The 122,804-nt window shown below is 36.0% G+C and overlaps 2 protein-coding genes and 2 long non-coding RNA genes across 5 annotated transcripts; 1 reads left to right on the plus strand and 3 right to left on the minus strand.

Annotated features, from left to right (window-relative positions):
- Positions 1 to 24,925: 24,925 nt before the first annotated feature.
- LOC142221642 (CUE domain-containing protein 2-A) lies at positions 24,926 to 83,452 on the minus strand. 2 transcript variants are annotated; one of them, XM_075291398.1, is made up of 5 exons: positions 83,206 to 83,452; positions 82,069 to 82,403; positions 81,793 to 81,991; positions 26,902 to 27,068; positions 24,926 to 26,823 (listed from the first exon to the last, which is right to left on the minus strand). In XM_075291398.1, the coding sequence occupies exons 2-5, from the start codon at positions 82,380 to 82,382 to the stop codon at positions 26,637 to 26,639; spliced, it is 867 nt and encodes a 288-aa protein (XP_075147513.1). In that variant the 5' UTR covers positions 82,383 to 82,403; positions 83,206 to 83,452; the 3' UTR covers positions 24,926 to 26,636. The 2 variants fall into 2 exon arrangements, with proteins under 2 accessions (XP_075147513.1, XP_075147514.1); XM_075291399.1 differs by lacking the exons at positions 24,926 to 26,823; positions 26,902 to 27,068 and adding an exon at positions 65,165 to 65,394.
- Positions 76,991 to 77,798, plus strand: LOC142221644 (uncharacterized). The gene is made up of 3 exons (XR_012718169.1): positions 76,991 to 77,227; positions 77,292 to 77,396; positions 77,462 to 77,798. It is a non-coding gene; the product is annotated as an uncharacterized LOC142221644 (long non-coding RNA).
- Positions 83,453 to 87,355: 3,903 nt separating the features above from the next.
- Positions 87,356 to 94,210, minus strand: LOC142230844 (uncharacterized). Its single transcript, XM_075301467.1, has 4 exons — positions 94,166 to 94,210; positions 87,930 to 88,269; positions 87,733 to 87,866; positions 87,356 to 87,604 (listed from the first exon to the last, which is right to left on the minus strand). Exons 1-4 carry the CDS (start codon positions 94,208 to 94,210, stop codon positions 87,356 to 87,358), a joined length of 768 nt encoding a protein of 255 aa, XP_075157582.1.
- Positions 94,211 to 100,258: 6,048 nt separating this feature from the next.
- LOC142221643 (uncharacterized) lies at positions 100,259 to 100,762 on the minus strand. Its single transcript, XR_012718168.1, has 2 exons — positions 100,530 to 100,762; positions 100,259 to 100,472 (listed from the first exon to the last, which is right to left on the minus strand). It is a non-coding gene; the product is annotated as an uncharacterized LOC142221643 (long non-coding RNA).
- Between the last annotated feature and the right edge of the window lie 22,042 nt (positions 100,763 to 122,804).

A 122,804-nucleotide genomic window follows, 5' to 3' on the forward strand; every position in this document is an offset into this window, starting at 1 on the left:
CGAGCTCCTTAATACACCTTTTTATGCTAAAAGACTACAACTGCAAAAGAAGATTATAAATCTGCAACCTGGAACTAAGTATTGAACTTGATATTCTATGCAGGTAATTTTAACAAAATGAACTTTTAATTGAACAAAATTAAATTCAAGTTATTCTGTTTACTTTCAGAAAAACTAATTTAGCTTACAGGCTGATGATTTATTGGAAATCTAGGCGCATCTACATATTATAAGGAACATGCTAACATGGTTATTATTATAAGGAAGATAATGATTTATATAATTTATTTTTTTCACCCTATAGTTGTTATTGATAGTAGTTGTATTTGTAAGTTATGTTAGAACAAAACACAAATGACAAGAACCAAATTTATTTGTCTATTGCATAATTCAAAAAATAATAAAATATTAAATATGTTTTATAAGAAACACATATTTTCTTTTATTTCAAAAGAAAAAAACTAAATACGATTTTGGGGCCGCAATACATAAATTTTTTGATCGAAATTTATAGCCAATTTCAATTAATTATTTAATTGAATGAATCAAATAGTTGATTGATTTTTGTCGCGAAATTAATTAAAATTTTAATTGATTCAATTAAAACTGTGATTGAATTTTATGTTAAAAATCAATCACGTTTTTAATTGATTCAATCACACAATTAATTGATTCCGTGACAAAAGTCAATTAAATTTTTAATTAAAAATCTTGTTGGTTTTCAATCAAAATGGGTGATTGATACTATCATTTTCGTGATTGAAGACATTTCAATTAAAAAAATGATTGAATCCGCGATTTTCGTGATTGAAATCAAAAAAATTTTTTTTGTGTGAATAACATTTTAATTTTCCTAAAATACATACAAACCCCCTAATAAAAAAATTAAGAAGAAGAAAACTTTCTTATAGTGTCTCATATTTTATTTAAATGGCAATCCTTTTATTCTATGTAATGGTAGGTTAGGTTAGGTTAGGTTAAAGTGGCAGCCCGATTAAGATTCAGGCTCACTTAGACTATTCAGTCCATTGTGATACCACATTAACTAAAAGTACCTATTACATATGGCCATTTCTAGTTTTAACCGCTGAACCTTCTTGATTATTTTTCTTTGTTGAACCAACCAGATTGTTCCAAAAACATTAGCAGACTGCTTAAGTTAACGTTTTCCAGATCCGCCAGTAATCTGAAGCTATATGCTCCTAAAAGTTGCTTGCGCTTTACACAAAATGCAGGACACTCACACAAGAGGTGTTTAATTGATTCTTTTTCCTCCGCATCATGACAGCTCATACAATAGTCATTATACTTCGCGCCAATAGTTTTTGCAAAATCGCCTATCAGGCAGCGACCCGTTATAGCAGATATCAGGAGTGATATCTGACGTCTCGAGAACATTAGCATATCTAGTACATATCTAGTGTGCGGTTTAAGTTGAAATGGGGCCATATTTGCTTGGTGTCGTTACAACCCTTGCAATTCTCCCATCGAACATTTGCCATCCTAACAGCCTTCTCACGCAGCATGAGCTTGCAGGTAGCTAGGGGCATACCAACAAATTCCAGTTCCCCTGGAATATGTAAGGTAGTCCCTAGCCTTGCCAACTCATCCGCTTCGCAGTTCCCCGGTATGTTCCTATGGCCAGGCACCCATATTAGGTGAATATTGTACTGCTCAGCCATCTCATTGAGAGATTTGCGGCAGTCGATGGCCGTTTTCGAGTTGAGGAACACAGAGTCCAAGGATTTTATTGCAGGTTGACTGTCTGAGTATATATTAATGCCAATATTTGTTGGAACATTACTTCTCAGCCAATTCGCCACCTCTCTTATTGCTAATATTTCACCCTGAAAAACACTACAGTGATTAGGTAATCTTTTCGCTATTCGAATTTCCAGATCTTTAGAATATACTCCGAACCCTACTTGTCCATTCAATTTGGAGCCATCAGTATAGAAATCTATATATCTTTTATTCCCCGGGGTCTGTGTACACCACGCCTCACTGTTGGGAATTAGAGTTTCAAACTTTTTGTCGAAAAGTGGTTTTGCCAGGGTATAATCCACTACGTTAGGCACATCTGGCATTATTTTGAGGACCGAACTATGACCGTACATTTTTTCCGACCACAGCGATAGCTCGCGCAACCGCACAGCCGTTGTTGCAGCTGACTGTTTGGCCAAAATGTCTAAAGGCAATAGATGTAGCATGACATTAAGGGAGTCTGTTCCTGTCTTACTAAATGCGCCTGAGATACATAAGCTCGCCATACGCTGAACTTTATCTAAACAAGTCGGTTTCTGAAGTGCCGGCCACCAGACTACCATATAGCCATATACCACCATATAGCATTATAGGTCTAACTACTGCAGTGTATAGCCAATGCACAATTTTTGGTTTTAGTCCCCACTTTTTCCCTATTGCCTTTTTGCACGAGTACAAAGCTACCGTGGCTTTTCTCGCCCTCTCTTCAATATTAAGCCTAAAATTCAGCTTCCTGTCCAAAATAACGCCAAGGTATTTTGCACACTCACCAAAGGGAATTTCAGTACCCCCTAAGGAAATGGGCCTAACCGTGGGAGTTTTACGATCTTTGCAGTACATGACTAGTTCTGTCTTTGCTGGATTTACACCAAGACCATTATCTTTCGCCCATTTCTCAGTCATCCGGAGAGCTCTCTGTATAATATCTCTGATTGTGGATGGGAATTTTCCCCTGACTGCTAGCGCCACATCATCTGCGTATGCCACCACTTTTATCCTTTCTTTTTCTAGGGAAACCAGAAGGTTGTTTATAGCAACATTCCAAAGAAGAGGTGATAGAACTCCTCCTTGGGGAGTGCCTCTGTTCACATACCTTTGTATGTTTGCTTGCCCTAGTGTGGCTGAAATACGTCTCTTTATTAGAAGTTCGTCTAACAGCCTAAGTATACCTGGATCAACAATCAGAGTTGTCAGTCCATTTAATATCGAGCTCGGATGGACATTATTGAACGCCCCTTCGATGTCTAGAAACGCCACGATTGTGTATTCTTTGACAGATAGTGAGCTTTCAATAAAGCTGACTAGTTCATGCAATGCGGTCTCAGTAGACCTGCCCTTCGAGTATGCATGCTGTCGTTTCGAGAGCAAACTTGAATCCACGCTAGTTCTAAGATACATGTCTATCATCCTCTCCAGGGTCTTAAGTAGGAATGAGGATAAGCTGATTGGTCGGAAATCCTTCGCACTCGAGTGAGAGGCTTTTCCTGCTTTAGGTATGAAGACGACTTTTGTTTCCCTCCACTTTTCTGGAATATATGCTAAGTTTACACATCGGGGGATAACTCTTTCAGCCACTGCCTGTAACTCCGCCGGAGTAATTCCATCAGGTCCGGGGGATTTGAATGGTCCAAAGCTATTTAAAGCCCATTTTATTCTAGATTCCGACACAATTTCCTCGATAGGAAATGATCGCTGAGCCTCTGTTACACCGCCGGAACATGGTTCAACCGTCTGATTTCCAGGGAAGTGTGTGTCCAAAAGTACCTCCAACGTCTCCTCACTGGACGTTGTCCAATTTCCCTCCGATGTTTTAATGAAACCTGGAGCGGTGTTAGTGGATGCTAGTACCTTCCGTAGTCTGGAAGCCTCTGACGTATTCTCAATACTGCTACAGTAATCATCCCAAGAGTTTTGTTGAGACCTTCTCAGTTCTCGTTTATATTCTCTCAGATTCATCTTGTAAGTGTCCCAATCCTCCGGAGCTCTTGTGGACTTTGCTTTGTTAAAGAGCTTCCTGCAGGATTTCCTCATATTACTTAACTCCGTAGTCCACCATGGCGGCCGATTTTTTTCCCTTGGCTTTCCTCTAGGGCAAGCAGCTTTCAGTGAAATGTTGAAGGCCTTAGTAATCCGCTCCACTGCGTGTTCGATATCTTGCACAGTGCTCATATTTGTCTCCGGCATTTCCGGTATCATCGAATTGAACGTTTCCCTATACCTATTCCAATCAGCTTTCCTAACATTTGGCGGAAATATGGTCTTTGAAGTACGAACAGCCAATCTGAAACTGATGTAGCGATGATCTGAGAAGCTATGTTCCCTCAAAACTTGCCACTCAGATATCTTATCATTCAGTTCCGGAGAGGTCAACGTTACGTCCAAAACCTCTTGTCTGTTCCTGGTGACGAAGGTTGGTGCATCTCCCTTATTGCAAACTACCAGGTTAGTACGCAAAATAAACTCTATTAGCGACTCTCCCCTTGCATTAGTATCACTACTTCCCCAAATACTATGATGTGCATTTGCATCGCATCCCATAATGAGTTTTGTCTTTGTTTTTAGTGACTCCTCAACTAAGGTCTTAACGGCACAGGGTGGCATCTCCCTATCATGTCCCATGTAGACCGAAGATACCCAATATTTGCATGTGGATATCTCTAGACTGGCTACGACAGTGTCTGCATTGCTCAATGAAGGAAGCAGAAACAAGTTTAGTTCGTTTTTAGCAATTATACATGCTCGATTTATATCGGTACCGGTATTATGCAAAAGTTTGAAACCCGGAGTGCTTAATTCACAGATCTTGTTCTTATATATGTATGGTTCTTGAATAAGAACTATATCTATGTCTCCTTTCATCAGGAGAACTTTTAAGGCAGCACAAGCGGCCTTACAATGGTGAAGATTTATCTGGAGGAACCGTAGAACCATCCAAATTTTCAACCACCGTCACATCAGCCGCTTCAATTGAGTCATCAAGGGCATCCTCTTCACAGATCTCGGTGACTCTCGCAACAATCCGCGGTTCAGTTTTGGTGAGGCTTGAGCCTGTAGAAACTTCCCGCATATGATTTTCGCCATAGTCTGCAGGTTTTATGTCTCCTTCGGCTTCGCTAGGAGATTTTTCCACTGCTGACTCTACCGGAGGCTTGTCCGTTTCGGAATCCTTTGGCTGATCGCTTTTGTATACCTTCATATGGATATCATGAAAGCCATAACTTACGCGTCCTTGGGTCTGGGCTAGATGTGGCAGCGACTCTATGTTTAATATAAATACCGCATGCCGTCTTGGTCCATCCACCTCATCCAAACGACCAACCTTCCAATCGGCGGTTGGAAGATCTGGGTTACATTCTTTTAGTCTCTCTAGTATTGACTCAGGATCAGGAGGGTTTGCCGGTATCCATGCATGTGCTCTAGGTTTAGCCGGTATGTCTTTTTTATCGACTAACTCCAAAGCGGCTCCTTCCCAAACTTCACCAATTAGCATCAATGCAGCTTTAAAGCAATCCATAGACCTCTGGTCTGCAAAAGCTATTAACTTATATCGTCCTTGATACCATCCAGCATCTTGCCGTCGAGGACTTGGTCCGGGAAACTTTTTTCGCACCTCTGAGTAGACACCAGACATCGCGTTCTCAATTTCCCCCCATTTTTGCCTTGGAATCATACCGTCCAATGCTCCTTTATTAATAATAGCCATCACAAGGCTGTCTTTTGCAACTGAGGCAAACGATCTTTGATCCCGTTTAGAGGATGGCAGCTCATCCGGTGATCGTTCCCTTTTTCCAGCTTCAAGAATTCCTTAAGCCCATTTTAAGGAATCGCTTTGCTTAGTCGACAACGTGCTTGGGTCGACTGATCCTAATTTCTTTAGGATAAACAAAGCATTTCTTCGTTCCTTGAATCTCTTTCGAGAGGGATTGCCTCCTTTTGATGTCGTCACCTTAGAAAAGGTTCGACTTGCCAAAGTGTCACCGCCAGTCGACCCGTCTACAGGTCGACTAATTGGGCCTGACTCTTGGTCGATGCCCAAATTTATAACTTCAGTCGTTACCCGTCCACTGGGCCCTGAAGTTAGCAACCCAGTGGATGACTTTGAATTTCGCTGCATGGTGGTTTATTATTTCCACCACACGTGAAATTCGTAATAAGTACTTATTACGATTAAATACTCCGCTATTAAAAAACACGTCCGTTCAGTTCGACGGTTGAAGAATGGTATCTTGAATCTGTTATTAACAGAACCTTTAATTGCACTCGCTACTTTTGATTCTCTCATTCGCAATTAATACTTCAATTGTGTAACATCATTCCATTGTATCTATTATTCAATAAATACTTAATATTACCCAGCAAAAAAGCGTCGCCAAAAAAGTAATGAAAATGTTCTTTTTGGACCCGGAAGTGGTGCAAAATTGACGCAGAAGCGATGAATTTAACATGGGCTTGTCATAGGACAGAAGTCCTCCATTTCAACAGCCGGTGCACTGAATTTGCATCACTTCTTTAGGTGTGATCCGAATTCAATGTTTTGTATGTACATTAAAAAATTCTGTGATATTTTGTCAAATAAATCATTTTTATAATTTTTTATAATTTTTAATGAATTCTAAGGCTATGGTCACACTAGGCAAATATTTGACCAAAATGAGTTTCAAACATTTTTCCAGAACCATTTTCAGAATATCTGAATACCGTTTTTGGAAAATATTCCTACCATGATGTTATATATCCAATATGAGCTTAAAATGCTAGCTGGTTTGGCTTTGGCGACGTATTATTTTTTGATTTCTGTCAAATATTTGCCCAGTGTGACCATAGCATAACGCTTGTCTGAAACGTTTGATCTCAAATATTTTCAAAAATTCACAATTTTTTCAGATTGGATTTAGCATTTTTTTCGACAAAATTTAAATAAATTGTACCATTCTATGAATTCTTAATCTGTTTTTAACCTGTTTTGAAACAAACAAAATTAAAATTACCCATTAAAAATATGAAAAAAGCATGTTATAAAAAATTGAATGAAAAGAACTTCCTGTGTAGTTAAAATAAAGAACATCATTGGGAGTATATCTGAAAATGTAAATAAATTGTACCAAATTGTAGTAATATCCTTATTCAACGCGTGTTATATTCAATTTCAATAGACAACAAAGAATTGGCGACGAGGATAAAGCTTATTTCATCAAACTGTGAAAAATCAACAAGCAATAGCTTCAACACCGGCAACCGCCACAACCACAAGCGTTAACATCGTAACAAATTTCGATGTCTTCGACCCAAAAACAGAAAGTTTCAAAACTTATAAAGAGCCGTTGGAGCTTCACTTTCAACTTAAAAAATGTTTTTGGTGACAAAAGTAATTGTGCAAAACTTTTGTTACAGTACATTGGAGCACCACATATTCAATTCTTTCCAACATAGCTGCACCTAAAAATATCAGTGAGTTACAGTATGAAGAAATAATCATGTTACTAGAATCACACTTCTGCCCGAAGAAGAACATCTATATCAGAATTTGTTTTTGTACTTCAACAACGTTCAGCTGGTTGCGAGTTTGTATGTGTGTGCCAAAAATCCGTTTCAGAAATTTTTCTTCGAGCCCAATTTATTAGAGGTATACGAGACGGGCATATACGTGAACAACTTTTGCAAACTCCTAATGCATCATTCAAGCAAATAGTTGAAAAAGCAACGACGTTAGAGGCCGCAAAAGTTGACAGCAAGGCAATTTCATATGGGTCATCAACATCAGCTACAGTGGAGATCAACAAAATTCAAAAACAAAACAGCAGTCGAAGAGGGAGAAGCAGGCATCGCAGTCAAAGCCGGAGCAGAGCGAAAACATCAACAAAAATCGATTACCAACAATTAGGATTAAAAGGTATGTGTCTCCGTTGTGGTCGTACTAATCATTTGTCAAATGATTGCAGAATCAAAAAACAAAATCTGAAGTGTCAATCGTGTGGCAAAATTGGCCATGTTCAGCAAGTATGTATTCAACACAGACTTAAACAATCGAATACAAATGCTATCGATAACTGTTTATCGACTGTCACTGATGGAACATACCCTACTGATTTTGGAATTAATCAGGTGATCGATATCTATCAAAACTACAATCAAGCGTCAGTGGATACACACACGTTTTTTATAAACGTAAAAATTGAAGGCAAACAGCAAAAATTCGAGGTGGATTCAGGAGCTGGGTACACATTAATTCCAGAAACGAGTTTACAAAATTGCATTTAAAAACCCCAATTAAAAAGACAAACATAGCTTTCCGAGCTTATACAGGTGATGTGTTTGTGGCCAGTGGGTGTTGTTGACGTTAAAGTTACGTACAAAAACAAGTATTCAAACGAGCAAATGTTTATCGTACCAGCAAACCACTCACCCCTTTTGGGGCGAGTGTGGATTCGTCATTTGAAAATAAATTTATCTGATACCGACCTGGAAAGTACAATGGCAAAAATTATGACACAATCAATTCAATCGATAAAATTATTTCTAAATTTGAGGAAATTTTCGAGCCCAAAGTTGGATGTATTCCCGAAGCGGTATGTTACCTCAAGTTGCACAAAGATGCCAAACCAGTTTTTATTAGGGAAAGGCAAGTCCCATTCGCACTGCGCGAAAAGGTTGAATGTGAACTGGACAGTTTAGAGCGTGATGGCATAATAGCAAAGGTAAACACCAGCATGTGGGGTTCACCTCTGGTCGTAATTCCAAAGCCAGATGGGAATGTACACACAAAATTTTTTTTTCTGATTCAATCACGAAATTAATTGATCCAATTAATTTTTTAATTGAAATGTCTTCAATCACAGAAATGATAGTATCAATTAAAAAATTAATTGAAGGCCAATTAAAAAATTAATTGATACTATTAATTTTTGTGATTGATTTTTGTTTCAATTAAAAAATTTGTTGATTCAATTAAATTTTTAATTGAATATTTTTTAAAACTCAATTAAAATTTTAATTGGAAAATCTTTCGTGAAATTGTTTTCTGTGTAAGGTTATGCGTCGATTATAAGGTCGGGGTTAATCCTCAACTAGAACCGGCACACTACCCAATCAAAAGGATAGATGAAATTTTCAATACACTCAAAAATTCAAGATATTTTTGCAAATTAGACCTGTATAAGGCATATCTACATGTTCGAGTCGACGATGACAGCAAAAACATTCAAGCTATTTGAACTCATCGAGTTGTTTATAAAATGAACAGGCTCTCTTTTGGTATGAAAACTGCCCCAAGTGAATTTAATCGAATTTTGGATCAAATTTTACAAGGGTTAGATGGAACTATTTCGTATTTCGACGATATTATAATTCATGGTACAACAATTCCCCGAGTGTGAAGATCGTCTTATTAAATGCCTGGAGAGGTTAAAATTTAACCAACTTCATATTAACAAAAACAAATGTGAGTTTTTCAAAACTCAATTAAAATATTTGGGCTACGTAGTTAGCTACAACACAATTGCAAAGTGTCCAAGCAAAATCGAAGCGATAGTGAATCTACCAACACATCAAAATCTTAATGATTGGCGGCGATTCCTTGGAATGATCACGTATTATGCAAAATTCATTCCACATGTTTCAACAATAACGTTCCCGCTTCGACAACTACTGGAGGAGGGTCGAAAATTAATTTGGAATAAACAATGTGAAGAAGCATTTAACAAACTTAAACAAGTATATACGGCCGTAAGTTCGCCCAGGCCGAATCTTATGTACCCTCCACCATGGATTGCGTAGAAACTTCTACGAAAGACTGTCATCCACATTTTTGCATTTTTAACATCACGTACCAAATTTCAACTGAATCAGATGAATTTTGGTCTTCCAAGAGGCTCCGGAGGTCAAATCTGGTGATCGGTTTATATGGGGGCTATATATAATTATGGACCGATATGGACAAATTTTTGCATGGTTGTTAGAGACCATATACTAACACCATGTACCAAATTTCAGCCGGATCGGATGAAATTTGCTTCTCTTAGAGGCTCCGCAAGCCAAATCGGGGGATCGGTTTATATGGGGGCTATATATAATTATGGACCGATATGGACCAATTTTTGCATGGTTGTTAGAGACCATATACTAACACCATGTATCAAATTTCAGCCGGATCCGATGAAAGTTGCTTCTCTTAGAGGCCTCGAAAGCCAAATTTGGGGGTGCGTTTATTTGGGGGCTATACGTAAAAGTGGACCGATATGGCCCATTTGCAATACCATCCGACCTACATCAATAACAACTACTTGTGCCAAGTTTCAAGTCGATAGCTTGTTTCGTTCGGAAGTTAGCGTGATTTCAACAGACGGACGGACGGACATGCTCAGATCGACTCAGAATTTCACCACGACCCAGAATATATATACTTTATGGGGTCTTAGAGCAATATTTCGATGTGTTACAAACGGAATGACAAAGTTAATATACCCCCTATCCTATGGTGGAGGGTATAAAGAAATTGTTGCTGATAGGGTGTTGACCCCATACAACGAAACATTACCAGTTACTCTTGCTTGCGACGCCAGTCCAACAGGAATAGCAGCTGTTTTATCTCATATTATTAACGGAGTAGAGCGCCCCGTATCATTCATTTCAAGGGCTTTAACAAAGGCCGAACAAAATTATAGTCAACTTGACCGTGAGGCTTTGGCCATAATTTTTGCAGTTGACAAATTTTACACATATTTACATGGAAGGGAGTTCACCCTCATAACCGATAATCGACCGCTTTCCAGAATTTTCCATCAAACCGCAAAAACACCAGCGATGACATCAGCAAGGTTACTCAGGTATGCATCTTTTTTACAAAATTTCAATTATAAAATTGAACATCGCAAAGGCGAACTTAACGTCAATGCCGACTGTTTATCTCGAGCCCCAATTCAAGGCAGTAACCATTTCGCCCATTTTCTGGATGAAGAAGTCAAAATCATTCAAGAACAAATAATCAATCAAATATCAACATCATCAATTACGGCAGTTACCATTAGTTTTGAAACAGATCGAGATCCAGAATTGGCTAAACTCAAAAAGGATATCATGGATGGTAACAATTTTGATTCCTCTTATTCAATTCAAGATGGCGTTATTTTTCGTGGTGAGCGAGTCATCATTCCAGCTACTTTACGTTCAAGCATTTTTAAGGAATTGCATCACACACATGTTGGAATTGTCAAAATGAAGCAACTGGCAAGAAGATTTTGTTTTTGGAAAGGGATAGATTCCGACATCGAAAATTTGGTAAAATCTTGCCCCGAATTTGCCATGGTACAGAAAAATCCATCGAAAGTAACACATCAATGGGAAGAACCAGGTGAGAATTTTGGAAGATTACATATAGATTACGCAGGCCCATTTCAAAACCATTATTTTTTCGTATTGGTCGATGCAAAATCGAAATGGCCTGAAGTAAGAGTCATTAAGGAAGCGCCAACTACTGAAAAAACAATAACTCTATTACAAAATATATTTTATACTCACGGCTTTCCTCAAATTATTGTCTCGGACAATGCTACTATTTTTCAAAGTAAAATGTTTCATGATTATTGCACTCAAAATGACATTATTCAGAAATTTATTGCGCCAGGGCATCCGGCCACGAATGGCTTAGCCGAAAGGTACATTCAAACATTAAAATATAAACTTCAAGCCATGGAAAATGATAAAATATCAATTAATGAAAAAGTTCAAGAAGTTGTTTTTCGATATAGATCAACACCATTAGCAGACGGTAACAGTCCATCAAAATTATATCTTGGTCGTGAGTTAAGAATTAAACTGGATGCAATACGCCCTTGGAAGGAAGGATCATCTACAGCTTTATCTCTTAAAGTCCGAAAATTATGCCTTGGAAGGAAGGATCATCTACAGCTTTAACTCTTAAAGTCCGAAAATTATGCCTGGGAGATAGAGTACAAGTGCGTTGGTATGACAGGAACAAGCAAACTTGGAAATTTGGAACAGTCAAGGCAAAGTTTGGAAATATGCATTATCAAGTCAAGCTCGATAATGGTTATGAGCTCAAACGACACATTAACCAACTGTACAAGAGTAATATTGAAAAACCAGAAAAGAAAGTAACATTTGAATTGCCACCGAGACCAAAACCAGCTTATGATGAAATCCGAATCGAACAACGAGTTACAAATTCATCTATTGCTCCACCTTTTGAATCAGCAACAACTCGGCAGTCACCTACGTCAGATTCGTCCACACTATTGAGAAGATCTAGCCGAAGAAGACGACCGCCAGGATATTTAACAGACCACATCCGTTTTTAGCCTGGGAGACTATAGTGTATCATATTTTATTTAAATGGCAACCATTTTATTCTATGTAATGGTATCTTGAATCTGCGGCCAAATCACCGCAGTCGAAATCGAGTACTTCGTCATCGTTATGTAGTTTACGCGGATCACCGCAGTCGTTATCGAATTGTTTCTACTCGAAGGTGAACACGATAGGTAGCATGCTATCGAAAACGAAGTATGTAGTGATTTTTGAGCAGAAAAAAGGTAAACAAAAAAAAACAAGAAGTTGGTGAAAATGTAAGTATTATTCTATTTTGTCAAAATACATTTAAGATAATATAATATTACTTGCATTTAGGGAAAGGGATCAAAGAAAAGAATTCTCAGTGGCCAAAGCTTCTTTTGATGCACGAAAACGTCTTTTAAATCTGGATGTTAAAAACACAATTAGCACAAAAGCATTCACTTCAAAATAAAATCACATAAATTTCTCAGAAATAACATATTTTGAGCACAAAAACTTATGTTGAAATTCCCTCGCTTCCAATTTCTTAATGCCATATGTTTACAGCAAGGAAAAAAAAAAGTAGTAGACAAAATAAATTACGATCGAATGCGGTGATCCAAAAATTTACTGCGATCGAAATGTTTCTCTATACGAAACAGAACTCGATGACGAATGCCGTGATTTGGCCCCTGTTATTAACAGAACCTTTAATTGCACTCGCTACTCTTGATTCTCTCACTATAATATAATATTTTATCATGGAATATTTCATTCGCAACTAATACTTCAATTGTGTAACATCATTCCATTGTATCTATTATTCAATAAATACTTAATATTAGTAATTTCCTTATTCAACGCGTTGTTGTTGTTGTTGTTGTTGTAACAGTTTATTGTGATCTCATCCATTTCATGTTATACGCTTGGTACATCAGCTTGTTGGCAGATCAAGGAACTCTGCGACTAAGATGGGGTGTGTCCAGAGTGATCTGGTGGTAAGTCGGGTTGGTTTGGCTGGGCAAGAGAAAAGATGACGCGTGTCGTGTGGCCCTTGGTTGCAAATTGGACAAACGTCAGCTACGCTGCTATCAATCACCGATAAGTAGGAATTGAGGCGGCTGCACTTGCCTGATCTTAATTGGGCCAAAACTACCCTAGTCTGCCGTGGGAGGTCTCTTTCCTCCGGTGCTATGGGCGGTGGTCGGACTCCAAGAACAGGATTAACCTTGTAGCTTCTCACCGCTTCAGCTACAGTATCCTCATGAATCCTGTTCAAACCTGCCTGGTACGCTGCTTGATCTAGAGGCTCTCTTTTATAGCGCTGGATCTCGCGCTCTAGATTATGTATATCAACCCTTACGTTCCTGGGTGGTGGTTGTGTATCCATAAGATGGTGGTTTGGATGATTACTGCGATAACAACCCAGGAGATACTGCTTTGACAACATGTAGTTGTGTCTTCGCACAGGGATGATCTTTGTCTCCACATAAAGGTGATCCAGGGGTGTGCTGCGGAGACACCCAGTCGCAGTTCTAAGAGCAGCGTTCTGGCAGGTTTGTATGTTATTCCACTGCGTATCACTGGTCTGCGGTGTCCACACTGGCGCTGCATAGTTTACCACTGACCGGCCAATTGCCTTATAAGTAGTTAGCAAGGTTTCTTTGTCCGCACCCCAAGTACTGCCGGCTAGTGACTTGAGGACCTTGTTTCTACCACGGAGCTTATTACAAATTGCAGTGGCATGGGCAGATGACCTAAAAAGGCTGTCGAATGTGACCCCAAGAATCTTGGGGTAATTTGTGGTCGGAATTATTACTCCATCGACTCTGATATTCAACTGCCTGCGCACTTCTGCCGTCCATGTAGTAAATAGTGTGGCTGAGGATTTGGTGGGGGATATCCTCAAGTTTCTCGCAGTGAAATAACTGGTAAGATTAGCTGTGTAGACGTTCAACCGATCGCAAATGTCATCAACATTGGGCCCAGATGCCAAGATTGTACAGTCATGTGTATTCAACGCATGTACGTGTATTCAACGCGTGTTATATTCAGTTTCAATACACAACATTTCTTTTGCCTATAAATTCGTTCGATAAATTGTTATGCATATGGGCAAAAAACACTAGCTTTGGGAGGTTAATAAATAAATACAAATATTGATCGTAACAAAAGACAGTAAACTTTAGGAAGATAGGAAATTGGCTTGCGTCATACCAAATGTTGCATTTACCATGTTAGTTCCATACATGTTTGTAATTTTTTTTATTTGTTTTTCGTTTTTATTTTTAAAATGAAAAACTTAATTTTCTTAATGAAACAAGGTTACATTTTGGGCAACAACAAAAAAATTACATTTTCCCCTTTATGGAAATTTATTTCGTGCACTTAATTTCTTTTTATTTGCATTTTAATGCTATGTCAATACTTGTCGTATACGCGTTTGGTTCGATAAACGAAAAGTATGAAACTAACACCGTAAATGGTTTGATCTCCTCAGTAGCCAATTTCCTATCTTCCTTTGTGTATTGTCTTTGATCGTAACCTATCGGTATGAAGAGACAAGTAAAAAAACAACCATTTTTAATATCCATTTAATATTTGATATTGATATTTATTTTCAGAAATATTTCATAATTTATTGATAAAATGTGTATGTAGTAATTTGCTTTAGATGTTTTATTTACTTTTAGGGTTTCTTTATTTTACGGCTTTTTGAAAAAAATGTTAACATGAATTATAAAACTAATATCACAAATAAAATTTATTTAAAAAGATATACAAAATGTGGGTTTCTTAATTAACTTTTTCAATCAAATCGGCACAGAATCATCTTAATGGGATTTGTTATACAAAATAATATTTTAAACTAAATTCGAATCAATGATGAATGAAAACAAAATTGGTGATTTATTTTATGAAATTGCAAAAAACATATGTATATAGGTAAATTAGATTTGAGGCAGTTAAAAACAAACTCCACATGTATATTTCACTGTGTACAGTTATGAAAAATCAGGCCTAATTATGCTTTGGGAAATCCAATTAGTTTAATTCTAAATTATAATATTTTGATTCTAAAAATAACTTATGTATAGATTTTAATATTATATATAAAATAAATTTTTTTACTTATGGCTGCCTCAAAAACTAAAGTGATGGATAAAATACCGATAATGTAGATTATAGGATATGTCGTAATGCTTTTAAATCAAACTGTTCTGGTGTGCAAAATATGAAGATGATATTTCAAATGTATACAAAACATAATTTTTTTGTGTTCAATCAAGAAAATTAATTCATATTAAATTTTAATTGAAATTACTTCAATCACAGAAATAATAATACCAATCAAAAATGCCAATTAATAGCTTAATAAAGGGTGATTTGTTAAGAGCTTGATAACTTTTTTTAAAAAAAAATTTGCAAAATCTCATCGGTTCTTTATTTGAAACGTTAGATTGGTCCATGACATTTACTTTTTGAAGATAATTTCATTTAAATGTTGACCGCGGCTGCGTCTTAGGTGGTCCATTCGGAAAGTCCAATTTTGGGCAACTTTTTCGAGCATTTCGGCCGGAATAGCCCGAATTTCTTCGGAAATGTTGTCTTCCAAAGCTGGAATAGTTGCTGGCTTATTTCTGTAGACTTTAGACTTGACGTAGCCCCACAAAAAATAGTCTAAAGGCGTCAAATCGCATGATCTTGGTGGCCAACTTACCGGTCCATTTCTTGAGATGAATTGTTCTCCGAAGTTTTCCCTCAAAATGGCCATAGAATCGCGAGCTGTGTGGCATGTAGCGCCATCTTGTTGAAACCACATGTCAACCAAGTTCAGTTCTTCCATTTTTGGCAACAAAAAGTTTGTTAGCATCGAACGATAGCGATCGCCATTCACCGTAACGTTGCGTCCAACAGCATCTTTGAAAAAATACGGTCCAATGATTCCACCAGCGTACAAACCACACCAAACAGTGCATTTTTCGGGATGCATGGGCAGTTCTTGAACGGCTTCTGGTTGATCTTCACTCCAAATGCGGCAATTTTGCTTATTTACGTAGCCATTCAACCAGAAATCAGCCTCATCGCTGAACAAAATTTGTCGATAAAAAAGCGGATTTTCTGCCAACTTTTCTAGGGCCCATTCACTGAAAATTCGACGTTGTTGCAGATCGTAAGTCTATTCATGATGAAATGTCAAAGCATACTGAGCATCTTTCTCTTTGACACCATGTCTGAAATCCCACGTGATCTGTCAAATACTAATGCATGAAAATCCTAACCTCAAAAGAATCACCCTTTAGTTCAATTAATTTGTGCAATTGGTGTTTATTTTCATTACAAATCAATTATATTTGCAATTCAATATTTCTTCAATAAATTCAATTTCAATATAAAAAAGAAATGGTGATATTCATCCCATCACGAAATGAATTAATCCAATTATTAATTTAATTTTTAATTTAAATTGCTATAGTCTTGGCAATGATAATATATTGTGTATCAGCATGGATCAATTCAATATTACTAAACTTCAATGAAATATTTAATTAAAAACAAACAACCAAAGAAGCGGCTTCTTTAAAATAAATATATATTGACGAGGCGAGTCAAAAAACACATCTAGCGAATTTTCCGCTTTCTTCTTAAAAAAGCTATTGACGAACAGGTAACTATAAGTTTAAAAAAGGAAATTGTAGCAAACAAATCGATGATTTGGTAAAAAAAAACTATAAATCAGCATGCTCAAAAAAATTTGAAACTTTATCTTTAATCGAAAAGGTGACAATCTTTAAAAAAATACGAAGATTTAAAAAAATATGTTTTATTTATTAGTTACACTGTGCAATCTTACCTATGACTACCTATGTCTAATGCAATCTTACCTATGAAGTCAAGTAAAAGAAACGCCATTTGTGATTGAAGAAATACCCGCAAATTCATAAAAGTTAATATGTATAAACATTGGACCTACTATAACCATACAAAATTCCTTCGATAAACCGTCAGTAAATTATTATGAATATGGGCAATAATCTTTAAATGAAATGTGAAATTTAAAATTTCTTTAAAAATAATGTGATTTCTTTTAAAGATCTAGCATCTATGAAGTTAATATATTAATTTGATTTTTTTAACTGAAATTTATAATAAAGGGTGATTTGTTAAGAGCTTGATAACTTTTTTTTTTAAAAAAACGCATAAAATTTGCAAAATCTCATCGGTTCTTTATTTGAAACGTTAGATTGGTCCATGACATTTACTTTTTGAAGATAATTTCATTTAAATGTTGACCGCGGCTGCGTCTTAGGTGGTCCATTCGGAAAGTCCAATTTTGGGCAACTTTTTCGAGCATTTCGGCCGGAATAGCCCGAATTTCTTCGGAAATGTTGTCTTCCAAAGCTGGAATAGTTGCTGGCTTATTTCTGTAGACTTTAGACTTGACGTAGCCCCACAAAAAATAGTCTAAAGGCGTCAAATCGCATGATCTTGGTGGCCAACTTACCGGTCCATTTCTTGAGATGAATTGTTCTCCGAAGTTTTCCCTCAAAATGGCCATAGAATCGCGAGCTGTGTGGCATGTAGCGCCATCTTGTTGAAACCACATGTCAACCAAGTTCAGTTCTTCCATTTTTGGCAACAAAAAGTTTGTTAGCATCGAACGATAGCGATCGCCATTCACCGTAACGTTGCGTCCAACAGCATCTTTGAAAAAATACGGTCCAATGATTCCACCAGCGTACAAACCACACCAAACAGTGCATTTTTCGGGATGCATGGGCAGTTCTTGAACGGCTTCTGGTTGCTCTTCACTCCAAATGCGGCAATTTTGCTTATTTACGTAGCCATTCAACCAGAAATGAGCCTCATCGCTGAACAAAATTTGTCGATAAAAAATCGGATTTTCTGCCACTGATTTTGGTAATAAAATTCAATGATTTGCAAGCGTTGCTCGTTAGTAAGTCTATTCATGATGAAATGTCAAAGCATACTGAGCATCTTTCTCTTTGACACCATGTCTGAAATCCCACGTGATCTGTCAAATACTAATGCATGAAAATCCTAACCTCAAAAGAATCACCCTTTAGTTAATAAATCTTAAATTGAAAGTGGAAACTAATTACGATACTTGAGATATGTATCCTAACTTCAACTGTAAAAAAACAGGATCCAAGTCATCATAGTTTCCAGAACATGTGATGTGACGTCTCATTAAACGCGATATAAGTATAAGCTTTGTTGGTAATTCGTGCCTCAAATTACTTCTACACTCATAGAAAAAAGTCTGCTAAAAACAGCAGTCGATGTCTGCTGTTATATTTTTGTACTTCAGGGCCAAATGAACAACAATTTATAAAATTTTTAGGTTATAAATTTTCCCCAAAGCATATTTAAGAACCAAAAGTAGTTTTTGGTATATTTTTGCACTGTAATATACTTACAAGCTTCTAAATACGATCAGCCAAACATTTTGTTTGCTGTTATGCCTCAATTCGATAAATATTCAGTTTTTTGTTCAAATACTATAGATATTCATAAAATATTGGTTTAATTATGTTAGGATAGCTCCTAAGTTGACATTTTTATTTGTTTTAGACAAAATAAAACATGTTTTAGTGTAATCGAGCTTCAAAAATAGCAGAAAATGTTTGCTATTTCAGCAAACAGTGACTGCTGTCCCTTTTTCAGCAGACTTTCTGCTGTTTTAGCAGACTTTTCTGCTGTACCTACTGACAAATTTCTTTGGGTGTACTGCGGGTTCATATTCGATATCATCTATATGAAATTGTTTGGCATTACGAATATCCTCTCAAATGTTTTCTCCTAAATAAAATTAATCAAGTCATAGATGTTTTAAATAGTAAACAGTGATAAACTATAACAAAATAAAAAAACAAAACAGACATAATATACCTTATAATGGGATATATAATTAGGCTTAGTGTCTAGTGTGATTTGACAAACATATTTTTTTTCCTCTGTTGGTTAAGCTACTCTTGTAGTTTGGTAGACAAAGGGTTGTAACGTGAACAAAGATTGATATATTTTTAAAACTTTTATTTAACAGTTATTTATCAGGTTGCTGGAATACCTAAGTTTTTGGATTATAGACAGCAGTAAGTTTACTGAAAAATAACTGTTAAAACATTAACTTTTTGCTGCTATCACCGACCTTTTCTTTTGAGTGTAAGAAACGATTATCTTGTTATTGTAAATGCAATATTCCTTTTGCTTAAGTAGATAAATCTAACAAATTGGGTAGAAATGTTTGCCAAACATAATTTAATGTCTACTTATTCTCTATTTCAGCACTTGAGAACGGCATTGAGATTCCGACTTAGAGACTTCTTACACCACAACAAGTCGGTCGGAGTTGAACTATGCAGAGACAGCACATAGGAAGCAGGAGCTGGCGTAGAATAGCACACAAATTAGTTAGAACTTCGACCAGATGTTACCGCCCTCGGACCTAGATCAAAACTTCTCTCAGCAGAAAAAAACTAGTTCCAACTACACTGTAAAAAATCATGCCCGGTTCCAAAGATTTTGTCTACACTAACGATTTGGTATTGATTCCGAGCCAAAGATGAGGAGAATTGATACTAGGAAAGTAATTTTAATGTATTCGTATTTCCTGTTTTTTCTTCATTTGCTATCAGAGTCCATTAAAAACTTCTAACGGCAAATTAAATTTCAAAATTCGGGGTCGATTTCGAGTAGAAAATATGTTATTTCAAGTCAAAACCGTCTTTAAAATAAAGTGCTGAAAGACACCTATTTTTGAATGCTTTTTAGCTTTGTAGTTAAGATACAAAATGTCCACAAATTTAAAGACTTCATTAGTTTTCAAGATTTTTTCAGAATTATTAAAGTCAAGTTGACCTTAGTAAAACAAAAGTTTTTTTTCTTCAGAGAAATGCGTTTTCTGTGCTAAACAAAATTCACATTCGTATTTTAAGGACAAGAAATGTTTGGTTTAACGACTATTTTTTCAGTGTGAAATCTGGCAACTGCAATCCTATCTCCAATCAATGGTAACATGATACACATCATCATCCACCAAACCTATTCGACTCATTGTCAGATCATTGTGGACGTTATCGAGTTTCCCAACTGCAAACTGAATAACACACGCCATTCACTTCAAAGGAACAATGTGCGCATCAACTCACAAAAACCAGTGAAAGCGAAACTGTCTTCTCAATGCTTTGAGCTGTATTTTTTCCTTAATTCCCGAAAAAACGGCCCATAAATGAATTGAATATGACAATCGTGCCTGGTGTGGTACACACATGTACAGCTTTCGTGGGGTGTCACACTTAAGAGGTGTTCTGCACTACATTTGACACCGTCACAGACCTGAAAAATGTACACGAACATTTTTTTCTGTGTGGGCCAAGTGTACATATACCGTATGCAAAAGAATATTTCGAATCTTTAATGTGTTTTTTCATATATTTTGCACATTTTATTGAGCAAAATCAGTAGAATATGCCACGACATAAAATTTTATAAATCTATGTAAAATTTGAACGAAAAATTCCTGTAGCTGGTTATATTTTTAGTGGTTTCTTTTTCCTTTTTTCCACATTATACTGTAATTTTCCAGCAAAACAGGTTTATTTTATGGTTTCTGTCTGCAAATAAAATGTATTGCAGATAAAATCAGCTGTTTACATTTTTTGATCAGTAATTCCAAAAAAATGTGCGAGTCAGAATAACTAACTTTTTGAGAGGTGTGAATAATGTGTGGTGTACAGTGCGGTGAGGCTCAGAACAGGCATGAATATTTCTACACTGGTAGAAGAAACTTCGTAATATTAATGACATTTCTCATTAAAATAGACCCGAAGAAACAATTTCGTAAATTTAGAAAAATAGGCCCAAAGAAACAATAAACGTAAAATAAACAGATCTCCCTGTTTTTTTTTTGACGTCATAGAATAACATTTTAATTTTCCTAAAATACACACAAACCCCCTAATAAAAAAATTACGAAGAAGAAAACTTTTTTTTGCCTATAAATTCGTTCGATAAATTGTTTTGCATATGGGCAAAAAACACTAGATTTGGGAGGTTAATAAATAAATTCAAATATTGATCGTAACCAAAGACAATAAACTTTAGGAAGATAGGAAATTGGCTTGCGTCATACCAAATGTTGCATTTACCATGTTAGTTCCATACATGTTTGTAATTTTTTTTATTTGTTTTTCGTTTTTATTTTTAAAATGAAAAACTTAATTTTCTTAATGAAACAAGGTTACATTTTGGGCAACAACAAAAAAATTACATTTTCCCCTTTATGGAAATTTATTTCGTGCACTTAATTTCTTTTTATTTGCATTTTAATGCTATGTCAATACTTGTCCTATACGCGTTTGGTTCGATAAACGAAAAGTATGAAAATAACACCGTAAATGGTTTGATCTCCTCAGTAGCCAATTTCCTATCTTCCTTTGTGTATTGTCTTTGATCGTAACCTATCGGTATGAAGAGACAAGTAAAAAAACAACCATTTTTAATATCCATTTAATATTTGATATTGATATTTATTTTCAGAAATATTTCATAATTTATTGATAAAATGTGTATGTAGTAATTTGCTTTAGATGTTTTATTTACTTTTAGGGTTTCTTTATTTTACGGCTTTTTGAAAAAAATGTTAACATGAATTATAAAACTAATATCACAAATAAAATTTATTTAAAAAGATATACAAAATGTGGGTTTCTTAATGAACTTTTTCAATCAAATCGGCACAGAATCATCTTAATGGGATTTGTTATACAAAATAAAATTTTAAACTAAATTCGAATCAATGATGAATGAAAACAAAATTGGTGATTTATTTTATGAAATTGCAAAAAACATATGTATATAGGTAAATTAGATTTGAGGCAGTTAAAAAACAAACTCCACATGTATATTTCATTGTGAACAGTTATGAAAAATCAGGCCTAATTATGCTTTGGGAAATCCAATTAGTTTAATTCTAAATTATACTATTTTGATTCTAAAAATAACTTATGTATAGATTTTAATATTATATATAAAATAGATTTTTTTACTTATGGCTGCCTCAAAAACTAAAGTGATGGATAAAATACCGATAATGTAGATTATAGGATATGTCGTAATGCTTTTAAATCAAAATATGAAGATGATATTTCAAATGTATACAAAACATAATTTTTTTGTGTTCAATCAAGAAAATTAATTCATATTAAATTTTAATTGAAATTACTTCAATCACAGAAATAGTAATACCAATCGCAAATGCCAATTAATAGCTTAATAGTTCAATTAATTTGTGCAATTGGTGTTTATTTTGATTACAAATCAATTATATTTGCAATTCAATATTTCTTCAATAAGTTCAATTTCAATATAAAAAAGAAATGGTGATATTCATCCCATCACGAAATGAATTAATCCAATTTTTAATTTAAATTGCTATAGTCTTGGCAATGATAATATATTGTGTATCACCACCGGATCAATTGGATCAATTCAATATTACTAAACTTCAATGAAATATTTAATTAAAAACAAACAACCAAAGAAGCGAATTCTTTAAAATAAATATATATTGACGAGGCGAGTCAAAAAACACACCTAGCGAATTTTCCGCTTTGTTCTTAAAAAAGCTATTGGCGAACAGGTAACTATAAGTTTAAAAAAGGAAATTGTAGCAAACAAATCGATGATTTGGTTAAAAAAACAGCATGCTCAAAAAAATTTTGAAACTTTATCTTTAATCGAAAAGGTGACAATCTTTAAAAAAATACGAAGATTTAAAAAAATGTGTTTTTTTAAAGAAATTTATTATTTACACTGTGCAAATTTTTTGTCTAGTGCAATCTTACCTATGAAGTCAAGTAAAAGAAACGCCATTTGTGATTGAAGAAATACCCGCAAATTCATAAAAGTTAATATGTATAAACATTGGACCTACTATAACCATACAAAATTCCTTCGATAAACCGTCAGTAAATTATTATGAATATGGGCAATAATCTTTAAATGAAATGTGAAATTTAAAATTTCTTTAAAAATAATGTGATTTCTTTTAAAGATCTAGCATCTATATGTATCCTAACTTCAACTGTAAAAAAAACAGGATCCAAGTCATCATTGTTTCCAGAACATGTGATGTGACGTCTCATTAAACGCGTTATAAGTATAAGCTTTGTTGCCTCAAATTACTCCTACTGCGGGTTCATATTCGATATCATCTATATGAAATTGTTTGGCATTACGAATATCCTCTAAAATGTTTTCTCCTAAATAAAATTAATCAAGTCATAGATGTTTTAAATAGTAAACAGTGATAAACTATAACAAAATAAAAAACAAAACAGACATGAATATACCTTATAATGGGGCATATAATTAGGCTTAGTGTCTAGTGTGATAGCAATGGGATTGATCTCAATATTGTTCTCCTGTGTTTCATTATGTGTATTGTTTTAATAGGAATTATTTGTGTTTAAACATTTATTTTTCTGTATATGTTTTGGTTTTAATGCATTTTTTAACTAGAGAAGCACCATTATCAGTTTTTTAATTATTTATCAACGTTCGAGAAAGCGCTTTTCTTTACCATCACCAAAGTTATATTTATCTCTTGTTTTATGAAATTTTTTTAAATATTAGATATAGCATAGTTTTTGGTCTAATTTAATAAATAGTATGTCTTTCAAGACTAGGACTAGTTTGTGTGGCTGGTGATACAGTCAAACTTAAAAAAATAATTGAAGGCTGCATCAGAGCAGACGGTGGTGCATTATGCATTGTATTTACTTTAAAGAATCTGCTGGGTTTTGTCTTCATATTGACTGTATGCCTGCATTGATTCAAAATATAATTGATTTCCATTTTTTGTTTCATTCAATTAATTTTTTTACATATTAGTTGTTGCTTTTAAATGATGGTATTTTGTTGGTTAGTTGTTACATATAGGTATGTATGTATATATAAAACAACGATTCAAAATCGTTTTGTTTACAAAAAACATCGGTTTAAATTCTGTATTCGTTTAAAAAATTTACATTTACAATTAAAATTATTTAAAAAAAAATAACCTAGAGCAAAAATTAAAAAAAAGTTGTTATTTTGTTTTGATATCATTATTACAGATCCATAAGTCTATTTGAGCTCTTTTATCAATATTATTTTCTTTATTTTTTTTAAGGTAGAGTGTGTTTCATTGGTACTTCAGATTTAGTTGTTTTCTTTTTTCTTCTAGCAGAGAATCACAATTACTATTAAGATTATTCTTGAGATATCGGAATCAAAGGTACATTAAACGGATATTGATATACAACTTATTGGTCCTCGTAGTGTCGAAATGTTAAAGAGGAAGATACGTATAAAAAAATAAACAATGTGAATGAAAATAACAATAATGTCATGCCAATTTCATAACTTAAAATATATATGGCTGTCCCCGTTAATCCTCGAAAAATATTCACAAAATATTCAATTTGAATTTCGTATGGAAATCACTTTAATCCCAATTTTGGGATTTAGCTTACGCAATATCAAAATGTATTATTCCTGTTCTATATGTATTTCAAAGTATTTCCTATACCGTAAGTAATTTAACATCGCGTGCTAATTAAAATTTGCCTTCTTAACCTTCTTCCAATTAGAGCAAATGTTTCAAAAGGTATTGAATGAAAAGTTTTTTTTTTTTTTGCCGAAGCCGACTATTTTCCTCTTCACGCCGAAGGCCGATTATCGATTTTTCGCCGAATGCCGAGCCGATTCTTCAAATTAAAAAATCACTCAATTGCAGACGAAAAAGAGCCATCTACGGTGTGCAGACAAACTACAGCGCTGTGAATTCACTTTCGTTGTCTATACCTTCCTTGGTCTATGTTACAATTTTGTTTTTAATATAGAATAAATACACATTTATTATCAACGGAATTGGTCATTAAATTAGAGCCATCGAAACAAATTCTTTTAATGATTTGCACATTTCGGGTATTTGTTATTGCATATTGAATTGATATCGACAGGCTTTACTCATTTCTGCTAATATGTTTAGTGTGAAGTTCTTTGTGTTTAGGTTTTGCTACCTATTGAAATATTACATTGTTCTAATGACGATTTCACATCCCCCAATTGACTGTGCCTTATTTCTAAAGAAAAATTAAATAATATATGTATGTTAAAAATAGATATGTGGACAATATTATAAAGATTCTTTCAATAAATAGTGAGTTCACTCGCTATACATTTTATGAATAAACTATGTCAATGGTTTCGATATGAATTTTGAAATAATTTTCAGTGTTTCAATGACCCCTTATTCCGTTATCTTAACTATAATGAAATAGTAACAAAATAGTTATGAAGACATTCAAAAATTAATACTATCTCAATACAAAAGCTACTGAGTAAAAGACAATTCCCGTTTCATCACCTGCTTCCGCTCGATTTGATTTTATGATCCCATTTTGCCTCAATGAAACACACTCATCAATATGTCATAAGTTTCGATTAAATAACACATAAGGATAGTTGTAAAATCAACTAATAATCATTGCAGATACTATAAGGACTCATAAAAGATTGAAAATATACGAACAACTATATTGCCAAGAATTATTTTGCTTTGCAAAATCATAGCCATTTACATTTGATATTAATGGCCAATGCTGAAGAAAATTATTGGAATTTTTGTAAGAATTGTAATCAAATTTGTTTTCGGGACAAAAATTGCAATTCAAACTATTATTTAAAGAAAATCTTCGTAAATAAAAAAGATATGTAAATAAGGAACAACTGTATAATGCATGGAAATAAAGCAATAAAAAATCAATTATACTAACAATGATGATCACAACAAACTCCTTGAAAAGACTTTCAATGTCATACAACTTTGGTAATGGATTAACTAATAATAGTGGCATGGATTCTAGAGTTAATAAAATTTGATTTCGTACATTTATGCAGTTTTCTCTCTGCGTCATTATAATTCCCCCATCAATGGTATCATATGTGGGAAGAGATTCTAGTTTCTTATCAAGTTCCACATTGCCATCAGCTCTCGTCTTTGCAGTTTTTATTTCTGCTAATGTCTTTGAAAAAATTGGTGCATAGAAATGAATATTAGACAACATTCTATTAATGTTTAATTGTGTGTATGCTTGATGTGATAGTAGTGGTGCTACTAATATTATAAGTGCTTTATAAATGTTAAGGAGATTATTTATATAGCCATTTTCATTTGCAGAATTGGCATTGAGTTTTGTGGTATCGGTATCGTCTGTGGTTTGAAGTTTATATGTGGGGAAGAATTTGGATACACAAAACACTATTTTTTCTATAATACTTTTAAAGTTGCTTAAGTTTAAATAAATTTTCATCTCTCTATCATACTCTATATCTTTTGAAATTTGTTTTTGCTTGATCAATGCTCTTATATCGTCTGCATTTGTAAAATGTAACAGATTGTGATTGTTACCAATATAAATACCTTGGGTATTTATGTAAGCATATTGCAATATTGTGTTGCAGAGCTTTAACTTTCTTATGTAGTATTTGTAGTAGATTTTCTTCATCTTTAGTTACGGCTGAATTGGCTTCTTGGGTTTTTTTAACTCAGCTTCTTCGTCGCGTTTTATTTCAGTATAGCGTTCACCTTTCAAGGAGACAATTTTATTGTCTCTATAGCGTACCAATTTCTTCGGTTCAACTTTTGGTGCCATTGGTTTATACTCACGTTTAGCGGAATCCTTGTCAACATAGGAGTATCTATAGAAAATTAAGGAAATTTTTGTAATGTATATATTATATATATTTCTTAAAATAAAATAATTATTTTGACCTCACCTGGCTATAATGCGGTTTTTTAATTCATTGTCATCAGCCACAACATTCTTTCGGCAAGCATGTGTATGAGACTTATCCGTCAAACTTTGCCCTGTATCTTGGCGATGCAATAATGTTTGTGTAGCTCCATCAATATCGCCATTAGCTATTGTAATGCAGTACTTTATCTAAAAGTTAATTTAATTTTAATTTATTTTCTGCATGAACGTAACATAGTCGATCAGACCCTAAGACAGTTACAATTACAATACAGTAGCATTACTACTAGAAACACTTAAATATAACAATATGTATAAAATACCAATTAAAAATATAGATCGAATAATCTATTTTTTTCTTTTTTAATAATAATAATAAATACCAGAATGAGAATATAAAAATAATATAAAACTAAGTTCAAAAAAAATTACTAAGAATGACAACTTAGCCACATTATACTACTTATGAAATTTCGTATTTGAGCGATTTTTCTCACACAGAACATAACTTTGGAATGACAATATGGGAATTTCTAGTAGTCCTACCAAATTTAAAATACATAAAAAGTACACAATTTTTCAAATATATTTTAAATAAAACAACAAGGTTTAGTACCCCATTAACAAATAAATATCGAAAAACGTATAATGAAAATAAAAGGAAATTATTTTATTAAATTCATTAGCGTTCGTCCTTGGGCGCTGTTGGGGCAGATCGTATTTTATGTCATTTATATTACTTTAATTTATGTATTTATTAATTTATTGTTTTTATTTTATTTATTCTCCACTATTTATTTTATTAGTCGTTTAATTGTTCTTTATTTAAATTTTATTTACATCCCTTTAATGTTTCCCCACCCTAATATTTACTTTCAAATTCATTTCGTTTATTTACTTTACTCTCTTTTAGTTCTATGACCTATATTCGTTTTTCGTTTGTTTTCGATCATTTAATGTTACATTAGTTATTATAGTTTGTTTTGGTTTGATCGATCTCTTCCCACTGCTTATGTTGGTCGTGGGTATAGTTGAAGAAAACAACAACAACAAAGCATAAATATCGTTTATGCTTTCGCTTGTTATTTGTTTTTCATAATGCTTGCAAATTTGATGCATTGGTTGAATGCATGTATGTATGTACATACATACATATCAATAACTGTCATCTTTTGGTTCTTTTCGTGGTTCAGTGGGAAGAGATGATCAAAGTTAAAGTTAGTTGTCGATTATTGTCTGTCACCAACGCGTTGCTCGAATAAAGAAAAACAATGTTTGAACTTGTTATATTAAACCAAATAGAATATTAACTCTTGTTGTTCGGCATAGTTACATTGGAAATAATTATTGTAATAAAACAACTTATTTAAACTGAATTTTTACTCGGTCGTTGGGTTTTTAAAAAGGCAATGTTTGAACGGGTAAAAATATAAAGAAAATCTAAGTTGTTCTACGGGCGACATATCAACTTTGTGGTTCTGTGCAAACATTTTGGCGACCGTGACAGGACGGTCAGTGTTTAAAGTTGAAAATAATTTGTTGTGGAAAAAGTAGATTGGTCCATGACATTTACTTTTTGAAGATAATTTCATTTAAATGTTGACCGCGGCTGCGTCTTAGGTGGTCCATTCGGAAAGTCCAATTTTGGGCAACTTTTTCGAGCATTTCGGCCGGAATAGCCCGAATTTCTTCGGAAATGTTGTCTTCCAAAGCTGGAATAGTTGCTGGCTTATTTCTGTAGACTTTAGACTTGACGTAGCCCCACAAAAAATAGTCTAAAGGCGTCAAATCGCATGATCTTGGTGGCCAACTTACCGGACCATTTCTTGAGATGAATTGTTCTCCGAAGTTTTCCCTCAAAATGGCCATAGAATCGCGAGCTGTGTGGCATGTAGCGCCATCTTGTTGAAACCACATGTCAACCAAGTTCAGTTCTTCCATTTTTGGCAACAAAAAGTTTGTTAGCATCGAACGATAGCGATCGCCATTCACCGTAACGTTGCGTCCAACAGCATCTTTGAAAAAATACGGTCGTCCAACAGCATCTTTGAAAAAATACGGTCCAATGATTCCACCAGCGTACAAACCACACCAAACAGTGCATTTTTCGGGATGCATGGGCAGTTCTTGAACGGCTTCTGGTTGCTCTTCACTCCAAATGCGGCAATTTTGCTTATTTACGTAGCCATTCAACCAGAAATGAGCCTCATCGCTGAACAAAATTTGTCGATAAAAAAGCGGATTTTCTGCCAACTTTTCTAGGGCCCATTCACTGAAAATTCGACGTTGTGGCTCGTTAGTAAGTCTATTCATGATGAAATGTCAAAGCATACTGAGCATCTTTCTCTTTGACACCATGTCTGAAATCCCACGTGATCTGTCAAATACTAATGCATGAAAATCCTAACCTCAAAAGAATCACCCTTTATTTTAGAGTGTCGTTTGCAAATTTTGGAATCATACTTCAAACAGTTGTGCCACATCCAAACTCAAATAGAAACACTTAGTCCGGCTGACACATCGAGGAGTGATTTGGAAGAACTTTTCATAACTGCAAAGGCAAAAATATTGGGCCTTCTGAACAAAAGTCGTAGTTCTATACCTGGTGATACTACTTTGATGAATGCTTCAATTGCCGGAATTTCAACACAATCTCGTTTGCCTTCGTTGAAATTGCCTCGTTTTGATGGAAAATATGGCGAGTATAAAAGATTTATTTCGACATTTAACAACATGGTCCATGAAAATCAAACTATTACCCCAATTGACAAATTCAATTATTTATTGAATTGTCTCAGTGGTCCCGCTTTGGCAGTTGTTGAAGCTTTTCAAGTGTCGGAGGAAAATTATCCGAAAGCACTAACACGGCTCCAGGAGCGTTATGACAATAAGGTATTGATTTTTTTGGAACATATCAACACTCTTTTCGATATTCCGAAAATGGCAAAAGGTGATAGCTCATCATTGCGGAATATTATTGACACTGTTTCGGCTGTTCGTGGTTCTTTGTTGTCGCTTGGGTCTGAAGCAGATGTTATGAACGCAATTTTAGTACATTTGGTTTTGAATAAAGTGGATGCAGATACAAAACAGAATTATGATGAAAAACAAGAATATAAGTCGTTACCCTCTTGGGATTGTTGCTATGATATTTTGAGTCTTCGTTGTCAATTTCTCGAAAGTCATGGAAAAAGGACAGAATTTGGTGAAAAAGCAAAACTTGTCAAGCCCAAGCAAAATTTTAATCGCACTGCCCATACTTTCGTCAATTCAAATCCAAATTGTGTATATTGTAATTCAACTGATCATTATCTGCAAACTTGTTCTTCGTTTTCGGCAATAGCAGTTTCCGATCGTTTTAATTTTGTAAAACGCAGTGGCCTGTGTATTAATTGTCTGCGAAAGGGACATATGGTTTCAAAATGTCCATCAAAATCACGTTGCAGAGTTTGTAATTCAACTCACCACTCAGTGTTGCACATTTTTAGTCCAGACAACTCGGGACAGTCAACCATTTCGAATACTACTACAGTGCAACCTTCAACTAGTAATCAAAATCCAGTTTCGCTTGTGGCTCGCTCATGTAAAAGGGCAATCATACCAACTGCTGTCGTTCTCATCAAAGATTATTGTGGAACTTTTCAACCGGTAAGAGCTTTACTTGATTCCGGCTCCGAACTCAATTTCATTTCAGAAGAAACTGCAAAAAGGCTTCGGCTTAAATTTCGACCATATTCACAAGAAGTTTCGGGAATCGGAGAAGTTAGAACCAGAATTAAATTTACCGTGTCCGCTACAATAAAATCGAGAATTAGTTCGTTCCAGTGGTCATCAACATTTGCTGTCACCCCAACAATTGCATCTGTACAGCCCGGTGAGTACATATATACTTCAAATTGGAAAATTCCCACCGATATACCGTTAGCTGACCCATTGTTTTTCAAACCGCAACATATTGACATTCTTTTGAGTGCTGAAGTATTTTTTGATTTATTACTTGATGGTCGAATTTCTCTTGGATATGGTATGCCAAACCTTACCAATACTGTTTTTGGATACATTGTTGGTGGTATCGCAAGTACTGGTCAAGCGAGATCAAATTTTACATGCAATTTGATGGTCAATTCTTTAGAAGTGGATCCTGATAAAACTCTAAAAAAATTTTGGGAAGTAGAAGAATACGAAAAGAATCCCAATATGTTGTCCGAAGAAGAAGCAGCATGTGAAAATCACTTTGTTGAAAATGTTAAATTAGATTTTGATGGAAGAGTTGTGGTCCGCTTGCCATTTAAAGAAAATCCCAAATGTCTCGGCGATTCGTTCGAAGCTGCTCGAAAACGTTTTTTGTCCCTGGAAAGACGTTTAGATCGTGATCTACAATTGAAGTCAATGTATAAAGAATTCATGGATGAGTATTTGTCCCTGGGTCACATGTCGCTCTATAATCAACCGTTATGTGGTACCTATTACATAATACCACATCATTGTGTTTTGAGACCACAAAGTACTACAACAAAAATTAGAGTTGTATTTGATGCATCTTCTCGTAGTTCGTCAAATAAATCATTGAATGATATTTTGATGGTTGGACCAACAATACAACAAGACCTGATCACCACAAGTATGCTTTTACTGCTGATATTTCTAAAATGTATCGACAATTTCGAATAGATGAAAATGATAGAAAATATCAACTCATATTGTGGAGAAATCAAAAAGATGAACATTTAAAGGTTTATCAACTGAATACTGTTACCTATGGTTTATCTGCCGCCCCATTTTTGGCGATTCGTAGTTTGTTTTTCATTGCAGATAAATATTCGCACTCGCATCCTTGTGGTTCTGAAGTTTTGCGCAACGATTTATACGTGGATGATGTACTCACCGGAGCTGACGACCTTGAAACACTGGCTCAAAAGAAAAACGAGTTAGTAAAAATATTAAGTTTCCATGGCCTTGAATTAGCAAAATGGAACAGCAACAACATTATGTTTGGTTCAAATCAAGATGCAGAAATCATCATTAAAACAAGTGAAGATGAAGTGGCAAAGGCCTTGGGTATGTCTTGGAAACCCAAGGAGGACGTTTTTACTTATCGATTCGAGTTACCAGATGTGATGAATCCTACAAAAAGATCTGTTTTGTCAATTGTATCAAAAATATATGACCTGCTTGGACTATTGAGCCCCATTGTCATTCGATGCAAAATACTTCAAGAAATGTGGGTGCAAAACATTGGATGGGATGACCCATTAAATGAACATCTTAAATCATTATGGCTCCAAATTAAATCGGATTTAAATTATATACATAAAGTGGAAGTCCCCAGGTATGTTTTAACTTCAAATGATACTCTTGGAGAAATTCACGGATTTGCTGACGCCTCGCAACGAGCGTATGGTTGTTGTATTTACTATCGAGTTTGCCTTAAGGGAGAATACAAAACGACACTTTTAATTGCAAAATCCAAAGTGGCCCCAATTAAGGCACAATCATTACCACGCCTCGAATTGTGCGCAGCAGTATTGCTGAATAAAACATGGCTCAAAATACAACCAAAAATTTCAAGTTTTGTCTCATCGATATATTTTTGGACTGATTCCAAAATCGTACTTCAATGGCTTAAATTACATTCGTCGACGTTGAATTGTTTTGTGGCAAATCGTATTTCTGAACTACAGGAGAAAACAAGAAATGTTAGCTGGAGACACGTCCCTTCGAAGAGTAACCCTGCTGATGTGGTTTCGCGTGGATGTAGCGCGGAGGAAATTTCTAATACCATTTGGTTTAGTGGCCCTTCGTTTTTGGAAGAAGATATTACAAAATGGCCCGCAACGGAAGAACAATTTAACATCGAAATTCTCGAACGTAGAAAGGCAGCTGTTTTTGTGGCAAATTCATCAGAAGTCAACATCATAGACGATCTTCTCGATAAGCATTCTTCATATATTAAATTTATTCGAATAATTGCTTATATTTATCGTATATTCAACAGATGCCCTGCTAAGAAAGATGTGAATATTTCGGATGTAATTCATTTGTCCCCAGATGAATTAGAAGGCGTTTTTTGGAGAATGGTGGCTCATATCCAGATGTCGTGTTTTGGTGCCGATATCAAATCACTGACTAATGGTGGTCTGGTAAACCCATCGCTTCAAAAACTTTCACCATTTTTGCATGAGATGACACTTGGCGCAACCACAGTCAAAATTCTTCGTGTTGGTGGTCGTTTGTCCCAAGCGCCCATTCCATATGATGCAAAATTTCCAGCATTATTACCAAAAGACCATCGCTTCGTTAAATTGTATATTGAGCATGTTCATCGCTCACATTTACACGCTGGATCAAAAGTTTTGTTGGGATTATTGCGACAGAAAATATGGATTGTGAACGCAAGAGATGTTGTACGCAAGGTTGTTCGTAATTGCGTTCATTGTTTTCATTACAAACCGAAATTGATGGAACAGTTGATGGGAAATTTGCCATCAGATCGACTTCGAGCTCAACGCCCATTTTTGATTGCTGGTGTTGACTTTTGTGGTCCATTCATGACGTCGTACCGTATCCGAGGAAAAGTGCCTTATAAAACATACATAGCTGTATTTGTGTGTTTCACTTCCAAGGCAGTTCATTTAGAACTAGTTTCGGACCTATCGACAAACAATTTCATCTTGTGTCTCAAAAGATTTGTTGGAAGACGTGGCATACCCCAAAAGTTGTATTGCGACAACGCCACTAATTTCGTTGGAGCACGTAACCAAATCAAAGAATTAAAAGAAAGTCTTTTTCGAGATGATGTGGGCCACGACATGAAATCACTTTGTTGTCAACTTGGTTTCGAATTCTGTTTTATACCTCCCCGTGCCCCACATTTTGGCGGACTGTGGGAAGCAGCCGTCAAATCTACAAAAACGCTACTTATAAAGAACGTTGGCAAAGCATATCTTACTTTCGAAGAGCTACAAACAGTCATAATTGACGTTGAGGCAATTTTAAATTCGCGCCCCATCGCTCCAATATCAAACGATCCCAATGATGGTGAAGCCCTAACGCCTGGTCATCTGCTTATTGGTTCTTCATTGGTTGCAGTTCCCGATAAACATATCGATTCATCCCAATCATCATTATTGTCTCGGTGGCAAAGGGTCTCATTTTTGAAACAACAATTTTGGCAAATGTGGTCCCGAGATTATATGCTATCTTTACAACAAAAGTCAAAGTGGTTCAAAGACAATAACAACATAAAAGAAGGGCAACTAGTTCTAATACATGAAGACAACACTCCGCCACAACAATGGTTACTAGCTCGTGTTACAAAACCTATTCTAGGCCGTGATGGAAAGGTTCGTGTGGTTGAACTGAAAACTAAATCTGGAATTTGTTCTCGGCCAATTCACAAAGTGGCTCCCCTACCAAATAATGAAGAGGTTTGAAACATGGAGGTTTCAACGGCGGGAGAATGTTGGGGCAGATCGTATTTTATGTCATTTATATTACTTTAATTTATGTATTTATTAATTTATTGTTTTTATTTTATTTATTCTCCACTATTTATTTTATTAGTCGTTTAATTGTTCTTTATTTAAATTTTATTTACATCCCTTTAATGTTTCCCCACCCTAATATTTACTTTCAAATTCATTTCGTTTATTTACTTTACTCTCTTTTAGTTCTATGACCTATATTCGTTTTTCGTTTGTTTTCGATCATTTAATGTTACATTAGTTATTATAGTTTGTTTTGGTTTGATCGATCTCTTCCCACTGCTTATGTTGGTCGTGGGTATAGTTGAAGAAAACAACAACAACAAAGCATAAATATCGTTTATGCTTTCGCTTGTTATTTGTTTTTCATAATGCTTGCAAATTTGATGCATTGGTTGAATGCATGTATGTATGTACATACATACATATCAATAACTGTCATCTTTTGGTTCTTTTCGTGGTTCAGTGGGAAGAGATGATCAAAGTTAAAGTTAGTTGTCGATTATTGTCTGTCACCAACGCGTTGCTCGAATAAAGAAAAACAATGTTTGAACTTGTTATATTAAACCAAATAGAATATTAACTCTTGTTGTTCGGCATAGTTACATTGGAAATAATTATTGTAATAAAACAACTTATTTAAACTGAATTTTTACTCGGTCGTTGGGTTTTTAAAAAGGCAATGTTTGAACGGGTAAAAATATAAAGAAAATCTAAGTTGTTCTACGGGCGACATATCAACTTTGTGGTTCTGTGCAAACAGGCGCCATATACCAAATTTCATCAAAATCAGTTAATAGTTGCGACCGGAATCCTGAAAACAACAAATACATGGACAGACGGGCACCAAGGGCTAGATCGACTCAGGAAGTGATTCTAAGTCGATAGGTACGAGGGCGGTTCGGAAACTTCTTAGCCTATCAATGAAAGAGAATAGTTAGTTTTTCAAAAATATTTTTATTTGTTTTGTTATTGTTGGTTTTTTCCCTTTAATCATTGTTGTTGTTTTTGATTTCAGCTCATTGACTAGCTGCATTGACTAAACTAAAAGTGTAGCTTAACCAACAGAGGAAAAGAATGTTTGTCAAATTTATTTGGGCAAAGCCCTATAGACTGCAAGATGGTTGGAATTACCACATTCCTTATCAGCATCCTCTACATGCAGCAAAACTATCAAACAATTATCACAATAAATTCAGGCAGTTCACTAAACCCAAAAGTGAACCAAACTTGAACCTTCCGAAAAAAGGTTTTATATGATAACCGGCTTATGCCGAAATAAATTCGTACAAACATATCTCTTTTCCTTTGCCACCGTCAAATCATCGATCTGAGTGCAGTTGGCTGGGTTTATTTTGAGCGTGCTTCCTCTTTTTTTCATTCGTTTTGTTTTGTTATTGTTGTTTTTTCCTTTTATCATTGTTGTTGTTTTTTATTTCAGCTTAAAACTATGCATTGACTAAACTACAAGTGTAGCTTAACCAACAGAGGAAAAGAATGTTTGTCAAATTTATTTGGGCAAAGCCCTATAGACTGCATGATGGTTGGATGGACGCACGTTTCGGAATTACCACATTCCTCATCAGCATTCTCCATTTGCAGCAAAACTATCAACCAATTATCAGAATAAATTCAGGCAGTTCACTAAACCCAAAAGTGAACCAAACTTGAACCTTCCAAAAAAAAAGGTTTTATATGATAGCCGGCTTATGCCGAAATAACTTCGTACAAACTATCTATTTTCGTTCGAAACGTGCGTCCATCCAACCATCTTGCAGTCTATAGGGTTTTGCCCAAATAAATTTGACAAACATCATATTCCTCTGTTGGTTAAGCTACACTTGTAGTTTAGTCAATGCATGGTTTTAAGCTGAAATCAAAAACAACAACAATGATTAATGGAAAAAAAACCAACAATAACAAAACAAAACGAATGAAAAAAGAGGAAGCACGCTCAAAATAAACCCAGCCAACTGCACTCAAATCGATGATTTGACGGTGGTAAAGGAAAAGAGATATGTTTGTACGAATTTATTTCGGCATAAGCCGGCTATAGGTGAGTACTATGTTCGAGTTTTTCACCAAAACACTAAATTAAAAGTGCAAAAATATATATGAAGACGATAACATTTTTATCAAGTCTCTTCAAATTATGGATGGAAAAGATCCAATGTATTGTTAGCGAACCATTTAATATTTCGAAATTTATTGATTAAAAAAAGTAACCGTGAAAATAAGCTGGTTTTCAGCTTGAAAACTGAACATAGTACTCAGCTTATCATATAAAACCTTTTTTCGGAAGGTTCAAGTTTGGTTTACTTTTGGGTTTAGTGAACTGCCTGAATTTATTCTGATAATTGGTTGATAGTTTTGCTGCAAGTAGAGGATGCTGATGAGGAATGTGGTAATTCCGAAACGTGCGTCCATCCAACCATCATGCAGTCTATAGGGCTTTGCCCAAATAAATTTGACAAACATTCTTTTCCTCTGTTGGTTAAGCTACACTTGTAGTTTAGTCAATGCATGGTTTTAAGCTGAAATAAAAAACAACAACAATGATTAAAGGAAAAAACAACAATAACAAAACAAAACGAATGAAAAAAAGAGGAAGCACGCTCAAAATAAACCCAGCCAACTGCACTCAGATCGATAATTTGACGGTGGCAAATTCTATCCCTTAGGTTAGGTTAGGTTAGGTTAGGTGGCAGCCCGATGTATCAGGCTCACTTAGACTATTCAGTCCATTGTGATACCACATTGGTGAACTTCTCTCTTATCACTGAGTGCTGCCCGATTCCATGTTAAGCTCAATGACAAGGGACCTCCTTTTTATAGCCGAGTCCGAACGGCGTTCCACATTGCAGTGAAACCACTTAGAGAAGCTTTGAAACCCTCAGAAATGTCACCAGCATTACTGAGGTGGGATAATCCACCGCTGAAAAACTTTTTGGTGTGCGGTCGAAGCAGGAATCGAACCCACGACCTTGTGTATGCAAGGCGGGCATGCTAACCATTGCACCACGGTGGCTCCCTTGATTAAAATAGTTTTCCTCAAGGTTAAAATAGTTTTCCTCAAGGTCTTCAAAATAGTGGTTTACAACTGTAATTGCATCTTCATTTGAGGTAAAACGCTTGCCAGCAAGGATTTTTTTAGATTTGGGAACAAGTAAAAGTCACAGGAGAATAAGGTGGGTGGTCAAGCAACTCGTACTTTAATTCGTTGATTTTAGCCTTTGTTAAAACACTCTTGTGCGCTGGTGCGTTGTCTTGACGAAAAGTTACTTTTTTATGTTGTAAGCCAAGACGTTTTTCTCGAATTTGTACATTTAATTGATCCAAAAGGTTGCAATAGTACTATGAATTTATTGTTTTACCCTTTTGGAGAGAGTCAATCAATAAAATACCTTTGAAGTCCCAAAAAATCGTTGCCATAACCTTACCAGCCGATTGAATTGTTTTTGCCTTCTTTGGGGAACTTCCTCCAATTTCAGTCCCTTGTTTGGATTGTTCTTTTGTCTCTGGAGTATAATGGTGGATCCATGTCTCATCAACAGTTATGAAACGACGCTTAAAATCCATTTTATTTCGCTTAAAACGATCCAAACAAGCTTGAGAAATGTTCATTCTTATGCGTTTTTGATCGACTCTTAACAAATGCGGCACCCATCTTGCACAAAGCTTTTTCATCTGTAGTTCTTCGTGCAAAATTAAATGGACTCGGTCATTTGAGATGCCCATGATATTAGCAATTTCACGCACTTATATTCGTCGATCATTTAATATCATATCATGCACTTTGGCTACAATTTCTGTTGTTGTTGCTGTTTTTGGGCGTCCACTATGTGGTTCATCTTCAATGCTTGTACGACCACGTTTAAATTCAGCAACCCAATTTTTTACTGTTGCATATGAAGGAGCACTTTCACCTAACACATTCACCATATCATTATGAATTTCTTGTCCCGACAAACCTTTTTTATGTAAATATTTAATGACAGCACGTATTTCTAATTTTTCCATTGTAAAAAAATTGCGGATGCGTCTTTCTGTTTCTATATGAAGGAGTTGCGAGATCGAAACAAAATTTAACATGTGTTCATAACAGAGATGGAAGTTTCCAAAAAAACTTTTTTCTGTTTATACCACGCTTTTTGTCATAGGCTAAGAAGTTTCCGTTTTACAGTAGACGTATTTTATTGAAGTGAAAAATAGAAATTGAAATTGAATATACTAAAAAGAAGTGCCTACATGATTTCTTTACCAAACCATATAATTAAGTGCAATTTAGTAATAATAACATAACATAACACTACATTAATAACTTCAACACTTCCCCTTGTTATGTGATGTTAGTATTCTGGATTCCCAATTTTTCGCGAAGATATTTAAGCCTCAAGGGTTGCAATGGTTTAGTCATAATATCCGCAAGTTGTTCTTGTGTCGCGATTTGTTTGACTTCTAGTTTTCTGCAAACTACCTGTTCTCGCACATAGAAATGTTTGATGGCAATATGTTTTGTTCGTCGGTGAAATTCTGGATTTTGAGCAAGCCTAACAGCAGCTGAGTTATCCACTTGTAATATAGGAACTTCTTTATAATTAATTGTTTCAGCATACAAACGACTTAACCAAATTATTTCTTTTGTTGCTTTTGTTGCCGCAACTATCTCAGCTTCCGTTGTTGACGTTGCTACCATTGACTGTCTTTGGCTGAGCCAAGACACTGCACCACCAGCAAATTTAATTACCACTCCAGAGGTTGATCTACCAGTTTTCATACATCCGCCGAAATCAGCATCACTGAAACATTCCAGCTTTGGATTGTTTTTGGCGTCATATACGATACCGTAGCTCAACGTACCAGCGATATATCTAAAAACTCTTTTCACACGCATTACATCTTCAGAGGATGGGTTTTCCAAAGTTCTTGATAAAAATCCGATGCTGTATGCCAAGTCAGGTCTACTACCCAGCATTAATTACATAAGACCACCAACAGCTTGTCTATATGGAAATTTAGATTCACGTACTTTTTCTTCCCCTGCTTTTGAAATTTCAGAACTTTTAACCATTGGTGTTGTAACACTTTTACAATCTTGAAAATTGAATCTTTCTAACAGTCTTTTCGCATAAGCTTCTTGAGTTATCGTTATCTTTTCTTTAGTTCTTTTAATCTCAAGTCCCAAAAAGTAGTTTGCTTCTTTGCAAACAATTTTGAATTCTCTTTTCAATTCATTTAAGAATATATTCAGATCTTTCGAGTCAGTAGCAGCTACCAGTCCATCATCTACATACAGAACAAGTATAACTTTCTTCCCATTTTTCTCGCGAATATACAAACAAGGATCTGACTCACATGCTTTAAAACCGAGTTTTACGAGATAATTTCCAAATTTTTTATTCCAACATCTAGGTGCCTGTTTCAATCCATAGAGGCTTCGCTTAAGTTTGCACACTCGATTACTTTCGTCTTCATATCCTTCTGGCTGTCTCATATAGATGGTTTCTTCTAATTCTCCGTATAAAAATGCAGTTGAGACATCAAACTGCGAGAGATGCATGTTCTGCGTTGCAGCTATACTTAAAATAGCTCTTATTGTTCCCATTTTTGCCACTGGACTAAACGTTTCCTCATAGTCGATACCTTCTCTTTGGATAAAGCCTTTACAAGTCTTGCTTTGTATTTGTCTATGCTACCGTCAGGATTTGCTTTCACTTTATACACCCATTTTGAAGGTAGAGCTTTGGCACCCTTAGGGAGATTTTCTAAAACCCATGTTTTATTATCTTGAAGAGATTGAATTTCAGAGTCCATTGCAGATTTCCATTGCGCACTTTGCTTGCTGTTTATTGCTTCAGAAAATGTAAGAGGAGTTTCTACATTACTTTCTATTTTTTGAGAAATCATAACGAAATCTGCATATTTTGAGTTCGATATTATTGTTCGATCTCTTAGACGTTTCAAAATATGTTCTTCATCATCAGAATAGTCCTCAGGATCTCTATTCCTTTTGTTAGATTCGCGCTTTCGTCCATCGCGTTCGAAATTTTGTAGTTCTTTATATATAGGATCATCTTGATTATATATAGGATCATCTTGTTCATCTTCTGTATGATTCTCACCTAAGGTATATTCAATACAACGTTCTTCTCTTTGAATTTCCTCTATGATGCGATTACGATCAATATTTCCAAATTCTTGTGCCGACTCTTCATTTTCTATAAGTCTTTCTTCTAAAGTATCTTCATTTTCTATATTACCATTTTCGGATCTTATGTTAATAAGATTTTCTTTTATTTGTGTGTTCCCGGTGCCATCTTGATTTTTCTCAGTTTCGTTTTCCCAATTGGATAAACTTTCATTAAATTTTACATCTCTTGATAATATTATGTTTTTAGTTTCTTTTACGTATATGCGATAACGCTCATCTTCATCATATCCAACTAAGTAACCTTTCACTGCCTTACAATCCATTTTACTCCTTCTGTGATTAGGTATATGTACAAAACATTCACATCCTATAATCCTTAAAAGTTTGAATCTTGGTTTCTTATTTAACCACAATTCGTAAGGACTTTTGCCATCCACTGAGGATTTTCCAGTACGATTTAAAATATAAATAGATGTTTTTACCAATTCTGCCCAAATTTCATCCGGAAATTCTGCATTCTTATTGGTATATCTAAGAGTTCGAGCCATTTCTACCACAGTCCGATTTTCTCGTTCACTTCCCCCATTTTGTTGTGGAGTGTATGGTGCCGTGAGTCTGTGCATAACTCCATATTGATCCAATATACTCCGAATATCATGATTGTCGAATTCTCCACCGTTGTCAGTAAGAAACTCATTAATGGGGTGTCCTTGGGTCTTTGCTATGTTAAGAACTATCTTAAGTGTATCCTTCACTTCTGATTTGTGTTTTAGTAGGTAACCGAAACGATATTTAGTAAATGCATCTTTATATATTACCAAATATCTCTTTTTGCCAAATGATTCCACAAAAGGCCCACATACATCAGCCGACATCAACTCACCAGGTGTTGTTGCTTCAGCCCTTCTTCCAAAAGGTAATCTATGTGCCTTGCCAAAAATGCATGGCTCACATAAATGGTTGTCCATTTTCACTTCGATCTTTAGTTCGGATTTCATTAAATTTTGTACATGCCGCTTATCCTGATGTCCCCAACATTGGTGATATAGCTGCAATAAAGAGTCATCAGCATCTGTACTATTGACTTCATTATCTTTATTTTCACATATTGCTTTAATATTTGCTTTGTATAAGGAGCCTCCAATTTCTCTGACACCATTCAGTAAGACTTTCTTGTTTACCAAAAAACTGAATTTCGTTGGAGTGGACATAAACTCGCTGTTTCTTCGTTTGTCATGCGCGGCTAGTACTGAAAATAAATTTCGAGAAATATTGGGTACGTACCAGACATCTTCTAAAGCTATTGTCATATTTCTGTTGTTGATATAGGACTGTACAACGATAGTTCCTTTACCAACTGCCTCCAAAACTTCTTTTCCTGCTGCTCTTATAAAACATGGATTCATGAACTTGTCAATATTCTTGAAAAATGTTGGGTTGTTACAGACATGACGAGTGGCACCATTATCTATCCACCAATCATCTGTACTATCACCATGAACCGCATTCACTTCATCACAGAGTATTTGCAAAGTATCGTGCACCATTGATTTAGCTTCCCCATTTCTTGATTTTTAACGTAACCATTTGCGACAATCACGAACCCAGTGACCTTTCTTTTTGCAATAGTTACACGTATCCGATTTCTTGGTTGAATTACGAGATTCTTCTGGCTTCTTGAACTTTGAATATCTTGCTACTAAAGCTTCTTCACTCACCTTCTTTTCTTCGTGTTTTCCAAAATTACGTTGGAACATACATAGTTGTGTAGTAATTTCATCAACGGATTTTTCTTCATTCGTTGACAACATCATCCAGCTGGATTTAAATGTTTCGAATTGGCTGGGCAAAATTTGCAAAATTTTACATATAAGGAGCAAATCTGGCAAAACATTTTGTTCTCTAGCCCTCAAGCCGTTATTCAGCTCCATCCATAATGTCTTCAACTTTGCAATATGCGTTGAAACATCCTGGCTTGGGTTCCAATTAAATTGGAAAAAATCTATGCAAATTTTAAATACCTGATCTTTGGATTGAGCTTCAAACTGTAGCTTTAACGCATCCCAAGTGTCAGCTGCAGATTCTTGATCCATAATTTTCTCATAAATCTCATCACTTACTGCACTCACCAATAACGATTTTGCGTAGCTATTAGCTTTTCTATACGTATCCGATGCGGATTTAAAAATTCTTTTCTGCTCCGCTGTTGCATCCTCTGCCAACGGCATAGGCTTCAATAACTTTCGATCTATTACATCTAAAGCTCCTTCGTGGTAGTCGAGAATATCTCGAATTTTTCTTTTCCACATCGGCCAGTCCGCTTCCTTTTGTAACGGCTTTAAGGTCTTTGAAAAATCCATGGCAGCTTGTAATGCACCTCAATATATATCCGTTTTTCTTTTTTTTGAAAAAAAAATGTATACTATTATTTTTGTCTCCAAGCAATTGTCTGGGCCCATAACCTTTTACAGTAGACGTATTTTATTGAAGTGAAAAATAGAAATTGAAATTGAATATACTAAAAACAAGTGCCTACATGGTTTCTTTAACAAACCATATAATTAAGTGCAATTTAGTAATAATAACATAACATAACACTACATTAATAACTTCAACATTCCGAACTGCCCTCGTCTATATTTTATGGGGTATAAAATCAATATTGCTGTCAGGTATTATTGTTGGCAGATCAAAGTTATCACTATGTAGTTTAGTGCATAAAAATGAATTTTTCAGAAAAAATTGCAAATAACACAAATTATAAACATGTATGGACCCACCGTCGCACAGTGGTTCCAAATCGCTTTTTTTGGAAATAATTCTGTTACTTTTGAACGGATAAAGACATCATCAAATTTTTCTGTGTGTGAAAGCTGAAGTGTTTTCCTCTAAGTTTGCCAATTTGTGGGTCCCTAGTGGGTCCACGGGCTGACCTGTAGGCGTTGAAAGTTGGTCACCTCGGGGGTATGAAATTTTGTTTTAGCTGTAAACTCCGCAATTTTGAACCGGATCGATGATTTTTTCTTTACTTTTTTCGATCACATAAGGATACGTTTTAGCTTTCATCGGCCATTTTGGTCAAGTTGCAAAAATCAATAAAAACCATAATAATATCACAATTAGTTCAAAAGTTATTAAGGTTTCAATTCATATTTTTAATTCAAAAAATCGGAATTTAAAAAAAAAATTGTTCCGTGCCCCAAAAACTTCAAAGCTTCGTATTTTTTGTTCTTTTCAATTTCATAGAAATAAAGCTCTCTCAAATACCTTTCCAACGATGAATTATATTTATACCCGTGCTTAGCCAAATGCGCCAAAAACTTGCACTAAACGTCGCTAACTCGGATAAAATAATACATTTCTGCAAATGTACGTTTATATGGGGACTATACCTAAATCTGAACCGATTTAAACCAAACTTGGCACACTTGACGATACTTGTGCAAAATTTTAAGCAAATTAGAGAAAAAATCAGGCATCTAGAGCCATATAAGTGCATATCGGGCGTAAGATAAATATGGGAGCTATATCTAACTCTGAACCGATTTCAACCAAACTCGGCATGCGTAGCTAGAATGTTATCTCTGGTACCTGTGCAAAATTTCAAGTAATCGGAGTGAAACTGTGGTCTCAGAGTGAAAATTTAGTTTCCGGTGCCCATTTAAGTGTATATCGGACAATAGATATACACATATGGTCAAAATAATAAGTACACGTTTCTTCTTTGTCCTAACTCTAACATATTTTTTAATTTGGTGATGTAACTACGTCATGTAACTAAAGTTCAATATTGACAGCACTGATCCAATAAAAAAAAGCAAAACTGTCATTATTTTTGTTTCCTGTGTTCTCTTTGTGATGAAGCGTTTTATTTGGTTGGTCATCCAAAAAGCCATAAAGAAAAGAAGTTCTGCGAAAACACGTGGAAAACCAAGCAAGACACTTCGAAAAACAGATAATCTTTTTGGCACTCTCCCAAAAAATGCCTTTTCAAATCATCCAGACAAATTTCTGCTGAAATAGGCAATGTGATATCTGCACGATCTATTTGGCGGCGATTAGTGAATGCCAAATTAACCAGCCGAACAGTCAGAAAAGTTCCTATGCTACGGAAAAAAATTTGTAAGATGAGACTATGCTTCGCCAGAAAACATTATAGGTGGTCAGGAACGGTAGGTGAGAGAAAATGGCGCAATATCCTGTGGAGTGATGAAACTAAAAAAATATATTCCGAAATGGTAGTAGTCGTAATGTTCATCGACCCCAAGGAAAATAATTTCATATGCGCTTCACAAAAATGAAAGCATGGGAGCGGGAAAATGGTGGTATGGGGCTGTTTTTTCTGGTATGGCCTAGGTCGAATTTATCGCATTACTTATAAAATGGCCCTGTTCGAACATAGAAATATATTGGAGAACACAATGCTGCCGTACGCAGAAGAAAACGATCCAAAACACACTTCTCGCTTAAAAATTGGTTCCAAGACAATGACATAACCCTTCTATATTGGCATACTTAGCCATCAGACCCTAAACCCATTGAAAATCATTGGGGAGAGTTAAAAAACAGAATTGGGAATGAAACATTTAAAAATAAACAACAACTTTGGAATTTTGTGCAGATTACATGGTATGAAAACTCAGATGAAACCAGTCGTAAGCTTGTAAGCAGTATGTCAAAGCTAGTATAAAATGTTATCAAAATAAAGTTGGATACACTGGTTATTGATAATGTAACAAAATTATGTTCAATTTAAACCAAAAAAATTTAAGTAGACCTGTATATTTCACGATTTAGAAAATGTACTTATTTTGTCCATTCATTTTTGACTATTACTTTGCTTATTTGGATTAGCTTTTCATTTCACTTGTTTTTTCCAGAAAATTATTTACTTTTGTGTTAAATGTATGTCATTAATATGAATTATAGACTTTATTTTGCTTTTCAATAAATATAATTCTTAAATTTACCATGGAACATAAAAAAAACTCTACTGTACTTATAAATTTGACCACATATGTACATGAGAGTATCTAAATCTGAACCGATTTCCACAAAATGTTGCACACTTGACTGTACTACTAATTAGACTCCACGTGTAATTGAAAAGAACAAAAAATACGAAACTTTGAAGTTTTTGGGGCACGGAACAATTTTTTTCAAAAATTCCGCTTTTTGGGAACTAAACATTTGAATTGAAACCTTAATAACTTTTGAACTAATTGTGATATCATTATGGTTTTTATTGATTTTTGCAGGGAAATTTGTTTTAAGAAATATTGAATATACCATTCCCAAAATTTGTATCAAAAATCCCCAAAGTGGGGACATATATTGACAAAACGTTATTTGTTGTAATTTGCATATTTCTCAGCTGTTTACTGGTAGGATGTTGAAACCTTTTACAGCTAGTTAGTGGACACATAGGGCTTTTTAGAAAACAGATCGGCTTAGCAATCGGTGCTTTGCCGAATGAGAATTTTTTCTTTTTGAAAAATTGCCGATTTTGGGAGGAGAATAACTCATATACTACTTGACCAAAATGGCCGATGAAATCTTAAAACGTATCCTTATATGGTCGTCTATAAGAAAAAAGTAAAAAAAGATTGGGAAAAATCTATAAAAAAAATGTTACGACAGAAAGAATATATGTGATTTTTTCCTAAAAAAAGATGGTCAAAATTCGATATTTTTTTGAAATTCTAATTTGTGGACTTTACAACTTTTTATCTAAAGCACATGGGTACACATTTTTTTCTTCTAGGATTCGTAGAATTTTATTTATGTTGTAGAATTTATGTCGTAAAATTTTATTTAAGGGAATGCAGTTCCAATCCACTCAAAAACAGAACTTCTAGGTTCAAAATACTGACCCCACTTTGTCAAAATATTGCAAAAAATAAATTGTAGGGACCATATCTTGCAAACGGCAAAAGATAATTTCACACGCACGCTTTTTTTGGTAGAGCTTTTTGGTAGAGCTTTAGAAGTTATATCCAGCAAAGGTTAGGTTAAAGTGGCAGCCCGATTAAGATTCAGGCTCACTTAGACTATTCAGTCCATTGTGATACCACATTAACTAAAAGTACCTATTACATATGGGCACTTCTAGTTTTAACCGTTGAACTTTCTTGATTATTTTTCTTTGTTGAACCAACCAGATTGTTCCAAAAACATTAGCAGACTGCTTAAGTTAACGTTTTCCAGATCCGCCAGTAATCTGAAGCTATATGCTCCTAAAAGTTGCTTGCGCTTTACACAAAATGCAGGACACTCACACAAGAGGTGTTTAATTGATTCCTTTTCCTCCGCATCATGACAGCTCATACAATAGTCATTATACTTCGCGCCTATAGTTTTTGCAAAATCGCCTATCAGGCATATCTAGCGTGCGGTTTAAATTTAAATGGGACCATATTTGCTTGGTGTCGTTACAGCCCTTGCAATTCTCACATCGAACATTTGCCATCATAACAGCCTTCTCACGCAGCATGAGTTTGCAGGTAGCCAGGGGCATACCAACAGATTCTAGTCCCCCTGGAATATGTAAGGCAGTCCCTAGCCTTGCCAACTCATCCACTTCGCAGTTCCCCGGTATGTTCCTATGGTCAGGCACCCATATTGCGGCAGTCGATGGCCGTTTTCGAGTTGAGGAACACAGAGTCCAAGGATTTTATTGCAGGTTGACTTTTGAGTATATATTAAAGCCCACATTTTTTGGAACATACTTCTCAGCCAATTCGCCACCTCTCTTATTGCTTATATTTCAGCCTGAAAAACACTACAGTGATTAGGTAATCTTTTCGCTATTCGAAGTTCCAGATCATTAGATATACTCCGAAACCCAATTGTCCATCCAATTTGGAGCCATCAGTGTAGAAATCTATATATTCTTTATTCCCCGGGGTCTGTGTGCACCACGCCTCACTGTTGGGGATTAGAGTCTCAAACTTTTTGTCGAAAAGTGGACTCGCCAAAGTGTAATCCACTACGTTAGGCACATCTGGCATTATTTTGAGGACCGAACTGTGACCGTAACTTTTTTCCGACCACAGCGATAGCTCGCGCAACCGCACAGCCGTTATTGCAGCTGACTGTTTGGCCAAAATGTCTAAAGGCAATAGATGCAGCATGACATTAAGGGAATTTGTTTCTGTCTTGCTGAATGCGCCTGAGATACACAAGCACGCCATACGCTGAACTTTGTCTAAACTTGTCGGCTGGTGAAGTGCCGGCAACCAGACTACAACACCATAAAGCATTATAGGTCTAACCACTGCCGTGTATAGCCAATGCACAATTTTTGGTTTTAGTCCCCACTTTTTTCCTATTGCCTTTTTGGACAAGTACAAAGCTACCGTTGCTTTTCTCGCCCTCTCTTCAATATTAAGCTTAAAGTTCAGCTTCCTGTCCAAAATAACGTCAAGGTATTTTGCACACTCACCAAAGGGAATTTCAATACCCCCTAAGGATATGGGCCTAACCGTGGGAGTTTTGCGATTTTGGCAGTACATGACTAGTTCTGTCTTTGCAGGATTTACCCCAAGACCATTGTCTTTTGCCCATTTCTCAGTCATCCGGAGGGCCCTCTGAATAATATCTCTGATTGTGGATGGGAATTTTCCCCTGACTGCTAGAGCCACATCATCTGCGTATGCCACCACTTTTATCCTTTCTTTTTCTAGAGTAACCAGAAGGTTATTTATAGCAACATTCCAAACAAGAGGTGATAGAACTCTTCCTTGGGGAGTGCCTCTGTTCACATACCTTTGTATGTTTGCTTGTCCTAGTGTGGCTGAACTACGTCTCTTCATTAGAAGTTCGTCTAACAGCCTAAGTATACATGGATCAACATTCAGAGTTGTCAGTCCATTTAATATCGAGTTCGGATGGACATCATTGAAAGCCCCTTCGACGTCTAGAAACGCCACGATTGTGTATTCTTTGACAGATAGTGAGCTTTCAATAAATCTGACTAGTTCATGTAATGCGGTCTCAGTAGACCTGCCCTTCGAGTATGCATGACCTGCCCTTCGCCCTTCGAGTATGCATTCGAGAACAAACTTGAATCGATGCTAGTTCTAAGATAAATATCTATCATCCGCTCCACAGTCTTAAGTAGGAATGAGGATAAGCTGATTGGTCGAAAATCCTTCGCACTCGAGAGGCTTTTCCCGCTTTAGGTATGAAAACGACTTTTGTTTCCCTCCACTTTCCTGGGATATATCATAAGATGATACATCCTTCATATATCGCCGACAATATTTATATATTGCCCTCCGATGTTTTAATGAAACCTGGAGCGGAGTTGGTGGATGCTAGAACCTTCCGTAGTCTGGAAGCCTCGGACGTATTCTCAATACTGCTGCAGTAATCATTCCAAGAGTTATGCTGAGCATTTCTCCGTTCTCGCTTGTATCCTCTCAAATTCTTCTTGTAAGCGTCCCAATCCTCAGGGGCTCTAGTGGACTTTGCCTTTTTAAAGAGCTTCCTGCAGGATTTCCTCATATTACTTAATTGCGTAGACCACCATGGTGGTCGATTTTTTCCCCTTGACTTCCCTCTAGGGCATGCAGCTTTCAGTGAGATGTTGAAGGCCTTAGTAATCCGCGCCACTGCGTGTTCGATATCTTGCACATTTCTCATATTTGTCTCTGTTATTTCCGGTATCATCATATTGAACGATTCCCTATACCTATTCCAGTCAGCTTTCCTAACATTTGGCGGAAATATGGTCTTGGTGATATGAACATCAAATTTGAAACTGATGTAGCGATGATCTGAGACCTGCCACTCAGATATCATTTTATTCAGTTCTTGCGAGGCCAAGGTGATGTCCAAACCTCTTGCCTGTTTTTAGTGACAAAGGTTGGGGCATCTCCCTTGTTGCAAACTACCAGATTAGTACGCAAAATAAACTCTATTAGCGACTCTCCCCTTGCATTAGTATCACTACTTCCCCATATATGATACGCATTCGTATCGCTTCCCATAATGAATTTTGTCTCTGTTTTCAATGACTCCTCAACTAAGGTGTTAACGGCATATGGAGGCATCTCCCTGTCATGTCCCATGTAGACCGAAGATACCCAATATTTGCATTTGGCTATTTCTAAATTGGCAACGACAGTGTCTGTATTGCACATTGAAGGAAGCAGAAACAAGTTAAGCTCGTTTTTAGCAATTATACAGGCTCGATTTACATCATTACCAGTATACTGCAATAGTTTGAACCCCGGAGTACTTAATTCACATATTTTGTTTTTATAAACATATGGTTCTTGAATAAGAACTATATCTATGTACCCTTTCATCAGAGAACTTTTAAGGCAGCACATGCAGCCTTACAATGATGAAGATTTATCTGGAGGATCCGTAGGACCATCGAGATTTTCAACAACCGTGACATCAGCCGCTTCAATCGAGTCATCAATAATGTCCTCTTCAGAGATCTCGGTGACTCTCGCAATAACCATAGGTTCAACTTTGGTGAGATCTGAGGCAGTAGAAGCCTCCTCACGCATACGGTATCTATCCATGTCTTCAACATTGGTATCTCCCTCGACTTCGCAAGAGGATCCGCTTACTTCTGATTCAGACAGAGGCTTGTCCATTTCTGAATCCTTTAGCTGATCGTTTTTATATACCTTCATTTGGATATAATGAAAGCCATAACATACACGGCCCTAAGACTTTGCATCGTTTCAGCCTATTTAAAATAGATTCAGGGTTAGAAGGGATTGCAGGTATCCACACATGTGCTCTAGGTCTAGCCGGTATGTCTTTCTTCTCGACTAACTCTAGAGCATGTAAGGGAAAATAAATCCGTATATGAAAATTCGTTTCAGCGCCACCTATATGTGAAAAAATGAGTTATATACGAATAATTTTTTTGCGATATAATCCTCCATAGAAATTGGCATAAATTGGCCAAACGGGAAGAGATAGAAAAGCCAAATTTTAACCAAAGATAAACTGAAACGTTAGCTTTCGATTGGAATTAAAACCTTTTGCCGGAAATCTTCCGAATCACAGTAATGTGGCATATACGAAACAGAGAGAAAAGTGATCACTGTGGCCAAATGGAAAAAGATGGGGTTCCGGATTTATATGTGAAAGATAGATCTTTTAGTGCTCTATCCGATGGTAAAAACGGATACAGCTAAATGTGTTTGGGAGTCTCAATATACGGCTTGGAAAAAAAGTGGACGCACTGCTCCTCAAGAGAAAAGTGACCACTGTGGCCAAATGGAAAAAGATGGGGGTCCAGATTTATATGTGAAATATAGATCTTTTAGTGCTCTATCCGATGGTAAAAACGGATACAGCTGAATGTGTTTGGGAGTCTCAATATATGGGTTGGAAAAAAGTGGAGGCACTGCTCCTCAAGAGAAAAGTGACCACTGTGGCCAAATGGTGGTATCTGATATGTTCATGGTGGTATCTGATATGTTGTTGTATAATTACAAAGGTGGATGTATTCCTTAAGTTTTAATAACATCCCTGTATTGATGAATTTGTACCCAGCTAGCATTTGGGTGATTGTTTTAACAAAAATCATGTAAATGCGTCATATTCGAGTACTTTAGGGGATCAAAAACTGCTATGTCAGTTATGTGATTATAATACGATACGAAAATGACTCGCGCTAATGGGCGTAAAATGAGTTTGTTATAAAATACAACAAAAAATAACAAAAATTGAACAAAACCCGTCTAGAGCAGTCATCTTCGAGTACTTTTGGTGATCAAAAACTTCTTAAACAGTTACGGGACCAAATAATGGCACGAAAATGACTCGCGCTAATGGGCATAAAATGTGTTCGATTTAAAATCGTCTAAAGGAGTCATCTTCGAGTACTTTTGGTGATCAAATAATGATCTTACAGAGTTATTGCAAGTGTGTTTTTATTTAAATCACAATTTTAACGGGACAATCTCTATAATATTGTCAGAAACTTCCATTTAATAATAAAAACGATTTAAATGAATTTGAGAATTTTCTACAGGAAAATGAAGAAAAGCTAAAACAAATTGTAAGTATGAAAGACGACGAAGCAAAGTAAAAAAATAAAATTGATAATTTATAATTTTTCTTAACACTTTTTACATTTTTTAGAAAGAGAAAGAGCAAAATCCAGCGGAGAAGGACCCTCACAATTTTTAAGATATTCAGTTCGGAAAGTATATTCCGATGAACTGGCTACATTATATGGCTGGAAGGGGACTAGCACTAAGCCCAGTGCTGAAAAATCTTTCATGATAACTTTAATTAAAAGTAAGTAAATATTTATAATACAAATAATAATCAAATTTTACTACAAGAAAATCACTTATATATTTTTAGATATATGTCATCTTAAATACAAAACGACAGACAGGGAAATGAATGTCGTATTACAAAAACATTTCGTCCATGCTGAGGATCGTTTGACAAAAAGGAAAAGAAGTGATTATGTATATACATATATATATATTTTTTTTATTTAATTTTATTAAAATGAATTGTTTTTTTTTTGTTTTTAATTTAAAGAAATATTAACAAATTATTGTTATTTATAATTATGTTATTAAATACTAAGTATTTTAATTAAAATAATTATAATACAAATATTAATATTAAATATTTATATTAATAAAAACCACGTATTATTAATTAAAGGGAAAGGGTTCAGAAAACCGAACCCTACTAGAAAATGAGTCGAAAAAGACTCTAAAATAATATAGAAGAAGACTCATAAATGATTTATAAAGAAGAGTCGCGGGTAGTCACGTTTTTCTCCCGACAAAAGTCTTTTATGTTCATAAAATGAGCTCGTATTCTGCCTTTTTAATCGCCAAGTAGACTCGAAAAAGACTCGAAAGTGCTTAAAAAACGACAAAAATGCTAGCTGGGTAGGTATACATTTAGTACACTAATACTAATAATAATACTAATACTAATGTATTGATTGTTAGCTTAAGACTGTTAGTTTAAGATCATTCGTTGTGTTACTGCTAAAGCTGACAGTCAATAAAAGAATAAAGAGAAACCCCATACAACAATATACATCAATTTGGCGACGAGAAAAAAAAATATAACAAAAACAAAGAAGAAACAGTAGCGTTTTTATATTTAAAAAAGCCATCTTGTTCAACTAAGTGGAAGCTCAATTAAGTGGAAATGGCGTTAATTGGATCAATCGAGCAATTTTCTTTCGGGGATGATTTCGAGGAATACCTCGAAAGAATGGAACAGCTGTTCACTATTAATGTGGTTGAAGAAGCAAATAAAGTGGCACTGTTTCTTACACTGGTGGGTCCAGAAACGTATAAAAGGATTAAAAGCCTGTTATTACCAGAGAAACCCACGAGTAAATCGTATAAACAATTGGTGGAAGTCATCAAGCCACACTTCACACCTGAAAAAAATGTAATTGCAGAACGTTTTAAATTTTACAATTGCGTTCAGAAGCCGGGAGAAAGTGTTGGCGAGTTTATTATAAATCTCAAGCTGTTGGCTGGTCAGTGTGATTTTGGTTCGTTTTTGAAGGAAGCTTTGAGAGATCGTATGGTGTGTGGGGTTAGCTGTGGTCAGTTGCAGACAAAGTTATTGTCCACTTCAAATTTAACTTGGGAGGGAGGAGAAGTTACCACAATCATTTGAACTTGTCAGCAAAGATCAGAAAAGTATGCAGTCATTGTCGTCGTACGAAATGAACAAAATACAACAACAAAAACAGCAACGTCATGTTCAACAAATTTTTGAGAAGTGTTCGAAGTGCACCACAAAACATGCAAAAGGGAAGTGCCCTGCAAAAAATTGAAATTGTTTTGCCTGTGGGAAAAAAGGACATTTATCAAAAGCCTGTTTTACGAAGAGTCCTCAAAATCAGCAGCAGACTTTTAGAAGCCAAAACAGAAATCGGCACTTGAATGAAATGGATTTTAAGCTTGGTTCCATAAATTGGGTTGGCCGTGGAAGTGAACCATTGATGGTGGAGGTTTTGGTCGAGGATAGGAAATTTTCCAAGGAAGTAGATACAGGAGCATTGTATTGAAATTAGTAAAACTACGAGACCGAAAATCGTTGTGTTCAATTCAAATTTTATTTTAGATATAAAAAAAATTGTCTGTATATGAAAACAAAATTCAAATTCAAATCAAAGAACTAATGATGTAAATTAAATAAGTGAATGTAAAGTAGTTTCAACAAAGTGCTTGTTCTACACTCCTCCTCATTCGCTTTTAAGTTACATTTTTTGCAAAGATCTGCATGTTTAGATGGATTTAAAGGTTTTGTTAAAATGTCTGCAATCATTTTATCCGTAGGACAATAACTGCATGAAATAATTTCTTTCTTGATGAGGTCCTTTACAAGTTTGTACTTGGTGTCCATATGCTTTGTTTTAAAGGAAAATTTGTCATCATTAGCTAAACGTAAACAGCTTTGGTTATCATTCAAAATTGGTGTGGGTTCATTTTGTAATTGCTCAAAATCTTCCAATATTTGCCTTATCCATTTTGCTTCCTTAGCTGCTTCGGAAAGCGAGATATATTCCGCTTCACAAGTTGAAGATGCCACTAAGGTTTGCTTTTGACATGTCCATCCAATTGTACCACCATTGAAAAAAATATTCTGCCACTGTTAGATTTTCCTTCTAAGCGGTATTCAGCCCAGTTTGCATCTGCGTACCCAAGAAGTCCGTGGTCCTTTTCTTTATCGCTCAGTTGAAGCTTCATTGATGAAGTAGTTTTTAAGTATTTCAGGACTCGTTTACATTGAGTCCAATCTTCTAATGTAGGTTGAGAAACCTTTTGCGCCAAAATACTTACTGCAGCTGATACATCGGGTCTTGTATTTACCGATACATATAGCAGGTGTCCTATAAGTTTTCTATATTTAGAATTCGTCTCTAAGGGCATAGAGTTTTCTCCTTCTTTTCCGTAGCCTGTATCCATTGGACTTTTTACTGGTTTGCAGTTACTTAAACCATATTCTTCCGCAATCCTTTCTATATAATTCTTTTGTCCGAGTTGAAAATTTCCGCTTTTATCCCTATAAATCTCAATTCCAAGATAGTGTTTTATATCACCCATATTAGTGATAGCAAATTGTTTCTGCAAAAATGACGTTATATGTTCGGTTTGTTGAACGCTTTTACAAGCAATTATAATGTCGTCCACATATACAAGTATGAAACAAACATTTCCTTTTATTTCTCCAGAGTATAAACATAAATCATTCTTACTCTGTTTAAAGCCTAGTTGTTGAAGTACCTCGTGTAGAACGGAGTTCCACATCCTAGCGGCTTGTTTCAACCCATAAATACTTTTCTTTAATAAACACACCAAATTATCATTTTCATGTTCAAATCCAGGTGGTTGTTGCATGTATATAGTTTCCGATAACGTACCGTTTAGAAATGCTGTTTTAACATCGAGGTGATTAACAATAAAATTATTCTTTCCGGCAATAGACAGCAAAATTCTGAATGAAATATGAGTAGCAACTGGTGCAAATACCTCGTCGTAGTCAATGCCATACTTCTGCGAGAATCCTTGAGCTACTAGTCGGGCTTTGAAACGACATATATCACCATCTTCATTTCGTTTCAATTTGAAAACCCATTTGCTTCCAATAGCAGTTCGTCCATCTGGGAGTGTTGTAAGTTCCCATGTTTTATTGTGGTTCATTGACTCTATTTCTTCTTGCATTGCCTGTAACCATAGTATTTTTTCATCACTTTTCATAGCTTCTTTATACGTTTTCGGTTCTTTGATTTCGTTCGCTGACCATACTTCATCGACCAATCTTCTTGCTGCTACGCCTTTGTTGCTTCTTGAAGATATTCTTGTACCGATTTTATTACATGATGTATTGCCTGATACGTCTTTTTCCGAAATTGTGTGTGTCACGGAATCTCTTGATTTATTGATTGCACTCTGGTGCGAAATATTTGAGTCTAATTTCTCCTCCTCAATTCAATATTCAACCGTCGAACTGAACGGACGTGTTTTCTAATAGCGGAGTATTTCATCGTAATAAGTACTTATTACAAATTTCACGTGTGGTGGAAATAATAAACCACCATGCAGCGAAATTCAAAGTCATCCACTGGGTTGCTAACTTCAGGGCCCAGTGGACGGGTAACGACTGAAGTTATAAATTTGGGCAGCGACCAAGATTCAGGCCCAATTAATCGACCTGTAGACGGGTCGACTGGCGGTGACACTTTGGCAAGTCGAACCTTTTCTAAGGTGACGACATCAAAAGGAGGCAATCCCTCTCGAAAGAGATTCAAGGAACGAAGAAATGCTTTGTTTATCCTAAAGAAATTAGGATCAGTCGACCCAAGCACGTTGTCGGCTAAGCAAAGCGATTCCTTAAAATGGGCTCAAGGAATTCTTGAAGCTGGAAAAAGGGAACGATCACCGGATGAGCTACCATCCTCTAAACGGGATCAAAGATCGTTTGCCTCAGTTGCAAAAGACAGCCTTGTGATGGCTATTATTAATAAAGGAGCATTGGACGGTATGATTCCAAGGCAAAAATGGGGGGAAATTGAGAACGCGATGTCTGGTGTCTACTCAGAGGTGCGAAAAAAGTTTCCCGGACCAAGTCCTCGACGGCAAGATGCTGGATGGTATCAAGGACGATATAAGTTAATAGCTTTTGCAGACCAGAGGTCTATGGATTGCTTTAAAGCTGCATTGATGCTAATTGGTGAAGTTTGGGAAGGAGCCGCTTTGGAGTTAGTCGATAAAAAAGACATACCGGCTAAACCTAGAGCACATGCATGGATACCGGCAAACCCTCCTGATCCTGAGTCAATACTAGAGAGACTAAAAGAATGTAACCCAGATCTTCCAACCGCCGATTGGAAGGTTGGTCGTTTGGATGAGGTGGACGGACCAAGACGACATGCGGTGTTTATATTAAACATAGAGTCGCTGCCACATCTAGCCCAGACCCAAGGACGCGTAAGTTATGGCTTTCATGATATCCATATGAAGGTATACAAAAGCGATCAGCCAAAGGATACCGAAACGGACAAACCTCCGGTAGATTCAGCAGTGAAAAAATCTCCTAGCGAAGCCGAAGGAGACATAAAACCTACAGACTATGGCGAAAATCATATGCGGGAAGTTTCTACAGGCTCAAGCCTCACCAAAGCTGAACCGCGGATTGTTGCGAGAGTCACCGAGATCTGTGAAGAGGAAGCCCTTGATGACTCAATTGAAGCGGCTGATGTGACGGTGATTGAAAATTTGAATGGTTCTACGGTTCCTCCAGATAAATCTTCACCATTGTAAGGCCGCTTGTGCTGCCTTAAAAGTTCTCCTGATGAAAGGAGACATAGATATAGTTCTTATTCAAGAACCATACATATATAAGAACAAGATCTGTGAATTAAGCACTCCGGGTTTCAAACTTTTGCATAATACCGGTAACGATATAAATCGAGCATGTATAATTGCTAAAAACGAACTAAACTTGTTTCTGCTTCCTTCATTGAGCAATGCAGACACTGTCGTAGCCAGTCTAGAGATATCCACATGCAAATATTGGGTATCTTCGGTCTACATGGGACATGATAGGGATATGCCACCCTGTGCCGTTAAGACCTTAGTTGAGGAGTCACTAAAAACAAAGACAAAACTCATTATGGGATGCGATGCAAATGCACATCATAGTATTTGGGGAAGTAGTGATACTAATGCAAGGGGAGAGTCGCTAATAGAGTTTATTTTGCGTACTAACCTGGTAGTTTGCAATAAGGGAGATGCCCCAACCTTCGTCACCAGGAACAGACAAGAGGTTTTGGACGTAACGTTGACCTCTCCGGAACTGAATGATAAGATATCTGAGTGGCAAGTTTTGAGGGAACATAGCTTCTCAGATCATCGCTACATCGGTTTCAGATTGGCTGTTCGTACTTCAAAGACCATATTTCCGCCAAATGTTAGGAAAGCTGATTGGAATAGGTATAGGGAATCGTTCAATTTGATGATACCGGAAGTGCCGGAGACAAATATGGGCACTGTGCAAGATATCGAACACGCAGTGGAGCGGATTACTAAGGCCTTCAACATTTCACTGAAAGCTGCATGCCCTAGAGGAAAGCCAAGGGGAAAAAATCGGCCGCCATGGTGGACTACGGAGTTAAGTAATATGAGGAAATCCTGCAGGAAGCTCTTTAACAAAGCAAAGTCCACAAGAGCTCCGGAGGATTGGGACACTTACAAGATGAATCTGAGAGAATATAAACGAGAACTGAGAAGGTCTCAACAAAACTCTTGGGATGATTACTGTAGCAGTATTGAGAATACGTCAGAGGCTTCCAGACTACGGAAGGTACTAGCATCCACTAACACCGCTCCAGGTTTCATTAAAACATCGGAGGGAAATTGGACAACGTCCAGTGAGGAGACGTTGGAGGTACTTTTGGACACACACTTCCCTGGAAATCAGACGGTTGAACCATGTTCCGGCGGTGTAACAGAGGCTCAGCGATCATTTCCTATCGAGGAAATTGTGTCGGAATCTAGAATAAAATGGGCTTTAAATAGCTTTGGACCATTCAAATCCCCCGGACCTGATGGAATTACTCCGGCGGAGTTACAGGCAGTGGCTGGAAGAATTATCCCCTGGTTGACGGTGATATATAAACAATGTGTAAACTTAGCATATATTCCAGAAAAGTGGAGGGAAACAAAAGTCGTCTTCATACCTAAAGCAGGAAAAGCCTCTCACTCGAGTGCGAAGGATTTCCGACCAATCAGCTTATCCTCATTCCTACTTAAGACCCTGGAGAGGATGATAGACATGTATCTTAGAACTACCGTGGATTCAGGTTTGCTCTCGAAACGACAGCATGCATACTCGAAGGGCAGGTCTACTGAGACCGCATTGCATGAACTGGTCAGCTTTATTGAAAGCTCACTATCTGTCAAAGAATACACAATCGTGGCGTTTCTAGACATCGAAGGGGCGTTCAATAATATCCATCCGAGCTCGATATTAAATGGACTGACAACTCTGAATGTTGATCCAGGTATTCTTAGGCTGTTAGACGAACTTCTAATGAAGAGACGTATTTCAGCCACACTAGGGCAAGCAAACATACAAAGGTATGTGAACAGAGGCACTCCCCAAGGAGGAGTTCTATCACCTCTTCTTTGGAATGTTGCTATAAACAACCTTCTGGTTTCTCTAGAAAAAGAAAGGATAAAAGTGGTGGCATACGCAGATGATGTGGCGCTAGCAGTCAGGGGAAAATTCCCATCCACAATCAGAGATATTATACAGAGAGCTCTCCGGATGACTGAGAAATGGGCGAAAGATAATGGTCTTGGTGTAAATCCAGCAAAGACAGAAATAGTCATGTACTGCAAAGATCGCAAAACTCCCACGGTTAGGCCCATTTCCTTAGGGGGTACCGAAATTCCCTTTGGTGAGTGTGCAAAATACCTTGGGGTTATTTTGGACAGGAAGCTGAATTTTAGGCTTAATATTGAAGAGAGGGCGAGAAAAGCCACGGTAGCTTTGTACTCGTGCAAAAAGGCAATAGGGAAAAAGTGGGGACTAAGACCAAAAATTGTGCATTGGCTATACACGGCAGTGGTTAGACCTATAATGCTATATGGTGTTGTAGTCTGGTGGCCGGCACTTCAGAAACCGACTTGTTTAGATAAAGTTCAGCGTATGGCGAGCTTATGTATCTCAGGCGCATTTAGTAAGGCAGGAACAGACTCCCTTAATGTCATGCTACATCTATTGCCTTTAGACATTTTGGCCAAACAGTCAGCTGCAACAACGGCTGTGCGGTTGCGCGAGCTATCGCTGTGGTCGGAAAAAATGTACGGTCATAGTTCGGTCCTCAAAGTAATGCCAGATGTGCCTAACGTAGTGGATTACACCCTGGCAAAACCACTTTTCGACAAAAAGTTTGAAACTCTAATTCCCAACAGTGAGGCGTGGTGTACACAGACCCCGGGGAATAAAAGATGTATAGATTTCTATACTGATGGCTCCAAATTGAATGGACAAGTGGGGTTCGGAGTATATTCTAAAGATCTGGAAATTCGAATAGCGAAAAGATTACCTAATCACTGTAGTGTTTTTCAGGCTGAAATATTGGCAATAAGAGAGGTGGTGAATTGGCTGAGAAGTAATGTTCCAACAAATATTGGCATTAATATATACTCAGACAGTCAACCTGCAATAAAATCCTTGGACTCTGTGTTCCTTAACTCAAAAACGGCCATAGACTGCCGCAAATCTCTCAACGAGATGGCTGAGCAGTACAATATTCACCTAATATGGGTGCCTGGTCATAGGAACATACCGGGGAACTGTGAAGCAGATGTGTTAGCAAGGCTAGGAACTACCTTACATATTCCAGGGGAACTAGAATCTGTTGGTATGCCTCTGGCCACCTGCAAGCTCTTACTGCGTGAGAAGGCTGTTATGATGGCCAATATTCGATGGGAAAATTGCAAGGGTTGTAACGACACCAAGCAAATATGGCCCCATTTAAACTTAAACCGCACACTAGATATGCTAGTGTTCTCAAGGCGTCAGATAGCACTCCTAATATCTGCTATAACGGGTCGCTGCCTGATAGGCGAATTTGCAAAAACTATAGGTGCGAAGTATAATGACTATTGTATAAGCTGTCATGACGTGGAGGAAAAGGAATCAATTAAACACCTCTTGTGTGAGTGTCCTGCTTTTTGTGTAAGGCGTAAGCGAATTTTAGGAGCATATAGCTTTAGATTACTGGCTGACCTGGAAAACGTTAACTTAAGCAGTTTGTTCATGTTTTTGGAGCAATCTGGTTGGTTCCACAAAAGTTAATAATAGAGAAGGTTCAGTGGTTAAGACTAGAAGTGCCCATATGTAATAGGTACTTTTAGTTAAATGTGGTATCACAATGGACTGAATAGTCTAAGTGAGCCTGAAATTTAATCGGGCTGCCACTTTAACCTAACCTAACCTAACCTAACCTCCTCCTCAATCAATAATTCGTTATGTGACTTCTTTTTATTAGATAGTATCGTTAGTGAAACTTCACTCATGTCGTTACTTCTAAAATCGGTAAAGATTACATCACGGCTTACAGTTACTTTTAGAGTCAACGGATTGTAACATCGAAATGCCTTTGATTTATCATCATAACCGATGAATATCAATTTTGTAGCTTTCTCGTCAAACTTTCGCCTTTTCTCCGCTGGAATTTGTACAAAACATTTCGACCCAAAAATATGAAAATTTTCTAGATTTGGTTTCGTATTATACCATAGTTCAAACGGCGTTAACTTTTTGGTTCTGGTAAAGACACGATTTTGTATGTAATTTGCTGTAGAAACCGCTTCTCCCCAAAATGTATTTGGTAGATTTGCATCGATTAATAAGCACCTGGCCATTTCTATCAGTGTTCTGTTTTTACGTTCAGCTTTACCATTTTGTTGAGGAGAATAAGGAGCTGTTAGCTGATGTTCTATACCTTCTGATTCTAAGAAATTAGAAAAATGTTTGCCAACATACTCGCCTCCTCGAATTTTCTTTGGTATACGGCCAAAACTTGTGCGACACCACGTTACAAAATCTTTAAATGTTTGCTCAACTTCCGATTTTCGAGATATCAACCTTATTATAGTGAATCCTGAGTAATCATCAATGAATGTTACTAAATACCGCTTTCCCGATGGCGTTGCCGTTTGCATTGGTCCACAGACATCACTGTGAATCAAATCTAATGGCGCTGATGATTTTGTAAATGATTCTTTGGGAAAAGATAGCCGTGTCATTTTTCCTTTCACACATGTTTCACAAATTTCCTTGATGCCACATTTAACTACATTGAAATTATCCGCTAATTTGCCTTTGAACATGCTTCGAATCGCCTCAGGATCACGATGCCCAAGTTTTCGATGCCATTGATGTATACAATTTTCATTGTGCTGTCGTATTAAATTTACACCATCAGGATGACGCAAAAAATACATTTCGCCATCTATATCAGCCAAACCAATATTCGTCATTCCTTTATTTATATAACATTTATTTTTCTTGAAAGAAATATCGTACCCATCTTTAGTAAGTTGTCTTATCGACAAAACATTTCCAACCAGGGAAGGAGCAAAAAGGACTTCCTTTGCATGTAATATATGTTCAGTACCAAATTCATTTATAACCGTTATCTCACCTGATCCTATTCCTTCAATTGCCACATGGTCACCATTTGCCAATTCGATAGAAGTTTTGTAATTTTTATCAAACTTTTTGAAAAAAATAATTTCACTTACAGCATGTCTAGATGCCCCGGAATCCACCAACCAATAAAATTTTTTATTTTTACCAAAATTAAAAAGAAAATCCTTCGGGGAATTCTCTGAAATTTCCGTTTCTTCCACCGAATTAATTTTGTTGGTTTTCATAGCATTGGGTTGTTTATTTTTCCAGCTGATATACTTTTTGCAATTCTTCTTTTGATGTCCTGATTTCTTGCAGAAATAGCACACAATATTGGAGTTTGCAACTGCTTTAAGAATCACATCATTTCCACATTGCGTTGAATGTACCCGCCTTTCATATTCTGCAATAACTTTTTGTTGTACCAAAGCGAAGGTTACCTCATCTTCCTTACGAGATTCAAGCGATGTTATAAGAGTATCATATTCCTCAGGTAAGCTGCTCAATAGCATTGCCGCACTCCACTTATCGGATAAACATTCCTCGCCAATGTCTCTTAATTTAGTAAAAAGATCATTCATCTTGTTTATGTGTGCCACTGCATCGTTTCCCTCTTCAAGTTTAAGACTACATATAGATCTCATTAAAAATACCTTATTTGCAAGCGTGTTTCTTTCATGGTATTCTTTAAGGGCGTTCCATGTATCCTTGGCTGTCTTCATATTCCTTGTGTCCACGTTGGTCATCCATAACAAGCAAACCTCTTGCTTCATCGTCTTTTGCATCCCATTCATCAATCTGAGCTTGATTAATGATTTCGCTGGATTGATTTCGTCTGACTATAGGACGAGATCCTTCTATAACCGCTTTCCACAAATTGTTCTTACGCAGGAGAAGTTCCATCTTAAATTTCCAATTTGCGTAGTTATGGTTATTAAGTTTAGCAAATTTTGGTTTCGCATCCGCCATCTTTATTTTCCGTTTTCAAAGAAAAAACCAAAACGTATCCTTTTTTATTTTAGTCTCTTTAATCCTTTATTGTATTCTTGAATCGTAGAATTTTCTCAAAAGGCCTATAACCTATTGAAATTAGTAAAACTACGAGACCGAAAATCGTTGTGTTCAATTCAAATTTTATTTTAGATATAAAAAAAAAATTGTCTGTATATGAAAACAAAATTCAAATTCAAATCAAAGAACTAATGATGTAAATTAAATAAGTGAATGTAAAGTAGTTTCAACAAAGTGCTTGTTCAACACATTGGTGTCTGTGATTTCAAATTTTGATTATTATTCTTATTTTAAAGATATAAAATTAAATAATGTTAATTATCCGCCATTACAGGTTATTAACGGAACTGAAGTCAAGTGCATGGAGAAATATCAGTGGATGTGAATGGTTGTTTTGTATGAAGTTGTTAGTTGTAGAGTCTAAGCATCGGTTTAAACCATTAATGGGTAGAAATTGGTTACAAATTTTGTATCCGAATTGGAGAACTTTTTTCACAGTAAAAAGTGGTGAGTCGTATGGAAGTAACTGTATAAACAGCATCTGTCAAACCTATTGAGGATTTGAAATGTAAATTTCCCTCGTTGTTTTTAAAAAGATCCTATAAAAAATTTTACGGCTGACATTTTTGTTCAGTCAGGTTCGCAACCAAAGTTTTTCAAACCTCATTATGTGCCTTTGAGCTTAAAATATAAAGTAGAAGCGGAATTAAAAACTATGTGCGACGAAGCTTTTATACGACCAGAGAGAAATAGCAAATGGGCAGCACCCATTGTATGCGTATTGAAAAAAGATTCCAATGTGAGAATTTGTGGCAATTTTAAAGTTACAATTAATCCAGTAATTCAATTGGATGTATATCCATTGCCTTTAATAGATGAAATCCTTACCAGTATGAGGCGGAAAACATGTTGTTATATTCTGGATCTCAGTAAAGCTTATTTACAGCTTTTAATAAATGAACCTTCAAGGTCATTTTTAACCATAAATACCCATCTGTGGTTATTTGAATTTTGCCGACTTCCGTTTGGAGTCTCAACAGCTCCTATGATTTTTCAAAGGGCCATACCAAATCATGCAAGGTCTAGATGACGTGGCAGTATATTTAGATGATATACTAGTGGCGGGTGTCGGAAGGCAGGATTGTTACAATCAGTTGTGCAAAGTCTTAAGTAGACTTAATGAATACAATGTTCGGATTAATTGGGACAAGTGTAAACTTTTAGAGAGTAATCTCGAGTATTTAGGCCACACTCTGACTCCAGAAGGCATAAGACCATCTAAAAAGAAAATGGATGCCATAATGTTGGCTCCTGAGCCAGTTGATGTAGATCAACTACAAAGTTTTTTGGGTTTAGTAAATTACTATTCGAAGTTTTTACCGAACAGTTCAACTGTGTTAGCACCATTGTATAAATTGCTGGGCAAAGGTACCCAGTGGCGTTGGGACAGTGACTGTGCAAAGGCTTTTATTAATTGTAAAAAACTTCTTATGGAGAACAATCTGTTAACGCATTTTGACCCAACGAAACAAATTGTTATTGCATGTGATGCATCACCCTACGGGGTAGGGGCTATTCTCAGTGCTGTGATGGATGGAAAAGAATGTCCCTGTTACATGGTGTCAACCACATTAACAAGAGCTGAGAAAAATTATCCCCATATTCATAAAGAGGCTTTGGCCGTAGTTTTTGCTATTAGAAAATTTCATAAGTACGTTTATAGGTATAAATTTAAATTGCAAAAGGAATTAATTCCATACAAAAATGTGAAACTATCCCTTGAGATACAGGATAATTGTCTTTTTTATGCAGATCGGTTGGTAATACCTTTCATTTTACGTCAGAAAATTTTAACATTGCTATCAAGACACAGATTTTTTAATTCTTGTTGATGATTTCTCAAAGTGAATAGATGTCCACATTTTGAATAAGACAACGACTTTTCTTGTGATTGAAAAACTTAAATTAGTATTTTCTAATTTCGGATTTTGCAACACTTTGGTTAGCGATAATGGACCGCAATTTCGTAGTGGAGAATTTGAATTGTTTTTAAAATGTAATGGTATTAATCAAATATTTAGTCCTGCGTATCCTCCTCAAAGTAATGGGTTGGTAGAACGAGGTGTACAGACTGTTAAGCGTAGTTTGAAGGCGTATTTTTTGTCCGATCAAGCAAAGAAGTTGTCAATGCAAAATATTATTTTCAACTTTTTGTTTAAATACCGAAATACACCAACAACAATCACTGGCATTTGCCCAAGCGAGCTAATATTAGCATATGAACCAATAACACCGTTGTTTTTCACACAACGCAATTTGGTTTCAAATACAAACACAAGCGTACCAACAAATTACAAAGTTGAGAAGTTTAAGGAAAGGAACAGCTTTTTGGAAAGTTCTAAAGCAAAAAATTTTATTTTAGAGTTTGGTGAAGAAATTTTGTATTTGAACCCAAATATTAATACCGACGCAAAATGGGTCAGAGGCATCATAAAAAAAGTGATTTCAAATACTCATTATATAATACAAGTTGGAAATCGAAGAAGGGTTGCGCATCGTAACCAATTAAAAAAATATCAAAAAGACATTGTTTTAACGGATAATGAGAATGTTGAGAGTGAAGATGTGAAGGTTGAGGAAGAAGAATTTTATGATGCTGAGGATACAGTTGCGCCTGAAGATGAAGTTCCTATTAAAGAAAGGTTAAGGAAAAAACCTAAGGTTAATTATAGAGATTTAGCAAAACGGAAAATTATTGTTATTAGCATATGTATTTCTTTTGAATTTAATTCCAAACTATGTTTAAAAATTATTTCTCTATTCATAATGTAAATTATATTATCATTTAGAGCTTAGTTGGGTTTTCGATTTGGTTGTATGTACGACACTAATTTAAAGAAAGGGGGAAATGATATGTTGTTGTATAATTACAAAGGTGGATGCATTCCTTAAGTTTTAATAACATCCCTGTATTGATGAATTTGTAGGTATACATTTAGTACACGAATACTAATAATAATACTAATACTAATGTATTGATTGTTAGCTTAACCCTGGACAGTCATCCTTATTTTTTGTACACTAACGTCATCCTTCGTCATTTTGACTACGGCTTATTTCAAGATGCTATAATTTGCACTGTGAGCAAAAATGTGAACCAACATTTAATTTATTGTCTTATTCATTTTGTTCTTAATTAGTATACAACAAAAATTCATAAAATATTTGCATTTGTATAACTTAAATTTTTCATTTCCCAATCGACTAAAATGCATTTTAGATCGAAAATGAAATTACGCGTCGTCATTTTGACGAAGGATGACTGTCCAGTGTTAAGACTGTTAGTTTAAGATCATTTGTTGTGTTACCGGTAAAGCTGACAGTCAATAAAATAATAAAGAGAAACCCCATACAACAATATACATCAGTATCTGAAATTTGGTCTTTCACAAGGCTGCGGAAATCAAATCTGTGGATCGGTTTATATAAGGGCTATACCTGTGGTCTGATATGGCCCATTTGCAATACCATCCGATCTACATCAATAACAACTACTTACGCCAAGTTTCAAGTCGATAACTTGTTTTGATTTCACCATACGGACGGAGATAAGTAGATCGACCGCAGATTTCTCGACGACCTAGAATATACAGACCTTATATGGTCTGAAACCAATATTTCGATGTGTTAAAAACGGAATAACTGATGAAAAGTGGAAGTGATAGAATAAAACAACCGATGTGTACGAGTTTAAAATGAAGGAATAAGAATATTTTAATGGAAAAAATAATTCTACGTATGACATACAAAATACAGAAATTCAAAGACTACTAGATGAATAGTAAACAAGTATAAATATTACAAGTTCATTTTTAACACTTCCCCTGAAATTGTAATGTCAGTAGTTCAGAAAAGAAAATTATTTAAAATTAAAAATAAAATTAATTTTAAACTAAATATTATTTTAAGCCAAATTTATCCGTGAATATTTTTAGTTTGTTCAAAACAACACCTTTAGTAAGCATATCAGCTATCATCTCATTTGTAGATAAATATCTAAGTACAATCGAATTATCTGACAATAGTTCACGAATAAATTTAAATTTTACATCTATATGTTTTGTTCGTGATGAATATGCATTATTATATGCAACGTGGATTGCGCTTTTGTTGTCACAATGTAAAGTAATTGATTTCGTCGAATTTGGGACTAATTCATCTTGCAACCGCTGTAACCACATCGTTTCTTGAATAGCTGCAACCATAATCATAAAGACATAAACTCTGCTTCGGTGGAGGATAGAGCTACAGTTTTTTGTCGTTTTGTTGCCCACGAAATTGCTGCATCTTGAAATATGAAAATGTACCCAGTTGTAGATCGCCTTTCATCTATATCGCTTGCCCAATCCGCATCACAATACCCAACCAGCTCATGATTTTTATTAGAGTAACAAGCCCTTTATCTAAAGTACCTTTAAGATAACGCTCTAAGATAACGATCTTATTTCAACCGTCGAACGGAACGGACGTGTTTTTTAATAGCGGATAAAATCATCGTAATAAGTACCTACTACGAATTTCAAGTGTGGTGGGATATTAGGCCACCATGCAGAGAAATTCAAAGACATCCACTGGGTTGCTAACTTCAGGGCCCAGTGGACGAGTATCGACTGGAGTTATAGATTTGGGCAATGACCAAGAGATAGGCCCAATTAGTCGACCTGTAGACGGGTCGACAGGTGGCGACAATTTGACAAGTCGGACCTTTTCCAAGGTAACGGCATCAAAAGGAGGTAATCCCTCACGAAAGAGATTCAAAGAACGCAGAAATGCTTTGTTTATCCTAAAGAAATTAGGATCAGTCGACCCAAGCACGTTGTCGGCTAAACAAAGCGATTCCTTAAAATGGGCTCAAGGAATTCTTGAGGCTGGAAAAAGGGAACGATCACCGGATGAGCTGCCATCTTCCAAAAGGGATCAACGATCGTTTGCCTCAGTTGCTAAAGACAGCCTTGTGATGGCTATCATTAATAAAGGAGCATTGGACGGTATGGTTCCAAAGCAAAAATGGGGGGAAATTGAGAATGCTTTGTCTGGCGTCTACTCACAGGTGCTGGAAAAGTTTCCCGGCCCAGATCCTCGACACCAAGATGCTGGTTGGTATCAAGGACGATTTAAGCTAGTCGCATTTGAGGACCAGAGGTCTATAGAATGTTTTAAAGCTGCTCTGATACTAATTGGTGAAGTTTGGGAAGGAGCTGCTCTAGAGTTAGTCGAGAAGAAAGACATACCGGCTAGACCAAGAGCACATGCGTGGATACCTGCAAACCCTCCTGACCCTGAATCTATTTTAAATAGACTGAAACAATGCAATCCAGATCTTCCAACAGCTGATTGGAAGGTTGGCCGTTTGGATGAAGTGGATGGGCCAAGACGGCATGCAGTGTTTATATTGAACACTCAGTCTTTGCCACATCTAGCAAAGTCCCAGGGCCGTGTATGTTATGGCTTTCATTATATCCAAATGAAGGTGTATAAAAACGATCAGCTAAAGGATTCAGAAATGGACAAGCCTCTGTCTGAATCAGAAGTAAGCGGATCCTCTTGCGAAGTCGAGGGGGATACCAAGACATTTGAAGACATGGATAGATACCGTATGCGTGAGGAGGCTTCTACTGCCTCAGAACTCACCAAAGTTGAACCTATGGTTATTGCGAGTCACCGATATCTCTGAAGAGGACATTCTTGATGACTCGATTGAAGCGGCTGATGTGACGGTTGTTGAAAATCTCGATGGTCCTACGGATCATCCAGATAAATCTTCATCATTGTAAGGCTGCATGTGCTGCCTTAAAAGTTCTCCTGATGAAAGGGGACATAGATATAGTTCTTATTCAAGAACCATATGTTTATAAAAACAAAATATGTGAATTACGTACTCCGGGGTTCAAACTATTGCAGTATAGTGGTAATGATGTAAATCGAGCCTGTATAATTGCTAAAAACGAGCTCAACTTGTTTCTGCTTCCTTCAATGTGCAATACAGACACTGTCGTTGCCAGTTTAGAAATAGCCAAATGCAAATATTGGGTATCTTCGGTCTACATGGGACATGACAGGGAGATGCCTCCATATGCCGTTAAGACCTTAGTGGAGGAGTCACGGAAAACAAAGACGAAACTCATTATGGGATGCGATGCGAATGCACATCATAGTATATGGGGAAGTAGTGATACTAATGCAAGGGGAGAGTCGCTAATAGAGTTTATTTTGCGTACTAATCTGGTAGTTTGCAACAAGGGAGATGTCCCAACCTTTGTCACTAAAAACAGGCAAGAGGTTTTGGACATCACCTTGGCCTCGCAAGAACTGAATGAAATGATATCTGAGTGGCAGGTTTTAAGTGAACACAGCTTCTCAGATCATCGCTACATCAGTTTCAAATTTGATGTTCATATTACCAAGATCATATTTCCGCCAAATGTTAGGAAAGCTGACTGGAATAGGTATAGGGAATCGTTCAATATGACGATACCGGAAATAACAGAGACAAATATGAGAAATGTGCAAGATATCGAATACGCAGTGGAGCGGATTACTAAGGCCTTCAACATCTCACTGAAAGCTGCATGCCCTAGAGGAAAGCCAAGGGGGAAACATCGACCACCATGGTGGACTTCGGAATTAAGTAATATGAGGAAATCCTGCAGGAAGCTCTTTAACAAGGCAAAGTCCACCAGAGCTTCTGAGGACTGGGACGCTTACAAGAAGATTCTGAGAGGATACAAGCGAGAACTGAGAAAGGCTCAGCATAACTCTTGGAATGATTACTGCAGCAGTATTGAGAGTACGTCCGAGGCTTCCAGACTACGGAAGGTTCTAGCATCCACCAACTCCGCTCCAGGTTTCATTAAAACATCGGAGGGCAATTGGACAACGTCCAGTGAGGAGACGCTGGAGGTACTATTGGACACACATTTTCCTGGAAATCAGACGGTTGAACCATGTACTGGCGGTGCCACAGTTGCTCAGCGGTCGTTTCCTGTCGAGGAAATTGTATCGGAAACTAGAATAAGATGGGCGCTAAATAGCTTTGGACCATTCAAATCCCCTGGACCTGATGGAATTACTCCGGCGGAGTTACAAGCTGTAACTGACAAAATTATCCCCTGGTTGTCGGTGATATATAAAGGATGTATCAACTTATCATATATCCCAGGAAAGTGGAGGGAAACAAAAGTCGTTTTCATACCTAAAGCGAGGGCGAAGGATTTCCGACCAATCAGCTTATCCTCATTCCTACTTAAGACTCTGGAGAGGATGATAGACATTTATCTTAGAACTAGCATCGATTCAGGTTTGTTCTCGAAACGACAGCATGCATACTCGAAGGGCATGCTGAGACCGCACTACATGAACTAGTCAGCTTTATTGAAAGCTCACTATCTGTCAAAGAATACACAATCGTGGCGTTTCTAGACATCGAAGGGGCGTTCAATAATGTCCATCCGAGCTCGATATTAAATGGACTGACAACTCTGAATGTTGATCCATGTATACTCAGGCTGTTAGACGAACTGCTAATGAAGAGACGTATTTCAGCCACACTAGGACAAGCAAACATACAAAAGTATGTGAACAGAGGCACTCCCCAAGGAGGAGTTCTATCACCTCTTCTTTGGAATGTTGCTATAAATAGCCTTCTGGTTACTCTAGAAAAAGAAAGGATAAAAGTGGTGGCATACGCAGATGATGCAGCTCTGGCAGTCAGGGGAAAATTCCCATCCACAATCAGAGATATTATTCAGAGGGCCCTCCGGATGACTGAAAAATGGGCGAAAGACAATGGTCTTGGGGTAAATCCCGCAAAGACAGAATTAGTCATGTACTGCAAAGATCGCAAAACTCCCACGGTTAGGCCTATTTCCTTAGGGGGTATTGAAATTCCCTTTGGTGATTGTGCAAAATACCTTGGCGTTATTTTGGACAGGAAGCTGAACTTTAAGCTTAATATTGAAGAAAGGGCGAGGAAGGCAACTGTAGCTTTGTACTCGTGCAAAAAGGCAATAGGAAAAAAGTGGGGACTAAAACCAAAAATTGTGCATTGGCTATACACGGCAGTGGTTAGACCTATAATGCTATATGGTGTTGTAGTCTGGTGGCCGGCACTTCAGAAACCGACTGGTTTAGATAAAGTTCAGCGTATGTCGTGTTTGTGTATTTCAGGCGCATTCAGCAAGACAGGAACAAATTCCCTTAATGTCATGCTGCATCTATTGCCTTTAGACATTTTGGCCAAACAGTCAGCTGCAACAACGGCTGTGCGGTTGCGCGAACTATCGCTGTGGTCGGAAAATGGTTACGGTCACAGTTCTGTCCTCAAAATAATGTCAGATGTGCCTAACGTAGTGGATTACACTTTGGCGAGTCCACTTTTCGACAAAAAGTTTGAGACTCTAATCCCCAACAGTGAGGCGTGGTGCACACAGACCCCGGGGAATAAAGAATATATAGATTTCTACACTGATGGCTCCAAATTGGATGGACAAGTGGGTTTTGGAGTATATTCTAATGATCTGGAACTTCAAATAGCGAAAAGATTACCTAATCACTGTAGTGTTTTTCAGGCTGAAATATTAGCAATAAGAGAGGTGGCGAATTGGCTGAGAAGTAATGTTCCAAAAAATGTGGGCATTAATATATACTCAGACAGTCAACCTGCAATAAAATCCTTGGACTCTGTGTTCCTCAACTCGAAAACGGCCATCGATTGCCGCAAATCTCTCAATGAGATGGCTGAGCAGTACAATATTCACCTAATATGGGTGCCTGGCCATAGGAACATACCGGGGAACTGCGAAGCGGATGAGTTGGCAAGGCTAGGGACTACCTTACATATTCCAGGGGAACTAGAATTTGTTGGTATGCCCCTAGCTACCTGCAAGCTCATGCTGCGTGAGAAGGCTGTTATGATGGCAAATGTTCGATGGGAGAATTGCAAGGGTTGTAACGACACCAAGCAAATATGGCCCCATTTCAACTTAAACCGCACACTAGATATGCTAATGTTCTCGAGACGTCAGATATCAATCCTGATATCTGCTATAACGGGTCGCTGCCTGATAGGAGATTTTGCAAAAACTATTGGCGCGAAGTATAATGACTATTGTATGAGCTGTCATGATGCGGAGGAAAAAGAATCAATTAAACACCTCTTGTGTGAGTGTCCTGCATTTTGTGTAAAGCGCAAGCAACTTTTAGGAGCATATAGCTTCAGATTACTGGCGGATCTGGAAAACGTTAACTTAAGCAGTCTGCTAATGTTTTTGGAACAATCTGGTTGGTTCAACAAAGAAAAATAATCAAGAAGGTTCAGCGGTTAAAACTAGAAGTGCCCATATGTAATAGGTACTTTTAGTTAATGTGGTATCACAATGGACTGAATAGTCTAAGTGAGCCTGAATCTTAATCGGGCTGCCACTTTAACCTAACCTAACCTAAGATAACGCATCACTCTCTTGGCTGCTTCCCAATGAGCCTTTCCTGGGTTATTGCAATATCTGCTCAAAACATTGACTATATAACAAATATCTGGACGTGTGACACTCGCAGCAAAAAGTAAACAGCCTATGGCTTCCATGTATGGAACACTCCGCATGCACTCTGCTTCTTCATTGGTTTTCGGACAAAATTCTTTAGAGATTTTCTGATTGCAATCAACGGTGGTACTTATTGGATTACAATCATCCATTTGAAATCGTTTAAGGACACTCTTTATATATAGCGATTGGTCCAGCTTGATTGAATTTTCGTTTCTAGTTATTTGAATTCACAAGACTGAATTAGCCTTTCCCAAATCTTTCATTTTAAAGCGTTTGGTTAAAGATTTCTTGATATTTTCAATTGATGTTTCCTTATTCGAGAAAATAAGAACATCGTCCACGTAAATAGCAATATAGGTAAATTCATCATTTAATACACGATAATATATGCATTGATCGACATCACTTCTTGTAAGTCCCATATTCAAAAGCACTTTATTCAACATCTCGTTCCAGACACGACTTGCTTGTTTAAGCCCATATATAGACTTTTGAAGCTTACAAACTCTGCCTGAGCCGTCGTTCATACCTTCCGGCTGCTCCATGTATATTTCCTCTTTCAGATTACCATTCAAAAAAGCAGTAACTGCATCCATTTGGTGAATCATTAAATTATGCCTTGCCGCTAGTGCCACGAGATATCGTATGGATTCATATCGTACGACAGGGGCGAACGTTTCGTTATAGTCGATCCCCTTTTCTTGACTATAACCTTTGGCCACTAGTCTTGCCTTTCGTCGTAGAACTTCATTGCTTTTGCCCAGTTTCGTTTTAAATACCCACTTTGAAGATATAACGTTCTTATTAGGGGGTAATTTGGTTAATATCCATGTCTTGTTCTCAATAAGTGAACTCAATTCATCATCCATTGCTCGCTTCCATTCGTCGGCAAACTGTGATTTCATCGCATGTTTGACATTCGTTGGATCATCAGACACAAAGTCCAAAGCACTGAAGATGTAAGACTGTTTAGGCTCATGACTATTTGAATTTGTTGGTTCTTGTATATTTGGTTCCGTACTCGATATTTGAGTTTCGGCCACATCACTTACATTCGGTTCATTTTCAGGCATTGTACTATCATAGTAATCTTCGTTACTTGATGAGGTCTCGCAACCACCGTTTTCTGGTTCTTCTATTTCATTCTCGGTTGGCAATTCTTCTAGATCATTTCCCCCAGAATTGTAAATTTCTGTACCAAAGCTTATCACATCTGAAAAATAGTGTATTTGGGATTTATCATTTTTCTCATCAAAATACTTGTCCTCGAAGAAATCCACATCACGATTCTTTACAATTTCTTGATTATCAGGATTGAATAATCGATACGCTTTTAATTCTGTACTGTATCCAACCAAAATACATTCAATAGACTTCATGGATAACTTTGTTCGTTTTGTTTTTGGAACGTGTACCATGGCTTTACACCCAAAAACTCGCAAGTGTTTCAACGATTGTTGTTTTCCTGGCCATACTTGCTCAGGAGAACAATCCTGACCCCTACAAGGAACTCGATTTATTAAATAAGCCGCAATTGCAGCTGCCTCCGCCCAAAATTTTTTATTTAAACCACTTTCAGCCAGCATACAACGAATCCGTTCCACAATCGTTCTATTCATCCGCTCTGCCACTCCATTTTGCTCTGGAGTGTATGGACAAGTTGTCTGGTGAATAATTCCATTGCTTTTTAAAACCTCCGAGAAGCGCTTATTGATGTATTCCGTTCCATTATCAGTTCGCAAAACTTTGATTTTGCGATTGCACTGATTTTCAACAACATTTTTGAACTGCATAAATTTGTCAAACACCTCTGACTTTCTTTTAACAGAAAAAACAACAACTTTTCGCGAAAAATCATCCACAAATGTCAATAAATAACGATTTCCGGAAAAGGATTCGGCCTCTACGGGTCCAAGTACATCCGAATGTACTAATTCAAGAAAATCAGAAGCTCTATTACCAACATCTTTAAATGGTTTCCGTGTATGTTTTCCTTTAACACATGTCACACAATTTTCATCGGATTTTATTTCGCAATTTATGCCATATGATGATTTTTTATTTTTCGCAAATTATCAGAACAATTATGGCCTAAGCGTCGATGCCATAAATTCGAGGATTCTTTAACAACGAGAGATTTTTTCATGGGAAATTTTACCTCACAGTTCAGTCGATATAAATTATTTTCAAGATATGCATTTCCAATAAGTTCACCACGCGAATTAAAAATTTTGCAAATGTTATTTTCAAATATTACCCGATTACCATTTTGAGTCAGCTGTCGGACGGACAACAAATTCGCGCATATATTTGGAATATACTCCACGTTTCGAACAACAACATTGCGTTTACCAATTGCAATTTTCAATGATAAATCAACATCACCCGAACTCAATACCGACATCTTATTATTATTTGCGACAATTATTTCTTTTTGAGACACTGTTTTCGTATTATAAAGAAAGTTTTCATTATTTGTCATATGGGATGTTGCGCCCGAATCCACATACCATTCCGATTTTGGTTCACACGACATTAATGCGGCATATAAAACGTCACCATTTTTTTTTCGACGTGTTTTTCGAATTTATACAATTTTTCTTGTTGGGGCAGTTTTTGCTGAAATGACCGATTTCATGACAGGAATGACACTTGAACCAGCGCATTTTCCTTACCACCGTTGTCAAACTTCGCGTCTTGCAAAAGCAGATTTTTCACAGAGTCGACGGTCAATGTAGTCTTAGAATTTTCTACCGCCATTACCAATGCTTGAATATCATCCGGTAAACCAGCCAGCATTAAAGAAGCGATAATTTTATCATCAATATTTAAGCCAGCATTCTGAACCTTCATAGCTGTTAATACCATGGTGTTCACGTATTCTTGCATAGATTTGAAATCTCCAAGTTTCAGATGAACCAGCTGTTTGAGTAATTCGACCTTCCTAGGCAATCCGGTATCCTCATACGCACGCACTAATGAATCCCAAGCTTCCTTGGCAGTTTTCGCTGTAGCAATATGGGCGAAATTGCTGGGTTCTATCATTAGGGTTATTTCCGCTAACGCTAATTCATTTGCATCGTTGTCTCCTTCAGATTTCACGCCGTTCTCCACGACTTTCCAGCATTTCTTAATCACCAAACAGGATTTTGCATGACGTCTCCATATATCAAAATTCTCCCATCCTCGAAGTTTTTCGAAGAGAAAACTTATTGAATTTGATGCCATTTCTGCTGTGATTATTTATGCTTAAAATCCACAATTAACTACAACGTTTTTTTAAATCGCGAAAGCAAACAATTCTACCAAAAACAGGACTTAAGGCCCATAACTTGATGAAAAGTGGAAGTGATAGAATAAAACAACCGATGTGTACGAGTTTAAAATGAAGGAATAAGAATATTTTAATGGAAAAAATAATTCTACGTATGACATACAAAATACAGAAATTCAAAGACTACTAGATGAATAGTAAACAAGTATAAATATTACAAGTTCATTTTTAACAATAACGAAGTAATGGCGAAAGGTATAAAAACACAAATTATTTGAATTATTTGATTTCTTCGGAACTTGTTAATTAAAATTCTATTTGAATTAAAAATTTTATTGATTTTGGTAGAAACATTATACACCTAGACCTCGCTTTACGTGGCAGATACGTTCCAAAAACACGACGCAAACTAAAACGACGCAAAGTGAATTATGAGTTTTTATGGCAAACTATGCAAAGATTGGAGATAGATAATAACGCAACTTTGAAAATCTAACGTCGAAAAGTGAAAACTAGTACTAATTCAACAGCGACGCAAATTGGAAACAACGCAAAACGAAACGACGCAAACCGAGGTCTAGGTGTATTAAGTTTTTAATTGAGGCAATTATTTGTTTTTTGTTCCACTGTTAATTTATTTATAATTAATTGTCTGTTAGATGAATTAATATTCCTATAATCTTACAAAAGTTTAAATTTTTCATAAAATTTGCGATTTTAATTATAGTTTGAATTTTCTTTAGATTTGCGTCAAAATTTTATTAAAAAATCTGTAGTACACTAAAAAAAATATTTACGTGATATTAAAGGTTACGCAACCTAAATTTTAGGATGCGAAATTGAATAAAGTTGATAATATTTGCTTCAAAATTGTTTTCATTAAATTTAGTACACAAATTTTGTAAATTTGCGTCCCTCCGTTAAAGTACCATGTCTTTGAACTAAGGCAAAATTTCCTTAAAGTAAAGAAACGCATTTTTGATTTAAAGAAATTGTCCTTAAATTAACTGAAATATTGAAACTTTAGATTTAAGATAAAAACGCTTCAAATATAAGCTAAGACTTATTTTGAGGATTTAACATCTTTGGTTTAAAGTTTTTGGATTTTTAACTGGCATTTGTTTGTACGTGGGTACTTTTATTAATAAACCGCGAAAAGAGAATGAAAATTTGATAAATGAGATTTGTATCCTAATTTTAATTTTATTGGTCCTAGATTTAAACCCAGATAGGTCGCTAAAAAATTTCTTTATTTTAAAGAAACCCCAACTTTGGTTCGGAATCAATACCAAAATCCTTAACCCTTCCCAATAAACACAGGATGAGCGTTTTTCAAATGCAACAACTTTTCAGTTTGAGGGTAAATATAATTTTCAACATAAATTCAACTTGACTTGAAATAGCTCATCTTCAATACATCTTTAAATTGTTTGCGAATTATTTCCAATTTGCCAAAATGTTGACGAAATCTTTGAAAAGGTGTTGAAGATAATATGAGAAAACTTTGACAAAACACTACCCTAAAATGCAACGAAAAAACCATGTGGTTTTCAATACTTATTTTTGCAACAAAGTTCGTGGTCAATTGCAAGAAATTAAAAAAATGGAAAATTTTAGACAAATAAACAAATAGTTTATAAAAATAGGTAAGTGAAAATAAAAAATGAAATAAAACTTTAAGGAAGTCACTAAATGTATATCTCTTTGCAGAAAACTAAAATTATGGATTCTACGTTCTTGAAATCATTAAAAAGCTGACCAATGAAAAATGGTGGACAATTAACTGGAACTGCTTCAAATAGTTTATAATAATTGGTACGTCAATATGAAAAATTAAATCAACACTTTAAAGAAGTCACTAAATTTAAATCTCTTTGCAGAAAACTAAAATCTTTGGATGCTACATTCATGCAAACAATAAGAAGCTGACCAATGAAAAATGAGTGGCTTATTGACAAGAAAAAGTTTCCAGAAACATTACAAGTGCAACCAATTAAAATTGTTAAAATCAACAACTTCTGGATGAAAATGTGCATCACATCGTCAGTTTAATTCGTATGCTATTATCAGTTTAAAATGGATATTTTGTGAATTCCTTCTGCTGGAAATCAATTCTAACACGCGGTCCAGTACGTTCCTAATTTCAAATTTCCCGCATGTTAATAAATTTTAATGCTGTTTTATGACACCAAAAGGAAGGAAATCGAATTATCAATGCAAAAGTGTTTACTAATAATGTTTAAGATATTTAAAGTTTTGTTGTTTGTTTTTTTTTCTTATTTGTTGATATGTTTAATACGATTATTATTCATCAATTGGTATTGTAGTGTATTATGTAGTGTAGTGTATTATTATATATTTTATTTTGATAAAAATGAATAAATTATACAAAATTCATAGAATTTTGGCTTTGACTTTCAATTTGAAGTGGGGATATCATTCATACAAATTTAGGTTGAAAAGTATTTGCAACGATGTTAATTTTGAATTTGACTCGCATCGAAAATTGTTGGACAAATTATTGAGTAGCGATGCATTTCAATTTGAGGATAACACTTGAAATATTATTGCTAATGTGTTGAATTTCACTGTTGAGGGTAATGTCTGTTTTTTGTTGATAACGCGATTTTCTCAACAATTTCTCAACTTGAATATTACCCTAATCCTTTGAAAAAATGTTTGAAAAATTGTTGAAATTTAGCATTTTTCAAACGTTTGTGTTTATTGGGTTTCGACCCTAAAGTTGCCTGTGGGCAACTTTTTGTGTGTTTGAGACTCACTGTCAGCGTTGTTTTTGTTTTTGTTCATAAAACTGTAACGGTATCGAAAGCTACAAGTGTTTTCTTCAAGTTGAATGAAAAATCAGTTAGTTTGGTTGTCAATTAGTAAAAATGTTTTCTTAATACGCACGTGCCTCAAGAAAAAAATATTTGCGAATTTGGAAAACGGTTTTTATAAATGACATTTTTTTCAAAAATTACAACAAAAGTATTGAAAGTTTTTATTAAATTTATTGTAGTACATATCAAATAAAATATTTGTGTAAGTCAAATCTTAGAATTGAGAAATTTTTAAAATTGAAAAATTGGGCAATTGTGGTAGTAAAATTACATATTTTTGGACATGGGACCTAGAGAAAAACGGTTTGAAAAACAATGATATTATACAAATTTTGAACATCGATTAGGATGTCCCAGTGACGAGGAATGTGGCAACGATGTGGAAGACATATCTGCAGTGCTGAGGAGGAATTTGAAAGGAATTGTAAAAAGGGAAGAAGCCATACATATATCTGTCTTCTTGGCAACATACTGGTGGATTTTTTAGACCGCCAGTTAAACTGGCATAGGTTCAGAAAAAAAAGAAAACAAAACATTTTCGTGAATCACGCATGATTCACGCGAAGTCGTGAATGAAATTTAAACTAAATCTCGTGAATGTGCGTGAACGGGACTAAACAAAAATGTGTCGTGCATTTGCAAAAATCAAATTTGGCTCGTGATTGACGTGAGTAAAATTTCTCCGACATCACGCTCACGATTAAAACTCACGTTCGCTCCAATAGATAGAATTGACGTTCACGATAAAATTCACATTCACGTTAAGACAGAGACAGAGAAAAAATCACACTCACGAACAAATTCACGTTCACGATTCAAGTTCACCGATTTGAATACCCTTCACGGATTTTATCACTCTTAAGATTTAAATAGCGTCCGTTGTTTGATTGTGAATCATATTTGAATTTTGCTAATGGTTCCGTCGTGAGTTATGAATATAACTTACTGATCAGTAACTGCAGCGAGTCAAGAGATTTGTCGTGAATCACGGCGATTGTCCTGTTCCGAAAATGTTCCTGAGTCACGAGATTTGTTGTGAATTACGAAAATTGTGGTGAATCATGCAGGAACGTGAGGCATAAACTTTGTTTGTGAATTTGCATGAACGTGAATGCCTACCCACATGTCGTGCGTGAGTAAAAATATTTCTTCGAGAATGCGTAAGTGAAATTTCACTCACGCGCACATCTAAGTATACATTTACTGTAATAATAACAAAAAATTAAAAAAAAATCCAATAAAACGTAATACGTCTATAATTACAAAACAAACCATTTTATTGCCACAATTGCCCAAAGTTGCCCACAGGCAACATTCTCTACAGCCCAAATGAATGGGCGTTGGCTAGACGCTTCTTAAATGACTTAAACATGATTAAGAGCATAAAATTTTTTTAGCGATATCTATAAAAATTCGGGGTCGAAAGGGTTAAGGGAAGGTCAAAATCTTTGGATCCAAGTAAACTTTTTTTTTTTGAGTGTATGTACGTTTATTTCCGAGAAAATTTTTCTATTGAAAAATTGTGTTTATTGAATTAAAGTGTTAAAAACCATTCACTCATTTTCCATTTGGCCACAGTGGTCACTTTTCTCTCTAGGAGCAGTGCCTCCACTTTTTTCCAAGCCATATATTGAGACTCCCAAACACATTTAGCTGTATCCGTTTTTACCATCGGATAGAGCACTAAAATATCTATCTTTCACATATAAATCTGGGACCCCATCTTTTTCCATTTGGCCACAGTGGTCACTTTTCTCTTGAGCAGTGCGTCCACTTTTTTCCGAGCCATATATTGAGACTCCCAAAAACATTTCGCAATATCCGTTTTCACCATCGGATAGAGCACTAATAGATCTAGCTTTCACATATAAATCTGGAACCCCATCTTTTTCCATTAGGCCACAGTGGTCACTTTTATCTCCAGGAGCAGTGCCTCCACTTTTTTCCAAGCCATATATTGAGACTCCCAAACACATTAGCTGCATCCGTTTTTACCATCGGATAGAGCACTAAAAGATCTATCTTTCACATATAAATCTGGAACCCCATCTTTTTCCATTTGGCCACAGTGGCCACTTTTCTCTTCAGGAGCAGTGCGTCCACTTTTTTACAAGCCATATATTGAGACTCCCAAACACATTTAGCTGTATCCGTTTTTACCATCGGATAGAGCACTAAAAGATCTATCTTTCACATATAAATCTGGAACCCCACCTTTTTCCATTTGGCCACAGTGGTCACTTTTCTCTCTGTTTCGTATATGTAATATTACTGCGATTCAGAAGATTTCTGGCAAAAGGTTTTAATTCCAATCGAAACTATCGTTTCAGTTTATCTTTGGTTAAAATTTGGCTTTTCTATCTCTTCCCGTTTTGCCGGAGGATTATATTGCAAAAAAACAAAATTATTCGTATATAACTCATTTTTTCACATATAGGTGGCGCTGAAACGAATTTTCATATACGGATTTATTTTCCCTTACATTTCTAGAGCAGCTCCATCCCAAACTTCACCAATTAGTATCAGAGCAGCTTTAAAACATTCTATGGACCTCTGGTCCTCAAATGCGACTAGCTTAAATCGTCCTTGATACCAACCAGCCTCTTGGTGTCGAGGATCTGGGCCGGGAAACTTTTCCAGCACCTGTGAGTAGACGACAGACAGAGCATTCTCAATTTCCCCCCATTTTTGCTTTGGAACCATACCGTCCAATGCTCCTTTATTAAAGATTGCCATCACAAGGCTGTCTTTAGCAACTGAGCCAAACGATCTTTGTTCCCTTTTGGAGGACGGCAGCTCATCCGGGGATCGTTCCCTTTTTCCAGTCTCAAGAATTCCTTGAGCCCATTTTAAAGAATCGCTTTATTTAGCCGTCAGCGTGCTTGGGTCGACTGGTCCTAACTTATTTAGGATAATCAAAGCCTTTCTGCGTTCCTTGTATCTCTTTCGTGAGGGATTACCTCCTTTTGATGTCGTTACCTTAGAAAAAGTTCGACTTGTCAGTATCGCCACATATTTAGTTTTATTTATTTTCTGTGATGTATGATGAAATATAATTCAGAGAAATTTACTTGCACTAACTGTCATGTATGAGTTTGAGATGTAAAAATAATAAAACTCTTTATATAGGGACAATATATAATTTCGCATACTAATGGCCTACCCACTTCAATACTCGCTTGTTGCAGTTCTACAGACATTTAAACAATATACTGACATTAACGGTGAGTAGGTATCTATATAAACTCCATCATTATAAAATGCAATGTGCATACTACAGATACATATTTGTGTATGCATATTTTCATATATTTCTAAGGCTTCTGCAAAACTCAAACCACAAATAAAAAGACATTTTCACAAAGACTTACCTCAATTGAAGGTGTGTCAGGAAACATTTCTTCCAGTATCTTTATCTCTTGACTATAAATGGCATTGATATCATATCCATTGTTGGGTTGAACAAAATCTTCGCTGTCATTCAAAGGATATTCATCCTTCTCGGAAGAGGACGAAGAATTGCGAGCTCGCAATTTGGACTCGGGAATAATATCCGACAGGGATAGTGTACTGTAATTATATGTTTATCCGTTTTTAGTGAAAGATATGCCCTGAAAAAATACCGTTCTAGAAACTTTTATACTTACTTCAACGACAAATTTGCCGCAGAATGTTTGTCAGGATTTTTCTGCAACTGCAACAATTCATTTGCCAATTTGTAGATCCAATCGCATATGATTCCCTGGTCAATAGACGAAAATTCCGCAAAGTAAGCACCCATCATTTCCACGAAACCCTCCACATCAAAACATGGGTCCTGTGATGCTTCCTCCAATATCGAAATCACATACGACAATACTATTTCATCAACGACACTAAAATCTGCACCCGGTATATGTGCACTAACAAACTGCACCAAACTGTTCTTAACCAATTCGTGTTGCTTTTCCAAATTAGTCATTGTTCTCCGTTATTATGGGAACTTTTCAAAGAAATAAATCAAAATAAATTAAATTTATATAAACATTAACCGTCGAAAACGTATAAGATTTGCGTGTGTCCCTGCTGATTTGCAAAAGTGTTTGAAAATTTTTCTCTCTATACCAGTGAAACGGTGAGCGAAGGATTTACTCCCCCAACCAGAGTTGCCAGAGCCCATCAATTGGCCAAATCAAAATACAATCGTTTAAACGTTCATATATGAAAGAATGGATTAAATTCGTAAATTTCGTTTATTGAATTTTCTAATATGCAATGAATAATTTTAAATGTATTCATTTAATATCCCAACCATATTCTTCGTTGCGAATCGATTTGCTAGTTCCAACGCCAAGTACGCCAAAACTGACGGCGTCAGCAGAAAATGACTGCCAATTATGTTTTTTGATTTGTTATTGTTTTAGTTTCTCTGTCTCCTCCTTCCAAACAGAAAATCTTACTGGATGTAAATTCAATACAATATGGTTTAGTTGTTAAAACATAAACGACAATTAAAGAAGCCGCTTTACAGGAAACTATGTATAAAAACTCCTAATTGCCATTATTTTCTTCGATTAGTACTTTTATTCACAAAATTGTTTTTACACATCAATATTATTGGGATCCAAGTTTCCTTTAAACTTGCCATTTAAAGAACAAAATGCTTATTATTTTGCAAATGTGTTAAAAAAATACGCCCTTTGATTTTTGGGGGTTGTCTCATAGAAACATATTGGGCAAGGGAATGCGTGCTATGATTTTTATAAATTAAGAATCCTTCCAATTTATATGTATAATTCACTTACTTGTTACTATAACAAGCGGCAATTCAGAAAAAATATAAACACTACGATTTCGATTACGAAGTATCTGTTTTATTTTTTACGAGCACAATTATATTTAGCAAGCCACTAAGCCTTTTAGGATTCTACGTTTTCTTTACACTGATCATTTAAGGACCAAATGCTCATTATTTCCCATATGAGTTGCAGAAAATTAATTGTATTTTATATTTATATTGGCCAAAGTTATTTCCTCTACATATATGCTTTAGGGTTGGGAAAGTAACGAGTAATTGATTACAAGTACTCGTTACTGACTAATTTTTTGAGTACTCGTTACAATTAAATGAGTACTCAATATCTTCAATACAATTCCAATAAACACAACCGATTGAAAAATGCTAAAATTCACATTTTTTTTCAAACAATTAATTAATTAATTTCAGCATTTAAATTAATTTTAGTAATCAAAAGGCCGTTACAATATAATTAAAATATCACGTTAATTTGGATGATGATGCCTAAATATGTTAAAGTAAACGACATCTTAAGGTAAGTACTATGTTCGCTTTTCGAGTTGAAATTTTCGCGGTTACTTTATTAAAACAGTTCAATATAAAGCAGATAAATTAGTTCAATTGATGCACAGTTTCTTGTTCCTCTAAATTTCGGCAAGATATTATGGGAATATGTTTGTTATCATTTACAGTTTCGATTATTTAAGGAAAAGTAATCGCGAAAATAAAGTGGTTTTCAACTCGAAAACAGAACATAGTACACACCTTTAAACCATAATACCTCATTCACATTACACTTCCAAAATCCACTTATAAAGGGTGATTCTTTTGAGGTTAGGATTTTCATGCATTAGTATTTGACAGATCACGTGGGATTTCAGACATGGTGTCAAAGAGAAAGATGCCCAGTATGCTTTGACATTTCATCATGAATAGACTTACGATCTGCCACAACGTCGAATTTTCAGTGAATGGGCCCTAGAAAAGTTGGCAGAAAATCCGCTTTTTTATCGAAAATTTTGTTCAGCGATGAGGCTCATTTCTGGTTGAATGGCTACGTAAATAAGCAAAATTGCCGCATTTGGAGTGAAGAGCAACCAGAAGCCGTTCAAGAACTGCCCATGCATCCCGAAAAATGCACTGTTTGGTGTGGTTTGTACGCTGGTGGAATCATTGGACCGTATTTTTTCAAAGATGCTGTTGGACGCAACGTTACGGTGAATGGCGATTGCTATCGTTCGATGCTAACAAACTTTTTGTTGCCAAAAATGGAAGAACTGAACTTGGTTGACATGTGGTTTCAACAAGATGGCGCTACATGCCACACAGCTCGCGATTCTATGGCCATTTTGAGGGAAAACTTCGGAGAACAATTCATCTCAAGAAATGGACCGGTAAGTTGGCCACCAAGATCATGCGATTTGACGCCTTTAGACTATTTTTTGTGGGGCTACGTCAAGTCTAAAGTCTACAGAAATAAGCCAGCAACTATTCCAGCTTTGGAAGACAACATTTCCGAAGAAATTCGGGCTGTTCCGGCCGAAATGCTCGAAAAAGTTGCCCAAAATTGGACTTTCCGAATGGACCACCTAAGACGCAGCCGCGGTCAACATTTAAATGAAATTATCTTCAAAAAGTAAATGTCATGGACCAATCTAACGTTTCAAATAAAGAACCGATGAGATTGTGCAAATTTTATGCGTTTTTTTTTTAAAAAAAGTTATCAAGCTCTTAACAAATCACCCTTTAAAAATAATATGCATTTAATACGAGCGACGCCATCTATGTGTCAGACCGGGAACTTATCAGCCAACCTGTTATGCGTTTTTGATCGACTGTTAACAAATGCGGCACCCACCTTGCAGAAAGCTTTCTCATCTGTAGTTCTTCATGCAAAATTAAATGGACTCGATCATTTGAGGTCATTTAATACCATATCATGCACTTTGGCTACAATTGTTGTTGCTATTGTTATTGCTGTTTTTGGACGTCCACTATGTGGTTCATCTTCAATGCTTGTACGACCACGTTTAAATTCAGCAACCCAATTTTTTACTGTTGCATATGAAGGAGCACTTTCACCTAACACATTCACCATATCATTATGAATTTCTTGTCCCGATAAACCTTTTTTATGAAAATATTTAATGACAGCACGCATTTCTAATTTTTCCATTGTAAAAAAATGCGGATGCGTCTTTTTTGAACACCTGTTTCTATATGAAGGAGTTGTCAGATCGAAACAAAATTTAACATGTGTTCATAACAGAGATGGAAGTTCCAAAACACTTAACTTTTTTCTGTTTATACCGCGCTTTTTGTGCTAGGTTAAGAAGTTTCCGAACTGCCCTCGTATTGGTGACAAAGCACTTTCAAGCCGTTGGCGTATGCGATCATTGGGATTAATTGTTGTTTTTGCCACCAAAGACAATACTCAAAGGAAAATAGGAAATTGGCTACTGAGGAGATCAAACCATTTACGGTGTTAGTTTCACACTTTTCGTTTATCGAACCAAACGCGTATACGACAAGTATTGATTGTTAACCCTTTCACTACCGATGTCCACTTAGAAGGACATTCGAAAAATTCTATTTTCCCACTTAGTTTCGATTTATTTCTCGATATTATTTCAAAGTAGAGGCTTTACGGCCATTTTCATGTAGCTCCGTTAAAAATAAACTGGTAGTTAAAGACTCCGTTACCTCTAAATGAATTTCAGGTAGTTCAGTTAAAAATAATATGGCATCACTAACTGAAAATTAATCGTTAAATTTAACTGAGTTTTTTCTGGTAGTTAAGCAGTTAACCGGAATATAATGTCAAATGTTTTTGTATATTATAATATAAACAAAATGAATATCGGTCAATTTTCACATTTGAATAATGTGTATTACAATATACGCATCAAAAATAGTCGACAATACAAGGCGCGGAAAAATCACTTAAATTTAGGAAATGAAGAATTTAAGGCGCGATATAGGGTATCAAAACAAACAGCGCAATATCTCATAAATCAACTTAAGGATGTCCTTGAGCCAAAATTGAGAAGGTAATATTTATACAATAAATATGTGTAAAATATTTAATTGATATTTCCGCAGGAAATATGCTCTGTCCGTCAGCGAGTTGGTTTTTCTTACCCTTAGATTTTATGCAAGTGGAAACTTTTTAATAACGGTGGCGGATTATTGCGGTGTTAGTGTGCCAACTGCATGTCGTGTTGTTAGAAAGGTGTCATTTGCAATTGCGAAATTATCTAAAAAATTTATTTGCATGCCGAAAAATGAGGAAGAAATGAAAAGAACTTCAGCACAATTTTATGAAATAGCACGGTTTCCGAAAGTTTTAGGTGCAATTGACTGCACCCATATTCGAATCCAATCACCGGGCGGATCTGAAGCGGAAGTATTCCGCAACAGGAAAGGCTATTTTTCTTTCAATGTGCAAGTAAGTTTGGTGTTTTTGAACCATATATCTATAATTCGTTCAATTCACCATTTACAGGCAATATGTAACGCTAATCTGGTCATAACTGATATTGTAGCCAGATGGCCTGGATCTGCCCACGACAGTAGGATTAAATCAAGACTTGAATGTGGGGAATTCCAAGACTATTGGCTATTAGGCGATAGTGGGTATGGAGTGAAACCTTATCTGCTCACTCCTCTCAGTAATCCAAACAACGAAGCGGAGAATCTGTACAATGAGTCCCAAATTCGAACACGAAACGTTGTAGAGCGCTGCTTTGGTGTCTACAAACGTCGTTTTCCAGTTCTTTCTCTTGGAATTCGTCTATCAGTAAGATCTACTATGGCCGTTATCGTTGCATGTGCCGTCCTTCACAATATTTGCCGTCTTCAAAAAGATGTAGAACTTTCTGAAACAGAATACGAGGAAGTAGATACGGATGATTTGGACTTTCACGAAAATATATCAACCAATAATTCAAGTACTATAAGCAATCTCATTAATAACTATTTTGCTAAATTGTAAATTGACGTATCAGCAACAACAAATAGAATATATCAGTTTATAATCAAGAATGGAACAACAGGCTTTTTATTAAATGCTCATGCCATTAAAACAGAAGAAGAAAACTATTTTGTAAATAATACAATTAACAGATTAGTAATACTACATTAAAAAATCATAAAAATTATTTATCATTTTGTTTTTCAATAAGTATTCGTTTGTGTTCAATTTCAAGTTGCAAAAGTTCAATTTTCAACTCCAGTTTTCTTTTTTGTAGTTTATTTCGCTCTTCTGCCCTTTTGTCTTCGTTTTCGAAAAATTTCTTTTGGATGTCCAAAACTTCTTCACTTTTTAAACTTCGATTTTTAACTTGTAATTTTGGGGACTTTACTTTTTTTAATTGCTGAGGATTCCATTTCGCCCAATTGCAATCCTGATTAATAAATATTACATATAGAAAAATTTTACTTTATTAATATTAAGTATCGATCGGGTATTTGTTCAAATTACTTCCAATTATATAACTATTAACCAAATAGGGTGAACATATACAGGTCTTACACTTTCTATAGGCTTAGTTTCCTCAAAGTCCAGTGATGGCACATCCTCAGTATCTAATAAAGTCTCCACCGCTTCGATTATAACATTTTCATCGTCTACAACTTCGAAGGATTCCATTACATTTTCTTCTAAAACTGCAAATGATCCTCCAGGTACATATTGAGAAGTTTTAACTGGATAATGTATAAAATACTCACAATTATCTGAGTCGATTTTATTTTCCAATCCTGTAGCAGATGAACCTAATATAGCCGCTATGCGCAATGTACTTGCGTTTACTTTGCTTTCAAAATTTCCCCCACCAGTCTTGTAAATACTCTTCTTGTCATTTGCCAAAGTCTCCTTCGCCTTTTTCTTTAAGTTGTCGTATTTATACCGCAAGTTTTTTACAGACCGCTGGGCATTACATTGGGCAATGAACTCTCTTTGGATGCGTTCCCATGTTTCTTGTTTTTGGCGGAAAGTTACACCGTTCGTTACTTTTGACTCGACTATATGCGCATACTTCTCAACAAGGCAAATCAAAACATCTTCTTCCTTGGGCGTGAAATTCGGGCAACTAAATATAAATGTATATATCTATAAAAACTTAAAATCAAGAAATTAGTACTTACCGATTTCTTTTTTCTTTTGTTTCGTTCATTTTTCAAAATAAATATACAAATCTCACCAATATTATTAATTAAAATGACATGCATACAAATATAAATCACAATAGAAAAAAGGTTGATCACAATAGAAAAATCTTGAGGTTAGTTAACTTGACTCTTCTGAAATTCATTTCCTTAACAACCAGTTAAAATTTTTCGTTAGAAAAAAATATTGTTAGTTAACTTTTCCGTTAAGTTATTTTTACGGAACTATAAGAAAACGGCCGTTAATCTAAATAAGCTATAAATATTGTCTATATTGGTGAGGTCTAAAATACATTTTTATAAACTTCTTTAACAATAAACGAAAAATACGAAAATTTGAGACAATTTTTGTACTGTATGTTTCTAGTAAATGTAAATCTTGAAGTAATTGAGGTAGGTTTTCAAAATGACAATTTTTGTTCTACATGCTATTGTACAAGTAAAAACAGAAGAAAAATAAAAGTTTTTATCATTAGATTTATTTCGGTAGTGAAAGGGTTAAGTGCACGAAATAAATTTCCATAAATGGGAAAATGTAATTTTTTTGTTGTTGTCTAAAATTTAACATTGGTTCATTAAGAAAATTAAACTTTTCATTAAAAAAAAAAAATAAAAAAAATACAAACATGTATGGAACTAACATAGTAAATGCAACATTTGGTATGACGCAAGCCAATTTCCTATCTTCCTGAAGTTTATTGCATTTGGCAGCCACAACCTCTGTGACATTTTATTTATTTTTAATTCAATTTTAAGTTACATTAATTTATAAATTTCATGTATGTGTATGAGTAAATATAATACTAATTATATTATATTATCGAATTCCATGTCGTGGGGCAAAGTACCAGGCATCTTACGCGCTTTACAGACTATCAGTTATTCCGGACGGAATGTCGGTGTTTGTAAAGAATCTTATAGTGTGTCGGATCGATACGACTTGTCGGCGATGACTAAACAATCGGTAAATGTGTTATCGATCCCATAAACATGCAGCAGTATCGATTATGCCTTCGGACTTAACTTATAATGTGCACAATATATGGGATATGTTCGACGCGAGCACTGTCGTCCGGACTAACTGATAGTCTGTAAAGCGCATTAGATGCAGTTATATGCAACTAGGATGCCTGATAAGACCCTGCCAACATTTCAAAGTTCCATTTCATCCTCATCACTACCACAGACTCGTAAGTGACACTGTGATAGTATTTTGCCATCACTATTGTTAGAAGAGCCATTTTATATTTTGTGAAACACCAAGCACAACTAGCTTCTTATAATTTATTTAAATAAAAACGATAATGAAGTGCTGAAAAGATAGTTATTTCGCTTAAAATTGTGAAAGGTATATTAGTGAACAATTTTTGACTTACCAAATGGAATAAAGTGACAGTTTTTCACGCTCTTATTGGCGTCCTTCTAAATGTATCCAGAAGGGCTCCTAATAATTGCACTCATGCGATACTTTTTTGTAGTAACTAGGCGTGGTACAACTTCTCAATAGTGACGGCGCTTTTCCGAGGAGTTTTGGATATCGTATACGACTGTTTTCGACGTAGTGTGGATTCTCAGAAGCACCCCCAAATTCAAAAAATGTTGGCAGGTGATGTTTGTTATGTATAAAATACAAATAAACTTGAATAAGAAATTGACGCACAAGAAAATACGTCTGATCAATATCAGTGTTGCCTACTTTTTTCTACCTTTAGTAGTTTTATCATATCGTATACTAATACGTAGTTTTGTTGCACAGTGGTGTTGGTAAGACCAACATTAAATATTTTTTAATTTATGAAAAATATTCAAAAATATTAAATATTTGTTTATTGCCAATTATAAATAAATTTCGTAACTTTTTTTTTAAATTTTTTGAACCCTAGTTACGTTTGTTGTTGAACCCTAGTTACGTTTGTTGTTGGAATTGAGTTCTACAACCCCGTTTTTTATTCCAAATTAATAATTTTTAATCGAAATTTGAATTTTATTGAAAGTAATAATGTCTGATATCAAGAATTTGATTAAAAGCGCAGACCGCTTAATTGACTTTGTTCGTGACTTCTCTCAAAGAGGATGATCACACAAGTTCGGAAACAAGATGAGCTGTTTCAAGTCAAGTTGAATTTATATTGAAAACTATATTTACCCTCAAATTGAAAAGTTGTTCCATATGAAAAACGCTCATCCTGTGTTTATTAAGGTAACTTAAGGTTGAGTTACGTACATAAGCGTAGGAAGGCCTCTGGGGAGGGGGCTTAGACCCCCCCAGAAAAAATTTAGCCCCCCCAGAATTTGAAAACCTATTTACGATTTTACATTTTTATAAAAATTAAACAAGTATATACAACCGCACAAAGTTCCGCTAAAGACTTTCATGCACAATCGAATTACTTGGGTTGTGGTAGCAGTTGCCGATGGCAATGTTTGAAGTCTGATATTTATGAAATAGAGCCGTGATTGAACTTATGGTTTAGTTGAATAACTAACAGCCTGTTTCTGTATGTCGAACGAGTTCAATCGATCGACTGAAATGCATAGAAACCGCTGTTTTTTGGTTATAAATTCAGGTGTTTGTTTCCATTTTAGTCGATCCACAGAGCTCATTCGACATACAGAAACAGGCTGTAAAGCTCCTTTATTATATTGTTTAGTCTGGTTTAGTCATCCTAATCAAAAAATGGTAATTGGTATTGAAACTATTCTTTCATAAATTAATATCTTAATAATGCTGCAAAACAGCGTCGCCAAAAAAAGAAGTGAAAATGTTCTTTTTGGGTCCGGAAGTGGTGAAAAATTGGCGGAGAAGCGATGAATGTAATAGGAACTCGTCATAGAACGAATGTCCACCGTTTCAACAGCCGTTGCAATAAATTTGCATCACTTCTTACGGTGTGATCCAAATTCAGAGTTTTGAATGTGAATTAAAAAATTGTGTGATATTTTCCCAAATAAATAATTTTTATTTATTCGTTTTTTATTTGATTTTTGGTCGACCTTTTGTTAGAATTCTGTAAATATTGATAAAGACCTCGAGCTGCAAGAAACATTAATTTATAATAATTTTTATATTTTTTTTTTATGATTTTTAATGTACTCTAACGCTTGTTTCAATATTTTCAAAAATTATCGATTTTTCTATAATGGATTTACCATTTTTGTGGCAAAATTTGAATAATTTTTACCATTTTATTTATTCTTACTCTTTTTTTAAACTATTTGAAAAAAGAAAACAAAAATTACGCATTAAAATATGAAAAAACTGAAGTAAAAAACTTCCTGTGTAGTTAATATAATTAACTTCTTTGTGAGGACATTTGTGCCTTTAAAACAAATCCCAATTTTTTTGCTAGGAAAAGTGTGGAACTACTTTTAGTTGCTTTATTATATATTATTTTGATGTCAATTTGTGTATTATTTTTTATGAAATAAAACAATAATTGAAGTCGCTGGGGGCCAGGTCTGAAGAATACGGTGGGTGGGGAAGCAATTCGAAGCCCAATTCATGAATTTTTGCCATCGTTCTCAATGACTTGCGGCACTGTGCATTGTCTTGGTGGAACAACACTTTTTTCTTCTTCATATGGGGCCGTTTTGCCGCGATTTCGACCTTCAAACGCTCCAATAACGCCATATAATAGTCACTGTTGATGGGTTTTCCCTTCTCAAGATAATCGATAAAAATTATTCCATGCGCATCCCAAAAAACAGATGCCTTTACTTTGCCAGCGGACTTTTGAGTCTTTCCACGCTTCGGAGACGGTTCACAGGTCGCTGTCCACTCAGCCGACTGTCGATTGGACTCAGGAGTGTAGTGATGGAGCCATGTTTCATCCATTGTCACATATCGACGAAAAACTCGGGTGTATTACGAGTTAACAGCTGCGAACACCGCTCAGAATCATCAACACGTTGCTGTTTTTGGTCAAATGTGAGCTCGCGCGGCACCCATTTTGCACAGAGCTTCCGCATATCCAAATATTGATGAATGATATGACCAACACGTTCCTTTCATATCTTTAAGGCCTCTGTTATCTCGATCAACTTCATTTTACGATCATTCAAAATCATTTTGTGGATTTTTTTGATGGTTTCGTCGGTAACCACCTCTTTCGGCGTCCACTGCGTTCACCGTCCTCCGTGCTCATTTCACCATGCTTGAATTTTGCATACCAATCAATTATTGTTGATTTCCCTGGGGCAGAGTCCGGAAACTCATTATCAAGCCAAGTTTTTGCTTCCACCGTATTTTTTCCCTTCAGAAAACAGTATTTTATCAAAACACGAAATTCTTTTTTTTCCATTTTTTCACAATAACAAAAGTTGCTTCACAAAAGACGCTCTATCTCACAAACTAATTGACTTACAGACGTCAAATATTGACACGAATCATTTGAAGGTTGGTACTATATAAAAATAATATGCATTTAATACGAGCGACGCCATCTATGTGTCAGACCGGGAACTTATCAGCCAACCTGTTATGCGTTTTTGATCGACTGTTAACAAATGCGGCACCCACCTTGCAGAAAGCTTTCTCATCTGTAGTTCTTCATGCAAAATTAAATGGACTCGATCATTTGAGGTCATTTAATACCATATCATGCACTTTGGCTACAATTGTTGTTGCTATTGTTATTGCTGTTTTTGGACGTCCACTATGTGGTTCATCTTCAATGCTTGTACGACCACGTTTAAATTCAGCAACCCAATTTTTTACTGTTGCATATGAAGGAGCACTTTCACCTAACACATTCACCATATCATTATGAATTTCTTGTCCCGATAAACCTTTTTTATGAAAATATTTAATGACAGCACGCATTTCTAATTTTTCCATTGTAAAAAAATGCGGATGCGTCTTTTTTGAACACCTGTTTCTATATGAAGGAGTTGTCAGATCGAAACAAAATTTAACATGTGTTCATAACAGAGATGGAAGTTCCAAAACACTTAACTTTTTTCTGTTTATACCGCGCTTTTTGTGCTAGGTTAAGAAGTTTCCGAACTGCCCTCGTATTGGTGACAAAGCACTTTCAAGCCGTTGGCGTATGCGATCATTGGGATTAATTGTTGTTTTTGCCACCAAAGACAATACTCAAAGGAAAATAGGAAATTGGCTACTGAGGAGATCAAACCATTTACGGTGTTAGTTTCACACTTTTCGTTTATCGAACCAAACGCGTATACGACAAGTATTGATTGTTAACCCTTTCACTACCGATGTCCACTTAGAAGGACATTCGAAAAAGACACCAAATTCTATTTTCCCACTTAGTTTCGATTTATTTCTCGATATTATTTCAAAGTAGAGGCTTTAATCTAAATAAGCTATAAATATTGTCTATATTGGTGAGGTCTAAAATACATTTTTATAAACTTCTTTAACAATAAACGAAAAATACGAAAATTTGAGACAATTTTTGTACTGTATGTTTCTAGTAAATGTAAATCTTGAAGTAATTGTGGTAGGTTTTCAAAATGACAATTTTTGTTCTACATGCTATTGTACAAGTAAAAACAGAAGAAAAATAAAAGTTTTTATCATTAGATTTATTTCGGTAGTGAAAGGGTTAAGTGCACGAAATAAATTTCCATAAATGGGAAAATGTAATTTTTTTGTTGTTGCCTAAAATTTAACATTGTTTCATTAAGAAAATTAAACTTTTCATTAAAAAAAAAAAAAAACAAATAAAAAAAATTACAAACATGTATGGAACTAACATGGTAAATGCAACATTTGGTATGACGCAAGCCAATTTCCTATCTTCCTGAAGTTTATTGCATTTGGCAGCCACAACCTCTGTGACATCGAATTCCATGTCGTGGGGCAAAGTACCAGGCATCTTACGCGCTTTACAGACTATCAGTTATTCCGGACGGAATGTCGGTGTTTGTAAAGAATCTTATAGTGTGTCGGATCGATACGACTTGTCGGCGATGACTAAACAACCCAATAAACACAGGATGAGCGTTTTTCAAATGCAACAACTTTTCAGTTTGAGGGTAAATATAATTTTCAACATAAATTCAACTTGACTTGAAATAGCTCATCTTCAATACATCTTCAAATTGTTTGCGAATTACTTCCAATTTGCCAAAATGTTGACGAAATCTTTGAAAAGGTGTTGAAAATAATATGAGAAAACTTTGACAAAACACTACCCTAAAATGCAACGAAAAAACCATGTGGTTTTCAATACTTATTTGTGCAACGAAGTTCGTGGTCAATTGCAAGAAATTAAAAAATGGAAAATTTTAGACAAATAACCAAATAGTTTATAAAAATAGGTAAGTGAAAATAATAAATGAAATAAAACTTTAAGGAAGTCACTAAATGTATATCTCTTTGCAGAAAACTAAAATTATGGATTTTACGTTCTTGAAAACATTAAAAAGCTGACCGATGAAAAAATGGTGGACAATTAACTGGAACTGCTTCAAATAGTTTATAATAATTGGTCAATATGAAAAATTAAATCAACACTTTAGAGAAGTCACTAAATTTAAATCTCTTTGCAGAAAAATAAAATCTTTGGATGCTACATTCTTGCAAACATTAAGAAGTTGACCAATGAAAAATGAGTGGCTTATCGACAAGAAAAAGTTTCCAGAAACATTACAAGTACAATCAATTAAAATTTTTAAAAACAACAAATTGTTGAAATCAACAACTTCTGGATGAAAATGTGCATCACATTGTCAGTTTAATTCATATGCTATTATCAGTTTAACATGGATATTTTGTGAATTTCTTCTGCTGGGAATCAATTCTAACACGCGGTCCAGTACGTTCCTAATTTCAAATTGCCCGCATGTTAATAAATTTTAATGCTGTTTTATGACACCAAAAGGAAGGAAATCGAATTATCAATGCAAACGTGTTTACTAATAATGTTTAAGATATTTAAAGTTTTGTTTTTTTTTTTGTTCTTATTTGTTGATATGTTTAATAAGATTATTATATATCAATTGGTATTGTAGTGTATTATGTAGTGTAGTGTATTTTTATATATTTCATTTTGAAGAAAATGAATAAATTATACAAAATTCATAGAATTTTCGCTTTGACTTTCAATTTGAAGTGGGGATATCATTCATACAAATTTAGGTTGAAAAGTATTTGCAACGATGTTAAATTTGAATTTGACTCGCATCGAAAATTATTTAACAAATTATTGAGTAGCGATGCATTTCAATTTGAGGATAACACTTGAGATATTATTGCTAATGTATTGAATTTCACTGTTGAGGGTAATGTCTGTTTTTTGTTGAGAACGCGATTTTCTCAACAATTTCTCAACTTGAATATTACCCTAATCCTTTGAAAAAATGTTTGAAAAATTGTTGAAATTTAGCATTTTTCAAACGTTTGTGTTTATTGGGAATCGGTAAATGTGTTATCGATCCCATAAACATGCAGCAGTATCGATTATGCCTTCGGACTTAACTTATAATGTGCACAATATATGGGATATGTTCGACGCGAGCACTGTCGTCCGGAATAACTGATAGTCTGTAAAGCGCATTAGATGCAGTTATATGCAACTAGGATGCCTGATAAGACCCTGCCAACATTTCAAAGTTCCATTTCATCCTCATCACTACCACAGACTCGTAAGTGACACTGTGATAGTATTTTGCCATCACTATTGTTAGAAGGGCCATTTTATATTTTGTGAAACACCAAGCACAACCCTGCCAGCATTTCAATGTTCCATTTCATCCTCATCGCTACCACAGACTCGTAAGTGACACTGCAACAATCGCCAACTGTGGTAGTATTTTGCCATCACTATTGTTACAAGAGCCATTTTATATTTTGTGAAACACCAAGCGCAACTGGCTTATTATAATTTATTTCAATGAAAACGAAAATAAAGTGCTGAAAACATAGTTATTACGCTTAAAATTGTGAAAAGTAAATTGGTGAACAATTTTTGACTTTCCAAATGGAATAAAGTGATAGTTTTTCAAATATTTTTCCAGACACGCTGCCTCCATTGAGAATAAAAGTACTGGCTGATAGACGCTACAACATTTAACTTACAACTTGTAACTCAACATCAATCTCTTATTAATGCATAAAAATGTGTTAAATGTGATGTGATAGCCGTATAAATGTTATATTTATGAGAATTTATAAATGTTTCATAAAATTAATAAACATCTAAACAATCGTGTTTTACTTGAGCACAATGATTCTTTTACAACTATCTTAAAATGCACTTTGTCTGACTGTTTGAAGGGGCTCTTATTGGCGTCCTTCTAAATGTATCCAGAAGGGCTCCTAATAATTGCACTCATGCGATACTTTTTTGTAGTAACTTGGCGTGGTACAACTTCTCAATAGTGACGGCGCTTTTCCGAGGAGTTTTGGATATCGTATACGACTGTTTTCGACGTAGTGGGGATTCTCTGAAGCGACCCCAAATTCAAAAAATGTTGGCAGGTGATGTTTGTTATGTATAAAATACAAATAAACTTGAATAAGAAATTCACGTCTGATCAATATCAGTGTTGCCTACTTTTTTCTACCTTTAGTAGTTTTATCATATCGTATACTAATACGTAGTTTTTTTGCACAGTGGTGTTGGTAAGACCAAAATTAAATATTTTTATACCCTTCACCACTACTGTGGTACAGGGTATAATAAGTTTGTGCATTTGTATGTAACGCCAAGAAGGAGTAATCATAGACCAACCTTTTAGTATACGGATCGGCTTAGAATTAAATTCTGAGTCGATTTAGCGATGTCCGTCTGTCTGTCTGTCTGTCCGTCTGTCTGTCTATTGATGTATTTTTGTGTGCAAAGTACAGCTCGCAGTTTTAGTCCGATTGTCCTAAAATTTGGTATAGGGTCCTGTTTTGGGCTCAAAGACGATCCCTATTGATTTTGGAAAAAATCGGTTCAGATTTAGATATAGCTGCCATATATATTTTTCACCGATCTGGTCATAATTGGCGTGTATATCAACCGATCTTCCTCAAATTCCGTAAATCCGAATATTTTATGGGTCTCGAAAAACTTGCAAAATATCAGTCAAATCGGTTCAGATTTAGATATAGCTCCCATATATAGCTTTCGCCCGATTTACACTCATTTGCCCACAGAGGCCAATTTTTTGCTCCGATTTAGTTGAAATTTTGCATAGGGAGTAGAATTAGCATTGTAACTATGCGTGCCACATTTGGTTGAAATCGGTTCAGATTTGGATATATCTCCCATATATAGTTTTCGCCCGATTTACACTCATATGACCACAGAGGCCAATTTTTTTGCTCCGATTTATTTGAAATTTTGCACAGGGAGTAGAATTAGCATTGTAACTATGCGTGCCAAATTTGGTTGAAATCGGTTCAGATTTGGATATATCTCCCATATATAGCTTTCGCCCGATTTACACTCATATGGCCACAGAGGCCAATTTTTAACTCCGATTTAGTTGAAATTTTGCACAGGGAGTAGAATAAGCATTATTGCTATGCGTGCCAAATTTGGTTGAAATCGGTTCAGATTTAGATATAGCTCCCATATATATGTTTTTCTGATTTCGACAAAAATGGACAAAATACCAACATTTTCCTTGTAAAATCGCCACTGCTTAGTCGAAAAGTTGTAAAAATGACTCTAATTTTCCTAAACTTCTAATACACATATATCGAGCGATAAATCATAAATAAACTTTTTCGAAGATTCCTTAAAATTGCTTCAGATTTAAACGTTTCCCATATTTATTTTTTACTAACATTGTGTTCCATCCTAGTGCATTAGCCGACTTAAATTTTGAGTCTATAGATTTTGTTGAAGTCTATCAAATTCTTCCAGATCGAGTGATATTTAAATGTATGTATTTGGGACAAACCTTTATATATAGCCCCCCACACATTTGACGGATGTGATATGGTCTCGAAAATTTAGATCTACAAAGTGGTGCAGGGTATAATATAGTCAGCACCGCCCGACTTTAGACTTTCCTTACTTGTTTAATTTATGAAAAATATTCAAAAATATTAAATATTTGTTTATTGCCAATTATAAATAAATTTCGTAACTTTTTTTAAATTTTCTGAACCCTAGTTACGTTTGTTGTTGAACCCTAGTTACGTTTGTTGAACCCTAGTTACGTTTGTTGTTGGAATTGAGTTCCACAACCCCGTTTTTTATTCCAAATTAATAATTTTTAATCGAAATTTGAATTTTATTGAAAGTAATAATGTCTGATATCAAGAATTTGATTAAAAGCGCAGACCGCTTAATTGACTTTGTTCGTGACTTCTTTCAAAGAGGATGATCACACAAGTTCGGAAACAAGATGAGCTGTTTCAAGTCAAGTTGAATTTATATTGAAAACTATATTTACCCTCAAATTGAAAAGTTGTTCCATATGAAAAACGCTCATCTTGTGTTTATTAAGGTAACTTAAGGTTGAGTTACGTACGTAAGCGTAGGAAGGCCTCTGGGGAGGGGGCTTAGCCCCCCAGAATTTGAAAACCTATTTACGATTTTACATTTTTATAAAAATTAAACAAGTATATACAACCGCACAAAGTTCCGCTAAAGACTTTCATGCACAATCGAATTACTTGGGTTGTGGTAGCAGTTGCCGATGGCAATGTTTGAAGTCTGATATTTATGAAATAGAGCCGTGATTGAACTTATGGTTTAGTTGAATAACTAACAGCCTGTTTCTGTATGTCGAACGAGTTCAATCGATCGACTGAAATGCATAGAAACCGCTGTTTTTTGGTTATAAATTCAGGTGTTTGTTTCCATTTTAGTCGATCCACAGAGCTCATTCGACATACAGAAACAGGCTGTAAACCTCCTTTATTATATTGTTTAGTCTGGTTTAGTCATCCTAATCAAAAAATGGTAATTGGTATTGAAACTATTCTTTCATAAATTAATATCTTAATAATGCTGCAAAACAACGTCGCCAAAAAAAGAAGTGAAAATGTTCTTTTTGGGTCCGGAAGTGGTTAAAAATTGGCGGAGAAGCGATGAATGTAATAGGAACTCGTCATAGAACGAATGTCCACCGTTTCAACAGCCGTTGCAATAAATTTGCATCACTTCTTACGGTGTGATCCAAATTCAGAGTTTTGAATGTGAATTAAAAAATTGTGTGATATTTTCCCAAATAAATAATTTTTATTTATTCGTTTTTTATTTGATTTTTGGTCGACCTTTTGTTAGAATTCTATAAATATTTATAAAGACATCGAGCTTCAAGAAACATTAATTTATAATAATTTTTATATTTTTTATGATTTTTAATGTACTCTAACGCTTGTTTCAATATTTTCAAAAATTGTCGATTTTTCTATAATGGATTTACCATTTTTGTGGCAAAATTTGAATAATTTTTACCATTTTATTTATTCTTACTCTTTTTTTAAACTATTTGAAAAAAGAAAACAAAAATTACGCATTAAAATATGAAAAAACTGACGTAAAAAACTTCCTGTGTAGTTAATATAATTAACTTCTTTGTGAGGACATTTGTGCCTTTAAAACAAATCCCAATTTTTTTGCTAGGAAAAGTGTGGAACTACTTTTAGTTGCTTTATTATATATTATTTTGATGTCAATTTTTGTATTATTTTTTATGAAATAAAACAATAATTGAACCTACCCTGCCAACATTTTTAGAATTTGGGGACTCTTTTGAGAATCCCCACTACGTCGAAAACAATCATATACGACATCAAAAACTCGTCGGAAAAGCGCCGTCACTATTGAGAAGTTGTACCACGCCAAGTTACTACAAAAATGTTTCGCATGAGTGCAATTATTAGGTGCCTTTATAGATCAATTTAGAACGACGCCAATAAGAGACCCTCCAAACAATCAGAAAAAGTGCATTTTAAGATAGTTGTAAAAGAATCATTGTGGTCGAGTAAAACACGTTTGTTTAGATATTTATTAATTTGATTAAACATTTACAAATTCTTAAAAATATAACATTTATACCACTATCACATTACATTTAACATAATTTTTGGCATTAATGATGATGTTGAGTTACAAGTAGCGAGTTACATGTTGCTGCGTCTATCAACCAGTGTTTTTATTCCATGGAGGCAGCGTGTCTGTAAAATATCTGAAAAACAATCACTTTATTCCATTTGGAAAATCACCAAATTGTTCACCAATATACCTTTCACAATTTTAAGCGTATAATCTATGTTTTCAGAACTTTATTTTCGTTTTTATTTAATTAAAATATAACAAGCTGGTTGCGCTTGGCGTTTCACAAAAAATGGCTTTTTTAACAGTAGGGATGGCAAATTACTTGCATGTACTTTTTGATGTACCTTTTCATGATGGTTGAAGTGACATTTACGAGTCTGTGGTAACGATGAGGTTGAAATGGAACTTTGAAATGCTGGCAGGGTATAAGTGCAGTCTATAAATTTTTAGCTAGAGGGGCTATAGCCCCCCTAGGAAAATTGTCTAGCTACGCTAATGGTTACGTACCATGCGTTAATGTGTCCGTTGAGTGAAGAGTTGAATTTCTCTTTTAAAGCAACAGTTTTGTTAGAGTGCTTCAAACTGAAAAATATCAACATTTCCATGAACGCACGGATTAACGCATGATAAGTAACTCAACCTTTACCTTTATATCAAGCACAACAAGATAAATCTTTTAATTTACAGTGCCGGTCGATATTTGATTTTAACAATTTGAATTAATTTAAGTCCTAAAGAAAAATTATCACGTATGATACACTCAATCGACACCTTACGTTATTGATAGTTAGCCAACCCCGTATGGTACAATATCGATACCGAACGGTATAAACGGTACGCAAAGCATGAAAGTACCATATGGTACACCCAGAAAAAAGTGACCCCTTCTTTAAGTTAAAATGAACTCATTGTGAAGAAAGTTGAACTTCGTATAGCGCCAAAGACATTTTTATTTGTTTGAACGATGTGATTTTCGTAGAAATTAGGTAGAATACATTCCATATATTAGTTAACATTTTCCTATATTTATGTACCACTATACTACAGAATGAAAAAATTTAACTGAATTGAATTCATATATGGAATGATTTTATTGAACTTTTTTCATTCATTTGGAAAAATCTGACATATTTGTGGTAAACCTTTTACATCAAAATTAGAACTGCTTACCTTCGTTTTTATATACAGTTTTATTTATTTATATAGACATTTTTTCTTCAATAAAAGACATGTTTTATTAATATATTAAATATATTTATTAAGAATTAACAGCATCGACTGGCCTTGAAATATTAGCTTATTATTCCACTATTTTTTACCAACTGTAAAACGTAATTCTTTTCTTCTTCTTGTTCCTTTCACTTTTAATAAGATGCTGCGTAACGATTTAGTCCTCCTTTTACAATTTCAATACCTACAAAAAAATCATAAACAAATTTTTTCACAAAAGGTTAGCGTCTCTGTATGAATGTTACCTGATAATTGATTTCAAAATGAAGATGAATGAAGGGGTTGTTGTTCTGTTTCTCTTTTCTTTCTTTATACACCATCACGAACATTGAAAGACTTACTCCCATATTCATAAAAGTTAACGTACACTTTAAACCTACTATTACAATACAAATTCATTCGATAAACTGTCAGTAAATTATTATGAATATGGGTATTATTGTTTGTTATTTGTGTTCAATAATTTTGATAAAAGACAAATGTTCACACTAATTTAAAATAAATATTTAATTTGTTATTTATTATATTATTTTACTATATTATTTCTTAACAATCTACCCGTATACCATAACAACGCGATTCCAACTAAAAAAAAAACAACCCACGCGCAAACATATCGATGACAGGTATCGATTACAGGTAGATAAAAGAAATATAGGAAAATGTCCTATATTCTAACAAGTGTGTTTCCTTAAGTTTTGAACGGATTGAATACTTCTTAGTACGAATGAACTAAAATATTTTTCTATGCCAAGTGTTCTTCGTATGTATGATAACCTTTCTATAATAAAGGAAGTCAGTGTTATCGTTTTATAAGAAATTTTACAAAATTTGAGGAAACTTGGTTTTAGTTCGGTTTTTGTTTATTTTTACGAATGCTTTGTTATCAGTGAATAAAATTTTCTTGTTCTGTAGTAAATTCTTATACCCAGCGAAGAAAACAGTATTAGTAAAATTCCATGCCTTATTCTAGTTAATGAACTATTCCTAAGTGCTTTCAGTTTAGGATTTTTTTACTGAAAAGGTGGGTATTAAGTTCGAATTTAGCCGCTAAAATCGTCATTTTTTCACGATTACTTTTCTTTAATAATCCATTTTAAGAAATACAAACTTTGTGAAAATATTCGCCATCAAGTTATAATGAAATCTGCAACAAATATGTATAATTTTATGACTTTTTTTACTGCTTTAGTTTTCACTTTAGTGAAAATTAGCGGCTAAACTCGAACTTAATACTCACCTAAACAAGTAAATTTTATTATTTCACACAAAAATTTAACTTAATGGAAATAAAATGGCTAAACTAAATAGATAAACATTTTTTCCTTTTGTTTCGAAGGCACTTTTTTCTGTATGTACCTTTTACAATTTTAATCGAAATAACTATGTTTTCAGCACTTCATTATCGATTTTATTTAAATAAATTATAAGCTAGTTGCGCTTGGTGTTTCACAAAATATAAAATGGCTCTTGTAACAATAGTGATGGCAAAATACTTTCATGTACATTTCATACTTTTTCATACGCTTCCCCATCACAGTTGGCGATTGTTGCAGTGTCACTTACGAGTCTGTCGACTCCAAGTGGTGTACCTAAATCTCATTTTAACAGTATTCCAGTTGTAATTTTAAGGTGTAGTGTTCCAAAAATAGACCGATATAAGTATTCTATTTTGGCATATGTAGTAAGTAAGCTAATTGCGCTGGTGTTTCACAAAATATAAAATGACTCTTTTAACAATAGTGATGGCAAAATACTTTCATGTACATTTCATACGCTTCCCCCAACACATTTGGCGATTATTGCAGTGTCACTTACGAGTCTGCGGTAGCGATGAGGATGAAATGGAACTTTGAAATGCTGGTAGGGTATGTTCAGTTTTCGAGTTGAAAACCACTTTGGTTTCGCGATTACTTTCCGGGAAATAATCAAAATTATAAATGAAAAAAACATCCCTGCCAGCAGACTCGTAAATGTCACTAACCCAAACGCCAACTGTGATGGGGGAAGCATATTGAAAAGTACAAAATGTACATGAAAGTATTTTGCCATCACTATTGTAGAAGAGCCATTTTATATTTTGTGAAACGCCAAGCGCAACTAGCTTATTCCCTGCCAGCATTTCAAATTTCCATTCCAGACTCGTGACACTGCAACAATCGCCAACTGTGATAGTATTTTGCCATCACTATTCGCATGAAAGTATTTTGCCATCACTACTGTTAGAAGAGCCATTTTATACTTTGTGAAACACTAAGCGCAACTAGCTTCTTATAATTTATTTAAATAAAAACGATAATGAAGTGCTGAAAACATATTATTTCGCTTAAAATTGTGAAAGGTATATTGGTGAACAATTTTTGACTATCCAAATGGAATAAAGTGATCGTTTTTCAAATATTTTTCCAGACACGCTGCCTCGATTGGGAATAAAAGCACTGGCTGAAAGACGCTACAACATGTAACTTGCAACTTGTAACTCAACATCAATCTTTTATTAATGCATAAAAATATGTTAAATGTGACGTGATAGTCCTATCAATGTTATATTTATGAGGATTTATAAATGTTTAATAAAATTAATAAACATCTAAACAATCGTGTTTTACTTGACCACAATGATTCTTTTACAACTATCTTAAAATTCACATTCTCTGATTGTTTGAAGGGGCTCTTATTGGCGTCCCTCTAAATGTTTCCAGAAGGGTACCTAATAATTGCACTCATGCGATACTTGCCTTCCCTCTAGGGCATGCAGCTTTCAGTGTGATGTTGAAGGCCTTAGTAATCCGCTCCACTGCGTGTTCGATATCTTGCACATTTCTCATATTTGTCTCCGTTATTTCCGGTATCATCATATTGAACGATTCCCTATACCTATTCCAGTCAGCTTTCCTAACATTTGGCGGAAATATGGTCTTGGTGGTATGAACATCAAATTTGAAACTGATGTAGCGATGATCTGAGAAGCGTGTTCACTTAAAACCTGCCACTCAGACATCATTTCATTCAGTTATTGCGAGGCCAAGGTGATGTCCAAAACCTCTTGCCTGTTTTTAGTGACAAAGGTTGGGGCATCTCCTTTGTTGCAAACTACCAGATTAGTACGCAAAATAAACTCTATTAGCGACTCTTCCCTTGCATTAGTATCACTACTTCCCCATATACTAAGATGCGCATTCGTATCGCCTCCCATAATGAATTTCGTCTTTGTTTTCAGTGACTCCTCAACTAAGGTCTTAACGGCACATGGAGGCATCTCCCTGTCATGTCCCATGTAGACCGAAGATACCCAATATTTGCATTTGGCTATTTCTAAATTGCCAACGACAGTGTGTACATTGCACATTGAAGGAAGCAGAAACAAGTTAAGCTCGTTTTTAGCAATTATACAGGCTCGATTTACATCATTACCAGTATGCTGCAATAGTTTGAACCCCGGAGTACTTAATTCACATATTTTGTTTCTATAAACATATGGTGTAGTGGACGTCTACACATACATTTGTTTTCCCATTAGGAAATGTTTTTTCCAAAAAAATAATTCCTTGGCACATTGGCCCAATTAAACTCAAACTTTGCTTGAGTTGATTTTTTTTTTATTTTCAAATTACTTCAGTAATGAATGAAAGCATTCGTATAAACTTCTATAGGTTAGGTTAGGTTAAAGTGACAGCCCGATTAAATTTCAGGCTCACTTAGACTATTCAGTCCATTGTGATACCACATTTAACTAAAAGTACCTATTACATATGGGCACTTCTAGTCTTAACCACTGAACCTTCTCTATTATTTACTTTTGTGGAACCAACCAGATTGCTCCAAAAACATTAACAAACTGCTTAAGTTAACGTTTTCCAGGTCAGCCAGTAATCTAAAGCTATATGCTCCTAAAATTCGCTTACGCCTTACACAAAAAGCAGGACACTCACACAAGAGGTGTTTAATTGATTCTTTTTCCTCCGCATCATGACAGCTCATACAATAGTCATTATACTTCGCGCCAATAGTTTTTGCAAAATCTCCTATCAGGCAGCGACCCGTTATAGCAGATATCAGGATTGATATCTGACGTCTCGAGAACATTAGCATATCTAGTGTGCGGTTTAAGTTGAAATGGGGCCATATTTGCTTGGTGTCGTTACAACCCTTGCAATTCTCCCATCGAACATTTGCCATCATAACAGCCTTCTCACGCAGCATGAGCTTGCAGGTAGCTAGGGGCATACCAACAAATTCTAGTTCCCCTGGAATATGTAAGGTAGTCCCTAGCCTTGCCAACTCATCCGCTTCGCAGTTCCCCGGTATGTTCCTATGGCCAGGCACCCATATTAGGTGAATATTGTACTGCTCAGCCATCTCATTGAGAGATTTGCGGCAGTCGATGGCCGTTTTCGAGTTGAGGAACACAGAGTCCAAGGATTTTATTGCAGGTTGACTGTCTGAGTATATATTAATGCCAATATTTGTTGGAACATTACTTCTCAGCCAATTCGCCACCTCTCTTATTGCTAATATTTCAGCCTGAAAAACACTACAGTGATTAGGTAATCTTTTCGCTATTCGAATTTCCAGATCTTTAGAATATACTCCGAACCCCACTTGTCCATTCAATTTGGAGCCATTAGTATAGAAATCTATATATCTTTTATTCCCCGGGGTCTGTGTACACCACGCCTCACTGTTGGGAATTAGAGTTTCAAACTTTTTGTCGAAAAGTGGTTTTGCCAGGGTGTAATCCACTACGTTAGGTACATCTGGCATTACTTTGAGGACCGAACTATGACCGTACATTTTTTCCGACCACAGCGATAGCTCGCGCAACCGCACAGCCGTTGTTGCAGCTGACTGTTTGGCCAAAATGTCTAAAGGCAATAGATGCAGCATGACATTAAGGGAGTCTGTTCCTGTCTTACTAAATGCGCCTGAGATACATAAGCTCGCCATACGCTGAACTTTATCTAAACAAGTCGGTTTCAGAAGTGCCGGCCACCAGACTACAACACCATATAGCATTATAGGTCTAACCACTGCCGTGTATAGCCAATGCACAATTTTTGGTCTTAGTCCCCACTTTTTCCCTATTGCCTTTTTGCACGAGTACAAAGCTACCGTGGCTTTTCTCGCCCTCTCTTCAATATTACGCCTAAAATTCAGCTTCCTGTCCAAAATAACGCCAAGGTATTTTGCACACTCACCAAAGGGAATTTCAGTACCCCCTAAGGAAATGGGCCTAACCGTGGGAGTTTTGCGATCTTTGCAGTACATGACTATTTCTGTCTTTGCTGGATTTACACCAAGACCATTATCTTTCGCCCATTTCTCAGTCATCCGGAGAGCTCTCTGTATAATATCTCTGATTGTGGATGGGAATTTTCCCCTGACTGCTAGCGCCACATCATCTGCGTATGCCACCACTTTTATCCTTTCTTTTTCTAGAGAAACCAGAAGGTTGTTTATAGCAACATTCCAAAGAAGAGGTGATAGAACTCCTCCTTGGGGAGTGCCTCTGTTCACATACCTTTGTATGTTTGCTTGCCCTAGTGTGGCTGAAATACGTCTCTTTATTAGAAGTTCGTCTAACAGCCTAAGTATACCTGGATCAACATTCAGAGTTGTCAGTCCATTTAATATCGAGCTCGGATGGACATTATTGAACGCCCCTTCGATGTCTAGAAACGCCACGATTGTGTATTCTTTGACAGATAGTGAGCTTTCAATAAAGCTGACCAGTTCATGCAATGCGGTCTCAGTAGACCTGCCCTTCGAGTATGCATGCTGTCGTTTCGAGAGCAAACTTGAATCCACGCTAGTTCTAAGATACATGTCTATCATCCTCTCCAGGGTCTTACGTAGGAATGAGGATAAGCTGATTGGTCGGAAATCCTTCGCACTCGAGTGAGAGGCTTTTCCTGCTTTAGGTATGAAGACGACTTTTGTTTCCCTCCACTTTTCTGGAATATATGCTAAGTTTACACATTGTTTATATATCACCGTCAACCAGGGGATAATTCTTTCAGCCACTGCCTGTAACTCCGCCGGAGTAATTCCATCAGGTCCGGGGATTTGAATGGTCCAAAGCTATTTAAAGCCAATTTTATTCTAGATTCCGAAACAATTTCCTCGATAGGAAGTGATCGCCGAGCCTCTGTTACACCCCCGGAACATGGTTCAACCGTCTGATTTCCAGGGAAGTGTGTGTCCAAAAGTACCTCCAACGTCTCCTCACTGGACGTTGTCCAATTTCCCTCCGATGTTTTAATGAAACCTGGAGCGGTGTTAGTGGATGCTAGTACCTTCCGTAGTCTGGAAGCCTCTGACGTATTCTCAATACTGCTACAGTTATCATCCCAAGAGTTTTGTTGAGACCTTCTCAGTTCTCGTTTATATTCTCTCAGATTCATCTTGTAAGTGTCCCAATCCTCCGGAGCTCTTGTGGACTTTGCTTTGTTAAAGAGCTTCCTGCAGGATTTCCTTATATTACTTAACTCCGTAGTCCACCATGGCGGCCGATTTTTTCCCCTTGGCTTTCCTCTAGGGCAAGCAGCTTTCAGTGAAATGTTGAAGGCCTTCGTAATCCGCTCCACTGCGTGTTCGATATCTTGCACAGTGCTCATATTTGTCTCCGGCATTTCCGGTATCATCAAATTGAACGATTCCCTATACCTATTCCAATCAGCTTTCCTAACATTTGGCGGAAATTGAAGTACGAACAGCCAATCTGAAACTGATGTAGCGATGATCTGAGAAGCTATGTTCCCTCAAAACTTGCCACTCAGATATCTTATCATTCAGTTCCGGAGAGGTCAACGTTACGTCAAAACCTCTTGTCTGTTCCTGGTGACGAAGGTTGGTGCATCTCCCTTATTGCAAACTACCAGGTTAGTACGCAAAATAAACTCTATTAGCGACTCTCCCCTTGCATTAGTATCACTACTTCCCCAAATACTATGATGTGCATTTGCATCGCATCCCATAATGAGTTTTGTCTTTGTTTTTAGTGACTCCTCTTTAGTGACTAAGGTCTTAACGGCACAGGGTGGCATATCCCTATCATGTCCCATGTAGACCGAAGATACCCAATATTTGCATGTGGATATCTCTAGACTGGCTACGACAGTGTCTGCATTGCTCAATGAAGGAAGCAGAAACAAGTTTAGTTCGTTTTTAGCAATTATACATGCTCGATTTATATCGTTACCGGTATTATGCAAAAGTTTGAAACCCGGAGTGCTTAATTCACAGATCTTGTTCTTATATATGTATGGTTCTTGAATAAGAACTATATCTATGTCTCCTTTCATCAGGAGAACTTTTAAGGCAGCACAAGCGGCCTTACAATGGTGAAGATTTATCTGGAGGAACCGTAGAACCATCCAAATTTTCAACCACCGTCACATCAGCCGCTTCAATTGAGTCATCAAGGGCTTCCTCTTCACAGATCTCGGTGACTCTCGCAACAATCCGCGGTTCAGCTTTGGTGAGGCTTGAGCCTGTAGAAACTTCCCGCATATGATTTTCGCCATAGTCTGCCGGTTTTATGTCTCCTTCGGCTTCGCTAGGAGATTTTTTCACTGCTGACTCTAGTTTCGGTATCCTTTGGCTGATCGCTTTTGTATACCTTCATATGGATATCATGAAAGCCATAACTTACGCGTCCTTGGGTCTGGGCTAGATGTGGCAGCGACTCTATGTTTAATATAAACACCGCATGTCGTCTTGGTCCATCCACCTCATCCAAACTACCAACCTTCCAATCGGCGGTTGGAAGATCTGGGTTACATTCTTTTAGTCTCTCTAGTATTGACTCAGGATCAGGAGGGTTTGCCGGTATCCATGCATGTGCTCTAGGTTTAGCCGGTATGTCTTTTTTATCGACTAACTCCAAAGCGGCTCCTTCCCAAACTTCACCAATTAGCATCAATGCAGCTTTAAAGCAATCCATAGACCTCTGGTCTGCAAAAGCTATTAACTTATATCGTCCTTGATACCATCCAGCATCTTGCTGTCGAGGACTTGGTCCGGGAAACTTTTTTCGCACCTCTGAGTAGACACCAGACATCGCGTTCTCAATTTCCCCCCATTTTTGCCTTGGAATCATACCCTCCAATGCTCCTTTATTAATAATAGCCATCACAAGGCTGTCTTTTGCAACTGAGGCAAACGATCTTTGATCCCATTTAGAGGATGGTAGCTCATCCGGTGATTGTTCCCTTTTTCCAGCTTCAAGAATTCCTTGAGCCCATTTTAAGGAATCGCTTTGCTTAGCCGACAACGTGCTTGGGTCGACTGATCCTAATTTCTTTAGGATAAACAAAGCATTTCTTCGTTCCTTGAATCTCTTTCGAGAGGGATTGCCTCCTTTTGATGTCGTCACCTTAGAAAAGGTTCGACTTGCCAAAGTGTCACCGCCTGTCGACCCGTCTACAGGTCGACTAATTGGGCCTGACTCTTGGTCGCTGCCCAAATTTATAACTTCAGTCGTTACCCGTCCACTGGGCCCTGAAGTTAGCAACCCAGTGGATGACTTTGAATTTCGCTGCATGGTGGTTTATTATTTCCACCACACGTGAAATTTGTAATAAGTACTTATTACGATGAAATACAACCGTTCAGTTCGACGGTTGAATAAATAACTTCTATAAAGTTTATTTGCGTTTTTTTATGGAAATCCATTTTCACCTTTTGGGTATACTTTCCAAGCATGAATGAAAAAGTATGAACCGAAAGAAAACAAGTCATTAAGATTTGGTATTCTTTATATTTGCTATGGGGCAATGGGTTTTGATAGAATCATCCCAATAAACACAGGATGAGCGTTTTTCAAATACAACACCTTTTCAGTTTGAGGATAAATATCATTTTCAACATAAATTCAACTTGACTTCAAACAAGTCATCTTCAATACATTTTCAAATTGTTTACGGATCACTTCCAAACCGCCAAAATATTGACGAAAACTTTGAAAATGTGTTGAAGATAATTGGAGAAAACTTTGACAAAACACTACCATGAAATGCAACGAAAAAACCACATGGTTTTCAATACTACTTTGTGCAACGAAGTTCGTGGAAGAAATAAAAAAATGTGGAAATTTTTTGATAATCAATAATCAACTGAAATTTCTTAAAATATTTTATAATAATTGGTAAGTAAAAATAAAACACGAAATGAAAACTTTAAGGAAGTCACTAAACTCAAATCTCTTTGCAGACAACTAAAATCTTTGGATGCTTCTGCTTGGAAAAATTAAGAGGCTGGTTATGCTTTCTCATACCAACTGGATGATAAATCACATCGATAGTTTAATTTACATCGCATCATCGGTTCAATTTGTTTTTTTGTGAATTCATATTGCTAGAAATTTATTCTAACTCTCTGGCCAGCACGTTAGTTGCAAATTGCCGGAATTTTAATGAATTTTATAACCATTTTGTGACACCAACGTTCTTGAGGAAATCGAATTTTGTGGGTCAGTTGGAAGAAATACAAAAATACGAAATATTTTGGACAATAGACTGGAATTAATCCAAAAAGCTAACTATAATTGGTAAGTCAAAATAAAAAGTGAAATGAAAACTTAATGGAAATCACTAAACTCGATTGTTTTGCAGAAAACTAAAATCATTGGATTCTATATTCTTGGAAGATGTTGGCCGATGAAAAAATAATGAAAGAAACAACAAGGAAAAGTTTCCAGAAAACTTTCAAAGTGCAACAATTCCCATATCAAGAACTTCTGGATGAAAATGTGCATTACATCAATTTACATCCCGTCATCAGTTTCTTATTTTGTGAATTGCTGTTGCTGGAATCTATTACAACACACAGGCCAGCAAGTTCCTCGATAGTAATTATTTCAAACTGGCAGCATATTAATTAATAATTAATTAATAGTTATGTGACACCAACATTATGGAGGAAATCGAATTACACATGTAAAAATGTTTAAGATATTTAAAGTTGTATTGATAGTTTTATTTATTAATACACTGTTAGAAAAATATGTTTTTCATATGTTTCGATATAAACAAAATGTGTTTCGGGCACAATTTTTAAACACAATATATTTAAGTGCAAACATGTAATGTTCTCAAACTAACACTAAATGTTTGGAACACATATGTTAATATGTTAGAATATATTATGTTTGGGGCATGCATGTTTCATAAAAATTATATGTGTGAATGTAAACATATATAAATTTACAAATTTCGATTAAACATATATATGTTGTGATATTTTATTCAGAGAGCGAAAGAGAGAGAGAGAGAGTATAGAGAAAGAAATAGAGATAAAAACCGGGAGGGTTGACGAAAGATATCAAATTAACACAGCGAGAGAATCGAAAGAGAGCAATTTCTGTGAAACCGCTTATATGTTGTTTCGGAAACTGCTTTATGATAAGGCCAAAAATTTTATACGCTTAAGTCTAAATATTATTTAATTTAAGTCTAAATATTATTTAATTTGTGTATATTATAAAATTATTTATGTATGTTTATACTCGACCCCACGTTCTTCCTTTGTTAGAGTTTTTGAATTCCTTCCAAAATATCAAACTTTTATACCAAAACCAGTTTTTTATTACAAAATTGTTATTTTTGCAATAAAAAAATAATATTTTATCCAAAAGCTCAGCCCATTTCGTTTATATCAAGCACTGTTTCTGACTGTAAATCTTTAATAACCCACATTTCGAAGTTTCATTATAAAAATTTAATATAGTATAAATATAAATGCGTAAATTAAAAAAAAAAAACAATTGGTGTTTGGTCGGAGCAGGGATTGAACCCACGACCCTTTGCATGTACGGCAGACATGCTAACCACTGCTCCACGTTGCCAACACATGTATGTTTCTGTTAAATAATGTTATGTTTGCATGGGCTCGTGGGCGCTGCAAACTATGCTATATAAATGTAACTTATAACGATAATTGTCTTCTGGTGACTATAACAGCTACGTAGCTCAGTGGTAGTGTGTTGGCTTACAAACTGTATGGTCCTCGGTTCGATTCTCCGTCCAGGCGAAAGGTAAAATTTAAAAAAATTATAAAATTGAATAATTTCTTCAACATTATTTGTATTACAGAAAAAGGTGCTAAGAACTAAAAAATTTCGTGGAAGTGAAAATTATGTTAGGGAATGAGCACAATCTTCTTTGGGGAAAATTCTTCCAAGCATTTAATATTTTTGGCTCAAAATGCTTCCAAAAATAGAATATGTTCACATAAAACAAACATATTAATGTTTCGGCAGTATCCAATAATATATGTGCTTCCTGCAAAATATGTTTGGAACATATGTTAGAGAGGCGATTTTTTTTGAGGGTGTAGTTAAATAAGATAATTATGTTTTGATTGGTATTATATTATTATTTTTATATAATATTAATGTTATTTTTAACACTATTCTATTTTTTACCGAAAAAAAAAAATTAATAAATTATACAAAATCCCTAGAAATTTAGCGTTGACTTTCAGTTAGAAATGGGATTGAATTTCATACAAATTGTGGTTAGAAAATATTCGCAACAATATTAATTTTTAATTTGTCTCACATTGAAAACTGTTTGAGAAATTATTAAGTAGCGATGCATTGCAATTTGGGGATTACAATTGAGAAATTATTGCTGATGTGTTGAATTTTACTGTTGAGGGTAATGTCTGTTTTTTGTTGAGAACGCGATTTTCTCAACAATTTCTCACCCTAAAAATTATTGCATTTTAGTATTTTTCAAACGTTTGTGTTTATTGGGATCGATTTGAAAAAAAGAAAAAACTAAAAACAAGACTCTCCCTCATCTCTCTGGTTCTCTCATCACCGACTGTGCCAGCTGTGATTCTGAAATTGGCAACTCAAAAATCTCTCCCGACTGATATGTCATTTTGACAATTTCTTCGTTGGCCTTAAAAGTAGAGAGACATACAGAAATTGACAAAAATCAGAAACTGTAAGAGAACAGTCTATTTCCTGTAAGATCTCAAACCATATAGGTCAAATCATTAAGAAGTCCGCAAAAATTCTTAAAATTTTCTGAATAATCAAAGTGATTTTGGAATATTCAAAAAGTTCATTTTTTCGAGCTGATTTAAGCAAATTCAATTACACCAATATTGTAAAGGTAACTGGCCATGCAAATTTAATTTTCTTTTTGCCAGACATCAGTTTGATAAATTCCCAAATTTTAGATTTTCCAAGAGATTATTGTGACCAGATTTCCTTCCTGGACAAATACATTTTTTCCGTGGAATCTTGCCAAGCCTGCCACCTAATATCATCCAAAACCAATCTGAGGTGCAGCTTCCCACAGGGAAGCGTGCGACCAAGACGATTTTCCGAAGAATTTTGTGATACACCATACCACATATCAATTAGTTAAAAAAAATTAACAAAAGAATGTTGCTTTGCAGTTTTTGCTAGCTTTATGAATTTATCTAAAATGCCTAAAATATTTTACAAAAAATGTGTAAAATTGAACCCAGATGTCCACATGAAATTTCACAAAATACTCTAAATTTTAAAACAACTTACTTAACCTAAATGCCCAATTCCCGAATATTGCCTGAATCTAATGAGTTAAAAATTATAAAAATTATGTTTTGTACTGGAGTTTTTTCCGACTCAATTTGCTATGAATACAATATCCTACAAATATCACAGAAAATTTCAAAATAACATGCCTAATACTCGAAAAAAATGGATTGCATAAAATTTATTTCTAAAAGTTCTAAAATACGTTAAATTCTTTTTCTATAAATATATTAAAATAGTACAAAATTGTAAAAGCAAGCATTCAAATACTAAGTGCCATTTTCATAAATTAAGTGTCTTCATCTATCATCATGTAAGAAATAGTGAATACTCATCACGCCAAAAAGGTATGCCTGCACATAAAGCATACATACTCATCTACATTTTTAATTTACAAACATAACTAGCAACCAGCATCCAGATCGTCGAAGGCCTTCAACATGATCGGAGAGTTTTTTTGCTTTGAACATTTGCATTCCGTTTAAAAATGTCCCTAAATATATTTAGCTAATTACATATTAAACTTATTCTATAAACTATGATTTTCCTATAAACTATTAATTTTCTGTGAATACAAATTTTCCTATGAATTACGATTTATCTACAAACTACGATTTTTCTATAAACTATGAGTTTTCTATAAATTAAAATTTTCTATAATAAGATATTTCTGTAAACTAAGATTTCATATAGACTATGATTATTCGTTCGAACTAGTATTTTTTAATATATAAAATTTTTCCTAATAAATTTTCTGAATTATTTTATAATGTGAATGAACGATTTTTTTCAAAAATGAATGTGTGAAATTAACTGGACGTTTTCCTACAATAGGGATGACTGAGTAACATGGTGAGTGATGTTGGGTTTAGGGATCCTATATAAGAAGCCACATAGGATATAGGCAGGTGAGGATTTCGAGGCATTTCTCATACCACCTGAGATATACTTTTAGCTATTATTTCGGAATAGTAAAAGAAAAATCCAAAGTAGTCAGTTTCTTTATTTATATATTTTTTTTGTTTTTGTTGATGGGGAACTTTTGTTGTGTTAGATTCCGTTTTCAATTTAGTCCAGACCATTTTCATTCAGCTTGCGTATTACAAATAAAAAGGGAGTCTATAATAATCTCTGTACTGGGAACATGGCTTGGTTAGAGCAGGACACGAACCCCCCTACGACTGTTGCTAGCGGAATAAAAGGTTCCCGCAGTCCAAACTCTATCCAGGATCCACGATGCTTTTATAAGGTTTGAAAATATGCATCAACAACGAAATTTTACTTCGTGTACATTACAGAATTTGGCGCCCAACGTGGGCCGATTGATTAATACCATGTCCATTGGCTCTTTCCGATAATATTATCTAGATTTCATCAATTTAGAAAAACTTAAAATTTTTTGTAGTCTGGAAATTTTTGTGTTATGAATTCTTGTTAGAATCCTCCAGGATATTTTCAGCGATTTGGGGTTTACTTCGAATCAGCTGACCGGTGGTATGTCTGCAACGTTTTCATTTCCGAATTTTCTTTTTTATGAAAATTTTATTTTTTTTTTTCTGGGTGTAATAGACTTGTTTTTGGTTTCGTCACAGACTTAGTTACTAGCACCTGCTCGACGAATAGGATTTCATTAATTTCGCAGATAATAGCAATTTAGTGACCATTGGCGAATAGATGAGGATATTAGAAACACAATTTTCCAAGCTGGTTTGTCTTGCGAAATTTAAATTCAATGATAATTAACCCTCCATAGACCGGATTTGTTTTCATTCAACTTATTTTTTTTACTATGTATGCACCTCTAGCGAAATTTTCGGTAGCAAAAATTTATTTAAGTCTACAACAACAAAAACAGGGCTGTGAACACAAATTTTAAACCAGCTAATCGCTTTTAAAAATTGTTAATATATGTTCCAAATATTCCTCAAATAAATTGTTTATTATTTACAGACCTTTTAAAACATTTACGCACACAACGATTGTAATAAATTAAATGTTTGCTGCCAAAATATGCTTTTTTTTTCAACCGTCGAACGGAACGGACGTGTTTTTTTAATAGCGAATAAAATCATCGTAATAAGTACCTCCTACGAATTTCAAGTGTGGTGGGATATTAGGCCACCATGCAGAGAAATTCAAAGACATCCACTGGGTTGCTAACTTCAGGGCCCAGTGGACGGGTAGCGACTGGAGTTATAAATTTGGGCAATGACCAAGAGTTAGGCCCAATTAGTCGACCTGTAGACGGGTCGACAGGTGGCGACAATTTGACAAGTCCTTTTCCAAGGTAACGACATCAAAAGGAGGTAATCCCTCACGAAAGAGATTCAAAGAACGCAGAAATGCTTTGTTTATCCTAAAGAAATTAGGATCAGTCGACCCAAGCACGTTGTCGGCTAAACAAAGCGATTCCTTAAAATGGGCTCAAGGAATTCTTGAGGCTGGAAAAAGGGAACGATCACCGGATGAGCTGCCATCCTCCAAAAGGGATCAACGATCGTTTGCCTCAGTTGCTAAAGACAGCCTTGTGATGGCTATCATAAATAAAGGAGCATTGGACGGTATGGTTCCAAAGCAAAAATGGGGGGAAATTGAGAATGCTTTGTCTGGCGTCTACTCACAGGTGCTGGAAAAGTTTCCCGGCCCAGATCCTCGACACCAAGAGGCTGGTTGGTATCAAGGACGATTTAAGCTAGTCGCATTTGAGGACCAGAGGTCTATAGAATGTTTTAAAGCTGCTCTGATACTAATTGGTGAAGTTTGGGAAGGAGCTGCTCTAGAGTTAGTCGAGAAGAAAGACATACCGGCTAGACCAAAAGCACATGCGTGGATACCTGCAAACCCTCCTGACCCTGAATCTATTTTAAATAGACTGAAACAATGCAATCCAGATCTTCCAACAGCTGATTGGAAGGTTGGCCGTTTGGATGAAGTGGATGGGCCAAGACGGCATGCAGTGTTTATATTGAACACTCAGTCTTTGCCACATCTAGCAAAGTCCCAGGGCCGTGTATGTTATGGCTTTCATTATATCCAAATGAAGGTGTATAAAAACGATCAGATAAAGGATTCAGAAATGGACAAGCCTCTGTCTGAATCAGAAGTAAGCGGATCCTCTTGCGAAGTCGAGGGGGATACCAAGACATTTGAAGACATGGATAGATACCGTATGCGTGAGGAGGCTTCTGCTGCCTCAGAACTCACCAAAGTTGAACCTATGGTTATTGCGAGAGTCACCGATATCTCTGAAGAGGACATTCTTGATGACTCGATTGAAGCGGCTGATGTGACGGTTGTTGAAAATCTCGATGGTCCTACGGATCCTCCAGATAAATCTTCATCATTGTAAGGCTGCATGTGCTGCCTTAAAAGTTCTTGATGAAAGGGGACATAGATATAGTTCTTATTCATGAACCATATGTTTATAAAAACAAAATATGTGAATTAAGTACTCCGGGGTTCAAACTATTGCAGTATACTGGTAATGATGTAAATCGAGCCTGTATAATTGCTAAAAACGAGCTCAACTTGTTTCTGCTTCCTTCAATGTGCAATACAGACACTGTCGTTGCAAGTTTAGAAATAGCAAATGCAAATATTGGGTATCTTCGGTCTACATGGGACATGACAGGGAGATGCCTCCATATGGCGTTAAGACCTTAGTAGAGGAGTCACTGAAAACAAAGACGAAACTCATTATGGGATGCGATGCGAATACACATCATAGTATATGGGGAAGTAGTGATACTAATGCAAGGGGAGAGTCGCTACTAGAGTTTATTTTGCGTACTAATCTGGTAGTTTGCAACAAGGGAGATGTCCCAACCTTTGTCACTAAAAACAGGCAAGAGGTTTTGGACATCACCTTGGCCTCGCAAGAACTGAATGAAATGATATCTGAGTGGCAGGTTTTAAGTGAACACAGCTTCTCAGATCATCGCTACATCAGTTTCAAATTTGATGTTCATATCACCAAGATCATATTTCCGCCAAATGTTAGGAAAGCTGACTGGAATAGGTATAGGGAATCGTTCAATATGATGATACCGGAAATAACAGAGACAAATATGAGAAATGTGCAAGATATCGAACACGCAGTGGAGCGGATTACTAAGGCCTTCAACATCTCACTGAAAGCTGCATGCCCTAGAGGAAAGCCAAGGGGGAAACATCGACCACCATGGTGGTCTACGGAATTAAGTAATATGAGGAAATCCTGCAGGAAGCTCTTTAACAAGGCAAAGTCCACCAGAGCCCCTGAGGACTGGGACGCTTACAAGAAGAATCTGAGAGGATACAAGCGAGAACTGAGAAAGGCTCAGCATAACTCTTGGAATGCTTACTGCAGCAGTATTGAGAATACGTCCGAGGCTTCCAGACTACGGAAGGTTCTAGCATCCACCAACTCCGCTCCAGGTTTCATTAAAACATCGGAGGGCAATTGGACAACGTCCAGTGAGGAGACGCTGGAGGTACTATTGGACACACATTTTCCTGGAAATCAGACGGTTGAACCATGTACTGGCGGTGCCACAGTTGCTCAGCGGTCGTTTCCTGTCGAGGAAATTGTATCGGAAACTAGAATAAGATGGGCGCTAAATAGCTTTGGACCATTCAAATCCCCTGGACCTGATGGAATTACTCCGGCGGAGTTACAAGCTGTAACTGACAAAATTATCCCCTGGTTGTCGGTGATATATAAAGGATGTATCAACTTATCATATATCCCAGGAAAGTGGATGGAAACAAAAGTCGTTTTCATACCTAAAGCGGGAAAAGCCTCTCACTCGAGGGCGAAGGATTTGCGACCAATCAGCTTATCCTCATTCCTACTTAAGACTCTAGAGAGGATGATAGATATTTATCTTAGAACTAGCATCGATTCAAGTTTGTTCTCGAAACGACAGCATGCATACTCGAAGGGCAGGTCTACTGAGACCACACTACATGAACTAGTCAGCTTTATTGAAAGCTCACTATCTGTCAAAGAATACACAATCGTGGCGTTTCTAGACATCGAAGGGGCGTTCAATAATGTCCATCCGAGCTCGATATTAAATGGACTGACAACTCTGAATGTTGATCCATGTATACTCAGGCTGTTAGGCGAACTGCTAATGAAGAGACGTATTTCAGCCACACTCGGACAAGCAAACATACAAAAGTATGTGAACAGAGGCACTCCCCAAGGAGGAGTTCTATCACCTCTTCTTTGGAATGTTGCTATAAATAGCCTTCTGGTTACTCTAGAAAAAGAAGTATAAAAGTGGTGGCATACGCAGATGATGTAGCTCTGGCAGTCAGGGGAAAATTCCCATCCACAATCAGAGATATTATTCAGAGGGCCCTCCGGATGACTGAACAATGGGCGAAAGACAATGGTCTTGGGGTAAAGGTTGAATTACACACCATGCGTCAATCCGTGCGTTGATGGCAGGGTTGATTTTTTCTGTTGGCGGCATAGTATTCGAGCTTTAGATTTCAAAGAGATATTTCAACTCTTCAATCATCGGGCGTATTTAACGCATTGAACGCATGGTATGTAATTTTACCTTAAATCCTGCAAAGACAGAATTAGTCATGTACTGCAAAGATCGCAAAACTCCCACGGTTAGGCCTATTTCCTTAGGGGGTATTGAAATTCCCTTTGGTGATTGTGCAAAATACCTTGGCGTTATTTTGGACAGGAAGCTGAACTTTAAGCTTAATATTGAAGAAAGGGCGAGGAAGGCAACTGTAGCTTTGTACTCGTGCAAAAAGGCAATAGGAAAAAAGTGGGGACTAAAACCAAAAATTGTGCATTGGCTATACACGGCAGTGGTTAGACCTATAATGCTATATGGTGTTGTAGTCTGGTGGCCGGCACTTCAGAAACCGACTGGTTTAGATAAAGTTCAGCGTATGTCGTGTTTGTGTATTTCAGGCGCATTCAGCAAGACAGGAACAAATTCCCTTAATGTCATGCTGCATCTATTGCCTTTAGACATTTTGGCCAAACAGTCAGCTGCAACAACGGCTGTGCGGTTGCGCGAACTATCGCTGTGGTCGGAAAATGGTTACGGTCACAGTTCTGTCCTCAAAATAATGTCAGATGTGCCTAACGTAGTGGATTACACTTTGGCGAGTCCACTTTTCGACAAAAAGTTTGAGACTCTAATCCCCAACAGTGAGGCGTGGTGCACACAGACCCCGGGGAATAAAGAATATATAGATTTCTACACTGATGGCTCCAAATTGGATGGACAAGTGGGTTTTGGAGTATATTCTAATGATCTGGAACTTCAAATAGCGAAAAGATTACCTAATCACTGTAGTGTTTTTCAGGCTGAAATATTAGCAATAAGAGAGGTGGCGAATTGGCTGAGAAGTAATGTTCCAAAAAATGTGGGCATTAATATATACTCAGACAGTCAACCTGCAATAAAATCCTTGGACTCTGTGTTCCTCAACACGAAAACGGCCATCGATTGCCGCAAATCTCTCAATGAGATGGCTGAGCAGTACAATATTCACCTAATATGGGTGCCTGGCCATAGGAACATACCGGGGAACTGCGAAGCGGATGAGTTGGCAAGGCTAGGGACTACCTTACATATTCCAGGGGAACTAGAATTTGTTGGTATGCCCCTAGCTACCTGCAAGCTCATGCTGCGTGAGAAGGCTGTTATGATGGCAAATGTTCGATGGGAGAATTGCAAGGGTTGTAACGACACCAAGCAAATATGGCCCCATTTCAACTTAAACCGCACACTAGATATGCTAATGTTCTCGAGACGTCAGATATCAATCCTGATATCTGCTATAAGGGGTCGCTGCCTGATAGGAGATTTTGCAAAAACTATTGGCGCGAAGTATAATGACTATTGTATGAGCTGTCATGATGCGGAGGAAAAAGAATCAATTAAACACCTCTTGTGTGAGTGTCCTGCATTTTGTGTAAAGCGCAAGCAACTTTTAGGAGCATATAGCTTCAGATTACTGGCGGATCTGGAAAACGTTAACTTAAGCAGTCTGCTAATATTTTTGGAACAATCTGGTTGGTTCAACAAAGAAAAATAATCAAGAAGGTTCAGCGGTTAAAACTAAAAGTGCCCATATGTAATAGGTACTTTTAGTTAATGTGGTATCACAATGGACTGAATAGTCTAAGTGAGCCTGAATCTTAATCGGGCTGCCACTTTAACCTAACCTAACCTAACCTATTAATCGGTATAATGGCTACGCAAAAGCCAGCGAATGACCCCTTAGAACTAACGGCAAACACAGCCGAGGTACCACAGAATAATGTTTCTTCTTGCCAAATTTGTTCGCAGACTACTTAGATCTCATCGTAGCTCTTTCTCTTTGGGAGAACGAAAATTAAGTCATTTAATATCCTTTGGTTTTATACACATACTTCTATTAATCGGTATAATGGCTACGCAAAAGCCAGCGAATGACCCTTTAGAACTAACGGCAAACACAGCCGAGGTTCCACAGAATGTTTCTTCTTGCCAAATTTGTTCGCAGAGTTTGAACGAAGGCCAAGATTGTTTGACCATTAATGAGTGTTCACACACTTTTCACAGACATTGTCTCGAATCTTATTTAGAATCAACTTCAGAATGCCCTACGTGTAAACGAGCATGCCAGTTGAGTGAGATTCGTCCCTTTTTTTCAGGCTAAGGTACCAGCTCCGAAATCTTCGCATACTAGAGGACGAGGTAGGGGTGCCATCTCGAAGCACTATAAAACTCGGAGTGCAATCCGAAATCTTTTTCAGGATGTTCAAAATCCCAATGGACAAGATAGTTTTATGGTAACAGAAGAACACCTTCAATCACCGAATCGCACAGCAGATTCTGTTAATGGAAACATTGATGTTTCTCCGTTGCAAAATCTAACTACAGCAAATTCGTCAAATATTGACTATGGGGAAATTAGTCGCATGATAGAAAGTTCTGTTACACGAATATTTCAACAAATGCAAGTTGCTCAGTCAAATAATTTGCCAGTTCACGGTAACGTTCCTATCGATAATATTCCTTCAAGGAATCGGCATAATCTAAATCGAACAAATAGAAATTCAAGTAGTAATCTTGGAAACCTGAGACCTAATGACCCGAGAAATGTTTTGAATGAACGTTCTAATAATGGGAATAACCACTCCAATTTTCCTAATGCTCAGCAGAACCAATTTCCTTCGTCCAATATCTCCCCTAATAACCAATCAAATGTATATAGTACCACAATTCATGCTGACAAGATCACTTCCATCATACACAATTGGAATCTTAAATTCGACGGCTCCTCTACTGGACTAAATGTCAATGAGTTTTTATATAGAATAACGACACTTACTAAAGAGACTTTCGATGATGATTTTTCTGTTGTATGCAAAAATTTGAACACTGTACTAACGGGTAAAGCACGCGAATGGTACTGGCGGTACCGCAAGCAAGTTCCAGTTATACAGTGGGATGATTTTTGTGTGGCAATTCGTGACCAATATAAGGATATGAAGTCGTCTTTTGATTTGTTAGAGGAAATTAGGAATCTTAAGCAAACACCCGGCGAGACTTATGATAATTTCTTTGATGCGATTTCCATGATAGCCGACAGATTGCCCAGGCATCTAGCTGAAGAGGAATTTATCGAGATTATAGCTCGTAATCTTCGACCAGAGATCCGCCAGGATTTGCTTTACGTCTCCATTCG

Source organism: Haematobia irritans, chromosome 1 (genome assembly GCF_050003625.1).
Source record: "Haematobia irritans isolate KBUSLIRL chromosome 1, ASM5000362v1, whole genome shotgun sequence".
In the NCBI taxonomy this organism is placed as follows: Eukaryota; Metazoa; Arthropoda; class Insecta; order Diptera; family Muscidae; genus Haematobia; species Haematobia irritans.

What these genes read in the sequence shown, in the direction of transcription:
- LOC142221642 (XM_075291398.1), bottom strand. Translation starts at nt 82,382, where the DNA reads ATGACTAATTTGGAAAAGCAACACGAATTGGTTAAGAACAGTTTGGTG. An exon ending in GCGGCAAATTTGTCGTTGAA is followed by an intron (nt 81,992 to 82,068) that starts GTAAGTATAAAA and finishes ATATAATTACAG; the next exon opens with TACACTATCCCTGTCGGATA. An exon ending in AAAAACCGCATTATAGCCAG is followed by an intron (nt 26,824 to 26,901) that starts GTGAGGTCAAAA and finishes AATTTTCTATAG; the next exon opens with ATACTCCTATGTTGACAAGG.
- LOC142230844 (XM_075301467.1), bottom strand. Translation starts at nt 94,210, where the DNA reads ATGCCTGGTACTTTGCCCCACGACATGGAATTCGATGTCACAGAG. An exon ending in TGGAATTCGATGTCACAGAG is followed by an intron (nt 88,270 to 94,165) that starts GTTGTGGCTGCC and finishes TTCACGCCCAAG; the next exon opens with GAAGAAGATGTTTTGATTTG. An exon ending in AAACTAAGCCTATAGAAAGT is followed by an intron (nt 87,605 to 87,732) that starts GTAAGACCTGTA and finishes TTTATTAATCAG; the next exon opens with GATTGCAATTGGGCGAAATG.